This window comes from Trichechus manatus, unplaced genomic scaffold, assembly GCF_000243295.1.
Source record: "Trichechus manatus latirostris isolate Lorelei unplaced genomic scaffold, TriManLat1.0 scaffold00007, whole genome shotgun sequence".
NCBI classification, from domain to species: Eukaryota; Metazoa; Chordata; class Mammalia; order Sirenia; family Trichechidae; genus Trichechus; species Trichechus manatus.
The window spans coordinates 25,089,069-25,231,641 of NW_004443943.1; the positions used below are offsets into that span (position 1 = coordinate 25,089,069).

A 142,573-nucleotide genomic window follows, 5' to 3' on the forward strand; every position below is an offset into this window, starting at 1 on the left:
GATTACTGAAGCCATCATGGACTGCCTCTTTATGTGACTTGATATTGAATGTTGTCTCCAAGCCACCAAAAATTTATTATAATTTTATTTTGTGTTTTCTTAGTGAGACCTAGCTTCTTATTTTGTTTTGTTTTGATATGCCCAAATAGGCTGCTCGTGTGCACTAGTTTGATTTTTGACACCTCTGGATCTCTAACGTCCTGTCACCAGGTAGTTAGTTCTGTAACTAAGTACGTGCACACCGGAGTCCATTAAATTTTCCTGTATGGGATCAGCTCGGGTGTGCAGGCAGTCGGTCACCAAGTGTGTGATGCAGACTCTCACCCCCCAGTCCTAGAGAGATGTGGGTGATTAGTGCAGGCACTGGACTCTGGCTGTGGTAGGGGATCACGCGCTAAGCCAGGCAGGGGGTTGACAGGTGCCCCTGGGAATCTGAAAGAAAAGCATGTCCCTATTCTCTAGGGTGAATAGGCAGGTGAGTTTTGCAGCCAGGCTAAGAGCACCCCACCCTGTTGGCTACAAAGACTTGAGGGCACCGCTTTTTCTCGAACTGCTGTAGCAGGTGGCTAGGCACTTTAGGAGCTACCACCAGTCCTCAAGACCCTGCTGCAGATCAATAAAAGTGCCTACTTGAGGGGCAGGGCTGTTTCGAGGGTCACAAATCTGCCCGTTCACAGCTGAAGCAGTTGAAGTTAAACTTCAGATGTTTGCCCTGTTGTACTGTGGCAGTGAGGACTGACACTGTTGAGATGGGTCCCCACAAGTCTATACAGGGGTGTAAGGCACTCAGAGTCTGCAGACCCCTGATTTCTGTGGCCAGCAAAGGAGCTGTGCCAACCCTGTGTTCCTGGCCTAGGGGAGCCAGCAGCTTGCTTTTTCCCTCTCCAAGGCCAGGAGAATGGGTCAGGGCGCCTTTTGGGATCTACTTCCGGCCCAGTGGACTCCTGGTGCAGAGCAGGGAGGGAGGAAGTAAAAGGAAGAGAGGTTTTTCCCAAATGGGCTTTTTTTTTTTTTTAATCACCGCGAAAGGGTGCATGCATGTACTTATCCTAGCCTCTTGGGAGCTGCTCTTTGCTGGTTCGGAGTGTCCAAGCAAAGTCTCTGCTGCTGGGTCTCTCTCGATGTAGAAACTGCTTCTCAAGTGCGTGCACAGCACAGCCGTTTGCCTGCTTCACCGCGGACCGGCGTGGCGGTGTCTCTGCAGTTTCGCCACTGTGGCTCTAGCACTCCTCACCTCTTCCAAACGGTCTTCCTCTCCCATATGACTCAGATGGATTTCTTAACCTTGCCTTGTTCAGGGCTGCCAGATGTTCACTTAGAATCAAATCACTTGTTTTTCCAGGTCTTTGTTGTAAGAGGGATATAGGAAGCGTCTAACTACTCCACCATGTTGACCACGCCTCCTAGAAATGGGATGGCTCTTTTAAGCCTAGTAGAATAGCAAAATTAACCAATCCCTTTGGTGGGCCACAATTACCGTACTTGCACAGTCTTGCCCAATCGCTTGAGTGGGAGTTACAAGACCGTGGCAAGAAAGGCCACACCAAAACAATCCATATCATCACAATTATGAAGAATTTAAACCTTGGACAAGTCCCACAGACTCAGTGATAAGAAGTAGGGCTGTATTGCAGAGAGTGTAGACAATCGAGAGAAGAGGAGGGGAGCCAGGGGCAAGGTTATTTAAGACATTCATTTGCAAATTAGATCATAAGAAATCTCCATGTGAAACTGATACAAAGTGGTTTAAAATGTTCAAAAAGGAGAAAGTAGCCTGACTATCTGTGGCAGCTTGTAAAAGGCAGGAGCTGCAGTTTGCAGAGGAGACATCTGAAGATTTTCATCAGGTTGAAGGCATGTGGGAGATCACCGCTCAAGCCAGGAGTCCCTGAGTGAAGAGGGACATTTGGTTGTAGATAAGCACATGGCTGGCTCCAGCCTTCATTTTCTCTTTCTCATTTGTCTCCAGAAAAAAGGGGAGTCCAATAACTTAGGACTTTGGAGGAATATTGAACAAGTGGCCAAAATGTTACCCTTCCAAGGTTGGGGAGCAGGTGGAGAAACAGACACTCTCATACATGATTGGTAGGGGTGTAAATTGGAATAAATTTTTTGGAATTCAGTTTGGAAAACCACTCACAGAGCTGTAGTTAGGTCCTCACGGGGGAACACCAGCTCTTACATGTTGTTGTTAGTTGCTGTCTCATGGTGACCCCCGCCCCCATGCACAACAGAACATGGCAACATGCATCATAGTGATACAAGCCTCCACTGACAGATGGGTGGTGGCTGCGCATGAGGTGCATTTGCTGGCAATGGAACCCAGTATGGAAGGCAAGAATACTACCATTGAACCACCAATGCCCCCATAGCTCTTACATATCTCTGAAATTTTGCCGGTGATGACTAATGAAATGAAAGGAGCAAACACTTCTGAATTGCAGGCACCTACTTCACACTTCACACAATGCCTCTTACCAGCAGGGAAACCGCTGGTAGTCTCTGAATCTCAATTTCCCCTGCTGTGAAATAGGGGAAATAATAATACAGACAGTAATAACAACAAAACTTTCTTCCTGGGGTTGCTGGAAGGATTACCTGGGGCAGTGAACAAGTTTTGAAAATTGCAATGCACCTCTCGAATGTTAGTTAATATTGCTATTATGACATATGGCAAAGCAAGGTTTTGGAGTCTGGGAGAGGGAAGAAGAGACTAGGATGGTGGCTTATCAACAGTCCCACTGTGCTCGGACGCCTGGAATTGCTGTAAAGGAATTAAAATCACAACAAAGGAAATAACTGAAAACACACAGGATGAGCTCTGGACAGAACAGATTCAGGAGACTCAGAAGGTGCCCACGCAAAGTCTTAAAAGAGCAAAGAAGAAGAAATGGAAAGTATGCAAGTAAGGCTACAGAAACCTATGATTACAGAAAAAATGAAAGAATGAGTAAAGAGAATTAAAGTTCTGCAAACAAGAAAGGGAGCGAGAGGAAACAACTCTGGCTTTCCCTGTAAGTACATCCTTCGACACACCATAGGATGGAGGAGGGGATGCTATAGAGCTTTGAAAGACCAACTGGGGCAAGTCAAAACCAAATCACTAATGAGATAATGAGAGGTTAAGAAGAGCCATTTTCAGATCAGTCAGAGAACATGGGCATGATTAAGACTGGAACACGATTTAGGGGTCCCCGCTAAGATGCTACTGACAGAAGGGGAAGTGGAGGATTTTAGAAGCAGAAGCTTTGCCCAGGGACACAGAAGCCCTGGAGGGGAAGCACCACCTCCGGAACAGATAAGTTCATTAGAGAATTTTCACCTAGCGATTACTCCATTGTAATACAATGTTGTAATATAGCAAATAGTAATTGTGCCAGACAGGAACTGACTAGCTGACCCCAGCTTGCTGTGGGAGGGGTGAATTCATCCTTACCTCCTGGGGTCAACTTCCCTGCCTACTTCCCTACAGCCTGGGAGTTCAGTTCCCTTGCCCAAGAATTTGTATTTAATACATTGGCATTTGAGCAGCATTACTCTTAGTGGTGCAAGCTAATGGAATAATTTACAGCACAAGCAAAACTAGAGCTTAATCGTTTTAATGGAACCAATGGCTTGTGAAAAATGATGGTTCAAACAGGCCCTGGACCCCTGCCATAGATTGAATTGTGCCCCTCAACAATAATGTGTCAACTTGGCTAGGCCATGATTCCCAGTATTGTGTGGTTGTCCCCTATTTTGTGATACGATGTAATTTTCCTCTGTGTTGTAAATCCTAGTCTCTGCCTGTGGTTAATGAGGCAAGATATGGTTATATTAAAGAAGATCAGGGTGGGATGCAACACCGTTACTCAGGTCACATCCCAGGTCTGATGTAAGGGTAGTTCCCCTGAGGTTTGACCTGCGTCACCTTTTATCTTTCAAAAGATAAAAGGAGAGAGAAGTGAGCAGAGAGAGACGGACCTCATTACCACCAAGCAAGAAGAGCCAGGAGCAGAGTGCATCCTTCTCTTTCTGACTCCTGGATTCAAAGTCCTCCATCTCACCCAGGCCTATTAGGTTGTGCTAATTTACACTTAGGAGTCCCTGAGTGATGCCAGCAGTTAAAGCGCTCAGCTGCTAACCAAAAGGTTGGAGGTTTGAGTCCACCCAGAAGTGCCTTGGAAGAAAGGCCTGGGGATCTACTTGTGAAAAATCAGCCATTGAAAAGCCTATGGAGCCCAACTCTATAACACACATGGGGCCACCAAGAGTCAGAGTATGCTTGAAGTTAACTGGTTTAATTTACACTGAAGTGTGAATGAGGCTTAACCCAGGAGTGTGCTCGCATACCAGGAGGGATGGAAGGGGTGGTGGGCCAGGACAGTGTAAGGGTGTCCCTCACCAGAACTGCAGGTCAGCACAAATCATCTAGAGCAGAGTGATTGCTCCTCATCCAGAGACCTGGCCCCTACCAATCCACAGACTGTTCTTCCCCTGTCTGTCAGGGGAGCAAAGAAAGCACCAGATATGGGGGTCAACCGGGCCCCTAGCCTTTGCGGCTTTCACCTTTTAGCTGTGGCCCAGGACAGAGTCCCCATGGGCTGAGGCACTGGCCTTGGTAGAGCTCCCACCTCCACCCCCGTCCACCCCCGCCACCCCAGGGCACAGACTCATCCGACAAATGTGACCAAAGACGTGGCAGCAGTGAGCTCAGCATTTTGTTCCCCTCTTTTGACATATTGGTATTTGAGCTGTAAGATCCCATTAGCTCTCCTCTAACCCTGGGGCTTTAAATTTTCCATGGAATTCATTTTAACCAACATTTATTGGCTGTGTGCTGTGTACAAAGCTCTGGGCTCAGCACAGAGAAGAAAAAAGTGAACTGGCTCCAGGGAAGCTCATGGAGTAACTAGAGCAAAAATGGAAGCCCGGCCTTTAGGACAGCGTGGGACAAACGGGCGGCAGTGAATATGCAGGGCGCTGGAGGGCAGGGCCGGGAGAATCTGCCTGTCGGGGGACCTGGGCAGCAGGCGTGCTGCAGGTTAGGGAGAACTACAGGAAGGAGGTGAGGTTTGATGGGGCCTTAGGAAAGGGTCCTCAGGCAGACGGAGCCTCGTGAGTAGAGAGTGTGGGCAGAGCCAGAGGAAGGCGGTGGAGAGACACTGTAGAGGTAGTCTGGGCCAGACCACTAAGGGCATTGGTGCCGACTGCTGAGTTAATACTTGAACCTGTAAGCCAGGGAGTCGTTGGGTTGTGCAAAGTGTTAATGCGCTCACCTGTTAACCAAAAGGTTGGAAGTTTGAGTCCACCCAGAGTTCCCTTGGAAGAAAGGCCTGGTGATCTACTTCTGAAAAATCAGCCATTGAAAACCCTATGGAGCACTGCTCTACTGTAACACATGGGATCATTATGAATTATAGCTGGTTTGGTAGGTCAGGAGCTTTGTTGTCTGTGACCTTCCAAATTGTATTCATATATCTGAAGTACATTCATTTTCTAAAGGGATAATCCATGCTTTCATGGGGTCTCATAGAGACCATGGCTGTTGGGAGCCAAGTCGATGACTATTATCTAAGGAAAAAAAAAGTGCTGTTTTCAAGTTTGATGGGAAAAGACTCAGATGAAAGGAGGCGGGCTGAGCACACAGAGGTACGGACTCTCACAGTCACTGAAGCAGGCAGGGCCGAATTCAAGGCATTTCCAAAGCCTCAGTCAGGCTGTGGTCTCCCGGCTGCCTGCTGACTTCCTGAGGCTTAATTTCAGCCCAGGGAGCGGCACGGCACCTCCCTCTGGGGAATCCAGAGGCCTGCCCAGCACCACTGCCCCTTTGACCCTTTCTCCACACACAGCACAGAACAGGGTACAGGCCCACAACAGGAAACGGCTGTCCAGCCCCAAACCCTCCACCTGACTTGGAGCCAGCCTGTCATAGCTGGAATTTCTGACTTCACCTTAACCCACCCTCAGCATGTTCACGAACTCAATGCCCTCTCTGTCCCCAAATGAAAGGGGATGGTTGTCTTGCTTGGTGCCTAGGGTGTCGGCATGTTTGCTCTGCTTTGTGGGGAATCTTTCTGCTCCCGTCCCCTCTCTCACAATACTCCCCTCACAGGTCTAGGACTGATTTTAGACCCTGTTCTATTTCAAAGGAGCCCTGGTGGTGCCATGGTTAAGTGCTTGGCGCCAACTGAAAGGTCAGGGGTTCAAACCCACCAGCCACTCCACAAGAGAAGGACGTAGCAATCTGTTTCCCTAAAGATTTACAGCCTTGAAAACCCTATGGGGCAAGCTCTACTCTGTCCTATAGGGTCGCTATGAGTCAGAATCGACTCGACGGCAGTGGGTTTGGTGGTTGTTTGGTTCTATTTCAGTCTTCTTCCACAGGATAAACAGTTTTACCCTCAGCTTTATGAGTTCCTTCCCTTAGTCTTAGAAGTGACTTTTGATTGACCTGACATCTCATGATCAATTGGTAAAAGCACCATTAAAAGTGTCCTGTGTGCATGTATCTCACTGTTAACTTGCTCTTAAGTCGCTACCTTGCCCTGAATGCTGCCAGTTTGCTGGTTAGGTGGTGAGAGCAAGGAGTGAAGAATGGAGATAAGGGAGTTAGAGGTGAGAGGGATGGTGAGGGGGTAGGCAATAGGGAGGGTGCTGGCAATAGGGAAGAGAGGAAGGAGCGGCAGTAGGAGGTGAAAGAGGAGAGGAGAGAGAAGGTGGGAGAGAAGGTGGGAGATGGATATAACCAAGAGGGAGATGGCAAGGGAGTAGAACTGGAAGGAAGGAAAGAGGAAAGCACCTACTATGTGTTGAGTACAGTCTTAGTTCTCTATAGCTGCTATAACAGAAATACCACAAGTGGCTGGCTTTAACAAACAAATTTATTTTCTCACAGTTTAACAGGCTAGAAGTCTGAATTCAGGGTGCCCCCTCTAGGGGAAGGCTCTCTCTCTCGGTCTGAGAGAGGTTCTGGAGGAAGGTCCTTGTCTCTTCAGCTTCTCTTCCTTGGCTCCTTGGTGATGTTCATGCGGTGTGGCATCTATCTTCCTCCATCTCTGCTTGCTCACTTTCTTGTTTAATCTCTTTTATATCTCAAAAGAGAACGCCTTAAGACATACCCGACACTAATACTATATTATTAACGTAACAAAGAAAACCCATTCCCAGATGGGATTATAACCACAGGTATAAACTCATTGACATGGAGCCAATTCTGACGCATAGCTACCCTAGAGGACAGAATAGAACTGCCCCATAGGGTTTCTAAAGAGCAGCCAGTAGATTCGAACTGCTGACCTTTTGGTTAGCAGCTGAGCTCTTAACCACTGCACCACCAGGGCTCCGCCACAGGTATCAGGGTTAGGATTTGCAACACATATTTTTGGAGGACACAATTCAATCCCAAACAAGTACTCTGCTAGGTCCTTTATATAAGTTGTCTCATGTAATCCTTAAACAGTGGCTGCAATAATGGGCTCAAACATAACAAGGATTTTGAGGATGAACATAACAAGGATTGTGAGCATGAACATAGTGAGGATTGTGAGGCGGGCACAGGACAGGGCAGTATTTTGTTCTGTTTTACATGGGGTTGCTGTGAGTCGGAACTAACTTGATGGCATCTAACAACAGCAATCCTTACAACAAACATATGAAGTTATTATTATTATCCATATTTTTTTCAGTGAGGAAACTAAATTTTCAGAAAGGTTAAATAGTTTGTGGAGATGACTTATGAGGTGGCAGAAACTAGATTCAAACTCAGATTTTTGACTTGAATCCCAGGGCCCTTTTCTTTATTCTATACTGCTTCCCCTAAGAGGGAGATAGAGGAGAAAGAGAACAGAGGAAAGAAGAAGGGAGTTGGTCAACTGTTCTCAGGTTGCAAGTGACAGAACCTGATTCTAACTAGCTTAGACTGAAACAGTTTTATTGGAAGGGCATCAGGTGGCTTTCAGGATCCAATGGAATGAAGGAAACAGGGCAAGAACCAGTGTGTTCTAGGGTACGGGCAGAAGGATCTAATCAAGAGCTTCCTTGCGGGCTTTTCCCCTGGAATAAATATGCTCTGACCATTTCTCCATCACTCTGCCCAAGAGTTAAAATCCCAGGAGAGAGTCTGATTGGTTGTACTGGAGTCACATGTCCACCCCTAAGTCAGGGGAGAGAAGAGCTCCAAGAGCTGCAGGGCATGCAATGGGGAAGAGGTATTTAAGTCTGCAAGTGCTGTTACCAAACGAAGGGGAAATGAATGCTGGGTGCCCAAACAACAAATGACGAAGGTGCCAGCACTTTCTAGGTACTGCCTCCAGGTGTTGGGGGCTAGGGTTCTGGCCACCTTAAACTGCTTTAGGACGGGGGCAGGGCCCAGCAGGCTGAGTTTTACTCATGCCATTGGGACAGCTACCATCATTACCACCATCTCCTTATCGCAGAGCTGGGCTGAGCTCCTACTTCTTCCAAATCGGCCTGCTGGGAGGGAACATTTCTCTTTCTCTCAGGAATTAGTCCTCACCCCAAAATGTATGCAGTAAGCCTGAAGATCAACCAGCGGCTTACCATCCACTGGTTAGAGACACTGTCTTAGAAAGGCACCGTAATGCCGTAGTCTTTAGAGCCAAACGCCTTAAGTTTGAATCCTAGCACCATTTGCCAGCTATGAGATTATGAGAAAATAGCCCTCCACTCCCTGAGCCTCAGTTTCTTCTGCTGTAAAGCGGGAGGGATAATAGCATGTAGTCTGTCTCCGTCTCCATGTTTCTGTATCAAATGAAATAAAAATCGTCATAAGTTTGTAAGCTGTCAAATATAGCTTTGTTGTTAAACCTTCATTATTAGCAGGTGAGGCCAGGCTGCTCAGGATAAGTGGGAGGGAGGCAGGAACAGCAGCTACAAACCACAGCAGCAAGAGCAGAGATTTGAGTCGAGGATGGGAGTCTGGAGAATGCAATCGTCTGGACTTTCAGAATGGTCTCAGGTTCAAACACTGTGAAATAGATAAGTCTCCATGATATTCCTGCACACCCCAAGATCAAATGGCCTGAGGGTAGAGTTATAAATTCGACAAGTAATTTTAAAAACTGATTTAGTCACCTCTAAGCTCTGCCTTGGAGCCCTGCTGGCCCAGTGGTTAAGACCTTGGCTGCTAATCAAAAGGTTGGCAGTTCGAATCCACCCGTTGCTCCTTGGAAACTCTACGGGGCAGTTTTACTCTGTTCTATAGGGTCGTTATGAGTCGGAATCAGCTTGCTGGCAATGGGTTTTAAGCTCTGTCTCTTTACTGAGAACCCAACTGCTAAGCCCTTCCTGGCAATTAAACTTCTTGAGGCTGAGTTCTAACAAAGCTGGGTTGCCTCCAAGCTTCCCTTCTTTTCCTCTCACTGGTTGGCATCGCACGGGACGGAACTGATGAAACAGTCCCCCTATGATTGCCTGCCGGCGTCTCGCTGGCTGTCCTTCCTGCAGCTGGGCTCCAAGACGAGCATTTCAGTCGTCACTCCCTAATAGCTGCATCTCCCCTAATCCAGGAGGATGGGAGTTCCTCTTCTTGCTCACATGCCCCACTTCAAGCCATCTGCACGCACTGAAGGGCACTTGTCACCTAACATCCCGGCGTTCAAATCCATCCAAATCCTGAAGGATCTATTTGTGCTATTTATGCTCCTAGAGCACAAAGCAGAAAGACCAGCTCTCTCATCTCTTTATTCTAAATGTTTAATACAGATGCCTTGGACCTGGTCCAAAATAACATGAGCTTGGTCTTACATTAGACCTTTTACTCATTTCTGATTGTCTTCCTCATACTTGTCCTTTTGTGATTATTCCCGACCTTGTCTTCTTAAAACCCTATTCCCACTCATATCTTGATTGCTTATTTACTTCCCTGGAGGCCTCTTGAGGTTATGGACTTGGTTTTATTCTTTGCTGTATCCTGAGCAGCTAGCACGATGCCTGCTCTAATGTAGGTACTCAATACCAGCACCCCCAGCTGCCATCGAGTTGGTACTGACTCATGTGTGTCAGAGTAGAACTATGATGCTCCGTAGGGTTTGTAATAGCTGATTTTTTAGAAGTATATCACCAGACCTTTCTTCCCAGGTGCCTCTGGGTGGACTCACTTGCAACATTTTGGCTAGCAGCCGAGCACGTTAACCATTTGCACAACCCCGGGACTCCAGGCACTCAATAAACGCTTGTGAAATAAATGAATGCCTGAATGTATACGCCCTCTGATGCTGCTGTAACATGTATTACCCTCAGTCAAAACTAAGCGTTATTAAAGCAACTTTCTGGAAGAGTTCTATTTACCTGCTTTCCCCACTTTGGGAATCAGGATCTTGATTATTACAGTCACTTGGGGGGTGCTTCTAATATGGATTTATGATTATAGTGATTTCCAGTCAAGTTTTTACTCTAGGGCTTTGAAAGGCAATGAAAGAATTGTTTGAGACTGTGTGAACCTCCAGCTATGGAATGAGAATTACACATGGTTTATTACAAAGTAAACTTAAGTATAATTATGTATTGCAAACTGCAATTACACAGTGGGATTTTGATATTAATTTCCAATCACTCCTCACCAAGGATTGGTGACAATCCTTAGTAAGTGTGGTTAGGAAGTGTCTCTGTTATCACCTGGTGTGGATTTATCCTCTTTGTGTTGCTGATCCTCTGAGTCCACCTTCCAGGCTCTTCCTGCCCCACACTGGCCAGCACTGGGATGCTCAGCTCCTTGTACCGGGATTCCTCATGTCAGGATTTAGGTCAGTAATTGCAGAGACTTCTTATGCACTGTTTGCAATCGTACACAATTGGGATTTTAAATTAAAAAGATGAAAATGGAAAGATTTGGATAAAGGTTTGTAGAATATCAGAGTCTGAAGAAACATCATTATTGAGTCCAGGGAAAAGAAACGCTTCTCTGTCTCAGGGGCTGATGCCAAACAATGCTGTGTCCAGGCTTTCCCAGAAAGAGTCTAGTGACCATGCAGTGATGTCAGCTCCAGGCAAGGGATGAGGGCATGTGGTCTATGCCACGTATCTGCTCTCCTTGCAGAAAGACAGGCATGTCGTACGGGTGAAGAGAGGGCAGGATTCAAGTTGAAAACAGCACGGACATTTTCGAAAAATGGAAGCGTGATGGCAGAAATAGCAGTGTTTCTTTTACTCAGTATCAACTGATTTTCAAAATCACTGTGAAACCAGCAAGGCCAGTAGTGAACTTCAAAATAGAAGCAAGAATGCCTGGTCCTGGCACGACTGGTTTGGGGCATAACAGGCCTACACTGGAACATTGCTGAAACAACCAGCTGCAGCTCCAGCTGATGTCGATCCCATGAGTGTCAGCAGGAGCCCCGGAGGCAGGAGACAACAAACCCCCTCCTCCCTGGGACCAGGTGCAGAGAACTTTATGGGCCAGACATGTTACAAGAATCTTGGCTCTAAATGGGATTCTGCAAACCCCATCTCAGCTTCCAGAAGGGAAACTGCTAGTCCATGAGGGCAGAGCACATTGGATCCTGGGACACAAAATGTTAGAAATGTTTTTAAAAATGTAATTTAAAGAAAAACTGCAGTTAAGGTAACACTGTGATAAGACATAAATCCATACATACCCACATCACACATTACACAGAGTGTTACAAGGTGAATTATGCTAATTAATGAAAATAAATCGGGGGATAAAAGAGATGATATAACTTTGTCTTAGTTATCTAGTGCTGCTGTGACAAAAATACCCAAGTGGATGGCTTTAACAAGCAGAAATTTATTCTCTCACAGTTTAGGAGTCTAAAAGTCCGAATTCAGGGCGCTAGCTCCAGGGGAAGGCCTACTTTCTCTGTCGGCTCTGGGGGAAGGTCCTTGTCATCAATCTTCCCCTAGTCTAGGAACTTCTCAGCACAGGGACCCGGGTCCAAAGGACATGCTCCACTCCTGGCTCTTCCTGCTTGGTGTTTATGAGGTCCCTCCCTCTATGCTCAGTTCTCTCTCCTTTTATCTCTTGTAAGATAAAAGGTGATGCAGGCCACACCTCAGGGGAACTCCCCTTACATCGGATCAGGGCTCTGACCTGAGTAAGGGTGTTGCATCCCATCCTAATCTCCTTTAACATAACCTAATCTTGCCACATTAACCCCATGCAGAGATTAAGATTCACAACACATAGGAAAATTACATCAAATCACAAAACGGAGGACAACCACACAATATTCGGAATCATGGCCTGGCCAAGTTGACACACATTTTGGGGGAACACAATTCAATCCATAACAAACTTGTAACATGACTGGCCTAGATTGACCCTGTAAATAAAACACAAAATTCCTAACTCTAAGATGTCCAATCATAGGGACTTTTAAGTGGATAAAGATGTGTATACTTAATGGACTGTTATGCAGCTGTTAAATACAGTCATTCACTGCATAACGTCTGTTTGGGCAACATCCGACCGCAAATACGTCTGTGTCCCACAGCGTTCAGAAATCCCTATTAGATAACTGGACATAGTGGCTTTAGGCACAGCGCACTCGATAATCACAACAATCCTCAAAAAATAAAGAAAACATTCTCCAAGCTGTTAAAGGATTGGCTCAACTGGAAAGCTACAAGGCTGACAAAAATGCGAGAGAGAACTATATCAGATATGGAGAAATTGCTAATGACATGGATCAAGGACCAAGCACAAACTTGAATTTTTCTCAGCACATTGATGATCGCTGCTAAGGCACAAAGCTTGTTCAACATGCTTGAAGACAAAGCAGGACCAGATTATGATACCGAGTTTAGCGCTAGCTCTGGGTGGTCAGAATGATTTCGCTGCATAATGCGAAGTGAGTGGTCAGTCTGAGAGTGCTGACAGAAGGCAGCAGCAGAATTTGTTGAAACCTGAGGTAAACTAATTGTAGAGGGAGGTTATTTGCCCCAGCAAATTTTGAATATGGATGATACCCCTTATTCTGGAAGCAAATGCCTGCAAGGACCTTCATCCATAATATGGTATTCACACAACATCCAAATCACATAACATCCTATTTCACAGAACGTACTGTGGACGTTAAGTGACACACGACTATATTATGATTATTATGAACGGGAGAGTTTGGAACAACATGGCGAAATGCTTGGTATAACATTAAGTGAAACCACAGTATTATAAACACAGGACAAAAAAAGTGTTTCACCAAAAAAGCCATCTTAATTCCTTTCTGGAGTAAGAAAAGGTTACTGTTATTTATTATACCTAGTAATGTCATTATATGTGGGGCAATGGTGGCTCCGTGGTAGAATTCTTGCCTTCCACGCAAGAGACCTGGGTTTGAAAACCAATCCACCTCATGCGCAGCCACCCCATGTCAGTGGAGGCTTGCATGTTGCTATGATGCTGAACACATTTCAGCAGAGTTTCCAGACTAAGATAGAGTAGGAAGAAAGGCCCGGCAATCTACTTTGGAAAAATTAGCCAATGAGAAAACACTAAAGATCACAACGTTCCGATTCACAACCCATTATGGGGATGGCGCAGGACTGGGTAGCATTTTATTCCTTTGTTCATGGGGTCACCATAGGTCAGAGGCTGACTCCACAGCAGCTAACAACAATGTCATTATAGCTCTCTTTCGATGCTTTTATCTATCTACCAGGCATCAAAATATTAACAGTATTTGTGCTCAAGAGCTGTAACCATGGGTAATTTTTTCTTTTAGTGGATGTTATTACACTGATCTTCTTGTTTATTGTAGTAATATTAGAAAATAGATACACAAAAGTAAAAGAAAATAAGAGCATTCATAATTCTACCCTGGATAGACAACATTTTGGTGTTTTTTTTCCAGATATTTTAATATGCAGATAAACATATACGTGCATTTATTGTATAAAACTGCGATCATACTATGTATGTGGCAAATATTTACTCACTGAGGACGTTGCAGTGGTTGCTCCCGCCCTGGTCCTTGGGAAGTTTACCCTCTCCTTACATGCAAGTTCACGGGCATCAGATCACAGGACAGACTGTAACCCAACCAAGTCTCTATGTTGATTCTGTAAGAACACTTGAGACACAGAAACAAGATAATGTATGACCCCCTCCGTTTCTGCAGAGGCAGGCCCCTTTCCTCAGTAATCTGATGAGCTCTTTGCTTTTGTCCTAGAAAAAAACAGCAAAGGGTGGGACGGCTCATCGAATCTCTTGCCCTTACCAAATGGTGTGTGGACAGGAAAATGTTCAGTGGTCCTGCTTGAAGCACTTGACCAGGAACAGGCCCTCATCTTCCCAGCACCCTAAGGGAGAAGGGGAAGGGTACAAACCAGGCCCCCCACTTCCGTCCCCACATAGCCAAAGGCACCCATTTTATGCCACTCCCTCCACACCCAGACTATGTGCCCTCACCGGGGAGGGAGACCCCAAAGCTCTCTGATGCTGCAATTGCAGAGACAGGAAAGACTGCCCCTTCCTCTAGGCCTCTCTTGTTCCCAAGCAGCTGCAAGGAGAGGTGTGAGAGGGAGGAATGTCCAGCCCCTGGTGGCTGCAAGCCACTTAAGAGGCTCTAAAAGAGGGACCAACTGAATTAACTCGCTTTCATTATTTCAGATGTGTCTGGAGGGAGTGACTGCATACCTAAACACCCTACCACTTTGTCTCCCTAACGTACCTCTGTGAAAAAACAAAAAATCCATTGCCATCCAGTTCCTTCTGACTCACAGCAACCCTATAGGACAGAATAGAACCGCCCCATAGGGTTTTCAAGGCTGTAATCTTTATGGAAGCAGACTGCCATGCAGAGCGGCTGGTGGGTTCGAACCTCTGACCTTTCGAATAGCAGCTGAGTAATTAACCATTGCACCACCAGGGCTCCTACATACCTCTGTAACCCTCAGGAAATCTTTTTTTTTGAGTCTCCATGACAACTATGGCTTCGGAAAAGTCATTCAACTTCTCTGGGTCTCGGTTTTCCCATTTATTCAATGAATTAAAGTAGCAGTCCTCAGGGTGCTGGCCTTGACACTCTGGTGGGAAGGAAAGGTCACCTTGATGGGCCGGAACTGACCCAGGAATGCAAATTCTTCCCGTGGTCCCCGCGGGTGAGTCACACACAAATTCCATGAACTTTGTGTGTCCAATGAAAGGCTACTTGCCAGTAAACCCACACAAATTTGGTATTCATAAGCTAAAATAAGTGATCCCCTGGGGGTCTCCTGAGGACTCAAATTTGTTAGTCCTCACTGTACTTTGCCTAGGTGGAATTTCTCCAGTTTTTGGAAGGATGCCTTTTAATGAGTTCATCAACAGTAGTTTTGAGCTGTTGTGATTTTCAAGGGCTGTTATTCATACATTCTATTTATAAGTTACTCTTGGCTTTGTGCCCCATTATCTGTTTGTCTGATGGATGTTTTTGGTTTGTCCTAGAGTGGGCGGTGTAGTGGTTAAGAGCTCGACTGCTAACCAAAAGGTTGACAGTTCAAATCCACCAGCCACTCATTGGAAACCCTATGTGGCCGTCCTACTCTGTCCTATAGGGTCGCTATGAGTCAGAATCGACTCAATGGCACCTAACAACAGTGTAGGTAGTGATGAGTGTTTGCTTCATGAGAATTTTTGGCCTATAAAATTGTCCACTATCTAGACTTTGTATATAAATGAATTGCAGTTCAATAATGAATCACTCATATACCCCTACTGCTAAAGGAGATAGATGCATAATCCTCTTACAGCATGCTTGTACGGTAGGGTGACCAGCTGTCTCTGTTTGCCCAGGACTGAGGGGTTTCCCAGGGTGAGGAACTTTCAGTGTTATAAACCAAGAAAATCCTGGGCAAACTGGCACAGTTTCCATCCCATTGCATGGGGACGCTTCATTTGGTGACTTGCTTCATTGTGTGTGCTATTTTAATGACTTTCATCTCACAATGAAGCTTAGTATAATAAAATGACCTGTTGCCGTCGAGTTGATTTCGATTCATAGCGACCTATAGGACAGAGTAGAACTGCCCCATAGGGTTTCCAAGGAGCAGCTGGTGGATTCAAACGGCCGACCTTTTGGTTAGCAGCTGTAGGTCTTAACCACTGCAGCATATTTCTGGCTCATTGGGCACTGATTTATAGCACGAAACCAAGTATATAATGTTAGGTTCTCTTTTCACATAAATAGGAAGCAAGTCATGTATGTCACCAGCAACAGGTTCAGTGTAGCATATTCATTTTTTGTTGTTGTTGGGTGCCACTGAGTCAATTTTCGACCCTTAGTGACCCCCAGTGACAATGCATATGGCACTGAACTGTCCCATAGGGTTTTCTTGGCTACAATCTTTATGAAAGTAGGTCAACAGGTCTTTCTCCCTCGGAGTTGCTGGGTGGGTTCGAAGCACCAACCTTTCAGTTAGCAGCCAAGTGCTTAACCGTTGTGCCACCAGGGCTATATTCAATTGGTTCTTCTACAATTCTCACTCACTTCCCCCAATGCCCTAAATACCCACCCCGCTTCCCAAACTCAGAAGACAGGTAGAATAGGTGGGGATGTTGGAGTTCTTTGGCCCCACACACGGGAGTATGGTTGAAAAAGATTAGGAATTCCTAAAGGACCCATTAGAATGTTCCTCCCCTGCCCCAGCAGCCTGGGGTTGCAAATTCACCCTGACCTAGGTCAAGATCTTAGAAAATGCAGAGAGTGAGAATCAGAACCTCATGAAGCATCCTGAGGCCTTACTGAGAATTACCTAAAGGGTGGGTAATTCTCCCCACCGTATAAAGATTTGGAGTCCCTGGGTGGTGCAAATTGTTAATGCACTTGGCTACTAACTGTAGAAAGGCCTGGTGATCTACTTCTCAAAAACAGCCATTGAAAACCGTAGGCAGCCCAGCTCTACTCTGACACACATGGGATCACCGTGAGTCGGAGTTAAGTCGACGGCAACTGGTTTTAAAGATTTAGGATCTAGCCTCTTTTGGATGGTGTCTGGTGTGGATTCTCTAATTTGGCTCAATTGTTTTACCATTGACCTTGCAGTGGTTGGTAACACTGCAGTGGGAAAGGAGAGGAAAGAGAGCATATATATTTACATGTTCATCTTTAGCAAGTCAGAACTCAAATTAGAAGCTTTTTGCTTTTGACATGATATGAAGTAGTATTAACCCTACTTCATAGATCAGGAGCCTGAGCTAAGATAGGAGCCCTGCCTGCCTTGAGCTGACATGCCTCAAACCCTGGTCTCCCATGGTGCTCTGCGGCCTCTGAGGTCCCAAAGAATCCAGCACTCTACTCACCTGAACAGAGGTCACTTTAAAAATGGTGAAAGCAGCAGAAACCTCAAAAAAGCCCAGCTAAACAAAAAAAGAGGCTGACAATTTAAAAATAAAACCAACACGTGCTCAGCCTGGAATGGAAGCTCCCAATCAGTCCATCTTTAGAATTCAAGGCTCCCAATTTATCCCAAATCCCGGGCAACCCCTCCCCCACTGCTCAGGCTTTGCTGACTCACCGCCGCCGTCAGAGGGGATGAGCCTTCAATGGGAGGCAGAGCTTCCCCCACATACCATCTCCTTTTCCCAACTTGGACTGTTTTTTCTAACGCTAACATATTTCTGCATAAGGCAGAAATTTCCAGAGACCAGTCCATACAGTGGTGTGACCTGATTCCTGCTCAGCCATAAGCTTTGTCTGTCCCCTGGCAGGACCCAGTCATCAGCATTCCAGTCAGGGTTAGTGGTGGGACTGCTATTTATTTAACTGCTAATCCCACTTATGTGAAATGAATTTACTCTACCATTATAACTCACCTTGCTTCCTGCCCTGACGGACTCCTATAATTTACACCTGACTGCCTCATTGTGCTCCTGCTTCCTGGACTAAGCGGCCGCGGTTGGCAGCTGGGTCTTGGGGTGACTCACATAGGGAGGTAGCTCTGTATAGAGAGAGGCTTTCTCATTATAGATGAGGAAGGTTATTTTAAAACAAGTGTTGTGCTTTGTTTTGTTTTTTTTGTTTACTCCTAATAACCTGTTCCCCTTTAGGCCATTTCTGTCCAAGGAACTTTGTTTATCATTATTAAACTTCTTCCTGTCTCCAGATAATGGACTGTTGTAGTTTACACAGGATGCAGATGAGTCTCTGGATTCTTTAATTGAAACTCAGCCTCTGGGTTCGCGTTCCCCATGATCCTTGGATGAAATGCAAATATGTCCCGTAGGCCCAAAACAGGTGCTCACGGTAGAGGCTTCCGGACTGCTCTTGGAGTAAAAGACTCTAGGTGGCATTACTTACACGGTTTTACAAATATCTCTAACAAAAAGCAGTGGCTGATGACTACAGAGTCCTAAATCCATATCCCAAGGCCAAAGACTCTCATGTTTCTTTCAGCAGAGGTGAACAAGGAACCATTTGCAATGAAGCTGCTGGCAATAAGAACTGTTTACAGAGATGAGAAAGAATCACACTGGCCTCCTGCTGGCACCCCTGCATTGAGTTCCTAGTCAGGGCAGACAAGGGGATGTGATAGTTTGAAGATATGGTTCTAGCCTCCTGGAGACCTCCCATTCCCAGCTCACTTCCATCTCTGAGTAGCTCATTTGGGTGCCTTGAGAGACAGCCAAAGGATGGGGTGAGGGAGCAGCCCACAAGCTTGTCTGGGATGACCCCTGCCAACACTGTGAACGCGGCCACTTAGACAAGTTGAGAGGCTGGACATTCTCCAACATGTGTAAAATCCCCGCTGTCTCACTGTTATGGATTGGATTGTGTCCCCCCAAAATGTGTGTCAACTTGGCTAGGCCGTGATTCCCAGTATTGTGTAGCTGCCCTCTATTTCGTGATCTGATGTAATTATCCTGTGTCATGAATCCTAACCTCTATGATGTTAATGAGGCAGGATTAGAGGCAGTTATGTTAATGAGGCAGGACACAGTCTATAGGGTTAGGTTGTATCTTGAGTCAATCTCTTTTGAGATATAAAAGAGAAGTAAGCAAAAAGCAGGGAGACCTCATTACCACCAAGAAAGAAGAGCCAGGAGTGAAGCATGCCTTTTGGACCCAGGGTTCCTGCACTAAGAAGCTCCTAGACCTAAGGGAAGATTGATGCCAAGACACACGGAGATTTCCAAGGAATGCTGGGCCCACAGGTGTTGAAAGGAGACAAGGACCTTCCCCTAGAGCTGACTGAGACAGAAAGCCTTCCCCTAGACCTGGCACCTTGAATTCAGACTGCTAGCCTCCTAAACTGTGAGAGAATAAATTTGTTTGTTGAAGCCATCCACTTATGGTATTTGTTATAGCAGCATTAGATAGCTAAGCACCGCATGTGGAATGAAACTCATCTTCAGCCAAGCATTACGGTTCTGTTAGTGGACCCTCTTGTCCAGCCTTATTGCCTACTGTTACTTTCCACAAATACTCTTCCTGTCCAACTGTGTGCTTCTGAGCTCTCTGCCTGTAACCCATTTCCCTGCCATTGTCACATGGTACCCTGGAATAACTAGAATTGTCCTCTGCATCTTTCTCACTCATCAAGTCCAACCCATCCTTGAGCTCACTCTAGCTCAAGTCCCATCTGTTATAAGAAACACAGGAAACTTCTCTCTATATCAAATTCCTTTAGTATGTTCTATGCAGATTCATATGGCGCCCACCATAGGCATGGCCATTTGGCCTTCTCCCTTGTTGTTATTGTTGTTAGGTGCCATCGAGTCAGTTCCAACTCACAGCCACCCCATATACAACAGAATGAAACACTGCCTGGTCCTGCGCCATCCTCACAATTGTTGCTATGTTTGAGTCCATTGTTGCAGCCGCCGAGTCAATCTATCTTTTGCTGACCCTCTACCTTACCAACCATGATGTCCTTCAGGGACTGGCTCCTCCTGATAACAGGTCTAAAGTATGTGAGATGAAGTCTTGCCATCCTCGCTTCCGAGGAGCCCTCTGGCTGTACTTCTTCCAAGACAAGCTCGTTTGTTCTTCTGGCAGTCCATGGTATATTTGATATTCTTTGCCAACACCATAATTCAAAGGCATCAATTCTTCTGTCTTCCTTATTCATTGTCCAGCTTTTGCATGTCCAGCTTTCTCCTTTGTGCTAGTTATCTATTGCTGCTTAACAGACTACCACAAACTTAACAGCTGAGAACAACACACATTTATTACTTCAGGCACAGCTTAGCTGGATCCTTTGCTCAGGGTCTCACCAGGTTGCAAACCAGGTGTTGGCCAGGCTGTGTTCTCATCTGAATGCTTGACTGGGCAAGGATCCACTTCCCTGCTCATGTGGTTGTTGGCAGCACTTAGTTCCTTGAGTTGTAGGATTGAGGGCTTCAGTTTTTTGTCGGCTGTCAGCTGGAGGCTGCTGTCAAATCCTAGAAGCTTTTGCAGTTACTTGTGACATGGGATTTCCTAACATGGCCACTTGCTTCCTCACAGGCAACCAAGGAGAGAGAGAATTCATTCTTTCCTCTCTTCCCATCTCCAAATATGGCTGTTCCAGTTTATACAGCTTGCAGATGAGTCTCTAATTCATTAACTGACCTTGAATGTAACTAACAACTAGAGTTGTTAATAATCATTATATGAATGTTCTTTGCCTCCCCCAGTAGACTGTGCTTTGAGACCAGGGACCATTGTTTCACATTCATGTACAGCCTTACACACAATAGGTCAGCAATCAGTGGGACTTGATGATACAACCAGCTGTCGGCTAGCTGGAGCCAGAGTGTAGCTTCTTGCTTAGAAGAGAGTACCTAAAGACCTCAGTTCAAATCTTGACTGTGTCAACTATCAACTCTATGACCTTGGGCAAGCTACTTAATCTCATTGTGTTTGTTTCCTCATCTGTAAAAACAAAGACTCACCATTATTTAATCACGGGTTTGTTGTGGACTTAAGTGAAGGTGTGTTGTTTTTGTGTGCCATCAAGTCGACTCTGACTCACGGTGACCCCATATGACCCTATATGCACCAGAGGGTTTCCTAGACTGTAATCTTTACAGGAGCAGATGACCAGGTCTTTTCTCCCATGGAGCCGCTGGTGGGTTGGAACCACTGACCTCTCGGTTAGCAGCCAAGCACTTAACCATTGCACCATCAGGGCTCGTTTTTAAAGTGAAGTAACACATGTGAAATGCTTGGTTGGTGCAGTGCGCAGCACAGCACTGGGGCTCAATGAACAGCAAACAGTTATTATTATCTGATTCTTTTTGGGGCTGGTGCTACAGCAAGATTCAACAAAAAACAAATTAATGATGACACTGGTTTTAGGGGAAGCACCCAACAAGAATTTTGAAGTGAGTTTTAGAAATTCGACAAGGAGAGAACTCAAAGCTTAACCCAATCCATTTCTCCCAACTTTTCAACAGCCCACAGACAGACTCATTTTTAGCTGATTCTCCAGCTATTGCAGAGCTTTCTCCCAGAGGCAAGTGAAGAGTGGCTGCGCATGACGATGAACACCAGTGCTTGTCACCTGACCTTGAATGTTACAAACAGCCCCTGAGGAAGGTAGCTCCAATTACAGTCATGGAGTTGGAGGAGCTCTTTCAAGGCAGATTGATTTACTGAGCAAGAAATACAGCCCAACAGCCCACACACAGTTTTCTGCCTTTGGCAAACTGCCCTGCCTGCTCCCTTCCCTCCTGTCGGGCATATTGATATGTGTGTGTGTGTGTTGGTATACAGTTTGCTGTAGATGTATGCATGCACTGCTGCCCCAGGACAGAAGCTCCTATCCTGGGGGCCCCTCTCACTGAGGGATGTCCAATGCCTTAAACTGAAGAGAATCTTACTCCATTTCTTCTTGTGGTGGCTTTAATTTCATTCTCCTGCTTCAAGTAGGCCGAGAATGCCCCAGAATGCTCTCACTCCATCTGATTTTTCTGTTTCTGAGGGAAGTAACATGTCCTTTTGTAAGGGAGGAAGAAAAGTAGTCTTTGTTTTGCACCTACATGCCAGGCAAAATATCATAATCCTTTTTAGTCACCTAAGAAATCAAGATCCCGAGAGTCAAGAAGCCTGCCCAAGGTTAAATGGTGGTAGAGCCAGGATCCAAACCCAGGTCTGTGGGACTTGATGGCCTCAGTCATGGCAGACTCCAGGCTTAGAACTGCTGGTAGAAGGATGGCCAGCCACCACGGGAGAGAAGTCCAGATCACCAAGTCATTTCAGATGAAACTCTTTGGGATCTAGGGGCACGATTTCAATTTATACCATCAGACATTTCGAGCACTCACCATAGGCTTGAGTTTTGGCCTTCTCCTTTATCTTAGTTATCTCTCAGTGTGTAACGAATTAGCACAAACACACAGTTACTATCTCACAGTTTCTGTGGGCCAGGAGTCCAGGCACGGCTTAGTTGGATACTCTGCTCACAAGACTGCAATCGAGGTGTTGGCTGGGCTGTGTTCTTATCTGGAGCCTTGGCTAGGGAAGGATCCACTTCCCTGCTCATGTGGTGGCTGGTAGCATTCAGTGTCTTGAGTTGTAGGACTGAGAGCTTCAGTTTTCTTGCTGGCTGTCAGCTGGAGGCCACTTTCAGATCCTAGAGGCTGCTCCAGTTACTGTCACATGGGTTTCCCAACATGGCCACTTGCTCCCTCACAGGCGGCCAGGAAGAAAAGACTCCAGCAAGATGGGCACTATCATTGTATGTGATGTTATCACCTAACCACATAATCAGATACATGCCATCATCTTTGTTGTGTTATATTGGTTAGAAGTAAGTCACATGTTCTGCCCGCACGCAAGGGCATGGATGCCAGGAAGCAGGGATCATGGGGAGAGCGTACCGTAAAGGTCCATCCTCTCTTCCTTTCCCTTCTTTCTTCTCCTTTCTCACCCTCCTCCTTCATTTCTCCTTCCCAGTCTACACTCAGATACAGGGTTCTGCCCGTAAATAAGAGCTCTATAGTAATGACGCTAACAACTAATATTACTACGTGCCAGACAGTGAGCTACTCTTCTTTTTAACTTTCTATCCAAGTATAATACACGTGCAGAAAACAGCAAGATCTTAAGTGGAAAGTGTAGGGCTCGATGAACTTTTTAGAAACTGAATCTACCTGTGTAACCATCACACAGATCAAAGAGCAGAGTATTACCATCGCCCCGAAGCCCCCCTCAGCTTTCCTTTCAGTCTCTACCACCTCAAAAGGTGAACTCCTAACAGCGTAGACTACTTTTGCCTGTTTTTGTGTTTTTAATAAATGGAATCCTATAGCATGTATGATTTTGGGTCTGACTTCTTTCCCTCAACACAGTATTGTTGCGCGTGGTGTTAGGTTGTTCATTCTCACTGCTGACTAGTCTTCCGTTGTGTGAATACACCACAATTTATTTACCCATTCTACTGTTGCTGGGCATTTGAATAGTATCCAGTTTGGAGCTACTACCAATAGTGCTGCCATGAGCAGGCTGGTATATTTCTTTTGGCGAATACACTAGGCGTTTCTGATGGGTATATACCTAGGAGTGGAATTATGGGGTCATAGGTATCATGTTTTGGTGGGCTATGTTTGTATATATAATCCTCACACCCCCTCTGTAAGGAAGGCATCATCATCCTGCTCACACACAACAGCATTTGAACCAGGCCTACACTCGCTTCACTGTTCCAGTAGGCCTTTCCTCCTCTTTGATCTTTCAGGACACTGAGGGAACATCCAATAACCAAGTCACCCAGTTCCCCATCCAAGGAAGTGAAAAATAGAGATAGTGGGAAACCTTCCCGCCTCCATCCACTCCCCACCCTAAAAAAACAAGTCCTCTCATTGTAAAATACACAAAACGATACCAATGCAAGAAGGCGACCGGGCCACGTCAGGAGACCGGGCCCTCATCTTACCTGCAAAAGACAAGTTAATTCCCCTCCTGGGGCTCACCGAGATATTTGACTACATCTACAATTCCTCAGTTTTTCATCATTGACCATCCTTTTTATTACTTTCCCTTGAAACCCATTGTTTTGGAAGATTTCTGCATACTAAACAAATGTCCTTTGCTCAGTATCATTTAATTCGTCTTCCAAGTCTCTTATTAGTCAAAGGCATATCTAACTAGCCACAGAGCTGCTGATCAGCACAAGACAACCCACATCACAGAGCTGACATAATTTCAGAGAAAACCAGAGAAAGTCCCGGTCTGAGTTCACCTCTCTAGCCTCCTCACAAGAGCACAGGATTTCGGTCAGGCTGTGGAAACCCTGAAAATATGCCACCTTTCCCCTTTGTGATGTTGAGGGGACTTTGGGCAATTGAGGAGTTCATCCATCCATTAAGGGTATCTAAGACCTGGACCATGTCTGAAAGCCTCTGATATATGATCAATAAATATCTATTAATGCACAGGTAATTTGGACTAGGCCAGATCATGGTTTTAAACAAAGTTTCAAAGCCCCACTTGTTTACTTTGGCCTTGTCCTTAAGCTAAGACAGGTTATGTGAAAGAGGTAAGGAACATTTTCCAAACTGCAGCCAAGTGGCCAGAAAGACTTCAGGCTACTGCTAACATTCAGGTGTACTTTAATCTTTCCCACATGTCTCTCTGTTTCTGTCCTTCTCCATCTCTCTTTCTGTCTGTATGACTACACACACACACACACACACACACACACACACACAAACACACACACACATAGAGAGAGAGAGATATCTCTATAGTAGATATATATATATCTTTATTTATATATAGGTGTTGTCCCTGGCTGGCACAACGCTTGATTACTAGCTGAAAGGTTGGTGGTTCAAAACTACTCAGAGGCACCTAGGAAGACAGACCTGCCAATCTGCTTCCTTTCGGTCACAGCCCTGACAACCCTACGGAGCAGTTCTACTCTGCACACATGGGGTCGCCATGAGTTGGAACTGACTCGAAGGCAACTAACAACAACAATATCTATCTGTCTGTCTATCTATCTATCTTCAATGGACCGCAACTACCACAGCCTCCACCAGACTGAGTCCAGGAAAACTAGATGGTGCCCGACTACCACCACCGACTGCTCTGACAGCAATCACAATAGAGGGTCCCAGACAGGGCTGGAGAAAAATGTAGAACAAAATTCTAACTCACACACACAAAAAAAGACTGGACTTACTGGTCTGACAGACTGGAGAAACTCCGAGAGTATGGCCCCCAGACACCCTTTTAACTCAGTACTGAAGTCACTCCTGAGGTTCACCCTTCAGCCAAGGATTCGACAGACCCATAAAACAAAATGAGACTAAATGGGCACACCAGCCCAGTGCAAGGATGAGAAGGCAGGAGAGGGCAGGAAACCTGGACAAATGGAAATGGGGAGCCCAAGGTCGAGAAGGGGAAAGTGTTGGACATGTCACAGGGTTGGCAACCAATGTTATATGACAATGTATGTATTAATTGTCTAATGAGAAACTAATTTGCTCTGTAAACCTTCATCTAAAGCACAATTGAAAAAAAAAACAGTATCTATCTATATAAACATATAAACAAAGTTGGGATTACACTGTATCTTACTTTTTTATTACCATTTTCCCATGTGATTTTTTAAAAAGCACTTTAAAATACATGACTGGTAATATTAATTTAAATTGCTGTTTAATATTCCATTGCATGCTGTTACCATAACTAATTTAACTAAGTCTCTATTTTGGGATAGTTTGCCATTGCAAATAACACTGCATGAATATCTTTGTATCTAAATCCTTGGGGACATCTTGGTTATTTTCCTTAGGCCAAGTGACAAGATGTTGAATAATTACACTAAAGCACACAAACGTTGGCTTCTGAGTCCTATTATCAAATAAAAGTTTATGCTACTGCCAGCAGGGCATGAAAGTGTCTTTTCACCCACACTGGGTACTTCCTATCACAAATAATTTTTCCCAATTTTTTAAGTAAAGTGTGATAGCTTGGTTTTAATTGTATTTAATTGATTCCTGTTGTTGTGTGCTGTTGAGTTGATCCAACTCATAACAACCCCATTTGACTTGGTAGAACTGCCTCCATAGGGTTTCCTAGGCTCTAATCTTCACAGGAGCAGATCGCCAGGTCTTTTCTCCCTTAGAGCTGCTGGTGAGTTCCAACCGCCGACCTTTTAATTAGCAGCCGAACTCTTAACCACCGTGACACCAGGGCTCCTTAATCGATTGCCACGGGAGGTTAGATATTTTTTTCAGGCTTGCTGTCCATTTGTGTTTCCCCTGATTTTGCATTTTTTGCCCTCTCTTTTCATTTCGCCTGTTTTCCCACTCCCCCCAAGAATGAGGTCATGGGCTGGGACCATCTTTTTTCCGCCGTATCTCAGTCTTTACCATGGGGGTAATATCATCACAGAAGAGCTTAGGGGTTGTCAAATGCTTTGCAAACAGAAATGTGTCAGAAAAATGGACAATCACAGGGCTTGCAGGTGGCTTGGTCAACCACATCTGCCGTTCCTCCGACTCCGAAGCCCGAATTCCCCGGAGAGCCATAAACCTCACATCTCGCCAAGGCTCTGCACACCATCACACAGGAGTCATTGGAGCAAGCAGGGCTGGCCGTGTTACCTAACCACTTAACCAGAGGGATCCCATGCACCTCAGATTTTTACATGATGGTGCCTCACAGGAAGTGCTCCCAACTGCTTTGGGGAAATGCGCAACTGTAAATCAGGTAACTATATGACTCTGGCTTATTTATCCTCATAACAGTTTTACATACTGGAGTCAGCAGGGGACCCATTTGCTCAATACGTGGCCAATTTGCAAAGTCATCACTTCGGGGAAGCTCAACCCACTTGCTCAGCTGGACGCATGTGCTGGTGGCTTGTAGGGGCTGAGGCACCCCATAGTGCTGGGGCACCATCTTGTATCTGGGTCTGCATCAATATTATCTTTCAGAGATATGAGACATATGACGAGAAATCACCCAACAGTGGGAGATGTTCCTCTCAGTGCTAAAACTGCTCTTTCCCGCTGTCTCTGGCCTCCTCAGAATTCTTCCTCCTCTATAGGTGATGTCTGCCTGGATAGCAGCTGTAACCTTTGCGATCCAAGACATTAAAATAGCAGTTGTTGTGTGCCCTCTGGCCGATTCTGACTCATAGTGACCCTACAGGACAGAGGAGAACTGCCCCATAGGGTTTCTTAGGCTGTTATCTTTACGGAAGCAGACTGCCACATCTTTCTCCTGTGGAGTGGCTGGTGGGTTCAAATCACTGACCTTTTGGTTAGCAGCTGAGTGCTTAACCACTGCACCACCAGGGCTCCTAAAAAGTACCATTAGAGATGATAAAAGTCTAGACTTCAGGCCTCTGGCAAGTATTAATTAGCAATTAAGGCCAAGGCTAAACTCAATGTCCCATAATAAATTATGGTACATCCTCACATGAGAATATTATGCAGCTATAAAAAGTAATGCTTTCAAACAATTTTTATGATACCAAGAAATGATTAATGACATAATGTAAAAAGAAAGATGTAAAACCCATATATAGACTATGGAATAGGATCCCAATTATGTAAAAGACTAGATGGAAATATTGTAAAATGGTAACAGTGATTATCTCTGTAGTTATGTTTGAGTTTTCTTCTTTCTTATTATATTATTAAAATTTTCTACATAAGCATGTTTGACTTTTGTTCACCAAAAATAATAATTCATATTTATAAAGACCAAGCGTGACGTGATCTGCTCCAGGCCTCCGAGCATTCTGCAAATTTCTAATTGCTATTCAATCTGCTCTCCTACAGGTGAGTGTCAGCCATGGGTGTGCTGTTGAGACCAAGGATGCTAGAGTGATATGAGCAGAGCAACTGCCTTCAGAGACTAAGGGAGTATTTAGACATCTCTTACTAAAGAAATTGGAGCCCTAGTGGTGCAGTGGTTAAGAGTTCAGCTGTTAACCAAAAGGTTAGCAGTTTGAATCCACCAGCCGTTTCTTGGAAACGCTATGGGGCAGTTCTAGTCTGTCACTATGAGTCGGAATCGACTCAAGGGCAACGAGTTTACTACAGAAATTGGCCAGCTCTTGCCCCTCCCCACATTGTTTTAGTCTTTATTTATTTTTACAGACTTTTTTTTCCTTTGGGCTTTGGGAAATCTTTTGAGAAAAGTAAATCTCAGAAAAACTGGCAACTTGGACCAAAACTGAATTTTGCATAAGCTCCAACGGTCAGTTGCACCAGTGCTGCATGGGGTGGGGGTGGGGGGGCGCTGATTTGGCAGCTCTTCACATGGAGAAGAAGTCCTTGAGTAATGCTAATGCTTAACATGCTTGCTGCTAACCTATAAGGCTGGAGGTTTGAGTCCACCTAGAGGTGCCTCAGAAGAAAGGCCTGGCAATCTACTGAGAAAACAGCCACTGACAACTCTATGGAGCACAGTTCTCCTCTGACACACATGGGGTTGCCATGAGTCAGAATCGACCCAATGGCAAATGGTTTGGTTCTTTTTGTTTTTCATGTGGAAAAAGCTTGGTTGGCCCAGAGATTGCTCTCCTCTGTCCTAGAAGAACTGCTCCTAGCAGGCTGGCTTTGATTGTGGGTGCCATGTTAAAACAAGATTATTGAAAAAAACTGTCTTCTGCAGAACACAAAAATGACAATAACATCTTTAGCAATGGTATCCGCAGCAACACCACCACCATGAGCTGAATGTTTATTACATGGCTGATACTGGACTAAAACATGATCTTCTTTGATCTTTAAAGCAACACTTATCTCAAAAACTGAGGAGCCGTGGTGGCGCAGCGGTTAAGAGCTCAGGCTGCTAACTAAAAGGTCGGCAGTTCGAACCCACCAGCTGCTCCCTGGAAACCCTATGGGGCAGTTCTACTTGGTCCTGTAGGGTCGCTATGAATTGGAATCGACTCGACAGCAATGGGTATACAAAAAACTGAGCTTGTTAAGACTGAGGTGGATATAGCTTCTTGTTGTGGTTGTTAGATGCCATTGAGTAGGCTCCAACTCATAGCGACCCTGCGTACAACAGAACGAAAGAAACACTGCCCAGTCCTGCACCATGCCCACAATTGTTGTTACGCTTGAGCCCATTGTTGCAGCCACTGTGTCAGTCTGTCTCGTTGAGGGTCTTCCTCTTTTTCGCTGACCCTCTACTTTACTAAGCATGATGTCCTTCTCCAGGGACTGATCCCTCCTGACAACATGTCCAAAGTATGTAAGACGTAGTCTTACCATTCTTGCTTCTAAGGAACATTCTGGTTGTTTTTCTTCCAAGACAGATTTGTTCGTTCTTTTGGCAGTCCATGGTATATTTCAATATTCTTCACCGACACCACAAGTCAATGGCGTCAGTTCTTCTTTGGTCTTCCTTATTCATTGTCTAGCTTTTGCATGCATATAATGCAATTGAAAATACCATGGCTTGGGTCAGACGCACCTTAGTCTTCAAGGCGACATCTTTGCTTTTCAACACTTTAAAGAGGTCTTTTGCAGCAGATTTTCCCAGTGCAATGCGTCTTTTGATTTCTTGACTGCTGTTTCCATGGGTGTTGATTGTGGATCCAAGTAAAAAGAAATTGTCGACAACTTCAATCTTTTCTCCGTTTATCATGATGTTGCTTATTGGTCCAGTTGTGAGGATTTTTGTTTTCTTTATGTTGAGGTGTAATCCATACTGAAGGTTGGGGTCTTTGATTTTCACCAGTAAGTGCTTCAACTCCTCTTCACTTTTAGCAAGCAAGGTAGTGTCATCTGCACAAAGCAGTTTGTTAATGAGTCTTCCTCCAATCCTGATGCCATGTTCTTCCTCATATAGTCCAGCATCTCGGACTACTTGCTCAGCATACAGATTGAATAGGTATGGTGAAAGGATACAACGCTGACACACACCTTTCCTGACTTTAAACCACGCAGTATCCCCTTTTTCTGCTGGTACAACTGCCTCTTGATCTATGTACAAGTTCCTCATGAGCACAATTAAGCGTTCTGGAATTCCCATTTTTTGCAATGCTATCTGTAATTTGTTACGATCCACACAGTCAAATGCCTTTGCATAGTCAATAAAACACATGTAAACATCTTTCTGGTATTCTCTGCTTTCAGCCAGGATCCATCTGACATCAGCAATGATATCCATGGTTCCACATCCTCTTCTGAATTCTGCCTGAATTTCTGGCAGTTCCCTGTCGATATACTGCTGCAGCTGCTTTTGAATGATCTTCAGCAAAATTTTGCTTGCGTGTGATATTAATGATATTGTTCAATAATTTCCACATTCAGTTGGATCACCTTTCTTGGGAATAGGCATAAATACGGATCTCTTCCAGTCGGTCGGCCAGGTAGCTGTCTTCCAAATTTCTTGGCATAGACGAGTGAGCACTTCCAGCGCTGCATCCATTTGTTGAAACATCTCAATTGATATTCCGTCAGTTCCTGGAGCCTTGTTTTTCGCCAATGCCTTCAGTGCAGCTTGGACTTCTTCCGTCAGTACCATCGGTTCCTGATCATATGCTACCTCTTGAAATGGCTGAATGTCGACCGATTCTTTTTGATATAATGACTCTATGTATTCCTTCCATCTTCTTTTGATGTTTCCTGTGTCATGTAATACTTTCCAGGTAGAATCCTTCACTATTGCAACTCAAGGCTTGAATTTTTTCTTCAGTTCTTTCAGCTTGAGAAATGCTGAGCATGTTCTTCCTTTTTGGTTTTCTATCTCCAGTTCTTTGCACATGTCATTATAATACTTTACTTTGTCTTCTTGAGCCAACCTTTGAAATCTTCTGTTCAGTTCTTTTACTTCATCATTTCTTCTTTTTGCTTTAGCGATTCAACGTTCAAGAGCAACTTTCAGAGTCTCTCCTGACATCCACTTTGGTCTTTTTTTTCTTTCCTGTCTTTTTAATGACCTCTTGCTTTCTTCATGTATGGTGTCCTTGATGTCATTCCACAACTTGTCTGGTCTTTGGTCATTAGAGTTCAACACATCAAGTCTACTCTTGAGATGGTCTCTAAATTCAGGTGGGATATACTCAAGGTCGTACTTTGGCTCTCGTGGACTTGTTCTAATTTTCTTCAGTTTCAACTTGAACTTGCATGTGAGCAATTGATGGTCTGTTCTGTAGTCAGCCCCTGACCTTGTTCTGACTGATGATATTGAGCTTTTCCATCGTCTCTTTCCACATACGTAGTCAATTTGATGCCTGTGTATTGCATCTGGTGAGGTCCATGTGTATAGTCGCCATTTATGTTGGTGAAAAAAGGTATTTGCAATGAAGAAGTTGTTGGTCTTGCAAAATTCTATCATGTAGTCTCTGGCATTGTTTCTATCACCAAAGCCATATTTTCAAACTACTGATCCTTCTTCTTTGTTTCCAATTTTTGCATTCCAATCACCAGTAATTATCAATGCATCCTGATTGCATATTAGATCAATTTCAGACTGCAGAAGCTGGTAAAAATCTTCAATTTCTTCATCTTTGGCCTTAGTGGTTGGTGCGTAAATTTGAATGATAGTCGTAGGTGTATGGATATTATCCTATCACTGACAGCACTGTACTTCAGGATAGATCTTGAAATGTTCTTTTAGATGACTAATGCAATGTCAATCCTCTTCAAGTTGTCATTCCTGGCACACTAGACCATATGGTTGTCTGATTCAAAATGGCCAATACCGGTCCATTTCAGCTCACTAATGCCTAGGATATCGATGTTTATGGGTTCCATTTCATTTTTGATGATTTCCAATTTTCGTAGATTCATACTTTGTATTTTCCACATTCCAGTTATTAATAGATGTTTGCAGCTGTTTCTTCTCATTTTGAGTCGTACCACATCAGCAAATGAAGGTCCCCAAAGCTTGGTCATTAAGGTTGACTTTATTCTGAGGAGGCAGCTCTTCCCTAGTTGTCTTTTTAGTGCCTTCCAACCTGAGGGGCTTATCTTCTGGCACTGTATCAGACAATGTTCCGCTGCTATTCATAAGGTTTTCACTGGCACTGCTGGGTCCTTCTTCCTAGTCTGTCTTAGTCTGGAAGCTCAGCTTAAACCTATCCACCATGGGTGACACTGCTGGTATCTGAATACCAGTGGCATAGCTTCCAGCATCACAGGAACACACAAGCCCCCACAGTACGACAAACTGACAGATACGTAGGGGGGGGAATATAGCTTAATCTGTATAAATTTGCCTGAGGAAAGGATGGAGAAGATGCCCCAGAGAAGCTTTCGCCTCTTCTGAAAACAGGGCTACTCTGGATAGTGGCCTTGGCTGCTGGAACTGGATAAGTTGGCTAAGAGAGTTGTCATTACCATGGGGACATCTGAATGACCCAATGACCAAAAGTGACAACCTGACTCACTTCAGAATAACATAGGTCTATGTTGAGAGGTTTTAGTGATACAACTGGTGTAGCTTGTGGGAAGTTGGTGGTTGAATTTTCTAGAATTGGCAATAGTAGACTCCCAGATGGTCCTCAGCTGAATCCACTTTGCAGCCACCTTCGGCCCCCATTGGCTTGACTCTGGAGGCTTTGACGGCTTGACACACAAAGCATTGTTCAGGGCTTGTCCCGTGGGCAGCTGTAAGGGTCACTAGGGGAACTGAGTCCTTTCTTATGACAACCTTTCTTATTGTTTACCAGGAACTGTAGCAGTAGTTGACTGGTCCTCACCAGAGCAGTTCTGCCAATCAGTAGTGAGGGCCCTGGCCAATGAGAAGGGCTGCTTGCATGGGCCTCTTCCATTGGCCAAATGGGCTGCTTCAAGCTGATGTTGTGAGAATACAGAATACCTTAGACAAGTTTATTCAACTAATAATAAAAACAAACAAAAACCAGTTGCCATCGAGTCAGTTCTGCCTCATGGCAACCCCATGTGTGTCGGAGTAGAACAGGGCTCCAGAGGGTTTTCAATGGCTGATCTTTTGGAAGTAGATTGCTAGACCTTTCCTCTGAGGCACTTCTGGATGGACTCGAACCTCCAACCTTTGAGTTAGCAGCCAAGTACATGAACAGTTTGTACCACCCAAGGACTCCAATCCAACCAATAAACCAAAACAAACAAAAAAAACCAAACCCACTGCCGTGGAGTCGCTTCCAACTCATAGTGACCCTGTAGGACAGAGTAGAACTGCCCCAGAGGGCTTCCAAGGCTGTAATCTTTACAGAAGCAGACTGTCATGTCTTTCTCCTGTGGAGCACCTGGTAGGTTCGAACAGCTGACCTCTCGGTTAGCAGCTGAATGCTTCAACCACTGTACCACTAGGACTCCAACCAATAGAGTCCCATTAACACACAGAAAAAAAATACATGCAAACTATCTGTATAAAATGTTGTTTTTAATAAAACAAAAATAGTTCATTAATGAAGGCATGGGGTACATGGTTAACTTTTACTAAATGTAACTTGTGTATTTCTTCTAAAATGGTGACTTGTGCTTTGAAGACTTGGCTCCTTCAAGTAATATCCTTTAGAGCAGAGCTTTCTGGGAAACTGACCCAATGGGGAACTTAAAAGCTCAAGGGTGAATCAGAACACCTTCTTCCTGGGTCAGAGTTGGTTCAGAGTCACATACTCTTGAGGTCCCCAAAGACTACATGGGCTGCATTGTGTCCAGCTGCTCCCATGACGCCTCCTCCTGGAAGGGAATCTGCCATGAACAAAAGCTCTGCTCAAAAACCCAGCGCAAACCAGAGCGGGGCTGGTTAGAGGGTGGTGCTCAGGCCGTGGGCAACAGGATCACGCGGGCGACTGTTAAGACACAGATGATGCCCTCCATGCCCCTGCCTCCCGCCCCGCCGGCTTCCTGCACCAAATCTCTGGTGGGGAGGCCAGGTCCACAGTCCAAACAAGTGCTTCCATTTCAAAGTCTGAGAACCAGTGCTCTAGATGGTGACACTCACAGCACAGGAAATGTGAGAATAAGGGTCTGAGGGGGAAGGGGTGGAAGCACGGACTGTTTCTGAGAGGCTGAGATCCACAGAGCTCTGAGAAGGTGCAGTGTGCAATGTGAGTCTTGGTGAGGCCAGTTAGGCTTGGAATTGGTGCAGGGAAGAATTTTAAAACTGAGAAACTTAACTTTACTGATCTTTACTGATCTAAAGAAGAATATTGTATATATCATGGACTGCCAGAAGAACAAACAAATCTGTCTTGGAAGAAGTATAGCTAGAATGCTCCTTAGAAGCAAGGATGGTGAGACTATGTCTCACGTACTTTGAACACGTTATCTGGAGGGACCATTCTCTGGAGAAAGACATCATGCTTGGTAATGCAGAGGGTTAGTGAAAAAGAGAAAGACCCTCAACGAGATGGACTGACACAGTGGCTGCAACAGTGGGCTCAAACATACCTACTACTGTGAGGATGGCGCAGGACCGGGTAATGTTTTGTTCTGTTACAGATGAGGCCACTATGAGTTGGAGCCAACTTGATGGCACCTAACAACAACAGCCTAACCCTGGTCTAAAATATGGATGGGGAATTTAGGGACATGAGTCTCTCACAACCCAATACTGGCATTTGGAGAGACGCCTCCACTGGGCCATATCCTCAAACCTCATGAGGAGGAGGTGTGAGCTCAACTGAGGGCTGTGGCCAGCCTGGCCCAGACACCACTGTTTGTTTACCAGCGACTGAGCACTCTGAACATGAGGTTGTGGCTTGTCCTGGTGGGACTTCCATGCTCCCCTCTCTCCCCACTTCCCTCCCTCTGTTGTTGTTGACCCTGTTTCCCTGACTGTAAGCCTCTCACCCCCAGCCCGCCCTGTAGCCCACATAGGGTAGTGGGATTTCAGGTCACTCACCGGGATGGGCCCCACTTCCGCAGAGATACAGGCCAGGGAGGGGGCAGCGGTAACTGGAATGCAGAGGCAAGGGGCGGGCGAAGTACAGCTGGTCCAGGGACATGCTGCAGTGAAAGATGTTCTGTGGAAGGCAGGGCCACAGTTGTTACCATAGGAGTTTTACAGCCTGTACTGCCCTGGGTCTACTGAAGAGGCTTTCCCTCTGGGTTTCTTCCCTTCCCCTGTTCTCTGAGAAAGGTTCTTTTCCTTTCAGGATGTTTCCCTGGTTCTTGAGATGCAGAAAGGGAAGGGGCAGAGAGAGGATAGGCACATTTCCTAGGACTACAGGTGGAGTTTTCCGGAGGCATTTTTCAGGAAGAAAGAAAAGCAGGGGTGGAGCATCTTCAGAGTGTGAGGGAACTGAAAGGGGAAGAAAAGGAGGGGTTTTAGAAGGTTTTACTATTGGCAATGAATCCTTCTCACTGTGCTTGAAAAATAGAAGAATTTGGCTTATTTTGGCTGCTGGAACATATTTCTGCTGTAACATGTTTCTTTGGCCAAGACACACATCTGAGATTGGATGCAGGGGTCTAAGTGCCAGCAAGGTCACAGCAAATGGCAGAAAAGGGACCCGGGATCCCGAGCTCGGTTCTCTTTACTGGCCTGTGTCAGACCCGCTGCAGACGGAGAAGGGAGGCAGCCTGGGGGAGATGGAAGCTCACATGTGTGGCAGGTCTGGAGAGGGAGACCAGCCTCTGCTGGACATCACCACAGGGATGACCTTCCAGCTGGCCCCTCAACTCGCCCCCGACTGAGCTCACCTTCTTCCCCAAGCCTGCTCCTCTCCCACCTCCCCTGCCTTGGTGGTGGACGCCACCTTACCCTCCTAGGCATCTGGGCTGGAGACTTCACTATCACCTCCGCCCTGCCTCCACGTGCACGTGGTCACCTAGTCTTCTCAACCCACCTGCCCCATGTCTCCCATCTCTGTCCATGCCCTTCCCTTCCCTCTGCCCCCGCCTGGACCAGGGCTGCCCAATAGAAATACAACATTGGCCACGTACATAATTTTAGATTTTCTAGCAGCCACATTAAAAAGTAAAAAGAAATTGGTACTGTTAATTTCAATATTTAACCCAATATATCCCAAATATCATCATTTTGATATTTAATCAACATAAAAATTATTAAGGAGACATTTTGCATTCTGGGTACTAAGTTTCTGAAGCCTGGCATGCACTTCACACTCGCAGCAAAGCTCAGTTTAGACGGGCCACGTTGTAAGCGCTCAATAGTCACCTGGCCCTTGAGAAGCCTCCCTGCCTCCTGTCTCATAAGTGTATCTCCCTGAAGAAGGTCAGATGGGAGAGGCCGACATGGATGTCCAGGCAGAAGGCCCGCAACCCGGGGGACCTCAGCTGGTGCTGTCTGTCTTGTGTCTGTATCCCACCCCCTATGCCCCAGCCCTGACAGCGTTTCTGTCTCCTCTCAGCTGTGGTCTCTGCCACTGTTTGTCCTCCCATCCCAGTGAAGGCTGGGCAGGGGGACAGGAGAAAGCCAAGAGGGCCCAGCCAGGGAGTACATGTGCAGGGAGAAGCATGCAACAAGGAACCTCCAGGTTTTCACTCACCCCTCCAGGAAGTCCAAAGATTCTCTCCAAATCGGGCGGTGTGAGGATGTCTCTGCCCACCACAGAGCTCTTGAAGCCGGGGGCGTAAGCCTCAATGCAGTCAAACACTGGCGGGCCAAACAGCGTGGAAGTGAGATGATGTCAGGACAAGAAGTCCCCAAGACCCAGCAAAGACCGGCCACAGGCATATTGTTGCACAACTGGGTTCATTTACTAAAAATCATTGACTTGTACACTTAAAATGGATTCATTTTATCATATGTAAATATACTTCAATAAAGTTAAAAAACAAAGGAAAACAATCAATAGACAAATAATTTGTCACAAAGGCCTATGGACCTCAGGCCAGTCCGGCCCTCTACACCTTGCCAACATTTTACCCCACCCCTCAACACAGAGTTACCTGTCTTCCTTTGAATATGCAAAGTTCTTTTCACCTCATTGCTTTGCTCAAGCTGTTCCCTCTGCATGGAATGTCCTTTCCTATCTGGCCAACTCCTATTCATCCCTGAAAACCCTTCCTTTGGAAAACCTTCCTGTCTCTCTGGCTCACGGCTTTCTCCTTTGGTTCACACAGTAATTGTACTGTAATAATTGGTTTCTTCATTAGTCTCACCTACTAGACTGCAGGCAACTTAAGGGCAGTGCCTGACCCCAGCAGACACTCAGTATGTTTGCCAACATTGTTAACCAGAGGTGCCCTCAGATACTTCTCTCCCCATGGGACACCTGAATGGGACAGTCTGGGAGGGAGGAGGAGAGGGGTCCGGTGGGGATATGAGTCCGTCTGTTGCTCTGGAGACAGGACAGTCTAGCCCTCTTTACCTTTGTCTGCATAAGCATTTCTCTCCTGCTCATCCCAGGCCTTGCCTCCAGCCAGTGCGTAGGGAGTGTACTGAGTGAAGAGGGAGACAACATGGCAGCCAGGGGGAGCCAGGGTGGGGTCCAACGAGGAGGGGATGCAGAGCTCAATCATAGGCCTGCGGCGGGAGGAGAAGGGTCAGGTCTGAAGAGCAGCCGCTGCCCTGAGGGAGGGGCCGGGGAGCCACTCTGAGATGGCATGGGACAAAGCCAAGTCCCTCAGAAGACACGGAGGCTGGCCCAATTCTCCCTGTGAAGCCTCGGTATTTGTCGCCTGCAGGGTCTCAGTGACCACTGGGGCAGTGCAGACCACCACTGAGGAGCTCCTCCCTCCCAGCCCCCGCCCAGGCCCGGCCTGCAGGCCCCAGGGTCTCTGGTTAGGCCCAGCCCCTATCCGAATGTGTGGCCTGAGTCTGCCTTCCTCACCGCAGGCTCTAACCAGGAGTTCCAAAGGCAAATGTCTCCAGGGCCCAGAGTGACACCACATATATGCGTGGGGGCCAGACCACAGGCACTCTGATGGCTTGATCTGAACCAGGCTTAACCCCTGCCTGAGTACCTTTTTGGAGCCCTGGTGGTGCAGTGGTTAAGCACTCGGCTGCTAACTGAAACTTCAGAGGTTTGAACCCACCAGTGGCTCTGTGGGAGAAAAGACCTGGCAATCTGCTTCCATAAAGATTACAACCTAGGAAACACTATAGTGCAGTTCTACTCTGTCCTATAGGGTTGCCATGAGCTAGAATAAACTCGATGGCAAAGGGTTTAGTTTGGGGTTTTTTTGAGTACCTTTTCTGAGCAGGCCAAACAAAGCAGAGCTGCGGGGCTACCTCGACAGCCACCAGAACTACCAACTCCTTCCTGCCTTGCACCACCTGCTCTGCCTGGAGCACGTTTCTCCTCTGGTCTCCAGATAGGACCACCCTGCAAGGCCAACGAAATGCCCCTTCTCCCTGCATCCCTCAGTTGCAACGTTCCCTCTGAACTTCATGTCCACGAGGCATCTCACACATAACTTGTCCAAACCCGAATGCCTGTCATCTCCTAAAGCCTGCTCTCCTGTACAGTGGCATCACTAGGGGGTCTCGGGGGATGCGGACTGCACCACGTGACACTGTCAGAGTGGGTGACACCAAAATGACTGTCTATAAAATTTCTGTGCAGTGTTTCAGCAGAAATTTATTATTTGTAAAAATATCCCTGTAGTCAGTTACAACAACAAAAACATTTTCGTAAGCCTAGCTTACACGGGTCAATATACCTACAAGGCTAAAACTCAGTGCTAATTTACTTTTTGAACCATGTAATGTGCTCCAGTCAGAGCTGTCATTATTACCCAGCTACAATGATGCTTCAGATCACGTGGTATTGTCTGCATGCGCTTCAAGCATGCACTGTTGTTTTCCTTGCTGCCAGTGTTTTTACAGTCACTGGTTTTGTCAAACTTTCTCATGTTTTAGCTATGATATTCTGGTAATTAGTATTTGTGAACCTATATCAATAACTTTTTTGAGAGTGAAGTAATATTAAAAGAAGTACAAAAATAAAAAAAAGGCTTCTGCTCAGTTATAATAATGTTGTAACTAATAATGTTATAACTCAATGCAGAAAGATTTTACAAAACAATTTAGTTATTAGTATTCATATAATCTAAGAAATAATACGTTCAAGCAATTTACAACTGTAATTTATCACACATTATTCTATGATTAAAACTGATAATCAACATTACTAAGGATTGTGTATGGTCTGATACAGAAGGAGGTCCATGGAGGGGTGACACCATGAGTTACCGATATGGGTGACACTAACCCTAGTGACACCACTGCCCCATACACAATTGTCCCCTTTTCAATAAAACAGAAACTCCATCTTCCTGTTTTTCACTCACCCCTCATTTCCTGTCCAATAGCAAATTCTGTCTGCTCTACCTTCAAAATATACCCAGTATCCAGTCCCTTTTCATGTGGTCCACTGCTCCCACCCTGGTCCAAGCCACCGTCCTCTCTCTCTTGAATTCTGCAACAGTAGCCAATTGCAATAGATGCCCAAATTTTTTCCCCAGGCAGTGGCTGGAGTGATCCTTCTAAAATACAAGTCAAGCTTTGCACAAACATTCCTTGAATAAAATCCAGGAGCAGTTGACAAGGTCCATCAGGATGTAGCAGCTGCCACTCTTGGATCCTCACTCCCAGCTCCTCTCTCTCCAGCCACTCTGGCCTTGTTGCTACAGGTCCAATACTGCAAGCACACGCTTGCCCCAGGGCCTTTGCACCTGACCTCTCCTCTGTCTGGATGTTCTTCCCCAGATACCCACAAGACTTATCCTCTTGCTTCCCTTCATGTCTCTGCTCAACGCTGTTATCAGAGAGGCCTTTCCTGACCACCTGACATGTTTACTGATTGTCTTGTCTCCCTCCAGATGAAGGTCAGTGGCCTTAGGCCAGAGGGCTTGCTGACTTTGCTTGCTGCTCTATGTCCAGGCCCCTGAACCATGCCTGGCACATAGCAGGGACCCAATAAATATTTACAGATGGATTAATGGACTCTGCCCTTTGCCCTTCTCTCAGGGCACACATATTCTTAACCTTACGTTGTACATATTTGTGTACCTGTCCTATAAGCTTCTTGTATGTTTCATGCCCCTGCCCTGCCCCCACCTCCCCCAACCCACACCAAGGACAGAACCTGACACCGAAGAGGTTTTCAACCAGTGTTTGTAGGACAATTGGCAATCTGGAAAGAGGCCTGCTCCTGCAGTGTCACTGCCTGTCCCCAGAAGGACCGAAATGCAGCTGCAGCAGCAAGGTTTGTGTGACGGTGGCTTAGCGTAAGGCAGGGAGATGATGGAGCAAGAGTCGGGTGAGCGTGTGCCCTCCAGACCCTCCTTTCCTCGCCAGAAAGCATCTCCTCTTCTTTGCCCCTTCCTGGAACCTGTGACACTTCCCTGAGCATGTCCCCCTTTCCCTCTACCTGCCTTGGTCCACAGGCTTGTTGCTTGGGATACATTTCCTGTCCTCAGAATTGAGGTATGGGTTGAGGAGATCCTAAGTCCATATGGATGTGCAACATCAGACAGAAGAGGCCCGTCCCTGCTGTGTCAGGGCAACCCTGGGCTGCTGTGTGACAACGTCCCAGGGGACCAGGGCAGGTGAGCTGGGAAAAAGCCCACTGCCCTACGCACCTGTGGGAAGGGAGGCCATCCACGGCGTCTTGAAAGGCCTGATGGAGGAGGCGGGTGTCTTCACAGTTGAGGTGGATGGAACACTGGTGATGGGGCAGTGGCTGGCCCCCAGGAGCATTGGGCATGGCCAGGAAGTTGGGCAGCCTGTCTATAGCCACTGAGGGATCAGAAAGGAGGGTCATGGCCAAGGGCTTGTATCCTCAGCCCCCCAGGGTCCTCCCTCTACACCCATTACCTGACTCACCCAAGTGGTGGACTGGGAAGTAAAAGCAGGAAAGGTATTTGAAATGGGGTGCGGGGTGTGCGGGAGGCTGAAGGCAGGGGATGGAGCTGGTGTAGCCACTAATATAACATCAGAAGAGACAGATCAGCAATCCAGGTGGCCTCTTACCGTTGATCTTGGTAACAGGTGACTGAGTGTCCAGCTGAGAGATTCTCCCCACAAACTCCTCAGGAAGCCACTCCTGGAAGGGGAAGCTACTGTGAAAGGCCTGGGGATGGCTGGGGCCCCAAGGGGGCTATGTTCTCCCTTTGCTCAGGCTGGTCTCTCACCTCTGACTGCAGAGCTGCTCTTCATCCTTCAAAGCTCAGCCAAAACCACTTCCTCTGTGAAGTCTTCCTGGATCCTCCCACTCAGCACTAAACAGTCCTTACTCTGCGCTCTGCCTGCAATTCTCACTATAAAACAGCCCCCATCTCCTCCTACTTTGGATTATAGCTAGGAGTTTGCAAGCCTCCTTTCTCTTCTTTCCCCTGGGTGGTGCAAATGGTTAAGACACTAGGCTGCTAACAGAAAGGTTGGAAGTTTGACTCCATTCCAAGGCACCTTGGAAGAAGGCCTAGCGATCGACTTCCAAAAAAGTAGCCATTGAAAATCCTATGGAGCACAGTTCTACTCTGACACACGTGGGGTTGCCATGAGTTGGAATCAACTCCATGGCAACTGGTATGGTTTTTGTTTTGCTTTGTTTTTCACTTCTTGCCTCTAAGCACTTGTTAAGTGTTGATTGCTTTAATAAGTCTTAATAAGTCTTGGAAATTAGAATTGCCTTAACAAATTGATTTGCACTGATGTATGTTGAATTTTGTTGTTAGAATCATGCAGAAAAAGTGGTGCCTTGTCCCCAAGAATGGTTGGGAGGTCCATGCTCGATACATATGATCATATCTTGGGAACAAGGAAGGTGTAGGCGATGGCAAACGTTGCCCCAAATTCTCACCTTTCCTGTGTCCACACCCCTTCACTGTGTAACTATGTAGCATCCTCCCTCTCTGACTCAGCTCAGCCATGAGACTTGCTTTGGCCAACGTTAGCAAATGCGATGCACTGAGGCCCGAAAAGCACTTGCATGATTGAGCCTGCTTGCTTTGCTCTCTGCCAGACTCTGAGAGCATGCCTGGACTACCTGGCTGGAGGATGAAAGACATGTGGCGCAGAGCCAGTCATCTCACCAGGAGCCATCCAGGATCAGCCACAGCTAGCCAAACCCAGACATGTGAATGGACCCAGCCAAGATCAGCAGAACCAACTAGGAGCTGAGCTGACCCTCAGGTGCATGAGCAAGCCCAGATCAGCCAAACTCGGCCAAGATCAGCTGGACCCTCCAGATCTGTGTGCTAAATCAATATTCATTGGTATATGCTTGGAAGTTTTGTGGTTGTTTGTTATGCAGCTTTAATATGGTAACAAATTGATACAGATGGTGGAATTAGAGTTGGTGAAGGGGAAAAATCAGGATAGTAGGAAATTTTTAGAAATAACCCTGGATTGAAAGTCAGATCTGGGTTCTAGCTCTGGCTCTGCCAACTGCCAGCCATGTGGCCTAGGTCACCTCACCATTCTGGACCTTTCTTCTCACCCGTGAGGCTCCTTTCCTATTTGCTACCTGCCCAATAGGTGAAAAAAAGAGAGAAGGGCTCGCTTCCCCAAGTGAGGAGGGGTTTGGCCCTGGCCCACTGCCTAGAGGCTGCCCAGTCCACTCCCAACCCAGTGTAGACCTGGCTCACTTGACACCCCTTCCCCCCTTTACTGACCCCTGTCTAAGCAGCCAGCTTCCCTCCCCACCCCCAGGCTTCACCTGTGGTGTCAGCTTCAGGAAGGTGATCTGAGGTGATGCGTTGGACAGCACCACTTTGCTCCTCACTTCCGTGCCGTCCTGCAGCACTACTCCTCGGACACGGCCTCCGCTGTTCACCTGCACCTTGACCACCGTCTAAGCCCGCCAGAAAGAGGCCTCAGATACCCCTCGGGGGGAAATCCTGGTTGGATCCTGGGGGATTGCCCTTGTATGTGCTGCTCTCAGGCCCTCACAGCCTCTCCGCCCCAAATCCAGCCCTGCCAAGATCTACAGCTCCTTGGGACACCTTCAACCCACCCCCTCCAATGTGAAGCATCAACCCAAATGTGGGTTAGTGGTTGGCGGACTGGAAGGGGGTGGTCAGAAGAACGAGGACCTAGTGGACAGTTGCTCAGTCCCTAACAGGCAGCATAACTTTGGGCAAGTCCCCAATTCCAAGCCCCACACTGTTCATCAGGAAAGGAGGGACCTTCCAAATCTGAGACTTTGTTCTGTCCTGGGACCTTTGCCAATCATTGGGGTAGAGCCTTGAGGGCCATTCACCTTTTCAGTAAAGATACTTGCTCCGTGAGCTGTGGCTGAGCTTGCGATGGCATCAGAGAGGGCACCCATGCCGCCCTGGACGTAGCCCCAGGCCCCCAGAGTCCCCTCTAGGCCTCCCATCACGTGATGTAGCAGCACATACCTGAAGAGAGACCATCACAGTCAGGGCCCAGAGGTGGGATTTCATCTCCCCAGAGTTCATGGTGCAAACGTTCCTTTCGTCTTGCACCTTCAGCCTCTCCCTGCCCACATACAGTACCTTCTCATTAGCCTTTCAATGAGCTCAAAGCTCTCCTAAGAACCCTTGGCCTTCCGATTCTGCATTCTCTCTCCATGCAAATGTGTCTATGTGCTTGGCTTTATTGCCAACAATATGCCTGTGATGCCAGAGCTTATAACTCTGGACTTGGCCCTGGCTCAGCCCCTCTTCCTTAAACTGCTGCGGTAACAGCCTCCTGATTGGACCACCGTCTCCCACCCTTTCTCTTCTGCAGGCCGTTCTCCCCTGCAGGGCTTTCTCCGCATAGAAGCTACAGCTCTTTCACAAACCCCAGCTATGCTCCTGTCACTGCGCTTTTAAAAACCTTCACTGGCTTATTGTTGCTTGGGGTAACCGCCAGTCTCCGTAAATGGCCTCCAAGGCTCCCGCCTGCTTGTCAGCCTCATCTGTCATCATTCTCTCCCTTGCGCCCAACACTCCTATGGTCCCTTGAGTGGACCACACAGTCTCTCACCTCCGAGCATTTCCACATGCTCTTCCATCTGCCTGCAACCCCCTTCCTCCCTCGTCTTTCGTTGAGCTAACTCCTCCTTGTCCGTTGGTCTCAGTTAAATAGCTCTTCCTCATGGAGGCCTCCAGTGACGTCCAGACCCAGTAAAGGTTCCCTGCTTTACCTCCTGTACATCCTTATCATAACACTCCAACACTTCATTATCGTTACCTGCTCTGTGTCTCTCTCTCCCCTTAGGATTTCAGCTCTGCCCACTGCTGTATCCCAGCATCTAGCAGAGGTAAGTGCGCCGCCATTTAAAGACTCAGTGGAGAAACAAATGACCTGAAGGCACATTTCACAAACTGGGCAGTAGCTAAGCCTTCCAGAGAGCCAAAGAGAAAAGGACAGGAGGCCTCAGCTGGAAGATCCGGATAGGCTGGTTGATCGCAGAGCTTGGCCAAGAGTGGTGACTACTGCCAACTCCCCCTTCTCCATTACTCTGGGGAATTTGGGGCTGGCTTCACGTCTATTGAAAAACCACTTCCAGGGGGTGCGCTCATCCTTCCGCAGAAAAGCCACGTTGACAGCTTTGAGCTGCATCTTCTGGTGCCTTGGAAATGGTCCAACACTTGGCAGCATCCTCCATCCCAACACACACACAGGCACACACACACATACACATAGGCACACACGCACACACCCATGTACACACCATGCACACACACACATACACACAGACACACGCACATACCCATGTACACACACCATGCACACGCCCCTCCACTCCTGCTCCTGCAAGGCTCATTAAGTCATATCACAACTACAGACTTGACTGTGTCTGACTGCCCCCTCTCGGCCTGGACTGTCAGCACACCCTCACCCACAGAGAGAAAGGCGGCTTCTGGCGCCCACACAAAGGTGTCAGTGTATGAGCTTGTCCTGGGACCTAGGGAAAGGAACGGTGGGGCAGGGAGGAACAACAGGGCTTCACAGGAGAGAAAGAGACGACAGAGAACGAGAGAGCAAGATTGAGAGACAGAGAGAAGAAAGAGAGAGCAGAAGGAAGGTATTAGCATTGAAATATTATAGTGGGAGGTAAGGGAGAGGCCTGTCTTAGTGAAGCAGTCTGGTGCAATGATTAAGTGCTCGGCTGCTAACCGAAAGGTTGTCAGTTCAAACTGATCCAGCGGCTCCTCAGAAGAAAGACCTGGCAATCTGCTTCTGTAAAGATTACAGCCTAGGTAACCCTATGGGGCACTTCTACTCTGTCACGTGGGGTTGCTATAAGTCAGAATTGAGAATGGTAGCTAAGGAGGAAGATCTCTGGGCATCAAACACTCGGGTTGGAAGACGGCTCTGCCACTTACTAGCTGTGTGGCTTGGGGCAAGATGCTTCCCTTCTCTGAAGCACAGCTCCTCAGTACTGCTTGGAGGGTTATATCAATGGTGTATGAAATGCTAGGCTTAGTGCCTAGCTCACTGTCGGGAGCTCAATAAATGATAGTTGCTATTGTCACTACTGCCAGTGTTGCTACGGCTGTTGTTCGGGAATTTGCCTGCCTGACCCTTAAACTCTCCTCTGCATCCCTCCTCTCCTGCTGCCCGCCCGAGCCCCTCACTCACCCACTCCCTGGAGTGTGGGGGCTGGTCATGGCTCCAATCACAGCATCTGTTGCAAGAGTGGCTTTTAGAGGCTCTGACTCAAACCACTGATCTAGCACCTGGGGCGGCAAAACAGCAGGGAGAAGGGCTCAGAAGCCTCAGCGGAACGAGGTCCCCCCTCCCTCCACACTGTCAGCCTGAGGCTAGGGGGGCCACTCACCTTGGTAATGGGCGCCGTGAGGACCTGGTAATACTGGGGAAGCTGGGCTCCCAGGGTGAGGCCTAAATGAGAAGACGCGGAAAACATAAATTGAGACAGGTACTAAGGAGACACTTGAATCTGGTCCCTGTGGATAAAAGAATGGAGGGAGGCTGGGAGAATTTGTGATGGGAGGAGCTTACCACAATGAATGCAGGTTTTACTAGCTGACAGCCTTGGGCTTGTTTTTTAACATCTCTGAACCTGTTTCCTTATCTGTAAAATGGGAGTAATATTGGATACTCTATAGAGCTATTGTGAGGATTAAAGGAGATCTGTAAAGCATTTGCAAGTTAATAGGCACTTACTACATTTTAGCTGTTAGTATTATTTTGGGGAGTCCCCGGGTGGTGCAAATGATTAATTTCTTGGCTCCTAACCAAAAGGTTGAGTCCACCCAGAAGTACCTTGGAAGAAAGGCCTGGCAATCTATTTAAAAAAAAAAATCAGCCATTGAAAACCTTATGTAGCACAGTTCTGCTTTGACACACCTGGGATTACCATGAGTTGGAATTGACATGATGGCAACTGGTTTAATTACTGTTTGGAAAAATTTGAACTTGTACCTTACTCCCTTACTTTGAACTCTGTAAGGCTTACACCCTGGGAAGTAGCCAGCTTTGCTAGCCCATTCCTCTGATACTGATTCAGACCATCTCAGAGAGTCACTGGGTAGTAAGACCTTGAGGGCAGGGACCATGATCTCAGGCCATTGTTGTCCCAGTGCTTAGCTTAGTGTCTGGCACATAGTAGCTGCTCAATAAATGTTTATTGCATGAAGCTCCTTGAACTTTTTCCTGCTAACCTGAGAGGCAATGTCTACTTTTGGCATTTGTGGTAGATTTCATGGGCTCTGACCCTTATCTACCCCTTTGCCACGTAATTCTGCAGTGCCTTCCAGCATAGGTAGGTTGACCTGCTCTGTCCCTTGACCTTGGGCTCATCCATGAGTCTTGACTGGCTTGGCCAATGGAATGTTTGCAGATGAGATGCAAGCAGATGCTTCATATGGGCCTGCGTATGGGCCTTGCCCTCTGTTCTTCTGCCATTGACCTGAGAAGGCCATGCCCACACTGGACGAGCCTGCTTCTTTCAGGATGAGGATGTGAGGCCTGTGGAACAGAGCTGCCCCAGCTAATCTGCCCTACCACAGACATATGCATGAGACCAGAACGGATCAGCTGAGCCCAGCTGGGCTCAGCAGAACCACATAGACCCGTGAGAAATAAATGTTTATTTTTATAAGCTACTGAAATTTTGTGTTGTTTGTTATGCAGCAATTTTGTGACCACATATAACTCATTTTGTATTTTTCTAGAGTATAGAAGTTAAACTGGTCTGTATCCCCTAGAGAAATGGTGGGAAAAAATAGCATGCTTGCAAAAACTTCCCTTCCCAAACTCACGGCAGACATCACTATATCAGAGAACTCTTGCTGAGCCCAGATTTAGCATCCTCTTTGTATGGGACATCTCTTCAAATTCTCTAGTCCCCTATCTCTTATTCTAGTCATGGCTGTGGTGACTAGCTCCACGCAGGCTTTGACCAGCTTCACACAAGTGCAACCCCAACAGCATCTCACTTCAGACCTGTAAGATGCTCCTCTTCATGTCCGCCCTGGGGTTCTCTGGCACCATACCAGGACACCCCCAGGAACCCACTTGGCACTCACAGATATGCAACTCACAAGTGTGAGAATTAATGCTCCATGAGGAAACCTTTGACTAGTGGAGGACAGAATCCCATGGATAAATGTTCCTCCCATTTCTTCTCCTGGAAATGGCCCTGAAATGCATTCCATGAGGCTTCTCAGAGGGTCCAGCCCCTCATTACCCCCGGTGGCAGCCCACACAGTAACACCTTGGTACTGATCTCCCTCTTTCCAGTTCACTATCCCCTTCCTTCATGTTGTGCCCTGGGGTTACCTTTCAAAACAAACTATGTACTTGCACGTATGCCTTTATCTCGAGCTTTACTCTAGGGCTCTCAGACCAAGAGCTTTTCAATAAAGTGCTCCAAGCATCCCCGACTAATGACCACGGTTGGCCGGCTGCCTTGGAAACCCAGCCTTGTATCCAGTCATCAAGAAAACGAGCTCAGCCTGCTCCACGAGGTCACTCATCACACCCTGATGCCTGTACTTTGGACTCACCTGCCTGCAGCAAGGGCTTGAGGGTGGAGAGTGACTTGAGCCTTTGCAGCAGGGAGCCACACTGGAAGGCCGCCATGTCCACTGGGGCTGTGTCCAGCAGTGGGTCAATGGCTGACACCAAGCGATTCATGAACTCCTCATATCTGGGAAAGGCCTGGAACAAAGCCGAGTTAAGGCCTCACTGCCCCATGCTCTACTTTCCACGTCACCCCCACATGGCCTGCCACCCCCAACAGGCGGGCCTGGGGGGTTCCTCAGGCCTCATCCCCAGCTGTGGCTCAGCTCGGTTCTGCTGTTACTCCTGGTTCTAGGTGTGTGTGCATCAGGGGAGGTCAGAGAGATCATGGGTGATGGAACAGCCGCCTGGGGTGAGGACAGGGACACGTTGTTAGCCACAGAAAGCCAGCATGTATCCTGGGGTGTAGTCTCTGTGATAAACCATAAAACCATTTAAAGGTTTCTTCTCTCTGTCCTTCTGTCTTTCCACGTATTACTGGTAAAAACAAAGCCTCTTCTCATGTGTTCCAGCCCACGGGCTGTCCCTTCCCAGGCCCTAATCTTCATGTCTGCAACCTCATGTGTCCTCTTGCCGTGCGCAGTAACAGAAGCCTGCATCCCCTCACCCCCCAGGCTCCCACAACAGGATCCATTTTCAAGACCTATCATTCCCAAGCCTGGTTACCGACCACCCCCTTTCGTCCCTTGATGGACTGTAACGGGCAGGGTGGGTGCCTGTGCCAGTGGAGCCCCTCCCTGGATTCTCAGCCTTGAGGGTTTTAACATTCGGTTCATCTGCTTTGATATGCCCGTGGAATTTTAATAAGTGTTACGTGAAGAAAAGTTCCGTGTTGAAGTATATTTGAGAAGTCTTGGCAAAATGAAGTTAAACAGCTTTCTCTAACGCAGGCCCTCCCAGAGGCTTTAATATGACACTGTGTAAAGACGAAACCAGGAGCCAGGCTTCCATCACTTTCCACCACGGGGTGTGGCTTTGCCTCCTGCTCGTGTGGCCACTAGCACTCAGGGTGCAGCCGGTGTCCTGCAGGCCCAGGGACCCTACCTTGTACTGGATCCCTTTAGTGCACCCGAGACAGGCAGGGTTTAGAGGAGAGGGTTTAGCCCGTGGTTCCCAGCACGTTGCACAGAGGAATCACTTGAGAAGCACCTGGAAAAGGCAAAGCTCTCCAGGTGACTCTGATCCTCCACCAGGTTTGGAAACTGCTGGCTGAAGAGTGATGCGTGTCTGTGGTCCTCTAGGTTGTGCCCAACATTTAGTGAAAACACCAAAAAGCAACGTAGATGAATTGTGTAAACCTTTGCTGTTAGTTGCTGCTGAGCTGGTTTCAGCCCACGGTGACCCCGCGTACAACAGAATGAAATGTTGCCCTGTGCTGTACCATCTTCATGACTGTTGGTACGCTCGAGTCCATTGTTGTGGCCACCGTCTATTTTGAATGCCTTCCGACCTAGGGGATTTATCTTGGAGCACTATATTGGACAATATTCTGTTGTGATCCATAGGGTTTTCTTTGGTTACTTTTTGGAATAGATTGCCAGGCCTTTCTTCCTTGTCTGTCTTAATGTGGAAGCTCTGATGAAACCTGTCTACCATGGGTGACCCTGCTGGTATTTGAAATACCAGTGGCATAGCTTCCAGCATCACAGCAATATGGAAGCCACTGCAGTATGACAAACTGACAGATGGTAACGGTGTATAAACCAAGGTTCTTATAAAAATGTCTCCACCAAGCCACACCTTAATGCTACACCTTCAGCAAGTGTTCAAGCTTGGTGTAAGAAATGGCCATTCAAAGAATCTGTCTGGATCTGCAAAACTGACCACACCAGGCCTGTTACATTATTCAGTGACTCATCTAGACAAAGCTACTGAACAGATTCCTTCAAATGCATTCTCCATCAGATGTGGACGGTAGACTTCCTTTCAGCAGACCTGCACACCATCATGGTCCTTTTGGCCTTAGGTTGCCAAGGGACTGACGCCAAGTGGTGTGAATATTTACTGCCAACTCTCTGGTCCCTGTGTTTCTGATCCAATTCATTCTATTCTCCTTAATTTTCTCTGATCTCCCTTTCATCTTCCTTTTTGGCTTTTGCTTACTTTAAATATCGATAACTACTTGGAACTCTTTCGGAGAGCAGGAGGGATATAAAGCACACGCAGTGTAAGTACACGCCAGTGGGTTCCCTTTTGAAATCCAGCATGCAGAGACCAACTTAACAGAGGCCCCACAGTGAAGACACACAGACTTTATGGCCTCCAGTGTCACTGGTCCTGAGCATCCTCCTCCATCTCCTTCTCTTTGCAGTACCTGAGACCAAAGGCTAGCACAGATTGCGCCCTCGCAGGGAAGGTGGTGTGCCCTGCCAAGCCCCCATGGCCTTTGGACAGAGTGTTCTAGGACAATTCCATCCACACCCATTTCCATTCAAGAGCCACCTCCAGGCTTGGAAGGGGCGAGGGGATCAGTTGCTGGTCACTTCCCCTACCTGGGCATCCTTCAGTGAGAACTGGGCAATCTGCTTCTGGTTTTCTGCCATGTCTGTGCCCAGCAGAAGGGACCTGGGCACCTTGCCCCCTGTGCCCTCTTCCTGCATGGGGGTGAAGGAGTAGGGGTTTCGAAGATGCAGCCTCAGCCCATGTTTCTGCAGAACACAAACAGCACAGGCAGCATTTTAAGGGATCTGTAGTCTCTGCCCTCAACCCTTCTCTCTCTCTCTCTGTGTGTGTGTGTGTGTGTGTCCATTTAGGAACCTGTGTACAGGTTCCCAAGCTATGTGGTCCTGGTTCCTTTCTTTAAAATTATAAGTTTATAAAAAGCCCTCTTGCCCAGGCATCCTATGGTGGACCATATGATACAATGCAATGCAATACAATATAATACTTACCATATGCCAGGCACTGTACTAAGGGTTTACAGCTATTACCTGGTTTTAATCCTCCCAACAACTCTAGAAGATGAGTATTATTATCCTTATTGTACAAATGCAAAACCTGAGGCCCCAAGGTCGCGTTAGGTTGGGGGATCTGAGTTTCCAAACCGCATCTCTATGACTGCTCAGCCCTGGCTCTTAAGCACTAGTTCCTAACTGCCCCCACTTCAGAAATAAACACCTAAAACTTAGAAAGACACAGTAAAGCAACAGTTATGTGAAAATCCATACTTATAAGGTAGATAAATTATTTACATCGCAAAACAAAAAAATTATTTACTTTGTAGACACATTTACCTCAGGGTCACTTTAAATAGAAGTTCTCTTCATGCATTTAAAATACGATTTGATTTATAAATTTTTACTAACACACAGGACTGTCCAAGAGCACATCTACTTTTTCAAAGGAGCACAGATGAAACAAAAGGGGCCTGCTACCTCCACAAATAAGACTTAATGTTCTCTGTCTAGAGAGTTCTTTCTCCATGGAGCCTGCCCCCTTACTTCCTTGGGGTCTCTGCTCAAATGTCACCCTATTCAGTGAGACATTCCCTAAGAACCCCCTAGCACTCCCTGGCCTCGTTACACTGCTTTATTTTTCTCCAAAGCACTGATCACCACCTGTATTATTACATATTTAGTATTTTTATGTCTCCCCCAAGTAGAATGTAAGCTCTATGAGGTCAGGAGCTTTGTCTATTTTGCTTACTGCTGCATCTTAACATCTAAATACAGTGCAATCAATAAGTATTTTGTTGACTGAATAAATAAATGCGATGCTGCAGACAGGTCCCTGGGTAGTACAAACGGTTCCTGCTCAACTATTAACCTAAAGGTTGGTGGTTTGAACCCACCCAGTGGTGCCACAGAAGAAAGGCCTGGTGATCTGCTTCTGTAAAGATCACAGCCAAGAAAACCCTATGGACCAGTTCTACTCTGACACACATAGGGTCACCATGAATCGGAATTGACTTGACGGTAGCGTGTTTGGTTTGGTTTATGTTGCAGACAAGGACAGAAACGAGAACTGTGAGTAGAAGTTTTACGAAAGCATGGGGAAACTAAAAAAAAAAATTTCAATCATTACTGCTGTAGTTTCCCCAAACCCAGGACTTGCCAGATGGGCAGGATCATCACGTCTTGGGCACTCTGTGGAGGCGACTCCAAACATTGGCAGGAGCGTGGGCTGGGAGACCTCCAGGGCCCCTTCTAACACCAAAATGGGGGAATTCTCTGATTCTAAGTTGGAGGAGCTTCCAGTTCCTCCAACTAACAAAGTGAACTCTCTACTCCCCGGGAGTTATCCTTTGTTCCTCTCTCCCTGAGCCTCGCATCACATCCAGCAGCAAGTCCCGTCAGCTCTGTCTCCAGAGGCTGTACACTTCTCCCGACCTCCACTGCACCTCAGGCCAAGCCACCAGGTGGTTGAGACCCAGAAGGTTGGCGAGGGAGGGAAGGGAGGACAAGGGGCTGCCACCCAGAGTGAGGACAGGGCTCGCCCCAAGGGAGGCGAAGAAGATTGTGTGTGGAACAAAAGTCCCTACAAGTACAAAGACTCTTCCCTCCCAGCAGCCTGTATTCCACTACTGAATGTGGAGCCAATAAAAGAAAATTTATTATCTACGTGGATAGAACTGAGAGGTGATTTAATCCAGTGCTAGCATTGACAGCTATGGAAACCAAGAACGAGAGGGGAAGGAGGCCCCAGGGAAGCTTCATGGGTGACTGCGGGGTTGACCTCTGGTTCAAGGGTGGGAGGAGGGACAGTGGCAGCAAAGTCAAGCCCCACCCTTGAATCGAGGGCTTAGTCTAATTGGGCATCTCCCGTAAGTAGTAGTCTGATGAGCAATAGCTAGCCTCAAGCCTCTGGGTAGGCTGCCTTGTCTTTCTGGAACCTCAGTTTTCTCAGCTGCAAAATGGGAGTAGTCATAATGGCTGATGATATGTCAGCACTTACTACGCGCTAGGCACTGTGATTATCAAACACAATCTCATTAACCATCACAACAGCCTTATGAGGCAGATACTATTACCACCCCCATTTTACAGATGAGGAAGATGAGGCACCACAAGGCTAAGAAACTCTCAAAATCATGTAAGTGGTAAACAGTAGAGCAGGAATTCCAAATCCAGCAGTCAGGTTCCAGAGTCTGTGATCTCAGCCACTGGCTCTGCCCAGGCTGGAGCTGTGCTAAGCGCCCCTGAGACTGGTGACCCTTGCAAAGTCAAAGTGCTAGCGTCTGAGGCCAAGCAGATGGCTCTCACGGTGCCTGAGGCAGCCCGTCGTGGTGCTGAAGAATAAGGAGTAGGAATCAGACCTGGGCGAAATCCTCTGCCATTTTCTACCTGTGTGAACTTTTAACCTCCCGAGGCTTAGTTCCCTCCTCGTAAAATGGAGACGGGAACAGTTCTTGTCTCACAGGGCTGGGGCGAGGATCGAGGGAGAGACAGCATTAAAGCTCCTAGCCCAAGGTGTGACACTGGTAAAACAGGTGCTCTTTCTTACTGCTCTGGAAGCAGGATATTCCTGGGAAGAGCTTAGTGGTCCTGATGTAGATGCCTTCCCGGTTGTCAATGTCCTGTTAAAACAAGGGGCCCCTTCTCCAGATGGGGCTACCTGTGTGCATCACGGAGAGGGGCTGTTTCCTCCCTTGATTTTAGCACCATGCTCCTATTAATGCAGCCCAAGGTCAGAGGTCAAACCATATACCAATTCACTTTGGAAAACTTCCAGGAACCCTATGACAAATAGTTAACATATTTAATAAAGAGAACAATCATGTCAAATCTGTTTTGTGATTTGTAGTTTTTATAAGCTGGGCTTGCCAAAGAGAGGGTCTACCTGCACACCCTCCCCCCGCCCCACATCTGCCACTGTGCTTAATTGGTGTGTTTGCAGATTGCCTTCAGCTGTAGTCTGGTATGGACCGAAGACTAGAGACTTCCCTTGACCTTGACTGGATTTCACCCAGTCCTGGTGGCACAGCAATCTGTGTGTGTGTCTCAGTGGCTCAAAGAATAATTTCTTTAGTGAATCTGTGTAGCTACTTAGTTCAGAGAACTTCTCTACATGAACCAGTTAGTGTAGCCAAAGAGCTGTGAACAGTGGCTAAATGCCTTATCAAGTTTAGACCTAGAATTTAAGCAAAGCACATGGCAGCTGCTTGTACAGATGGCACAGAAGATCTTTTTCTACAATGGATGAGGTAGGAGCAGGTAGAAGCTAAGTCAGCTCAGGAATGTGGTGATGGAGTTTATAAAAGAGGCAGGGAGAGGTGGAAGGAATGTGAAAGGGTGTGGGGCAGAGTTGAGCAAGGCCACGGACAGTGGTTAAAGCTGATTTAAGAGAAGTAAATAAGGTGCATGCAGACTGTTCTCAGCATCCCCTCCGAACAGCCCAGGAGCCAGAAGAGGGAAAAGTTCTTGCGGTCTGACTTCCTGCTCAAGCTGCTGAGAGCAGCCATCTAAAGTAACAGGATAGTCCAGAGGCGAGATGAAAAGGCAGAAAGGGACAGGAGCTGGTTGAAGGGGCACCGGAAACACGGGGTGTAAAGGGGGAGTGTGCTGTCACATTACAGAGATTGCAACTAGGGTCACATAACAATACGTGTGTAAATTTTTGTATGAGAAATTAACTTGAGCTGTAAACATTCACCTAAAGCACACACACACACAAAAAAGTAACAGGATCTGAAGGGTAATGAGGGCAGAAATGAGACTCATGTCCTAAGGCAGCTTTGCAAACTCAAATGTCCAAGGGTCCAGACAGGTACCTCAAGGGCCAGATAAGACTCCAGGGGGAGGTGGAGACAGGGCCAAGCAGGAGCCCCTGTGCAATCTAAGGGGAGAGGCCTCTCAGCCCCAGCCAAGTGCTGCCACGTAGGAAGGTGGGCCTGGAGTTGACAAATCTCATTGCTCAAAATAGGCCTGGGTTTTATGTGAAATTTCCCAATTCTGAAGATACTGGGTGGATCGGACCAAATTCCGTCTGTGGGAATGCACCAAGGAAACCATGTGGAATAGACAAACCTTCAGGATAGAAGAAAGACCTTAGGTGTAGAGATTCACCAGCTGGGAAAGATGGAACTGCCCCCCACCTTTGGGCTGTGGAGGTCTTACCTTCAGCTCCAGGTCTGTGTAAATCTGCGGCCTCAGCAGGCTGAGGAGGTAGGACGCTCGGGAGAACTTAAACCCTGAAACCAAATCAGATGAAGAAGGTCACCAGTGGTCAACCAGTGGTCACCACCCTCACCATCCTTCAGGGCTCACCTGGGATGATCTCCTCGGTGACAGCTGCGCCCCCGATCACATGGCGCCTCTCGAAGACCACCGTGTTCACTCCCAATCTCTGCAGGTAGGCCGCCTGGGGGAGGGGACACAGGCCCTCCCTTCATCCCTCTGGAACGCTGGAGATCCCTTGGGGCTGACCCGAAGTCTTAGAGTTCTCAGCACAGGGCCAGTGTGCTGCTCCTTGGCTCATGCTGTCCACCCTCTGGGAACGCTATTCCTTTTGCTTCTCCCTAAATTCCCCTTTATCCCAGATGCCTTCTAAGATTTGTCTCAAATGCTGACTGGTCCTGCCCCTCCACTCCCCAGCTGAAGGTGACCTTCCTCCCTTAAACAGCCTGGTGCATCTCTGAACTCATATTGCATCCTATCCAACTCTGACCCTGGGATGCCATCTCCCCAGCAAGAGGCAGCACAGTGAGGCTGAGCTTGTGAGTGCCGCCGAGCCAGATGGGCCAGGCTCAACTCCTTGTACTTCCTTCTGCTGGTGTAGCCTCTGTACCCAATCCACCTAGCCTCAGTTTCCTCATGTGCAGAAAGGGGGCTGATGATAATAGTACCTACTCTACTTACTTCATAGGGCTGCTATGAGGATTAACCAAGTAGGCACCTAGATAGATAGAGGGAAGGGTGGAGGGATGAAGAAACTGAGGGATGGATGGGGGGGGGTGAGGGGGATTGGTGGGTGGATGAATGGATGGATGGATGGATGGATAGACAGTTGCCATCGAGCCAACTCCAACTGAATAAATGAAACTATGGTTGTAACATAACTTTGTTTTGGGCAACAAATGAGTTTTTATTAATTTCTCTCCAGCACTTAGTGGGTGATCATTAAGTATTTGTTAAACTAACCTATTCATGAATCTACAGACCTAGAATGCTGGTCCTCCCACTACCACCAACGCCAGTGTGACAACGGGGATGGTGTTGTTCACACATCAGATTTCTTTAAAGTTTACTTGGCAGCTACTATGTGCTAGACACTGTGTGGGCATCATCTCAGTTAACCCACTCAGCCATCCAGGAGGTAGCCACAAGATTCTCCCCATTTTAGAGATGAGGAAACCAAGGCTCAGTGAGGTTAATAGCTCCCCTCAGGGTTATTGAGCTGATGAGAAGAGGTGCTGGGAATTGAACCCGGACATTCTGAACCCAGGATCTACACCCTTAAGGTATCCTAATGAGAAAGAAAACACAGCAGCCCTTGACATTCGGAAGCCAGCCTGGCACTCAGAGCTCAGCCATGTTACTCTCCTATCAGACATCAACCATCCCACAGAACACCAGCCTCAGACAAGGTTACTCTCTGACCATGATAAAATGAGACGGAGCAAGCCCACATTGCAATTTCGTCTAAGTACGAACAAAACCAAGGTGTCTGCGCCACCCACAAAATACCAAACACCCACCCACCCCGCCAAAATGAGTAACTGCTACTTCTTTACAAATTACAGCTATATACTAGTCCCCTGCTCTATAGATAAGATTTATCGAGATACCCAATTATAGTGCTCCTGTTTTCTGGCTGCATTCAATCTAGAGTAAACCCCTGCTTTCTTAGACCCCCCTCAAATCACCCAACCAAAGCTCAAACCCTATAATCGGTTCTTTCTAGCACCCTCTTACTGAGACACCCCATGGCTCCCCATGGTGTATGTTCCCCTTGCTGCAAGGAGTAATACAACCAATGTGTTTAAGCAGAAGCATAGTGAGGGGAAGTTAGAGGGGGGCATTTGCTCCCAGGTGCAAGTCCAAGGGGGGGCCAGACAAATCACCACTCCTTACTGCCCCCCCCATGACAGGGTAGGGGCAGCAAGCTTAGAGATTGCCCCTGGGCGCTTGTTACCCTTGCTAAGCTTCTGTTTAACTACAAGTGTGTTCCTGGTGGTCTTTGGCTGAAGGGCATTGACACTAGCCTTCCCCAGCTGGAAACTTCCAATAATGATAAGAGCCACCCTTTGGGCAAAGCTTTATGTGTCTGGTCCTTGACGCAAATTATCTACAACCTTCACAATAACTCTGCAAGGGTGGGTGTTATTATTCTCATTTTGCTGAGGTTCAGAGGGGCTAAGTGATTTGCCTTAACCTTTACAGATAAAAGTGGCAGAGCTGAGAGATGAACTAGTGTTTATATTAATATAGAATCAATGTTTTAAATTACTGATGGGTTGAGTTACATAACTTTCCCTGTCACATCTTCAAGGAAAATTGGTAATCAGGTAAAGTATTAAGATTTAACAGAAGTCCCTCAGCAACCCCACACTGCTTCCCTGACTCCCCCTATATTGATATTCTAGAGCAGGCACTGCTTCAGGAAGATGGTCCATGTTTGTTTTGTGGTCCTGAATACCCTCTAGCACACTCTCTGGCCTCCTAGGGGTACATGGACTCAGGTTTGAGAAACAAAGACTTAGGGTAACTCTGGCCCAGCTCAGCTTCAGATCAGCTGTGTGGGGGCCAGGGCCCCTGCCTCCTCTGCTAGCCTGGGGTTCCTCTCTGTCTCTGGGGTACACTTTGGACTGTATAGCTGCTGTGTACTCCAGGCTGGTACATGGTCTCGACCTAGGTGGGGGATAGTGGACCCTATATACAAGGACTGCCCGTGATGTAAAGTCAGAGAGCACCCCAAACTCATTCCTGGTGCCTAGGCTCCAACATGTCTCCCAGGCTATACCAGTCACACGCTTTCCCACTTCTCATCATCTTGCTTCTGAAAACTCCCTGACTCTCCCAGAGACCATGGGGGACAATCCTCTTGCATTAAGGAAAGGAGAGGAGGGGGAGCCTCCAAGTCCCCCTGAACTGGTGTGGATGTGCTGTTGACCAGCCACTAGTCAGCACCAGGGGGAGTGGACTTGCCTGCCCTTTTCTTGTCCCCTGTTGTGGTCATCGTGCCCTTCCTCACACCCCTCCCCAAGCTGCTGAGAGCCGCGTGCCCAGGGGGAGTGATGCGGGGCCAAGACAGGAAGCAGTACTCACGGCCACCAGCCCATTGTGTCCTGCAACAAGATAGAGGAGAGGGGAGAGAAGCAACACTGGTCAGTGGGCAGACGGACACATTCCTTGAGGAGAACGACCACCCACCCCTGTCCCCACACCCATGAAGATTCTAGTGAGGCAGCGGAAACTTGGTGACTCCCCCACCCCCCACTCTACCTATACTCAGGTATTAGAACAGGATGTAGCTTGACATCATGGGATACCTGGCCTGTAAGGAGTAAGAAAACCCTGCTGGTTCTTGCTCTGGCTTGAAAAAAGTCCCACTACCCTGATGTGTTCAGTGGCTCCACGCAGGAAGAAGAGCCAAGGAGAAATGCACGGTCCTCAGACGAAGCTATCCCACAATGCCTTGCACCGCTGGGGCCCACATCACTCAGGAGTGAGCAGGAAACTGCATCTGGGGGAGTATCATGCCTGCTTGGCAGGGAAGAGAAGGTAAGGGGTAGCTGGTACCCAGTGTGTGGAACTTCGCTAGTCCAGCATGAAAGCCACCCCATACGTTCACTAATTGGCATCCAGACAGGCGTAGGTTGTGGAGATATTTGCTGTCAAGCATGGCTTGCTTCGCCCGTGTGGTTCACAGGACACAGCAGTGCGTAAGAGGCTTCATTCACATCGGTTTGTCTTCTGTCAACCCTCAGTTTACAAAAACAAAGACAAACAGTTCAAAATGAAATAATTAAACACATACAGCTTCACGGTGTGCTAGCATAACGAGGGGTGCCAGCTGACTGGGAAAATTTGTCTATCTTATATGTAAAGTTTTTTTCTAACTATCTCAGGAGGGCTGCCCGTGATCTAAGGGTCCTGGATGTGGCTTGAGGATCCCATGTTCGAAGCCAAGCCCGTTGGGAGAGAGTGGCTCTCCAGCTTTGGCAAACTTCGGAATTGCCCGAGGAATTAGCGTAAATGCGATTCCCAGGCCCCTTCCCCAGAGAGTCTGATCCATGAGGTTGGAGGTAGGGACCTGGAATCTGATTTCTTACAAAGTAGATTCTGACGCAGGTGGTCTCAGACCCACAAGTTGAGAAAACAGGTTCTTGTGGTGAGCCCACTTCCTCCTTTCTTCACATGTTGGACCGAGAACAAGTCCTTGCAGTTTGCAGGTAGCTGGAGCTGTGACTCATCTGTAACCCTTGGCATGTTTTTGTCCTTGGTGACAGGTCACTCTTGGTCTTTAAGATGTCAGCAGATGATCATGTTATCTGGGCACTAACCTAAACCCAGTGTCGACTTGAAGAAAATGCTGGACTGTTAATTTGGCAAACCTCCATAAATAGGAGAACTGCTCAACAACCCACATGATGGATTTCTTCATGACTGAGCCGATTTAGTTTTAAAATTTCCTCCTAGAGACTCCCAGAACTTTAGAGGTCATCAAGCCGACTTCTCATCATTAAAGGAACATCTAAAATGGAGTTTTCCAAATCTCTTTGACCATGACCCGTAGGAAGAAATATATCATGACCTGGCACACACCCCACATATCAATGGATTTCACAGAAATAAAAGTTTCATTAACTAATATTCACTCTCACCATGTGATAAGGAGCCACTGTGGTGCAATGGTTAAGTGCTCGACTGCTAACCGAAAGGTTGGCGGTTTGAACCCACCCAGCTGCTCAGTGGGAGAAAGACTTGGTGATCTGCTTCCGTAAAGATTATTAGCCTAGAAAACCCTGCGGGGCAGTTCTACTCTGTCACGTGACGTCATTATGAGTTGAAAATCAACTCAAAGGTACCTAACAACAGCAAACCATGGGATAAGCACATTGATATTACCTATTTCATTTTTTTTAATGTTGGTTGATATACTATTTTTAGGTATCATTGAAAAATTTCATAATTTTTTTTTTTTTTTAAAGCTGCTTGAATGGATTGCAACCTACAGTTTGAAAAGCACTGCTCTCAAATACCTTTAGCAAATTCAGGGCAGACAGTCCTGGGCTCAAGTCTGGCTTCTGCGATTTACTAGGGTGTGGCCCTCCGAGAGCCATTTTAACCCCCATGAACCTTGAGCTTCTCTATATGTAACTTGGAGAGGATACGGCAGGGAGGATAATCAACAATATATGTAAAGCAGCTACCCTTAGCAGGCCTGCAATATATGGTAGCTATTTGTCTTTTAATTAGTGCTGATTATAAATCCTGGAAAACAAAGGCATCCAGGCATCTGGGCCCGGTTTAATCAACATACCTAATGCACAGACCTCAAATGACAAAGATAAAGGATCCAACAGCCCAGGACCCTCCTCTGGCCATCTCCCTCCAGCCCTGGTTGAGCCCTCTGGTAGCTTCCCTGGCCTCCCCTCCCTCTTGAAGGAGTCTTCAGCTGCAGGTTCAGCTAATCTCAGGCTGACCCAGGGGATCCTGAGGCAGCAGGCACCACGCGCCTCCGAGAGGAACTGCCCTGAAGACAGGCTCTCCGAAGGGTGGGCTGCGGTCGCCTGCGTCAGATTCGCCCGACGACATGCTGAATCCCAGGAGTCACCTCCAACCGGAAGAATCTGAATTGCCAGGGCCAGGGCCCAGGAAACCACATTCTAACAAGCTCCTCAGGTCATTCCTAGACACATTAGTCAAATGACTAAGTCAGGGTCAGCTTCAAGGTTGCTCTTGGTACAGGTGTGACTTTAGGGCTCAGAGACCATCACATTTTAGAAGACCCTCCTCCGTTCCTCACTCAAGCCCAAAATACCTTTAAAACAGGCTTTATGTTACGTTTAACAGTTGAAGACATAATGTCAAGGAAACACTCACACCCTGAGACCCACTCCCACTGGTTGGTGGGAGTGTCTATCCTCCCCAGCCAGGAGATGGCAGTGGTGGGGTGCCACCAAGGGCGGAGAAGGGCAGGGGCTTCCTTGAGGCTGAGAGGCCTGGGGCACTTCCACCTATTGAGGCTCCCTTCAGCTCATGAGAGCAGACTGGGGATTGTTAATTTCCAGGAAGTCTGCCTGCAGGTTGTTAAACACAGCCAATACTAAAAATTAAATTATATAAACTTACAAGTAAGTAATTCATATTAAAACAAAGGTGATAAATACTCAAAACTCAAACAAAACCAAATCAGTTGCCATAGAGTCGATTCCAACTCATGGAAATCCCATGTTTCAGGGTGAAACTGAGCTCCATATGGTTTTCAAGGCTGTGATTTTTTGGAAGTAGATTGCCAAGCCTTTCTTCCGAGGCACCTCTGAGTGGATTCAAATATACAGCCTTTAGGTTAGTAGCCGAGAACTTACTTGTCTACACTACCCAGGGACTCGTACTCAAAACTGACTGTTTCCTAATTATCTTACTACGTTTTGCTATTACTTATGCTCTTGAGGAGCCCTGGTGGCTCAGTGGTTAAGAGCTCGGCTGCTAACCAAAAGGTTGGCAGTTCAAATCCACCAGCCACTCCTTAGAAATCCTATGGGGCAGGTCTACTCTGTCCTGTAGGGTCACTATGAGTTGGAATTGACTCGACAGCAATGGTTTTATTTATTTATTTATTTAATCTCTTGAGGTCATTTACACCCATGTATCTGTATGGGGGACATATCACATAATGATGTGCTCTCCACATTCATTATCAGCTCCACATTCAGTGACATCATGTCGGTAGCTTGAAAAAGGCCTTGGTGGGTAAATGTATACCATGGAAATCAGCAAACGCTACAAATCAGGGATGACTTATTGTTTTGATCGTCAGATGTAAAAAAGTGATGGAGAAAATACTAATAATGCAGATTAGACTTAAAAGTGTGTTGTGTCTCTAGCTGTTCTGTTGTGAACAGCGCAAAAAAATTGAGGGAATACTCATCCAGTCTTTGAACAATATTATTTAACTGAGCAAATGTGACGTCGCTTACAAACGAGTGAAGTTCTGACATAAACTAACAAAAAACAAACCCATTGCCATCAAGCGGATTTTGACTCATAGCAACCCTACAGGACAGAGTAGAACTGCCCCTACGGTTTCCAAGGAGCCGCTGATGGATTCAAACTGCTGATCTTTTGGTTAGCAGCCATAGCACACCGCAGCTCTTAACCACTGTGCCATCTCTGTTATTTCACTGGTTTCACCTTTATCCTACTCTTTAAAGCAAACAAAAATATCAAACATTCCTGTCGGAGCAACCCTGGCTCATCAATGACAACCATAGGTTGGCTACTGGGCTTGGCAAAAATCAAAGAAAGCGTTCAGTGAGAATCAACTGGCTACATGGAATTTAAACAAACAGTACTGTCTATTTTATTTGTAAATTGTAATCAACCTATGAATGTACACACAGGGCTCCTGGGTAGTGCAAGTGGTTTGCTCTGGGCTACTAACCTAAAGGTTGGCAGTTTGAACCCACTCGGTGGTGCCGTGGAAGAAAGGCCGAACAATCTGCTTTCATAAAGATTATAGTAATGAAAACACATTGGAGCAATTCTACTCTGTAAAACACGGGGTCACCCTGAATCAGAAATGACTTGGCGGCTACGGGTTTGGTTTTTTGGGTTTATGTACATATACAAAGGAGCCCTGGTGGCGCAGTGATTAAGCACTCAACTGCTAACTGAACGGTCGGTGTTCAGAATTTACCAGCTGCTCTGCGGGAGAAAGATGTGGCAGTCTGCTTCCATAAAGATTACGGCCTTGGAAACCCTATGGGACAGTTCTACTCTGTCCTACAGGGTCACTATGAGACGGAATCGCCCCCACGGCGATGGGTTTATGTACATATATGAGCACTTTATTCCCCTGCAGAGACGACTACTGAACATTTACCAGCACCTTCCTGCTCTTAGGACATTGCAGCAGTGAAGACTTGCAACTTAAAGCTGTGTGGCCCTTTCTGCTTTCAGCCCTGCCATTGCCCTCCTGTGTAAACCCAGCTGAAATAATGTCAGAAGTTGAAATTTGGGGCCCTTTGTGAGTGTGAACAGAAGGTCCTGAGAGAAGACAACCTAGTCCTGGCCCCACAGCCTCACCCCATCACCCAGAATTTGGCCCTCTGCAGCCTGGGGTCAGCTAAGTGTGTCAGGGGAAATGGAGCAAACCCCAAGCATCCCAGATGGGAAAGGAAATGGGGACTGCCACCCTCTGTGGATACACAGCTCTCTGGAATGCCGTTCTAGTTTCTCCTAACTCCCCTCTGTGAATGGGAAAATTCCTGTTTCCTCTGGGGATGGGTACCTTTAGTGGTGAAGTGGTGGTGACCACAACTCAGGCACTTGGGGCCAGCGGGATTAACATTGTCCCAGGGCTCTTTCTTTCAAATCCTTACGGACCGTTGAGTCGATTCGGACTCATAACAACCCCGTGACTGCAGAGTAGAACTGCATACCACAGGGTTTTTGTAGCTGTGACCTTTTGGAAGCAGATCACCAGGGCTTTTCTCTGAGGCGTCTCTGGGTGGGTTGGAACTGCCTACCTTGCTGTTAGTAGTCAAGCGCTTAACACTTTCTGCCACCCTGGGACTCCTTACGTACCATACTCTTTTCAAAAATGTGGGAATTAGCTAATTTTGCAGGAGATGTGTAGAAACCTCTAAGTTCACTTAGTCCTCCCTGGTTCATTCTGGATGGGGCAGGCAAAGCCCAGAGAGGGAAAGGATTTGTCTAAGACCACACAGCAGGTTGATGGCAGAGCCCGGACGCCTGACTTCCAGACCAGTGGTCTTTCCCCATAACCTCTCTCTCTCACCCAAACTCCTGGCCAGGTTTTGCCCAGAGAGGGAAGCAGCGGTGGGGCTTCACGAAGGGGTCTCTCCTGGTTTCTGCACAGGGCTGTCCCCCCGCCCCTCAGCTCTGGCCCAGCCCCGTGTTACCTGCTCCTATCACCACTGCATCATACTCAGGCTTCAGGCGTCCCCTGGCTCCAGAGTGAGTTTCTCTCCAAGCAGGGCGGGGAGAGGCACGCAGCGCCCTGCCCAGACCTCCACAACTGGTGGCCATTTCTGCCCTGTGCTGAGCAGCAGAAGACTAGGACTTTGCTTGCAATCAGCTTTTTGTGCCGCCCCCAGGCCAGGGGAGGAGCAAGGAGAAAGCAGGAAGACAGGAGGAACTACAGCCTAGCTTCCCGTGCTTGGCTCTGGGCCATGACTAAGAAGCAGAGGTTGCTCTGTGCTCTGCTTTGGCAGGGCAAACCTCCCAAAGGAGGCTGCCTATTAACCAGGCAGAAGTCCGAGTGCCCCCAGCACTGTGGAAAATGATTACTGTACTGATAAATCAGAGGGCCCCATGTGCCAGACACTTTGCTGAACATATTTTGGGCAGCTTCTCGTTTAATCTTAAAACAAAAAACCAAACCAGTTGCCATTGAGGCCATAAACCAAACCAGTTGCCCTCAAGTTCATTCCAACTCACGGTGACCCCACGCGTGTCACAGTAGAACTATGCTCCACAGGGTTTTCAATGGCTGATTTTTTGCAGGTAAAAATGTCTTCCGAGGTATCCCTGGGTGGATTCAAACCACCTACCTTTCAGGTAGGAGCCAAGCGCCTAACTGTGTACCACCCAGAGGCTCCTGGCTGAGCCTCAGAGCTCTCCACTGTACAGGTGAGGGAGCCCAGGCTCGGAGAAGGCCATGAAGTCAGAAAAGGTTTGACTCCAAAGAGCCTTCTCCTTGCTGTGCTGTTCGCCTCACGTGAAGGAACCAAATGTCTGTGATGTGCTAGGTGGGAATTTCAGAACTAGAAGAGAGAGATTCCTGGCGGACTCTACTCCAACCCAAGTCCTCCACCTGGAAGGGCGTGAAGAGCCCATGCCCTCCAGAGGCACAGCCTGCCCACCGGCTGAAAGCCTCCAGGGGCAACCACTCACCATCAGTGTGGCCAGGGCCTCAGCACCACTACGGAAAAGCCACATCTATGTTGGCCCACAGACGGCCACGAGGTCCCTCCTACAGGCTTCACCGCTTCCACTTAACAACAGGCTGCCGAAGACCCTGGCAGGGGCCTGGGGCAAGTTCACTGTTTGCAATTCTTGGGGTTGCCCTCTTCTTTTGAAGGCCTGGACATCTCTCCTGTCTTTTGGCGCCTTTCCCATTTTGCAAGAATCTTCAAGGATTAAAGATCACATCAGTAAATACCTTCCTACTATCCTTTTGGCCTGTCTTGAATTAGGAGCCTCTTGTTCTCTGCCCATTAGTTAGGAGACCATTCTCCTTGCTGTAGGGGAAAGCGCTCCCCAGAAGCTGAGAGTGTGTGAAGTGCTCTGTCATCTACCATTGCTGCGGGGATTAGACAGAACCTCACACTGGGAGAGTAGGTGGGAAAGCTGGTGCTGAGGAAGGGTGCTTTCCAACGGGCCCTTCTACTCTCTCTCGACTCAGGCAACCCACAGGAGTTTACACCTCAGGTGAATCTCTGCTAAAACCCGATTCAGGATGTTCACCCCAGTGTTATTTATGATATTGAAGAATTATTAAAATGAGGGGCACTGGTTAAACGAGCCATGTCACATCCTGCTGCTGTTAAAAAGGCAAAACACTAGGCAACCCACTCGGTGAGCTTACAGACGATTGGATTTTTTTTCCAAATTAAAATTTTTTTTTGTTGCTCAAAATGTACACAAAAAGACACCAATTCAATTTCTACATACACAATCCAGTGACACTGATTACATTCTTCAAGTAGGGCAACCATTCTCACCCTCCTTTTCTGAAATGTTCCTCCCCCACTAACATAAACTCACACCCCCCTAAGCTTCCTAACCTTTCCAGTTGCTGCTGTCAATTTGATCCCATATAAATAGTTCTTTAAAGGAGCACAATGCTCAAGGCATACATTATTTACTAACTAAGCTAAACTGTTATTTGGTTTAAAGAAGACTACAGCGGATATTTTTGGTTTAAGGTTTAAAGATTAATAAATGATTGAATTTTTTTTTTCTGCTCTTCCGTGTTGCCCACGGTTTTCTTTTTAATTTCCATGCATAAAACCACAATATTGAGGAACATTAAAAAAAAAAAAAAACCCAAACCCATCGAGTTGATTCCAACTCATAGTGGGCAGAGTAGAACTGCCCCACAGGGCTTCCAAGGAGCAGCTCGTGGCTTTGAACTGCCGACCTTTTGGTTAGCAGCTGTAGCTCTTAAGCACAGCGCCACAGATCCAGTCAACTCTGGTGACAGTTCCTCACGGCTGTCTACTGAGGGCTTCTGCCCAAGGTGCAGTTCAAGCTCCTTCAGTGCCTCATTCCCCCCAGGACTGTTCCCTTAAAGGGAAAGAGCAAACGCTCACCTGGACACACCTGGTGTCACAGATGCATGCACCCCTTTGTTGTGGGGGATGCTTGGCTTCTCCAGTTCACTCCTCTCCATCCCAGCTGTGGCCTCTGGGCGTGAGAAGGGGCGGACCCCTCTAACGAACCCCCTCCCCACTCCCAGTGCGCTTCCTCCCACGGTCTCTCGTCCTTGCGTCCTTTTTGGGGCAGGGATTACTGGTAAGAAGAGAGGCTCTGTACCCTGGGGAGTGGCTCTCAGTGCAGGGCACATTAGAATCACGTGGAAAGCTTTTACAAATACCAAAGCCTGGGCTCCTCAGCAGATCAAGGGAATCGCACCCTGGGGCCAGGACATCAAGAACCGCAGCCCTAGGGCAGAACCACCAGGACTGGGGGACTTAGCAAGGGCTCGCAGACACTAACAAAGCAGTTCAGAAGCACAGGCAGGTGTGGGTTTGAATAATAACAGTAACAATAACCAGCATTTATTGAGCACCTCCCAGGTGCCGGTAAGCCGGACAACCACCTGTGAGGTAGAAGTTATCACTTTAACTGTGGGGAAACAGGTCTAGCGTTTAAGAAACTTGCCCAGAGCCGCAGACTGGAAGTGGCAGAGTGGGAATTCAATCCCAGCCAATGAAGCACCTTTTATTTGGGAGGGAAACAGCTTCCTGAGGGGGCTCCTTCTCCACTCTGAGAACAGCAGAAAGGAGGGTGTTTTCAGACCCCTTAGGCACTGGGGACGGCCACCTGGTCTCCTGGGGTGAACAGAGAGGTGGTTCTCAGTCAGCTCCAACCTCGCAGCACTGCTGTTCTAAGGAGACACATGGCACTCCCTGGTGTCCCTCTTCCTTCGCAGGGAAGCATGTGGGGGCCTGCTGGTTACCCCGCATGGAGGGCGGTCTAGACAGCTTCTTTTAAGAAACACTGGGGCTGTCCTGGGGACCCTGTTCCATCACCAGGATGGCCACCCCTGACGGACCGCAGGTGGCATTTGCCATGGGGAATGTTTCAACGCGTGGGTGGCTCGGAGAGCCGTATGCAGAGAGCAGCGTGCAGGCCAGTCAGCCCCAGCCTAGAGCAGGGGGATGCGGGAGGCTTCCCACAGGCGCCGGGCCAGCTCGCCCGCCTGCTGCACCACCACGTCTGTGGGGATGACGGACAGATGGAGGGCCAGCAGCTCGTAGCACTTGACGGCCTCGGCTGGGTGGCTCTTGTTGTAATAACGCAGGAGCTTCCTGGGGGAGGACACAGGAATGAGAGGATTCAAAACCCAGGCCACCACCATCCTCCCAAAGCCAGTGACCACTTCTGACACCAGGCGAGCACCCCAACGCCCTGCCCACACTCATGTCATCAGGCCCTGGCACTGCCCAGTGAAGCCTCCCTGTCCCCAAGCACCTAACCTGGTAAGTCTCAGCCCCAGGCCACTGTCCACCCTTGTAGGGTTTTAGCCCTCACACTGGGGTCTGTTGAAGGCAGCGGCGTGCTAGCACAGGGATACCACAGAGCCAGCAGGGACATTCTTCTGGGGCCAAGCATGGACGTTTACAAATGCTGCCAAGATTTGGCAAGCAGGAAGATTGGCCAAAACGCAAAGGAGCTTCCAACTTGCTTCCTCTCTCATGGAATATCTGCCCAGGCTGTGAGGAGCTTGGAATGTGGGCTTCTGGCTTCCTGGGGGGAGGCATCACTGATGGGAAGAGCTACTCTCTAAGGCAGGCTGCCACATATCACTCAGAATGGGATACACCCGTTGTTCCCAAAGGTTCTCCGGATCGGTGTCACCTGTAATAGTCTCCGCCCAGCATGCCAATGGGAACCGAGTCATCGGAAAGGACAGGCACCTCGATTATCTGTAGTTTGTAGCCCTGAGGAAGGAGGAAGAGGCCGTGAGAACAGGGAGGCCATGGGTGTGGTGGAGAGCGTGGGCTGGAGTCAGACACATGGCTCGGCCCTGCTGTGCTTGGAAAAATGAGGGGCCTCTTTTTACCTTGTTTTCTCATCTGTGAAGTGGGAGTAACAATAAGCACCTTAGGAACACTAGAGGTAACGGGTAGAAAGCTTCAGAGACCATGCCTGGCACGTGGGAAGTCCTCAGAAAACGGCAGCTCTCATTATCATGAGTGAACCTGGACCAGCAGCTGTACCACTGTGGAGGCCGCCTTGAGGGTGACTCGGGGAGGTGTCAGGTAGAGCCTCTGGGATAGCAAAGCATTACCAAAAGATCCAAGTCTCCAAACGGGAATTCCCGTGGTGGTAGAAAAGTGGTGGTGGGGGTGGGGTTTAAGATCTGCAGCACATCTGCTGTGTGTTGGGCACAATCATGGCGCTCCTACACACACCCTCACCTAATGCTCACATGGCTGCTACACGCCCACTGCAGATGGGGAGATGGCCTCAGCAGTAGTAAGCAGTTTACCCACGACTGCACAGTGGTGTGGCCAGCATTCATATCTGAGCCTCCCCATCCCCACAACCTAGTTCATCCTATTACCCCAAGGAAAAGGTCAAAGGAACTTTCTAGCATTTCTGTCATACACATAACCCAGGCACTTGGGAGGAGCTGATGCAATGGATAGAGTGGAGGCCTGAAGGTCAGGAAAGCCGAGTTCGAGTTCTGGCTTCATCACCATGAGCTCTGTGGCCCTGGCCAGGATGTCTGACCTCCCTGAGTATCAGTGCCTCCATCTGTAAAATGGGGACAATAATACCTTTGCTAACCGTCACAGGAGGCTGGTGTGAGAATCAAATGAGAGGACAGCCATTAAAGACCCCAATAATGACACAGCACTATGGAATGGGTGGGTGGTCACCCTCAGGGTGAAGTGAAGGAGGGCTTGCTGCCAAGAGTAGAGAGAGCAGGGCACAGGCAGGGGAAGGGCAGGGATACGGGACCAAGCAAATGTGAGGGGTAGAAAGTACGATCCTTAGAGAGCTGAACAGTCAGCTGAGGAGAAAACAGAAAGAAAGAGAAGACATAAGACAGTAAACCCCCATTACCTGTTTACAGCGTAAGAACGGTGAAGTCTAGAGAAAGAAGTACAGACACGAGGCAAGAGACCTGAGCCATACTTTCAGCTTTTCGTTGGGCAGGCTGGGTAACTGCTTTGCACCTCGGTTTATCCACCTATACAACGGGAATGGCAGCGTGCTGTGCCTTATGCATGAACTGATGGTGTTGAGGCACTACTCATGAAGCTTGTGATCTGAGGGGCCTTTCTCCCACTGGGGCATCCGTTTATCTGTTCACACGTCTACCTGGACGCTGCCTTGAACAATGGCGTGATTTTGTCAGGCAGCTGGATAGAGGGATCACAGAGCAAAGCTAAATGGCCCACATGAGAATGGGACCTGTGAGTTCTGGGTCCCAACCAGCTGTGTTTACCTGTCCTTCCTTACACCAGGGACAAGAAGAGGTGAAGAGACAGCCTGACATGATTCAGAAGACGAGAAGCCAAGAGTTACAAGAAAAGAAAGCACTGCAGGCGTGTCCTGCCCTGGGACCTGGGCGCACCCACCATCTCGTTTTCGAACCACAGGAAATAGGAGCAGTAGAAGTCCCCCTCCCGGAACAGCAGGGTGGTGTAGCCCTTCTGGAGGTATCTGCGTGCCAGCCGGATCAGAGACCAGACCTGGGGAAAGGAGGGAGAGAGTGTTCACCCCCACCCTCATGGCCTGCCCTATTACAGGGGCAGCACTGGGCTCCCACCTCCGGACATCGCTGAGACTGACAGGGAAGAAGAAAAACACCTGGGTGAGGAGCTCCCTGAGGCCAGGGGCCTCTCTGGCTCATCTGCTTCCTTAGTGCCTGGGGCACTGCCTTGGCTCAGAGTAGAAGACTGAAATAAATCTCTACTGCATGGATGGATGGACTGCCCTTCACAGAGTCACCGGGAGGACAAATATATGTTGTTGTTACGTGCTGTCGAGTCGGTTCCGACTCACAGCGACCCTACAGGACAGAGCAGAACTGCCCCATAGGGTATCCAAGGAGCGGCTGGTGGAGTGGAACTGCCGATCTTTTGCTTAGCCAAGCTCTTCACCGCTGCGCCACACACACACATAAACATATGTAGAGACACTACATGACTTTAACATGCTACACTTGAGCCATAAATTAATCAGTCATCCAAGCTAGGAAACAGCCAGGGGCATTTTAACACTGTAGGAGATCAAGGTGTGGCCACCTAGAGGCCCCTCCTGTTGTCCAGGGTCACCTCTGGTTCTGTGACAGGAAGGTGATGGTAAACCATGTCCAAACTCAGAGGCACGTTCCCTGCTCTAGGGTGAGGTCCAAGCTAGGGCACAGCAAGGCTGGAGGGGACCCGCAGGAGAAGGTGTCTTAGATCCTCTCCGCGACCTTCTCTTGCGTCATGCAAGGCCCTCCGGATGCTGCCTGTGGACTGCCTGAGGGAAGGCAGCAGGGACTGCTCCGGCTTTCCCCTTTTCCCAGGGGCTGGGAGCAGACAGATGAGCCTCTCACCAAAAAGCTTAGTGGACGGAAGAAGGCATGATTCCTGCTACACCTGATCACAAGGTAATATCTAATTAAATCTGGCAACAGATACATAGGTTTGCTATACTTTTCAGGAAAGCAGTTTGACAACATGCATTAATAACTGTAAAAACATTCCTCCCGTCTGACTTAGCAATTCCATTTCTGGGAATCCATACTGAGGAAATAATCGGAGATGAGGACAAAGACGGATGCACAAAGGTGTGCGCTGCAGAATTATTAATCATAGTGAAAGCTGGAGACAACTACATGCTCGACACTGGGAAATGGGGAAGTGAATTATGTGACGTTCACCTGATGGACTATTACGGAGCTGTTAAAAATCCCATTTATAAACAATTAATGACGTGAGGAAATACACGACACGTGAGGTGAAAATGTGGTAAACGTAACTGCGTATACAAGATGACCTCGACTAGAGAACTGTGCACAAAAAAGCAATGAAAAGAAACGTGCCAGGATGCCAAAGCGACCAGCCGGGAAGGGGAGGTGAAGATGGCGAGGATGACGGCATCGGTAAGCGGTCCATGAACGGCACTGGTATTATGCTCTCCACACCGTGCTCAACATTTTACAGACACCATCGCATGTAATCTTCACCATCGTTCTATGCTGCAAATAGTGTGGCTGCCCCTTTCTCAGATGAGGAAACTGACACTTAGACCAAGCAATGCCCAAGGCCACACGGCTAACGAGTGGCAGAGCTGGGCTTCAGACGCAGGCATCTGTCACTCGTCTTATTTTAACCATAATGACACACTGTATTGGAAAAAATATATAATAATTATACTTACATAACCTAACAACATAATATAATAATTACCTAAGAACAACGTACATTAAAACCTACAAAAGCTGGAACCTGTAAGGTGGAAACCTGTCAGAGAAGGAAAACTCAAATACCTATATATTTTCCCCTAATAGACAGAAAAGTGGTAAGACTGTTACACCCTGTCAAAGCTGGAAACCTTGGAAGACCTGAGAAAACAAGGCAGCCCCATCAAGTTCCAGTATCACAGGTTTCACTGTATGTATGTATGTGTGTTGTGCTAGGTACTACGGATTTCAATGCATAATGACCTCATGTGACAGAGCAGAACTGCTCCATAGGGCTTTCTAGGCTGTGATCTTTACAGGAGCAGACTGCCATGTCTTTCTCCTGTGGAGCCACTGGGTGGGTTTGAATTGACAACCTTTTGATTAACAGTGACACACACGCACGCAGGCACGCAGGCACGCACGCACGCACGCATAAATATAGCCCGTTGCTGTCATTTATGACTCACAGCAACCCTATAGGACAAAGTAGAACTGCCTCGTAGGGTTTCCAAAGCTGTAATCTTTATAGAAGCAGACTGCCACATCTTTCTCCCATGGAGTAGCTGGTGGGTTGAAACCGCTGACCTTACGGTTATCAGCCGAGCACTTAACTACTATGTCACCAGGGCTCCTTATAATGCCCTATGGGGCAGTTCTACTCTGTCCTATAGGGTTGCTATGAGTCAGAAGTGACTTGATGGCATGGGTATTTATATACATATATATATAACGTATGTATACGTATAGTTAGATCTATACAGTTTTTAACGAAGTGACAAAGGGCACCCCCAGCGACCAAAAATACTATTTTCCCATGAAGATGAGTCAATTAAATTAGGAGAATAAAACCCCCTAGAGAAGGCTTCCTTAGTAAAAACCGGTTTTAAATTCTGATACCCACAGCAATTTCTTCTTTCCATTTTAGTAAATTCTAAAAAACTTCCGTAAGCATTTATTTATGCCAGGCACTATGCTAGGTACTAGCCATTTCCTCCTCTGACCCTGCCGCCCAGAACACTCTGCCAATCCTAAGCACATCCTCAACCTCCACTGAGGCCCACTGGGCCCCAGGTACTGTGCCCTGAAGGCCAAGAACACAGTCGCTATTCCTGAGGTGTTTGCAGTCTGACTGGATGCACACAATGAGAGAAGATTGCAGCAAGGGTTAATGGGCGTGTGATCAGAGCCTCATGGGAACCCAGAGGACAAAGGGGCTAGTTCTTCCCCGGCAGGTGCAGGCCTCACCATGTCCCATCTGCTGGGCAGTGAAGAGGGCCCAGCCAGGGGAGAGGTTACCTTGGTTTTGACGAAGGCAGCCAGAGGCCCCTTGCCCAACTCTGAAGTAGTCTTGTCATGGATGCTGAGGGAAGGAGCCACCATCTGCCCAGTCGTGCGGTCCACGTAAATGAAATGCACCAAACCTGGGAAGTCTTCTAGGTATGTGAGGTCTCAGTTAAGGTGTTTACAAAGCCAGGAACCAGGGAGAGCGTGCTCTGTCCTTGTTTTAGGCTGCCAGTCCTACTAGGCAGTGGGGTCAGGAGGGCCAGGTGCGCCACATCTGCCCTTCCCCATAGGGTTCCATTCCACCCAACCTCCCAGCCTCCCTGCTCTCCAGGGTCTCTCGTCACCTCCCAACTTCCCGGCCTTGAGAAGTCCTAAGACTCAAGTACAATAGATCCTTGACATCTGTGCACTTAACATGGGCATTTCTGGACCCTGCAGGAACGTGGGATGAACTTGAATCGTACACACTGTAAGGCTGATGTGACAGCATAGCCACGAAGCTAATGAGTGAGCCTGGGAGGCCACCCAGCCTCCAAACCTCACCACAATTTGTTCATCGCTACCCTTCATCTTGAGAGGTCAGAAGGCTTCCATTTGAGGGGGAGGAGCAGACACCCATGGAAGGGCAGTGGCTGATGGCTTAGAGACCCTCGGGCATCCCTTTCACCTGCCCTACTGAAGACACAACTCACAGGGGACTTAAGGCCTGACCCTTCAGAGATGTGAATACAGGAAAAGCTGCTTTATAGAAAGTTCCATGGAAAATTAGTATTCAATAAAACTAGCGTTCCAGAAAGAAAGGGTCAAATAAGCTTGGGAATGGTTTTATGAACAGGATGAGCGTTATTTACCGCAGGACTTCCCAGAGTCTTGGCAAGCGCACAGCGCTGCTCTAGTAAGGAGATGGCTCTCAAACCCCCAGACCACAGAAAGCCCGCCACCACCACCACCCACGAGCAAAGCCTATTACCTTTCTGCTGGTTGGGAAACACTGACGTAAGGGATCTCTAAGGCTTTTATGAACTACTTTTGGGACAGCAGAACTCTGACATCAGCCTTGGAACACTCCTACAGACAAGGTTCCTGGGACACCACCCTCTGTTAGTTTGCTTCCGAGAAAAGAAGCAGAGGAGACTGAGCATGTATTCTCCCTTCCCCCAGTCCCCGAGGTCCTTCAGAGAGGGCAGGTGGAAGGGGCATCTGATGCTGCAGGTTTGGGGCTCGGGCAGCAGGATATGACACCATGGTGATGTTCCGCCGGCTCTTCACTAACAAAAAGTCCTTCCAGTCTGCCAGCTTTTCTCTGCAGGGGAAGCACAGGCCACTGTGAGCCATGTCCCCAATGCTGCCTCAGGTGGTCAGACGGCCACACCATACTTACTGCATGAGCTTTCGGGCTTGGTCCTGGAGGTGCTGGGGCAGGTGGGGGCCGCCCCGGCTTGGTGCTGTGCTCAAGAGGCTGAGGCGGTAGATGGCGCAGAGCTGCTGCTTCACCTTCCCGCATGCTTGGAGCAGCCTGGCCCCGGGGGTAAGAGCATCACAGGCGGACGAAGCCTGGGAGTGCTCCATCCCCATGATGTAGCCACCCCCTGCTTCTGCACCGTGATACAGAGCTGATCAAACACCACTCGCCTGCGTGGAGCTGGGAAGCAGCTCCCAATTTTTCCCAGCATGATGCTCCACGCAAGTGGAATTAAATCTCTTTACCACCTCATCATTTTACCAATAAACGAGGGGAAGTACCTTGCTTGAGGCCATATCCAAGTCAGCACTAAGGCAGGTCTTTCTCCGCAGTGTTGGGCCTTCACAACTGGCCCCTCAGGCCCCTCAGCTCCCCCCACCCCCTTCATGCAGAAGCTCCTTCTGGAGCATTCTCTCCCTCTTGGCATGGGGAAGGACACACCCTCTGTCCTCAGGGCCACTACTTACTCCCAGGACGAGCCTGGCTCACTTCTGGAGAAGGCCTTGGTCTTCAACTCCAGCCAGGTGCTCTGTAAGGAGAACAGGTGACATGGTGGCTGCCTGACAATGTTCCAGCAGTAAAGCCCCAGGGAGACCCCTTCCCATGCTGGGGCTGAGCAGGCACCCAGTGGCTTCAGCGTCTAGGCTCGGCATGAGTCTGCCTTCATTCTGCCCACGCTGGCCTCTCAGGCAGGCCCATCAGCACCCTGCCCACCGCTGCGAATGGCACACTAGTCACTCTTACTGCTCTTAAAGAGCAGTTCCTGGGTGCCCGGCACTGTGTTAGACACCGTGACTCTCTGTCTAGAAGGTGACAAGATCGGGGTGCAGAGGGAAGTGCCTCCAGGGAGGGCGAGCATGGTGCAGGGGGCTGGGACACAGGATGGGCAGCTGCCGCTGTGGGACTCAGGGATGGCATCAAGGCTTTGAGGGCCTGCGCAGGATCTCCTTAGAGGACGAGAACTTTGCATGTGTGATGCCCCGAGGCCCTGCGGAACACTGAGCTGCTTGGCTTCTCAAAAAAAGAGGACCCGGGGCCTTGGGGTTGACTGCTTGCTCTGCTTCCTCCAATCCTTCTGCTTATTTCAGACCAGTCTGTACTGCAGCCACAAGAACTCGCAGTTCCTCAAACAGACTCGAGCCCTGTCAGGTGCACGATGCTGCCCCCAGCTGCTTAGACCTGGGTGGTCTGCCTCCTGTTCTCTGGACTTGGTTCTAGGCTTCGATCCAGACTGTGCTGTGATGTACTGTTTTCTACTGCTCACGTCTGCTCCGTCTCCTGGTCTCACCTCCCCACTGGCTCGGAGCTCCCGGGGCCAGGGGCTGTCTCTGCTTGTGTGTGTGTGTCCTCCCCATGCCCCGGTGCACCAGTCATACCACAGGTGGACACCCGTTGTCAGGTGTGATGGATGGATCACTGGCCTAAGGCCAGAGTCAGGATTCAGGTTCTGGCCCCACAGTTCATGAGCTGAGTAATCTTAGCCAAGTTATGATTTGTCTAAGCCCATTTCGCCGTCTATAAAATGGAAATTACAACTCGTGTTCTGTCAAACTCATGTGAAAGTGTTCTGCAGTCTAGGTGGCACAAATGGTTTGTGCTCAGCTGCTGACCTAAAGGTTGGCTATTTGAACCCATTCAGCAGTACTGTGGAAGAAAAGGCCTGGCGATCTGTTTCTGTAAAGATTACTAAGAAAACCGTGGGGTCACGAAGAGTCAGAACCAACTGGATGGCAACTAACAACAACGTAAGGTTTTGTTATTCTCCTCTCAGAAAAGGGGACGACAGGCTCAGAGATCAGTGGCGGAGCAGAGACAGTGTCTGGAATCTTTGGCCCCTAATCTGTGGCCCAAGGGACCTGCTGCCCCACTGCTGCCTCTTCTCCTCCAAGGCTGGGCACATCCCAGGACCCAGGTCTCACCTGAATCTCCTGGCCCCCTCGATTCTTGACAAACTTGTCCATCCTCTGGCGCAGGTCTGCCACGAGGGGGTGGGACCGCAGGGTACCTCCGGCCTCATGCCCCTCCTTCAGCTTTTTCTCCAACAGGGAAAACCCATCCAGCAGCTGGTAGAGGACCAGGGCCAGGGGGGCACTGGGGCTCTAGGCAGAAAGCAGTGTCAGGTGGGATAGGGCAGTGGTGGAGATGGTGTTCAGGCCCTGGGGTTGCCAGGGCAGGGTGAGGACCCTGATACCTTGGTCAGGAGCACCATGTTGATGCCCGGCCACAGGGGCAGGCAGTAAAAGGTGTGGGGCACCAAGGGGCAGTAGCTCTCTTTTATGCTGGCGTCCAGGAAGATCCTTCTGGGGCTGGACGCTGTTGGGGAGTGAGGAACTAGCATCTGCAGAGTGTCTTCGGCTACCTACAAGGAAGAAGGAGCTGGCAGGGAGTGGTAGGTAAGGAGGGAAGGGCCACCTGGCCTCTCCCCAGGTCGGACTTACCCACAGTTGCCCATGTGCTGTCCTCCCTCTGAACCATGAAGGAACACAGATTTTTACTCCAGAGAATCCCAGGTCTTCAATCCCTACACTCTTGCTGCAACCGCCCTAGCAGCCCCAGCTCTGCTGCTGTCTCTCAGCTTCTTCTAGGCCTTTCCGCCTCAGAGTCAGGGATGAATGCCAAGTGGGATAGGGAATAGGAGCTGGGAGTGGGTGGTAAAGAAGGGACCAAAACGGCAGGAACAATAGACAGCAGTGGAACAGGAAGAGGAGACGCCCTCATCACGCCTTCAATTAGATGAAGGTATTTAAATAACGTTTATTTAAATTAAAGAACGTTCTGTCATTTCAGTCCCTCTCACAACATCCTAACAACCGTTCAAACTGTCCAGGTGGGGAAACTGAGGCATAAAGTGCCTAACTGAGCAAGACTCCAACCTCAGGGAGGGCTCTGAGTAAGAAAGCCTTTAGTGGGAAAACTTAGAGAATTAAGGAAATCATTAAAGATGGCACAAAGATTTCTATATAAGGATGTCACTGAAGTGTTATATTTAACAGTAAAAACTGAAAACAACGTCCTAGTCAACTCTGGGAGGTTGCTGAAAAAAAAAAAACACACCCACGTGATGGACTATTGCATAATTATTAAAAACCATGCTGTTGAAAAATGCTTAGTAAATGGGAAAACGATTAAAGAAAAAAGTATAATGAATTTCATTAAGATCCAACTTTGGTTAAAAAAGAATTCATAAATGTACATATAATAGGAAAAAAGACTAGAAAGAAACACCCAAAAATATTTATAGTAGTTAACATCCAGGGTTGGGATTGAGAGGAATTTTTATTCTCTTTTCCATACTGTTGTTATTTTCTAATTTTTCTACAATGAATACTTTTATTTTCTCACTTACAAAAACATTAAAAATTAAGCTGCACTTTCTCTCTTAAGAATAGTGAGAAGGGTGGGATTTATCAGGAGTGAGGCCCGGCACCTGGGGGAGGGTATGGGGTAAAGTCACCCTTCACACTTCCCCCACCCCTGCAATGACCGACCCTGTGGGGCAGGAGGAAGGCTGGCCCTGGTGGAGCCCCCTGGATGCAAAGCCCTGAGTCCCCAGTGCTTGCAGCAACCTCTCCAATCAGCCAGTGAAGGCGGAGCTTCCCTTCCCCCAGGAGACACTCACCTGGATCTGGTAGGTATCAGTGGGTGGGGTGCCCTCATCCAGCCAGACAATGCTACCTGCAGGCCACAGGCAATGACAATGTAAACAGTGGGGTGTCAGAATGGGAGGGGTGGAGATAGAAGGGACCCCCATCAGTCAGTCCTGAAGCACAGGCAGGGAGAGAGGCACTTCAGTGCGGGAAGGTGCAGCACACGTGCTGGAGAGCTTTACAGTGCATAGTAGCCACGGGCAAAGCAGCCTGGGTCTGGGGAAGAGAAGCTTCCCCCAGAGCCAGGAGCTGGGAATCGAGCTCCTAAAGATGTAACAGGAAACAAGGGTGGGAGTGGTGGTATCGCCATTTCCCTCAGAACCCCTGCTTCAACCCCTTTAATCTCCTCCGTATTCCCGTCCTCGCTATTCCTTCAGGCCCTTCCCTGGCTATAATAGCAGATGCTGTTGAGTTGATTCTGACTCATGACACCATGTGTGTCAGAGCAGAACTGTGCTCCATGGGGTTTTCAACGACTGGTTTTTTTGAAATATATCACCAGGCCTTTCTTCCAAGGCACCTCTGGGTGGGATCCAACCTCCATCCTTTCAGTTAGCAGCCGAGCATTAAACCACTGTGCCACCAAGGCTCCTTCAGGGACTCCACAGTGAAGGTATAATAGAGGAGGGCCCAGGAGGCAGCACACAGTCTACATTTCCCCCATTAATTTGTTCAATCAGCAAACCTTCACTAAGCACCTACTAGGTGCTAGGAATTGAGCTAGATTTACCACCTACTATAGCTCATGTGGAGCCCTGGTGGTGCACAGTGGTTAAGAGCTCAGCTGCTAATCAAGAGGTCCGCAGTTCAAATCCACCGGCTGCTCCCCCTATGGGGCAGTTCTACTCTGCCCTATAGGGTTGCTATGAGTCAGAATGGACTCAACAGCAATAGATTCGGATTTTTTTTGGATAGCTCACCAAAAACCTACTGAAACCATTACATATTTGAAATATTATATGCTTGTAGTAATGTTGTTCTCTTATATTTCACTGCAAATAATCATCATTTATAACCATGTTTCTCCGGGGAAACTGTTCCTGAGTTTCAAACACCCGATTTACAAATGGATGAGCGCAGCTTCCACCATTTCCAAGTTGTGAGTTTCACCATTATTTACAGCTCGCAGGTAGAGGAAACTAACCACTGAGAGACACAGCGGCAGGAAGACGATGGTGATGAATGAGGGAAGGGAGCAGTAAGAAGCAGCAGAAGGAACTTCAGAGATCACCCAAATGCACCGTGTTTTGGGCTCATGAGTACTTGGAGAATCGGAGGAAAGCTCCGGGCAAGCATGTATGACGTGGTGCCCAATCTCAGCTATCCCAGGCTCCCTGAAGCCTGTCCAAGGACCGCAAGTGAAGAACGTCTAGCCCAGTGGTTTTCCACCTTGGCTGCACATGAGAATCATTTGGGGACCTTTGAAAACCCTTGCTGCCCAGGCCACATCTCGGACCAATTAAGTCAGAATCTCCGGGCACAGGCCCAGCTTCAGTATTTTGAAAGTTCCCCAAGTGAGTCTAACTGCAGCTCCAGCTCAAATCTGTGCAGAGAGGCAGGTCCCACCCTGACTGCTCTGGACTCACCTGGGGGAGTTTTCAGAAGTATTCACACCTGGGCCCCAGGTGCGGCGGCTATAACTGAACTGGTCTGGCTGACTCTCCTGGTGATTCCAATGTGTGGCCAGGGCTGAGAACCACTGGTTTAAGGGGGCCACACAGTCAATTTCCCCAAGGTGTTTCTCCTCCTGAAACCCTGGCCTTCTTCCTCCTATTAGATGATGCAAACCATATAACCCGTTCTTTCTCTCAAGAAAAGAAGAAAGACATTGAAGGCTGCTCACTCATAATGACTACAGTAGTCTGGGTTTTGGCTTATCTATTTGCCAAGCAATGCTGTCTATTTTTCCGTTAATAACATTAAATATATTTTTAATCTCTTTTTATTGTATATCCACAAACTGTGGAAAAATAGATAAGATATAAATAAACTATAACCCAACACTGTTGCGTCGATTCCAATTCATAGTGACCCTACAGGTCGGAACAGAACTGCCCCACAGGGTTTCCAAGGCTGTAAATCTTTCCAGAAGCAGACTGCCACATCTTTCTCCCGCAGAGTGGCTGGTGGGTTTGAACTGATGCCTCTTCAGTTAGCAGCCGAGCACTTAACCACTGCGCCACCAGGGCTCCTAAGCTATAAACTATGGAGACTGGATATTTATATTTTAAAAAATGTACTTCAAATCAAATGATATTGTTTAATTTTGCCTATTAATTACAAAAACAAAGATGAGGCAGAGAACACACACATGACAAATGAATTTTAAAATGGAACCGATTTGTCATAAAAAGCCTTGGGAAACATCTGAGCGGTCTCAACAGTCCTTGAGTTCAAGCTGGAGCTAGCAGAGACAACAGAGGGGAAGCTGGAGTCAGCGTCCTATGCTCTGGGGAGAAAAAAAACCCTTCAGAATTTGGGTGTCTGTGCCCAGGACCTGACAAGGTGTGGGGGTCCACTGAACCCCGAGACAGAATCCCTGGGGCTAACTGGCATCTGGCCCACCTTGCCTACTGACCCCCAGGCCTCACCTGAGCTCTGCTCGCTGGGGGAAGGAGCCGGTGTAAAGTACTCCTCAGGGAAGCAGAAGCTGTCTGTCTCCTGGAGGGAGAAGAGAGCAGCTCAGGCTGAGGGCCTGGAGAGGATCGCCAGGCTGGCTCACCCCCGGACCCTGCTTTCCTGGGAAGGGCCTGGCCACACAGGTGAGCCAGGTCGTTCCTCCCCGCAAGCACAGCACACACCGTCTCTGTAGAACTCCTCCTGGCCTGGCGGACGGAGCCAGGGCCCCAGGGCTGCTGCACGGGAATGTTCTGGCTGCTCCAGGGCCTTTGTGGGGAAGGCTGTGATGAGGCAGGGAAGACACTTGTTAGAGCACTCTACCTGGCCCCTTCCAGCACTTCACAGAAGAGCCCTCACAGCAGAGCCAGCAGGGCCCTTCAGCCCTCCACCCCGCCCCACTGCGGGGCCCTGTGCGTGGTTCTCACTTTCCAGCATGTTTCCATCCTAGGTGGTGTATTTTTTTATCCAGAACCACTGAGATTCCAGAAATTCCAGCACACTGGGATTTCTGATTCCACTACAACTGATGAGGATGACAAGGACGACAACAGTGACGGTGGTGGCTCATGCTGAGTGCTCACTACATCCCAGGCACGTCAGGCTCTGCGTCAGTCATCCCCTTTATTCCTCCCAACAACCCCTAGGGGGAGATGCCATCGTTATCCCCATTGAACAGATAAGGGAACTGAGGCTCAGAGGGGAAAGAACTTGTCCAGATCACACTGCTGGCTAAGTGGGGAGGCTGGGTTTCAAACCAGGACCGTCTGACTCCCCAAATCTGTACTTTTAACGCACTACGCCATATGCATTCCGAATCCCCCTTACATCTGAAAGCACAGGGAAAAAGCTGTGCCCCACCACAGGCCCAGAACTGTGAGGTGGAAACCATGGCCCCCCAGGAGCCTGCCCTCCACTGTCCAGGCTGGCTTCTGAGCTGTCTCTCTCTGGCCTCCACCACCCAGGGACCCGTCCTGAGACCTGAGCGTCATCGGCCCCCACAGTGCTCTCGCTGGGGTAGAGGTCCTGCACCAGGAGGATGAGGGCCAGCAGGTCTGCGGGGCGCAGCGAGCTCGCGCTGTGGCTGCAGACACAGAACAGGCAGTGAGTCAGCAAGTGCCGGCGCCTCCACCCCTGGAGGTGGCACTGGTCGGGGGCAGAGAGAGTAAGGAATCTAAGGCAAGGTCCCCACCCTCAAAGAGTTTACAAATTAAGTCAGCTGACTTAATCCTTTTTGGAGGAAGGCAAGGAATAAATACAATTAATCCATCAATTTTTAAAATAAAATTTGATTGTTAAAAAACATGTATCAATAGGAAACAACCAGGAACCAGTAATAGCATATAAGGAAGTTCTCCTAAATTCAGACTCTAAAACAGTGTTCCAGGAAGAAATGCTTCAGAGAAAGGGAAAGAGCCAGGAGGGGGTGAAGAGGTGAAGAATCTAGGAAGGCTTCATGGAAGAGATGGGTCCTGAGGTCTTCCTGGTGGGGGAGGCAGTGGTTTTGGGGTAAAGGGAATAGGAGGGGCAACAGTGAGAGGCCAGGGGGCCTCAGGCCACCAGGTGCCAGGCCTCGGCTCACCTGGAGTAGAGGGCCAGCAGCTTGGAGTGCACAAGCAGGAAGGCGTGCAGGGCCTCCTCGCCGGCCCGCTCGGGGCTGGAGTTGACAGCCTGGATGACATGCCGCTCCAGCGCTTCTATGCACAGCTCACAGAGCCGGGGGTGGATCAGCCGCTCCACAGCCTGGCCACAGATGGCAGAGATAGGAAGCCATGTCACTGGCCACCCTCTCCCCGCTCCAGACCCTGAAACTATACTGACCTCATACTATGTACCAGAGAGACTAAGAGCACAGGGTCCCCACCTTGCTAGGGATTATGGTCTGGTCGATAGACTCTAGTGGATGGGAAACAGACACAGTAAGTGCCAACTGTAACAAGTGCTAAGTAGGAAAGACACAGTACTGAACTAGAGAAAAATGACAGAAGCCTACTTCAGTCAAGTGGTCAAAGAGGTGTCCCTGAGGAGGTGACCTTTAAAAGTGATACCTAAGGAATGAGAAAGCCCACCAGAGAAAAAGGGAGAGGGAGAATACTGCAAGTTGAAAAAACAGCATGTGCAAAGGCCCTGAGGTGGGGAGAGTTTGGAGCAACGCTGTCCAACTGAAACATAAGGCGAGCCCTATGCATAATTTAAAATTTTTTAAATCACCCTAACAAAGTAAAAAGAAACTGGTGAAATTAGTTTTAATAATGTATTTTATTTTACCTAATATACCCCAAATATTACCATTTCAACATATAACATAAAAACATTATTAATGAGTTACTTCAGATTTTTTTGTACTAAATTATACAAATCTGTCGTGTATTTTACACTTAGAGCACAATTCAGTTTGGACTAGCCACATACAGAGTGTGGCTTGAAATTCAATAGTCACATGTAACTAGTGACTACCATATTGGACAGAACCAAACATAGCACATTCATGAAACAGAGAAGTCCCATGTAGCCAGTGCATAGTGAGCGAGGAAAAGAAAGGCAAGAGATGAAGCTGGAGTATGACAGGTAGGTTTAGGAAGGAGTTTGGATCTTATTTTAACTGTACTAGGTGACCTCCTACAAGAGTTGAGAAAACAGTTAAGAAAGAGTTGACTATTTCATCATCTGCGCCACCATGACTTTTGAATAGAAATCTAGTATGGCACCCAGGACCCTTTATTGTACTTTTCAGTACATATGTGTAATTTCCCCAGTAGGTACTGATTTCCCCAGTAGCTGATAAGCACCTCAAAGGCACGGATTAGTCTTTATTCATCTCTGAATTCAGAGCTTGGCACACCTGACACATAGTAGGCACTATACATTTATTAGAAGAGTGAATGAGTGAGGAGTGTGAGAATGAACCGCTTTAGATCTGTTTTTCAGATGATTAAAGTTTTCAGTTTATTTTCTCTTTAGCTATGTCTCAAGTACTGTTTAACTTATCCCTTTTCATTTTTGATGATTATGTTTTTCATTTTTAAAATATCTATATGTATTCTTTTTCAAACCTGCCCTGGTCATTTTTGAGTTTCCTACTATTCGTTCATTTTTGTGATTCTACCTTATGTCTTTGAAAACTTCATACAGTTATTTTATATTCTGCATCTAGTAAGTCTGATATACCAAGTTCCTTGGGATCTAAATCTGTTGATGATTGATCATGCTGACTCTCACTCATGGTGGCTTATTTTCTTGTGCATCTGACCTTCTTTAATTGTGAGTTTATATTTTTTTGATATTAATCTGTCCTCTAGAGCAGTGATTCTGAAAGTGTGCGCTCTGGACCAGCATAATTAGCATTACCTAGGAACTTGTTAGAAGTGCAAATTCTAGAGCTCCCACTCCAGACCTACTAAATGAGAAGCTCTGAGGGTGAGGCCCAGCAACTTTAACAAGCATTCCAGGGGATGCTTACTCACACTGGAGTGTGAGAACCACTACTCTAGAGAGAATTTGTGTTTGCCTGTACAGGGAGCCACGAGTCCTGGCGATGCAGTGGTTAAAGCGATCGCCTGCTGACCGCAAGGTCAGTGGTTCGAAACCACCAGCGGCTCCGTGGCAGAAAACTGTGGCAGTCTGCTTCTGTACAGATTTACAGTCTTGGAAATCCCATGGGGTTGCTATGAGTCAAACTGCAGTGAGTTTGGGTTTTTTTTTTTCTTTTGGTATACAGGGAGCCAGGGAGTGCCTCTGACTCAGAGCCCCTTGAACTGCTGGGGTCTGGGCTTAATGCAGGGGTCCCCAGTTCCGCCGCCCCCTCCCCTTCCTGCCGGCCTAAGGCTTGGTTTTCTGTTGGCAGTATCAGTATCAGCACGTGCACTCGGCACCCGTGCCTTCAGTGCTGCTGCTTCCTCACTGCTCTCCACTCTGGTTTCAGCTCAATGTAATTTTTTTTTTTTCCTGGAGGGGGAAGCAGGGCTGAGGGTGCTGTTTTCAGAGATTTCTGTTACTTACTGTGAACCCAAAAAAATGCATGGAAAAGTCTCTTTTATCCAGGATCTAGGTGTTTGATTGGGGGAGGGCCCATCAGAGTACCCAAAGCACCACGTGAGCAGAAAGAGCCACTCTCTTTAAAAGCAGGCATTTCAGGGTTGGCCTGTGTCCTCACTCATTAGGGCCCAAATATGGTCTTAAAGCCGTACGCCCCCTCTGACCTGACACTTCCATGGCCTAAGGGCTCCCGCACCGCACCGGTAGTCACCTCCACAGCGAAGCACTGTTCCTGCTCCCGCAGGCGGCTGTAGGTCGACAGCAGACTCTGGAAGTGCTCCCACACCTGGCTGCGCCGCTCTAGGTCTGGGGGCCGCAGCCTGGGGATAGAGCCCAAGATGAGTAGGAGAGATCACGAGAAAGCTGGTCACTCCCAATCCCAACCCAAGTGACTGCAGTCCCATAGCACCTATAGAGCTGGGGGAGCCCATGGGACACGCCCAAGTAACTGGGGGAGCCCACAAGCCACCAGAGGCCCTGATTCTAGCTGGGTCGTGGCCATGGAGTGAAGGGAGATGAGCACAGAACCAGGAGTCTGAGCCTGGGCAAACCACTAACTTTCAGTCTCTCTCATTCACAGACACATGACACAAGGTCAGCTACAGAGGGCCAGGAAGGCAACTGAGCTTTCCATACCTCTCACTTCCCCCAGTGCCACGCCCAGGGCAGCAGCCACCTCCAACGCCGCACTGCTTGCAGTGTTTGCACTGAAACTATCACCTACCTGGGCTAAAAAGGCGCAAGAAATGTTTGCCAATTTGATCTGGGTGCTTGCTCATGTCTCTACAGCTCAAAAGACCCCGAGTTTCCAACTCTGCAACTTTCCAGTTCATGTTGAGACTCAAGGTTGATCCCACCATGAATCTCTCTCTTCTGAGTCCACATTTCAACGGCGCTCCTTTTCACCTGAGTGTACACTCTGAACACCATTCTTTCATTTTGGTCTTTACTGTGAGCCCAGAGATGGGTGTTAGGGGTCTGACCCCTCAGAAAATGTTCGCGGATTATGTGCATGGACAAGCATTTTCTGTGCATGGACAAGCGTTTTCCTGGAGAGGTAGTCAAAAGCATCTCTGAGAAACGGGAGGACCAGCTCAGCAAGGTTTGTGTCGACAGACAACTGATGCTGGAGCAGGAGGAGTAGGGACGAGGAGTCCTGAGCTCTGATCTCTAGGCTGGGGCCAGCCACCAACCAGCTGGATGGCCCTGGGCAAGCTATTTAACTTCTCTGCCCTCAGTTTTCCCAACTGTAAAATGACAAGGTTAGGCCAAATGATCACCGAGGTTCCTTTGAGCTCTGCTTCTCTGACCGAGGGACCCAGCCCGGGGCACAGTGTGGAACAGCATCTTCACCTAGGCTGGGCATGTGCTGCCCGGGTGCTCAGCAAAGGGCACAGAGGGGATCAGCCGCGAGGACTCACTCCTTTCGGATGAGCTGGCCGTCCACAGTAATCAGGCCAAAGTGCACCTCCACCAGGTACTTGAGCACGTACAGCTTCCGCCGCAGATCCCCCTCGCTCTCTGTGTGGTCTCCGTTGATGGCGATGAACAGACATTCTCCAAACTGTAGGCACAGCCGGGCCAGTATCAGCCAACCCTGGAGACCTCCCTTCATCTGCCCTGCCCCCTGGGGATAGTGAGGAGAGGCTGGGATCCCAGGCGATTCTGATAATGCAGTTTCTGCCTTCCAAAGGAGTCTAAAGTCCAAGACACAGGAGACGCATGTGGACTCCCCATGGGGCTAAAGAAAGTGGGAGACAGGCCCCAGGCGACACACTCACCAGGTGAAGGACATACAGGTAGTTGCCATTTTCCGTTGAGAAGCAGGTGTATGCGTCTGAGAGCTTCTCCAACATTGTCATGGAGGAGATGATGACGGGGGCAAGGAGGGTGCTGAGCCTGTCCTCCAGGGCAGGGAGCTGCAAAGGGGCAAGAAAAGAACACTGCTTAGAGTGTGCCGGACACTGGGGACAAAGGAACAGACACGACCCCGGCCTTGTCATCAAGAGGCCCCATAGTTTTAGACCAGCCTGGGTGGGTAGCACTGTGCTGACAGGGAAGGTGGCAAAGAGAGACTGCCCTCAGCACCGTGGGTGGTGGGCAGGAAGGCTGGGAAGGGTGAGCCAGCTAACTGTGCTGCCGCAGGCTCCGAAATTAGAAGAAAACATTAAGAAACTCAGTCATGTTCCACAGCAGAATGTTGGAGGGCATTTAATTGAGAACTGGCCAACTTTAAGTAAGTTTGCCGTGTGTACCAAGTATCTAAAATATCCATGCTTTTTGGGGCAGTAAATCTACATAGAAAAAGTTATTCATGCACAAAGTTGTTCACTACAGTGCAATTTATAAAGCAAACAGCTGGAAAAAAATGTAAATATCCTGTACCAGGGAAATGTTTAAACAAATAAAAGTATATCTAAATGATAGATGAGTCTACAGCCACTTAAAATATTACAGTATCTTCAATGACATGGAAAATTCCTCTGATACAACGTTATGTTTAAAAAAATGGCTGTCAATGCTCTGTATTTAAAGATGTGTAGAAAAAAACAAAGTACAGAAAAAATACTAAGAAAGTCAATGCTGTTAAAGTCATTGCTTCTGGAGAGAGGGATTATGGGTGATAGCCCTCCCCCCAGGATTTTATACTTTTCTAACTTTTCCTATTTTTCATAATGAGCATGTGTTTACTTTCATAACAGCTTCCCTTTTCCATTCTCTATGACGTCCTAAAGAAGGGACAAACAAACAAAAACCAAAAAAGAACTGGACAAATCTGTTAAAAATCTGTGAATAAAAATGGGATAAAGCCAGTGCAACTTTATTACTCAAATTCTCAATACTGGAATAAGAAAGAAAGGAGAGAGCTGACCTTCCCCAAACTGATTTCAGGAGCCTTGAATGAAACATGGAGAAAGCAGAGCTCTCACTTGGAGCTCTTAAAATCTACAAGGAGCTGAGTAAGACTTTGTCTAGAAAAGAAAAATAGGGAACTGGCCAGGGGCAATTTGCAGCAGAGCACCATGGAGCATATTTTCTTGCCAATGTTCGCACATTCAGGAACCGTGGTCTGAGTCCTGCTGCCATGGTCTGTACTTCCTTCTGGTTGTTCAGGTCCAAGGGCAGATGCCTCCTTTCACGACCACCCTTGGGCCTCCCACCCCAGTCCCTCCCCATGTCATAGCCTCCTTCATTTCTTCAGACCATTCATCACTCCCGGAACTCATGGTATTTACTTGCCATCTGGTTTCCCGTATGTCTCCCCTCTTGCTATGTTCACTGTTTTATTCCTACAGGCGGGCACACAGTAGGTCCTCAATTAATATTTGTTGAATGAATATCCCTCCATAAAGACAAGAACAAATGTTTGCTGAATTGTCCACACACCACAAGTTCTCTGAAATGTCATGAACAAATTATATTAATAGAAAAGTCACTTGAAAATCTAGATTGTGTACGGCAACTCATTTTAAAAGTAGCTGCTTTTTCTGGAGGTGTAGCAAGGATTTTTTTGGGGGGGAGATGAAACTATCTGATGTAGGTAGAGTGTAAAGGACATCGTCATCTATTATTTGGTGGATTTACAAAGTGGTACAATATGTCTGAACGGCTTATGACTCAATATTCTATTTTGATCCACACAGCAATAGTTATAGCAAACTGGAAGCAATATAAACCAAACAAAACTAAACCCCTTGCTGTCAAGTCGATTCTGACTCATAGCGACCCTACAGGATAGAGTAGAACCGCCTCATAGGGTTTCCGAGGCTGTACTTTTTACGGAAGCAGACTGTCACATCTTTCTCCCGTGGAACAGCTGGTGGGTTCGAACTGTCGACCTTTTGGTTAGCAGCCAAGCGCTTAACCGCTGTGCCACCAGGGCAACGTACACGTTTGGTATTAGGGAAATGGTTAAAAAAAATGATGGTACATACATTCATACACTGGAATATCATGCTTCCGTTAAGAACTATGCTTCTGAGAATACTGAACAAAATGGAAGCTTTTGATAGAATGGTAAATGAAAAAACTAAGGAATAAAACTGTAAATGTGGAATGATCCCAACTATGTATAAAAAATAAACACCTGATGAAAGTGTATTAAAAAACTGACAGTTTTGGGAATGGAATTATTGCTCATTCAAAAACTATTCCTCTGTATTTTCTACAATTAAGTCCTATTACTTATAATCAGGAAAAAAAAATAAGTGTTGTATACATAAAAAAGACAACTTTTAACAAAGACTGTTTTCCTTTAGACTGGTCATTTGGGAACTGAAAAATCAGGAGTTTATCCCTTCACCAAACAGGAAAGTTACCAAATAGTTTGCTTCTTAAATTGATCTAGTTGAAACAATAGTTTTAAAACTGAAATAGTTTAAAATTCTTAATTTAAAAATTAGGTATACTGACTGTTGAAAAATAACAGAACCTAACAGACACACCTGTCTTTCAGCTTAACTAAACCACCTGAATGTCTATGATCTCTGATATCTCATTTTTCTCCTAAAGACTGTGACAAAAACATCAGTGACGCTGATGAATTAACGTGTGGAAGTAGAGCTGGTTTGGCCGATGATCAGGCTCATCAGAGCAGGAAGGGCGTTCAGAAGCAACCAGCCCACTGCTGCAGAAAGGCAAGAGCTCTCTACTGTATCCCCGATTAAAACATTTTTTTAAAATTCAAGATTAATCTACAATGGGGCACAACAGTCCAGGGACAAGGACTAGAAGGCAGGAGGGGACAAGAAAGCTGGTAATAGGGAACCCAAAGTTGAGAAGGGACAGTGTTGACATGTCGTGGGGTTGTCAACCATTTTCATAAAACAATGTGTACTAACTGTTTAATGAGAAACTACTTGTTCTGTAAACCTGCATCTAAAGTACAATAAAAAAAAACTTTTCTGAAAAAAAAAAAGATTAATCTAGAAAAAAATTCAAAATAAATTATCCCTTTAAAATATAGAGCAGAAATTATATGTGAAAATGACAACTATTTCTGATTTGTAATATTAAAGTGCTAAACCAGGTGTCCAGATGCCAAAAAAAAAAAGAACTTTGGTCCATACCTCATGCCATATACAAAAATTAAATAAAAATGGATCATTAGCCTTAATATAAAAACTAAAACGATAAAACTTCCAGAAGAAACCTAGAGAAAAATCTTTGTGATCCTGGGTTTGACAAAGATTTGTTCGCTAAGACACCAACAGCATGATCCATAAAAACAAAAATGGATAAATTAGACTTTGTCACAATTAAAACATCTGTTCTTTGAAAGAGACTGTGAAAAGAATGCAAAAACAAGCCACAGACTGGGAGAAAATATTTGCAAAGCATGTATCAGACAAAGAACTTGTATCCAGAATATGTAAGAAACTCTTAAAACTCCATACAGTAAAATAAGAGTAATAATTAAAAAAAAAAAACCAATCCAATAACAAGTGGATAAAAGATCTGAATAGACACCTCACCAATTAAGATATATGGATGCCAAATACGCGTATGAATATATGCTCAAATCACTAGTCATTGAGGAAATGAAAATTAAAACACAATGAGACTCTACTAGACACCTACTGTTGTGTGCCATTGAGTCAATTCTGCACCGTAGGGTTTCCTAGGCTGTAATCTTTAAGCGAGCAGATCCCCAGGTCTTTTCTCCTGCAGAAGGACTGGTGGGTTCAAACTGCTGACCTTTTGTTAGCAGCCGAGAACTTAACCACAGTGCCACCAGGGCTTCTCAGACACCTTTGCTCTACACCTCATACTATATACAAAAATTAAATAATGAACCAAAATTCATTTTTTAGAACGGCTAGAATTAAAGACTGGAGGGACTGGAACGCTCACACACCGCTGGTGGAATGTAAAACAATACAATCACTCTGGAAAAGTTTGGCAGTTTCTTAAAAAGTTAAACATACACCGACATGAACCATCCACTCTATCCCTAGGAACTGACTCCAGAAAGCGCACATCCATACAAAGATTTGTGTATGAATGTTCATCGTGACTTTATGTGTAACAGTCAAAGCTGGAAACAATCCAGATGTCCATCAACAGGTAAAAGGATCAACAAACTGTATCTGGTGATACAACAGACTACTACTCAGCAATGAAAAGGAATGAACTACTGATCCCTGCTGCATGGACAGATCTCAGAATAATTATGCTGAGTGAAAGATGCCAGACAAACAAAAGGAACATACTACCTGATTTCACCTACATAAAAGTCTAAAAATTTCTGGAGCCATGGAGGCTGGATGAACCCCTGAAACTATTACCCTGAGATAATCTTTAAACCTTAACCCAAAAACATCCCCTAAGTCTTCTTAAAACCAAATAATAGTTCAGCTTAAGTAAAAAATGTCTGCCTTGAGCACCATGCTCTTTTAAGGTCTATCTACATGGGATCAGGCTGACAGCAGCAACTCGGAAGATTAGACAGGAAACTTAGAGGCAGTGAGTTTGCTAATGGGGGAGGAACAATTTGGAAAAGGAGGGAGAGAGTGGTTCTACAATTTGAAGAATGTAATCAATGCCACTGAATTGTACATGCAGAAATCGTTGAATTAGTGTATGTTCTGCTGTGTGTATTCTCAACAACCATATTCTACAATGCAAACTTTTCTCAAATTGAGATTAGCCTTCCTCCCAATAAAATTAATGCAGGTTAAAAATAAATAAATAAATAAGAGCCTAAAAAATGTAAACTAATCTACAGTGACAGAAAGCAGATAAGAGGTTGCTTGGGGGTGGGAGGGAGGGGCAGGAGGAGGGATTACAAACTTTTGGGACGGTGGATACGTGCATTTTAATAATTGCCGCAGTGAATTCACAGGTGTGTATACACAAGCGCACACACATCAAAGCATCACACTGTCCACTCTAAACATGCACGGTTCATAGTATGTCATTATACCTTAACAAAGCTGTTAAAAAAGATTAATGTGTTAAGCTTATGCTAAACTTCAAGGTAGAAAAACTGATGACATCAAGTTCCTCTGTGTGTGATTAAAATCTGGCTTCCTCCCACCCTCATTTAGCCACGTGAGGCTGGTGGTGTGGGGTACAGGGCCGCTGCACTCAGAGGGTCAAGAGGCAGGCTCTGAGGCTGTGCGGCTGGTGGTGTGAGGCCCTGGTAATCCCTAAGGCTGGGCCAGCAGGGACTGAACACAGGTCCCCTACCTCCTTGCCTCTGGTAGTTTGGGCTGCCCCCTCCTTCCCCTTCTCCTGGCATCATCGCCAGCCTGCTCTCACCTCTTCTTCCTCATTCTCTGGCTGCCCAAACTTCAGCCGGAGACTCTCTTCAAACTCCTCATCTGTCCAGTAGAAGAGGACCTCTGCACCCTCAGTGGCCACCAAGACGCACTTCATCTGCCAGGGAGAAGCAAGGTCATGGTCACCTCCCAGACCCACAGCCACAAGCTTGGCCTCAGTGATCAAGAAGTTTATATCCCAGCAAATACTCATGGAGCTGTGCTGCCCACCGGCTCTGGGCTGGGGGCCTTCCTGGCATTGTTTCATTGAACCCTCCCAACAACTCAGCGAGGCAGGAAGGTGACTTCACTGCTTGACGTCCAATGAGGACAGCCTAACCTTCAGTCACCCATTTCACAGTACACAGACGCAGCCTGAAGCGGCAGAGCTGGGCTGTGAGATGCCCAGCCTGGGGCTCTTCCCTCTGGGTTATCTCGCCCCTCTCACAATAGCATCAAACCCACTACAGGGCCAACTGGATCTCAATGCAAGGGAAGAAGCCCACCGGGACTCCACATAAGGGAAGGAGCCCGCGCTGGGTGTCAATGCAAGGGAAGGAGCCCACACTGGGTCTCAATATAAGGGAAGAAGTCTGTGCTGAGTCTGGACAAGGGATCAACTGCACGAGGGAGCTGTGTTCTTGGCAGACAGAAGCTAGTCTGGAATGGAAGGCAGCTTCTGCTCCTCTGTCCCTGGGCAGCCCAGAGGTGTGCCTCCCCTCAAATAAAAACACCTCCAGAAGAGGAGCCTCAAAGCCCACCAGGAGTGTACTTCAGCATTACAGAAGTTTTATTCAACAATTCCTCCTGCTCTTCTTGGTGGAAACAGAAGCTGCCTAAGGACCTTGTCCACAGCCTTCTCATACCTGCTTAAAAAAAAAAAAACCCAAACCAGCTGTCATCAAGTCGATTCCAACTCATGGTGACCCCAGGTGCTTCAGAGTAGAACTCCTTACGGTTTTCAAGGTTGTGGCCTTTCAGAAGCAGAATGCCAGGCGTTTCTCCCAAGGCACCTCTACATGTGTTTGAACCTCCAGCCTTTTGGTTAGTAGCTGAGTGCTCAACCATTTGTACCACCCAAGGACTCCTTCATACCTGCTGCTTTTCCAGCCACATCCACCTGTCTTTAGCCCTTCCAAACCCCTTTCCCGATCACCTACAGCACGTACTCTCTGTGCCACACACTTTAATGCTGGATTATATATTCACTGTGACTCCTGATTATCCACCAACTGGTATATTCTTAATTCACAGCCTCCCATACTGTGCCTCGGCCCCCTGGGGTGCAGCAGGATAGCAACAGGTGTCTAAGCCCGGCGAGGCCAGAGCTCCCGGGCTGGCTGCTTGCACTGAGAGCAGCCTCAGGCAGGGCCTTCCAATCCTCTCGTGTACCTCAGTGTGCCACAGACACGCCATCAGGTGGTATGTGTGCTAACACGAGATAATGGTCAGGAAGCTCTGCTCTGATTGTTCCAACGAGTGGATGTCCAGTTTCCCCAATGGAATCACAAGCATGTTGAGAGCCTGGACTCATTCATACTCTTCAGGGGATTGGTAGTTACTGAATTCCTCCCAATTCTCCAGCTGTTTTATCAACTCTAACTCAGAACACCTGGCCTCAAGGTGTTTCCAGACTACTGTGGGGAGACATGACTGAGCACAGTGAAGTGAACAAGAATGCAGCCTGCCATAAATCAAAACGAGACTAATGGGGCACAACAGCCCAGGGACAAGGACTAGAAGGCAGGAGGGAACAGGAAAGCTGGTAATAGGGAACCCAAGGTCGAGAAAGGAGTGTTGACATGTTGTCGGTTGTTAACCAATGTCATAAAACAATATGTGTACTGTTTCATGAGAAACTATTTGTTCTATAAACATTCATCTAAAGTACAATAAAAAAAATTTAAAAAAAAGAATGTAGTCTGTTTCCAGTGAGGAGTAAAACCAGGGCTTTGAACCAGTTCTTCCTGGTTCAGTCATGGCCGAGGAAGCTACATCAGAACAGACGTGAATTTTTAGCATCTGGGTGAACCAGAACGGTAACCTGAAGGGGAAAAACTACAGATGGAAGCCCTGCTAGAAACTTAATCTCCTTTTTAGAAACCAAGGGCAGCATACATGTTGTATATCAACCAAATCTCTTGCCCACTGGATTTTGCACAGAATGGCAAACAGTGGCAACCCACTTAAAGACTGAGGCCGACCACACTGCTTTGAATTTGCGGTGTTCTCTACAGTCCCGGGAATAATCCAATCTCACGCATCAGGCTCCTGAAAGAGCTCACTATGCCTCTTCCGAGTCTCCCATTCCAGGGCTTCGACCAGTAATTTTTCTGTTCCAGATCACCCAAATTGTAAAACTTCAGGTCTGTTCCAGTGTCGCTTTGTCGGCCATGACTGAATCGGTCTGAGGCCCTGGAGTAAACACTAAAGCAGAGCAGAGATTGTGAGAGCAGCAGGGGTATGAAAGTGAGGTAGATGATGAGGGCGCTGGACCTAGAAGAGGCAGCTCTGAGCCAATTTAGATTTAGACAGCACTCCCAGGTGAGTGAAATCCCTGGGTGGTACACATGGTTAATGTACTCGCCTGCTAATTGAAAGGCTGGAGGTTCAAGTCCACCCAAGTGTGCCACAGAAGTAAGGCCTGGCAAGCTGCTTCTAAAAAATCAGCCACAATTGTACTCTGGCACACATGGGGTCAGTCGCCATGAGCTGCAAATGACTCAATGGCAGCTGGATTTTTCCTCAGGTGAGTACTACAAAGTTAGGGGCTTCACCTGACAGGAGGGGAAGGTATGGGCTGGGGAATTATGGGCTACGGAATTGAGGCTGTGACTGATGCAGGGAGCACCTATAGACTAGGGAACAGAGAAGTGATGAGACAGCTGGAGATGGACGAGGTTAGAGTTATGGAGGCTGGTCATCCTGCTGTGGAAATGAGGGCACACTCCTCAGTGGAGGCCAGGAGTATGGAGAGGAAGGGGCCGATTCAAGAGGTGTAGCTTAGAGACTCAGCAGGCCTTAAGGACCACCTGGATCCAGAGGATGAAAGCGATATTAGGATGCTGAGCTGTGCCAGGGGAGTGGGGATGAGAGGGCTTATAGAACCTAGAGTGCTCAGTCCACCACTCGCCTCATTCTGTCTACTGCCACAGCCCCACTGTGGGTGCTGCCGCCTCTCTGTCTGCCCCAGGTTGGCAGGATGACCTACCTTGGCAAGGAGCTCAGTGGAGCTCCTGGATAGCCAGAGATTCAGAAATGGCTGCAGCTGACAGATGTGATGACCAACTCATGGGGGGGTGCATAGCATCCTTGGTCCTGTGAAGGCTTAAAACGAGAGGACTGAAGGGCAAGTAGAGGTTCTTGTTCTGATACCTGCCCGTTCCTGAGCAATGTACAAGCTGGAGAAAGGCTGAGTGGTTGTAAGGTCTCTCCCAGGCCCTTAGGCAGTCAGCTAAGAATATACTCCCACGGCCAGGGGGTGGCAGAGGGCACTGTACCTCCCTCACCGATGGACAGCTCACGCTCTGACTCCTACCCAGAACTTGAATGCGGACATATAGCAGGAGACCACAAACATCCTCCCCCCTGCCGCCACTCCGCTCCCTTCCTGGTACTCTCATTTCATTGTGGGCCACCTGGAGCCCAGGTGTGGTCTAGCTCAGCAAGCTCCCCCTGAGCTGCCCCAGGGAGCTCTCTATGGGACAGTCCAGCACGTCCCAGGCCACTGAAGCAGCAGCAGTCCCAGTGTGAATGGGTCCCCTGGGACAGTGCAGTGGAATAACAGTAAATGCCAACAGAAAAGGCACTGGAGACCTAGTCTAGTTTCTGCTTTGCCAGTCACCTGAACCCCTCTGAGCCTCACACTCCTGCTGTGAAATGGGGAACAATCCCCTGCAGGGTTACTGTGGCAGGGATCACAGTAACTGGGCAGAACTACCCTTAGCAAACTCCTCCTCGCACAGGTGTGAGGGGTCATTATTATCTCCCAGCTCCCCTCCTTCAAATAACAAGACAAGCTAAACTGGTTCCACCATTATTCACATTTTGATGATAAACGGCAGGAGTAATACAAAGTTTTAGCTTAATTATTTAAGACCAAAAAAGTATATGCAATTAAGAAGCAAGTGACTAGCAGACAAGAGAGAAAGAGATGCCATCTCTCCTAGAGGTTCAGCATCTTTCTGACCTCACCAAGACTTGCTACACCACTGGCATGACTGGCCTTAACGCCACATTCCCAGGAAAAATAGGACTGCTTTTTAGTGGACATTTAAGCTCTACTTATTTTTCAAAGGGCTGTTGGAAGAACCTGACCCACGTCACTTGGTGTTTTCCCTGGTCTCCTGCGTGTCCTGCCCTAAAAATGGGACTCAGGACTCACTGGCAAAGGGGACTCCGGATGCTCCGGGGCCAGCCTTGGGGACACGCCCAGTGCCGAAGTTTACCGTCTGGATCCCAGGCCCTCACGCCCCTCCGCTGCTCGTGCCTCCAGGAAGCTCGGTCTTGGGGCCCACTCCCGCAGCCTCGGCCTCGGCCCTCCTGGGCTGGAGGCACGGAGCGACTCCAGGTGAGGAGCGAGTTTGTACTTCCCTACCGCAGCCCCCCGTCCCGCCCCCCGTTTGCCCGGCACTCTACAGATTTTGTAGCAGTTTCACCCCCACAACTCCCCCGCCCCCCAAACCTCACGGCGACCCTGGTAGGAAGGCCCGGCTCGTGGCACCCGCTCCACTTGGTAAATGGAGAAACTTTGGCTTCGAGGAGTGAAGCGACTGGCCCACGGCCACAAGCAGCCGGCCGGCTCGAGCCGCTATCCCAGGGCCTGAGTTGGCCAGGCTGGTAGAACGACTCCCGGAGACTTCCATACGGCCCCTCCTTCATTTTTGGGCGGGCCGCGCCGGGTCCCGGAGGAAGCCCCGGCACCCACAGAAGGGGCAGCTGAGGGCGGAGCTCGGGCTGGTCATAGGGCCCACGTACCGGATCGTGGCCGAACACCACCCAGCCAGCCCGCTGCAGCGGTTCCGGGTCAGGCCACGTGACCGCGCCACGTGACCGCCCGGCTGGGGTGGAGCTGCAGGCTGCCGTCAGGGTCCGCAGGTTCGAGCCCCGCCCCTGCCTGGCATCGCCCCTCCCCGTGGTGCCGCCTCTTCCTACTCAGCGCCTTGGCCCCGGGAGCTCTGAATCCTGCGGCCTTGTGGCCACAGTCCTCCTGTTGTTAAGAGGGCACGGGGGCCCATACGGTTGGAGGACTCGCTCACAGACACCTGCTATGTGTCTGGCACTGTGCCCAGCCCTTCTACTAGCCTTATCTTAAAGGATTCCCCACCGAGGCCCTAGAGAACATCGTTTTACACTTTCAGCCCCATTAAATAAAAGAAACTGAGGCCCAGAGAGAAGCAATAACTTGCTATCGGGTCCAGAGTGAGTAAGGAGCTGAACTCGGATCAGAAGCCAGGTCTTCTGGCTCCTAGGGCGGCTCTTTCCACCCTCAGGCCCTGCAGCTATTTGCTGAGCTGCAGTTCTGGGGGACAGCTGCCCTCCTGTGACTGTTCTCCTTGGCCTCCTGGGGAGGAGACAGCCTGCAGAAGGAGGGCTTGAGCCCAGTTGCCCCAAATTGCCAACCCTGGGATTTCTTTATAAGTGTCCCCAGTTCATTTTAGGGGTGAAGGTGACACATTAGGGACTTTGTTTTGAATCTGTATTTGGAAGATTTATTTAAATTGTATGTGTGTTTTAGGTGACTAAAGGGGGAAAGATTAATGAAGATTAGGGAGGATGTTAAATCCCCACCCTCGCCACCTGAGAGCTTTGAGCACAGCCCAGCAGGGTATGGGGTCCTAGGACTGCCTGGGGTACAGCAGATGGAGCACCCCCTGGGGAAAGGCAGGGGCCAAGAATCAGTGCCTCACCGTCTCCAGATCTGGTACTGTCAAAGCAGCATCACTCCCCTGCCACTGACTGTCCACACTTCGCAGACCACTTTAGGGCTGAACCCTTCAGACTCCTCATCTGAGGTGCACAGCTAGCTCCATTGCAGCTTTCTCCCCAGCCTGTAGCTGAGATCTTTCTGTCTGTGCACTCTTTATTCTGCTACAATGGATATGCTGCTATTTACTTACTCACTTCCCTACTAGTAGTTTTCATTTTCCACCAGCAATGTATGAGGATTCCTGTTTCACCACATCCTTGCCAACACTTGCTATTGTCTTTTTTTAAAATTCTTTTATAATAGCAATCCTAGTGGGTGTGACTATGCAAAGGTATTTGACTGTGTGGATCAGAACAAATTATGGATAACATTTCGAAGAATGGGAATCCCAGAACACTTAATTGTGCTCATGAGGAACCTGTACATAGATGAAGAGGCAGTCATTCCTAAAGAAAAAAGGGCTACTGCGCGGTTTAAAGTCAGGAAAGGTGTGTGTCAGGGTTGTAGCCTTTCACCATACTTATTCAATCTATGTGCTGAGCAAATAATCTGAGAAACTGGACTATATGAAGAAGAACATGGCATCAGGATTGGAAGAAGACTCATTAACAACCTGTGCTATGCAGATGACACAACATTGCTTGCTGAAAGTGAAGGGGACTTGAGCACTTACTGGTGAAGATCAAAGACTACAACCTTCAGTATGGATTGCACCTTATCATAAAACAGAAGTCCTCACAACTGGACCAATAAGTAACATCATGATAAACTGAGAAAAGATTGACGTTATTGAGGATTTCATTTTACTTGGATCCATAATCAACACCCATGGCAGCAGCAGTCAAGAAATCAAAAGATGCATTGCATTGGGCAAATCTGCTGCAGAAGACCTCTTTAAAGTGTTAAAAAGCAAAGATATCACCCTGAAGACTAAGGTGTGCTCGACCCAAGCCATGGTGTTTTCAATCTGTTGGTGTTGGCGAAGAATATTGAATATGCCGTGGACTGCCAAAAGAACAAACAAATCTTTCCTGGAAGAAGTACAGCCAGAATTCTCCTTAGAAGCAAGGATGGCAAGACTTCATCTCACATACTTTGGACATGTTATCAGGAAGGATCAGTCCCTGGAGAAGGACATCATGCTTGGTAAAGTAGGGGGTCAGCGAAAAAGAGGAAGACCCTCAACTAGATGAATTGACACAGTGGCTGCAACCATGGTCTCAAGCATACCTACTGCTGTGAGGATGGTGCAGGACCCGGTAGTGTTTTATTCTGGTGTACATAGGGTCGCTACGAGTTGTAACCAACCTGATAGCACCTGACAACAACAGTGGGTGTGAAGTGGTATCTTATTATGATTTTGATTTGCATTTCCCTGATGGCTAAACGATGCTGAGCATCTCTTCATGTGCTTTTTGGACATCGTATACCTACTTTTGAGAAATGTCTACTTAAAATCCTTTTCCCATTTTTAAATTAGGCTATTTGTCTGCTTATTGAATGGTAGGAGTTCTTTATGTATTCTGGATACAAGTCCCATATCAGATGTAAGATTTCCAGAAATATTTTTCCTTTTCTGTGGGTTGTCTTTTCACTTTGTCAATGGGTTTATTTGTAGCACAAAAGTTTTTAATTTTGATTCAGTCTAGTTTATATATATTTTTAGTTGCTTACAGGTTTTTGTGCAAACATGTTTTTATTTCACTTGGGTAAATACCCAGAAATGGGATTGCTTAGTCATATGGTAAGGGTATATTTAAATTTATATTAAACTGCTCAATTGTTTTCCAAGGTGGCTGTACTATTTTACATTCCCTCTAGCAATATTGAGAGTTCCAGTCGCTCAGTTCTAGTTAAGACTTGGTATTGTCCTTTTTTTTTTTTTTTTTAACTTTAGCCATTCTAGTAGGTATGTAACAGTATCTCACTGTGGTTTTAATTTCCATTTTCCTAATGATTAATGATGTTGATGATCTTTGGATGTGCTTATATGTTGCCTGTATCTTTTCTTCGGTAACATGTTCAAATCTTTTGTCTATTTTTAAATTAGACTGTTTTTCTTCTAATTATTTATATGCATTTTGAAGTTGCTATGGTTATCTTCAGTGCATTATCAGCTTCAAATTCCTCTTGCCTTACCTTGTGCTTGGAGTAGGGGCTGGATTTCTAGAGAGTTTTCCTCAATGTTCCTGCTCCACCTTCATTTATAATTGTTATTGGCAAGAGAGCCAGTCTGATGTAACTTCAATATAACTAGAAGTTGGAAGTTGTTTCCACACATTTTGACATGTAGTATTTTCTATTCAGCTTAAAGTATTTTCTAATTTTTATTGTGATTTAATTTTTTTTTGATCAATGGGTTATGTAGAAGTGTGTTTCTTAATTTTCAAAAATGCAGAGATTTTCTGCTTATCTTTTTGTTTCCCTAGATCAATTCCTTATAGTTGGAGGGTCCCAGGGACCAACTTGTTTCCATCGAGTCGATTCCGACTCATAGCAACCCTATAGGACAGAGTAGAACTGCCCCATAGGGTTTCCAAGGAGTGGCTGGGGGATTTGAACTGCCGACCTTTTGGTTAGCAGCCTAGCTCTTAACCACTGCGCCACCAGGACAGGAAGCAAAAATTTTTCTAGTGGATCACTAGTGGTAATAGTGAGTGGTGCCACTCCCATTTCTACCCCTTGATTCCTGGACCCATGAATCCCATCTATGGGAGAAAAAGTACTACGTATCAGAGGCTGGTTTAGAGCATACACAGCCTCCTGGAGAATATTGCCCCAACCCTGCAAGGTATTGCCACCAGGCTGGCACTGTAATTGTGTCTTTAGAAGTCCATTCCATTGTTCTATCAAGCCACCTGCTTCAGGATGATGGGGGAACATGGTAAGACCAGTGTATTCCATGAGCATGGACCCATTGCTGCTGTGAAGTGAGGCCCTTGATCCGAGGCAATGCTGTGTGGGATACCATGACAGTAGATAAGGCATTCTGTAAGTTCATAGATGGTAGTTTCGGCAGAAGCATTGCATGCAGGGAAGGCAAATCCGTATCCAGAATGTCTATCCCAGTAAGAACAAAATGTTGCCTTTTCCATGATAGAAGTGGTCCAATGTAATCAGCCTGCCTCCAGGTTGCTGGCTGATCACCCCTAAGAATGATGCCATATTGGGGTCTCAGTGTTGGTCTCTGCTGCTGGCAGATTGTGCACTCAGCTGTGGCTATAGCTAAGTTGGCCTTGTGAGTGGAAGCCCATGTTGCTGAGCCCGTGCATAACCTTCATCTCTGCCACCATGGCCACTTGGTTCATAAGCCCATTGAGCAATGACCGGAGTGGCTAGGGAAGGAGGCTGACTGGTGTCTGCAGAACGCTTTATCCTATCCACTTGATTGTTAAAATCCTCTTCTGTTGTGGTCACCGTTTGGTGAACATTCACATGAGACACAAATAGCTTCCCTTCTTTGGCCCGTTCAGAGAGGTCTATCCACATGCCTCTTACCCATACCTCCTTGTCTCCAATTTTCCAATCATGTTCCTTCTAAGTCCCCAACAACACAGACGAACCATCGGCCACAGCCCATGAACGAGTATACAATTGCACATATGGCCTTTTCTCCTTCCAAGCAAGCTGAACAACCAGGTGCACTGCTCAAAGTTCTGCCCACAGGGAGGATTTCCCTTCACCAGTGTCCTTCAGGGAGGTCACAGAAAAGGGCTGCAATGTTGCCATTGTCCACTTCTAAGAAGTGCCTGCATATCGAGTAGAACTATTTGTAAACCAGGCACGAGTTTTCTCTTGCTCAATCAACTGATGGAAAGGAACTCCCCATGAAGCCGTACGTGCAGACTGGGAGAGGGCAGGTAATGTGACAGAAGTGGGGAGCATGGGCATTTGGGCTACTTCTTAATGTAACTTACGTGTGCCTTCATGTCCTGCTCAAGTCCTACCTTGTATATACCACTTCCATTTAATAATGGAGTATGCTGTTCACATCTGATATTATGACTCTGGAGGTCAGACAACACCCAGTTCATGATGGGCAGCTCAGACTGTGTGGTGACTTGGTGGTCCATGGTTGAGCATTCAGTCTCTAGTAACAAGCCAAAAGCTGTTTCTCAAAAGGAGAGTAGTTTGTTACTGAGAAGTATGGTGCTATTCTAACAAATACCTAAAATGTGGAAGTGGTTTTGGAATTGGGTAATGGGGAGAGGCTGGAAGAGTTTTAAGGTGCCTAATAGTAAAAGCCTAGAGTGCCTTGAAGAGACTGTTGGTAGAATTATAGATGTCAAATGCAATTCTGGTGAGGGGTCGGAAGGAAGTGAGGAGAGCTATAGAGAAAGCCTCTATCATCTTAGAGAATACATATAGCACCAGCAATAGAATGTTGCTAGAAATGTGGATGTTAAATGTGCTTCTGGTAAAGCTTTAAAAGAAAATGATGAACATGATATTGGACAATGGAGTGCAGTGGCAGAGAACTTGTCTGAATTATGTTCAATGTTTGGTGGAAGGTAGAACCTGTAAGTGATAAACTTAGATATCTGGCTAAGGAGATTTCTAAGCAAGATGTTAAAGGGGCTGTATGGTTTCTGCTTGTTGCTTATAGTAAAATGTGAAAGAAAAGAGATGGACTTAAAAACAAACTATGCAAAACAAAAACAAAATTTAAAGATTTGGAAAATTCCGTTGTACAAATTAAGGATACATGTCCTAGAATGTTCACCAAGGACGTGGCTATACAATATTTTGTTAAGGAGATTAAACCTGTGACTGATGGATCTAATCAACTATCACAGCAGAAAACTCATCAGCTCAGACTGAAGGGGACAGAGAAAGAACAAAAGGAAAGAATGCTGAGTGCCTCTTGGAATTCTATGGACAGGAAATAGGCCAAAGGAGCTATATCTGTTGTCCTTCAAGAAAAGAAAAGGACCATCCCTGGAGCAGCTGGGAGATCAGCATAATTGTTGGAAGGCGCACGGGAAGCAGGGCCTTCTTAGTTTCAAAGGGTGGGGTCATGGTCTCCTGGATCTCAAAGGGTGGGGCCGCAGCCTCCCAGGTTTCAAAGAGTCAGATTTTCGCCAACTCGGTTCTGGAGTGTGGGGCTGCCATTAAGGTGTGACAGGGGGATGGGGCTGTTGCTCAGAGCTGAGGGGATGGGGCTTCCATGCCCAAGGGCAGAAGAACAGGGCCTGCCAGGGCTGAGGGCGTGGAGAGTAGGAGAGTGGGGCCGTCCAAAGCTGAGGGAGAAAAGTTGCAGTCCCAGTGGGCCCGGAAGGCAGAGCTGAAGCCCAAGGCTGAGGGGCCTCTATCCAGAATCCAGAGGGTGTGGCCAACACCCAGAGTCTGGAGGGCAGGGCCATTGCCCAGATGGTCTCAGAGAACAAAGGATTATTTTCAAGCCTTGAGAGCTAATGTAATTTATTCTGTTTGATTTTGGACCTGCTTGGTGCCCATTATCCCTTCTTTCCCTCCCATTTCTCCCATTTGTAATGGAAATATCTACCTCATGCCTGTTGTACCATTGTACTTTGGAAACAGAAAACTTATATTCTAGATTTCATGGGTTCACAGATGAAGAGGAATTTTGCCTCAGGATGGAATACACCTAAAGTCTCACCCTTTTCAATTTAGATACTTCAGAAGATGAGATTTTGGATTTGGAGTTGATTTAAGACTTTTGCAATGATGCGATGGGTGAATGTGTTTTGCATGTGGCAAGGACATGAATTTGGGGGGGCCAAAGGGTGGAATGTTATGGATTGAATTATGTCCCCCAAAAATACATTGTGTAAAATCCCAGCTTCTATGCCTATTGTTATAATCCCATTTGGGAATGCGTTGTCTTTGTTATGTTAATGAGGCAGGATTAGTGTAGGGTGTATCTTGAGTCAATCTCTTTTGCAATATAAAAGAGATTAAACAAGCAAGCAGAGCAGAGGTGGAGGAGGAGAGATGCTAAGCCATATGAAGTTTGCCAAGGAGCAGAAGCTCAGAAGAGACAAGGACTTTCCTCCAGAGCCAACAGAGAAAGCCTTCCCCTAGAGATGGCACCCTAAATTTGGACTTCTAGCCTCCTAAACTATGAGAAAATAAATTTCTGTTTGTTAAAGCCACCTCCTTTTGGTATTTCTGTTATAGCAGCACTAGATAACTAAGACATTAGAAAGAAATTTGAGTTTAAATCTGCCATCTTACAATTTTACTTTCTATTTGTCCTACCTGTTGTTTGTTGTATTTTTCTTCTTTCTTCCTTTCTTTTAGATCAATTATTTTTGTTATGATTCCATGACCACCCCCTCAATTCCCTTAGAAGGAATATACTCTTCCAATATTCCTTTAGTGGTTACCCTCTAGATTAAAACAGGCATCCTTGACTGATCACAGTTTAATATAAATTAGTACTTTTACCTCTTCCTGGAAAATGGAAGGATGTTAGAATACTTCCCATATGCTTGATTTTAATATGTTCGCTATTGTAATGCATTTTAATGCTCTCTATATTTTAAATTCCATGAAACATTATTGTTGTCTTAGGCTGGGTTCTCTAGAGAAGCAAAACTAGTGAAGCATATATATAGATAGATAGAGATTTATCTCAAGGAAATGGCTTATGCAGTTGTAGAGGCTGGCAAATCCCAAGTCTGTGGGTCAGACATCAGGCTGGAAGCTTCTCCTGACTCATAGCTGCAGGAACTGACAAATCCAAGATTAGCAAGTCAGACAGCAGGCCACTGGTTAATGGGCTGCGGAGGCTGATGAATCCATGATCAGTAGGTAAGATGGCAGGCTGGTGGCTCACAGGCTGTGGAGGCTGACGAATTCCAAGATCGGCAGTTAAGAAGGCAGGCTGCTGGCTCACAGGGTGCAGAGGCTGATGAATCCAAGATTGGCAGGTAAGATGGCACGCTGCTGGCTCATAGGCTGTGGAGGCTGATGAATTCCAAGATCGGCAGGCAATACGCCAGGCCAATGGTTCAAGTCCCAAGAACTGGAGTTCAGATGATGATGAGCTGGATACAGGATCCAGAGCAAATAAGTGAGCTTTTCCAGAAAGTCTATATATATATTGCGTGCAGGCCACACCCCTGAGGAAACTCCCCTTACAACTGATTGCCTGATCATGTCAGATCACATCATGGAGGTGATTACATAATGTTACTTACAGGAGATGACAAAATGGAAGATAATTACATCAGATCACAAAATGGAGAATAGTTATCAGATCACTAAATGGAGGATAATTACATAATACTGAGAAGCATGGCCTACCCATGTTGACACATAACATTAACCATCACAATTATTATTTTATATGTATTTATATATTTTTCTCACATATTTATACTTTTTGTTGCTCTTCATTTTCCTCTGCAACTTCCTTAGTGTCATTTTGATTTTTCATTCTCTCTCCCTCTTCCTCTGTCTTTTCTGTCCCTCCCTCTCCATTTTCCTCACCTTTCACCCACTCCGCACCCCAACAAAGACATAGTAGAATTCCAGAACGTGAGGTGCATGCATGATGTAATTCTGCTATGTTACATTTCATATGCTGTTGCAGTAATCCCATACATTTGTTTTAAAGTTCAATTTAACTAATTTCTAAAAAATGAGGTCAGTCTTTTTCTTTTAAAAATCTATTAACAATGTGAGTGTAACTGGGCACCTGCTTAATCTATATTAAATTTATACTAGATCACTGCTTGGAAGAAATTTTGATGAAGGGAGTCAAGTAGTAACCTGTCTCAAAGGAAAATCATGACATTATCCCTGGAAAAAAGAAACCATCTTCAAAATGTGTTGTCTGTGTTGAAATTCACTTGCATGAATCTGAAAGGCACATTGAATTTACTTAGAAATAGTGAAAAAAATTTAAAGCTAACTTTGAAACCTCTCAAGAGGTGTATCTACTATGTAAGTTGGCATGAAGAGGAAATAGAAAAACAGCAGTAGCCAAAATAGGAATCTGACATGGAATCTGACAATCTGGAGTTTCAGGTGACCTTAAAAAACCAGTTGCCATCGAGTTGTCTCCAACTCATGGCAACCCCATGTGTGTCAGAGTAGAACTGTGCTCCATAGGGTTTCCTTTCCTTTTTAAAAAAATTTCATTTATTTATTTTTGTTGTTATTGTTGAGAATATACCAGCAAAACATACAAACACCAATTCAACAATTTCTACATGTAGAATTCAGGGATATTGATTATATTCTTCAAGTTGTGCAACCATTCTCACCCTCCTTTTCTGAGTTGTTCCTCTCCCATTAATATAAACTCACTGCCCCTTAAAGTTTCCTGTCTTTTAGGTCCTGTTGTCAATTAGATCCCATATAACCTGTGGCCGTGGAGTCAATTCTGACTTATAGGACAGAGTAGAACTGCCCCATAGGGTTTCCAGGGAGTGGCTGGTGGATTCAAACTGCCGACCTTTTGGTTAGCAGCCTACCTCTTAACCACTGCACCACCAAGACTCCTGATCCCATGTACATAGTTCTTAAGAGATCATAATACTCAAGGCAGATGTTTTTTTACTAGTTAAGCTGAACTATTGTTTGGTTTTAAGAAGACTTCAGGGGATATGTTTGGTTTAAGGTTTAAAGATGATCTCAGGGCAATAGTTTCAGGGGCTGTAGGGTGTTTGATGGCTGATTTTCAGAAGTAGATTGCCTAGACTTTCTTCAGTACCTCTGGGTGGACTTAAACCTCCAACCTCTCAGTTAGCAGCTGAGCATGTTAACTATTTGCACCACCCAGGAACTCCTCAGGTGACCTTAGAGTTTACTTAATCCAAACTCCTCATTTTATAGATGAGGACACTGAGGTCCAGAGAGGCTGAGTGACTTGTCTAAAGTCATACAGTCATTGGTAGGAGAACTAGGACTAGAATTGAGGTCTCTAGACAGAGCCACCCCCTTCAATAGACTGAAGGCATAGTTTCCTGTTCTCATGTGGATTGAGTCTGTGGGATAGCATTGTTGGGACCTCCAGGTGTTCATTTGGTCTATAGCCATGACCTCTCTAATTTTCCAGTGATCCTTTAACCTAACTTGCTCTTTGAGGTTTCAGATTTTATATATATGTATGTGTATATATATATATATATATATATATATATATATTTATGTGTCCAAGAGAGAGCATGGCATCCAGTACTACATGCATCCTGAGCCGATAGCAGTGGAACAACCTACTGTTTTCTGATAAAAATCAGCCAAGAATCAGCCAAGAGAGGCAGGGCTTGAGGAATGGGGGCGATGGAGAAAAAAGCTCCTTAATTCATTAAGGAGTATGCTGTTGGCAACACTCACTTGATGGCAAATCAACTGGAGGGACCTAACCTCACTGAATCATTCTCTGGTACCCTAGCTGTTCACCAAAGTTTTGTGTTCCTTTTTTCATGAAATATAGTTGTTATTAAGGAGCCTTGGTGGCACAATGGTTAAGCGCTTTGTTGCTAACCAAAAAGTTGGTGGTTCGAACCTACCTACCTGTTCCATGGGAGAAAGACCTGGTGATCTGCTCCCATAAAGATTAAAGCCTAGAAAACCTACTGGGCAGTTCTACTTTGTCACATGGGGTTGCTTTGAGTTGAAAATCGACTCCACAGCACCTAACAACAACAACATTGTTGTTAGTGGGAAGTGGCTGCCCCTGCCCCCCCGCCCAGGAACTTCATTTTCTAGATCCCAGTATCTAGGTGGGATCAAGTGACTGACTTCTGGCCAGTGAATTCACGCCAGTTTTAAGTTAGGCCTATAAAATACTCCCGTGGGATGCTGCGTGTCCCTCTCCCTGTCTGCCAACTGCACGTTGATGCCCACAGCAACCTTGGAGGCCAAGTGCTGAAGATGACAGTGTGCCTCCATCAGTCTGGATCCCTGAATGACTACATGGGACAGAAACACCCCACCGCTATCCTCCATTACCACCAATTGAACTTTACATGGGCTGTGAGCAAGAAATAAACTTCGCTTGTGTTAAGCCATTGAGATTCTGGGGTTGATCTGTTGCTGGAACTAATAGTTACTTTAACTAATACAATCAATGACATCTAACTTGAATTTTAAGATTTAATTTTCACTTCGAGTGATCGAAGCAAAGCTTGTGGGGGAGAGGAGAGATGGTAGCGCACCATGAAATCAAAGACCTACATGGGTTAGGTCATCAAGCAGTCAGTCTTAAGGTCAAGGTGTAGTGTGGACACCAGTGCCTCCCTCTGACCACAGAACATGCTGAGAACAGAAAGTTAGGATATTTAAACTATCTACATGGGATCACATTGACAACAGCAACCTGAAAGGTTAGAGAGGAACCTTAGGGGGCAGTGAATTTATGTTAATGCTGGAGGAACAACTCAGAGAAGGAGGGTGAGAATGGTTACATAACTCGAACAATGTAATCAAGGTCACTAAATGGTACATGCAGAAACTGTTGAATTGGTGTATGTTTTGCTGTGTATATTCTCAACAACAACAACCAAATAAATAAAATTTTATATATATACATATATATATATATATATATATATAAAGAAAGTTAGGATATTCACATTTTATTATTTACAAAACATAGCCTCAAAATATAAACTATGTCATGGACCCAAATTCTCTACAAATCACCAGGCTCACATAAGCCTTCATACAACCTGTGAAAATCCCCTGCACAAAGAAACTGTTCCTGGGAAGTGTTCCTGTGCTCATTTGGTCAACTTCCAGATTAATAAAACTAAGGTTTCTTTTTGCTTCTTCCCAAAATATAATTTATTACATAACATTTACAACTTGAAAAAGAATCCTAGGATATTTTCCTGATTAATTAGAGGAGTAATGTTTGTAATGTGGGCACCTACGTGGGCTATAAGGAATGGCCCCCTTTTCTCTGCTGGGCACACATGACGGTGGGGCTTATTCATGAGCCAGGCACATGGATCTTGGTCAGCTTCTCCCACATGCTCCCAGGGCTTCCACGGTGCCAATACAGTTGGTTTGCTATATTTTGACTGTCTTTGTTTTAGAGTTGTACTTGCAAGCAGTACCTGTAGGGCAATGGTTAATGGCTTTGTTAGTGTGAGAAGGTGAAGAAAGGTGGTGGGGGGAGGGAGGCAGTGCCTTTGGTGACAATGCATGTGTGTGCATGAACACACATACGTGGGAGTATATGCGTGCTGACTGGCTCTGCTACTTACTACCTGGACTTAGAAATACCAAGAATCATCACCTTTGGTGGGTAGTGGTGGTGGGAGGGGTCCTTACATTTTTCTACAGAAAAACTTAGAGGGATAGCAGCAGCGCAGTAGGGCCACTGATGGGCCAAGTGAGCCTGGACTCAAAGTTCTACAGCCAAGGCAGGTCACAGCCTACTTACTACTCACTACGGCTGCTGGTCTGCTTCCCTAAACCAGAAAGCCTGCAGTGATCTACTGTCCTGGGGGAAGGGGTCTCTGTAGGACACACACAGGATGTTAGGAAAGCTAGCTGTGGGCAGCACCAAGATGAGGAAAACTTGGTTGTGGTCATTCAGATGAGGTAGCACAGTGTAATGAGAGCAGGCTTCAGCATCCAACAGACCTGGGTTCAAATCTCAATTCTGAACTCTGGTCTCTGGATGGCCTTGGACTAGTTACCTCTCTGATCCTCTCCATCTATACCTGGGGTCCACAATACTCATCACCCAGGACTGCTTTGAGGAGTAACTGAAATTACGTATCTGGCACAAAGAAAGCATTCAATAAAGGGCAGCTGTGGAAGTCCCTGTGTCACTGTTAGTGGCACTCAGAGGCCATGATTCTATGTCCAATTCGTTTGGGCCTTACAATAACAATAAAATTCCTCATTTTAGCACTGTTTCTCTTTGGAGTGCCCCTTCCTATCTTACTTTCAATTCGGGAACACTCTAAGAAAAGATTAAAAACAATTCTAAAATCAAAACTTAATTCCATCTCAGGACCTCAGATTCCCTGGGCTCTGGGTGGGGCACAGAGTGGCTGGCAGAGGTGAGGCTGTAGAGCCGGAGAATAAGTTAGTGGCAATGAGCAACAGGCAGTGTCCAGACTGGGGCAGTTTTCCTGAGTCTGGAGAAAGGAGGACGTGGAGGAAGCCATGTTGCATAAATGTTTGTGCCCCTTCTTCCATCACCTTCTCAAAGTCGTATCTCTGTTTTTTGGTAGCTCTATTGATATTTCAAAATTTTCGTCCTTCCCTGCCCCCGATTCCTCCCCAGATCCACAGCATGTGTTTTTATTGGTGTTCTTATTGTCAGAGCAATCTAAGCAGAGTGAACACTGTTGCTTCTGCTGAAATTAACCATTGCTCTTTTGTTTTCAGAAATAAAACCACGCTCAATGGATTTCCAGGGTGAATTCTACAGCTGCATCCATCCCAAACACGGGGACCTTGAGTGCGAGTGAGCGAGCACATCCGCAGATACAGGGCTGAACCAGAGCACGCGGGGGAGCCCAGCAGTTCACAGCCCTGCTAAGTCCTGCGTCCTCACTGCTGCCCCATTCCCAGGAGGCCCAGAGGCTCCGGGTGCAGTCAGCGGGTGGTGATCTCTCAGGTGGAATCTGCCAACAGCCTCTGCTCTGCTGATGGAGCTTCAGGCCCACCTGTCCAGGGACTGCCCTACTGCTGGGAGATGGCTGGGGCTGCAGAAGCTGCATGGACTTCTGGGAATTGGGCAGTGGGAGCCTTGGGCCTTAGGCTCATTGTAGTCCAGTTCTGGTATTTGCAAGCTTTTTCCTGCCAGAGATAATGTTAATATCCCAATGCGACAGCATTTTCAGGGCACTAGAAGAATTGGGACTTTCTCTCCAAATAACAATGAGAATTTGTTCTGAGCCTTCTTGATAAGGAATGAGAAAAAATCATCCCTAGAGGCATGGGTAGAAAACCATCTCAACAAAAGCCATCGATTTCTCATTATGCATTATTACTCTTTAAAACAAGCATTTCCTCGAGCCCATTGTTTAAAATGAAGCAGCTCTTAAGTCTTAGATGATCTCAGCTACATCTTGGTTTAGAAAGAAGAATCTGCTCTAGGGAAGCTGGTGGGTGAGCAATTCTGAACCTGGTCTCAGCTTGGCAAGCTGATCCCTTGATCTGATGATGATGCTGAGTTTGGCCACAGGCTGCCTTTTGGGGTGAGTGTGATCAGGAAGCCCCTTATAAAGAGCAGTCCCCATTGGTTTAGCAACTACCTGCCCTGAAGTGGGTCCCTGGGTGACACAAACAGTTTGTGGTTGGTTGCAAACCTAAAGGTTGGTGGTTCAAACACACCCAGCAAACGGCTGCCGTGTAACGGGTTGGGTTTTTTTGGCCCTGAAGTGAAAAAGTTACCATGCCCTATACTAAAATCTCTACGGAATGTGATTCTACGGTGAGTTTCTCGGTATTCTTTGAACAATGCAAATACTCCTTCCATAAGACCATTGCAAAGTTAGAATTCCAGGACTCCAGACATAAGTTTCAGTGATTTCTTCCTCCCTTTTTGTTAACTAGAAAATAAACAAAACTTAAACCTCTTTGGAGCAGCATTTAATATACAGAGAAAAACAAAAGAAGCAGGAACCACCTGTATTCTCCTCAGTGAAGAATCAACACCTGCTTTCAGAAAGTGTTTGAATGGAGCTCTGCAAATCCTGGCTGTACTGCAATAGCAGAGCCAGTGAAGAGGTGATGGAATGCCATGAGTCAGCATCTACTCCGCGGCAACTTTTTCTTTTTTTTAAATGAAGAGGTGAAGGGGTGAGTCTGTGTTTGGGCCGCCCTAGGCTTGGGGTTAAGCGGGCAGGCCCTGGGTTACTGGGAGCTCAGCAATCCATTCCCCTGGGTGGTCCTGGGCAGCTGCAGACCCTCTCAGGCATAGGGAAAGGGGCCCCGGATGATAACAATCATAACTCCTGCCATGGGGCTACTGTGTATATAAAGCCAGCTAGCCCAGGGCCAGGTTACCTTGTTATTCTCGGGGGGCCTGAGCTGTACCTGCACTAGTGTGTAAGAAGAGATGTTAATATCTGTACCAATTTACAAAGTGTGGGAAACAGCTTTGTGTTTTGTTTCTCTTTTCCTCTCTCTCTGACACTCTGGCCTGCCCATCTACCCCAGTCTTGGCATCTTCTTCCGCCTCTCTCAGAGCTGAAGATCAAGTGGGACGTGTCTGGTTCCAGAAAGGAAGAGGCCCCTTGGGGTCTGCTTTTCTTTCTCCCACTGCTTCCGTGCTGAGCACTGCAGCGACCAGGCCCAGCCCCTCAGTCTCCCATTTTGCACTTCTACAGCGCTCCTCCTGTTGCTGTTCCTCTTGTACCTAATAATTAACAAGTCAAAAACCAAGTCCACTATCTCCCTCACGTATAAATTAGCCTGTCGGCTTCCCTCTCCCACATTCTCAGTCCTCCAAGTTGAGAACACTCACCTCCCTCTGCCTCTTCACTTGTCTAACCTTCCCCAGGCCTCCTGCCTTGCTGTTCACTTTGCAGACTTGGTCCTGATCCTTGACTCCTGGGCATTGTACGCATCTCCCTGACCCCTGGCCTCAGCAAGGCCCCCCTCAGCCCCATTTCTATCCTTTCACGACAGTCTCTTAATTGGAACCCTACAGCAGTGTCAAATCCTCCACTCCCCCTTTTTCATAAAGTGCCATTCATGTCATTTATTCTGAGAAAGTCATGTCCACGGAAGAGAGAGTCATTTCAGTTGCAGCTTGTTTGTAAAGACCTACATATCCTTTGACTAATCTGGAAAATCCTCATCATGAACTTTAAATCACTCCACTTCCCACTTGCCTTATTCCCTCCTCCTTTCCCTTCTGGGGCTCCAGGAAGACCAAAAAAACCCCAAAACCAAAAACAAATCCACTGCCTTCTGACTCATAGCAACCCTCCAGGACAGAGTAGAACCGCCCATGAGGTTTCCAATGCTGTAAATCTTTACAGAAGCAGACTGCCACATCTTTCTCCCAAGGAGCAGCTAGTGGGTTCGAACTGCCAACCTTTTGGTTAGCAGTCAAGCGCTTTAACCACTGCACCACCAGGGCTCCTCTCCAGGAAGACAAATCTGCCTAAATCAGAGCAGGCTGGTTGCCCAACTCAGAAACTTTCTACTTATCAGTAATTCCCGTTTTGCCATCAGACCTCAGTCTCCAGATTCCTCCTTCTTCCCCAAAGTAGCTAACTGAAAGCTCTGTTCTATGTGCAAACCTGGTCTGAGAAGATGGACCTGGTCATCTTTAATGATCACATTTGATTTCTCCCTAGTTAGTGCCATTGAGAGGCGCACAGCTACTTGGGAAGAGGCAGCAGAGTGGGATTCAGTCGTGCCTTAGAGTGATGACCTCTGATCCACACCTCTATTAAGGGCTGACCCTAACAAGCCTTTAATAGTCTCCTGATTTCAGAGCATGTCTGATTTGCCTTGTTCAGTTGGGGTGTGTGCACGTGTGGGTATGTGCGTGTGTGTGTGCGTGTGTGTGGTGGTTCAGTGTGTTTTCTCTTTGTACTGGAACTCCCTTCCTCAGAGCAACATGAAGGATGATGATTGCTCTGGGTGGTGCCTACTACATTGCTCTGCACTCTATGAACATTGTTACCTGACTTCCATTCCAACCCTGGGGGAATCTGGATTCACGGAGGAATAGAACATTCTCACAAAATCTGGAGAATGACTGTAATTTTCCTTTTGAAGCACCCGCTTCCCAGAGGACTCACTGGTGATTGATGTCACTGTCAGAAACCCAGATGCACACACTCATACATCAGCCGTGAAATTACATAAACAGCTCACCCAGCAGGCCCAGGCTGACTCACCCATTTGCACCCCTATGGAAAGAGAGAGGTGATAGGAAACCCAGGGCAGCAGCAGAAAACAGACAAAGGAGATGTGGAAGAAGATTGGGCTCTCACAGGTCCACCCAGGTTTTTCTTCCTCACCTGCTGAGGCTACAGTTCGGGGTTTGTAGCTGTATTGCTGCATGGCCAGGATCATAGGGGAGTTGTTTGGAAAGATTTGTCCTGGGAATGCGCTGTCAGCTTGTTCTCATGGAGCATGTACATGGATACAAACAGCTCTACACACATACCTTCATCCTTATACAGGTACAGATGATGTCTACATTTTCCTTTGGGGTAGATGTGACCTACCTAGGCTAAGCTCATACTCTGACATTTAGTCTCTTTGGAGAGCAAGTCTATGTTGATTCCAGCAGGATAGGCATCAAAGACGGGTTTGTCGCTAAGAAGATGTCTGAAAAGTAAGGACACTATTAGGGCAGAAAAGTGGAAAGCAGTCCAGCTGGCCACTGGTGGCTTGTGGGTGTGAGGGTGGTTTATCGGTAGCGGCAGGCCAAAGCATTGACATTCTTGACCACATAAAAGCCCATGGTGACTGGAGGGATGACCAGTGTCCGGCCAGCCCGCAGGGGGCGGGGCTTCAGTTCTGGAAGGGTCCCGTCGTCCACCATCACTAAGGGCTGGCCATTCAGCTGCACTGACCTACAGTGAGAAAAGACAGGTTGGGATTCATTACTGCATTATAATGGAGCCATTACAACGAAGCCTGGGTGGCCCCAGATTGCTGCTAGTCTGTCTGATCTGTGTACAGCTGACACTTGTTGACACTTACTATTCCCCAAGGCTCTGATCTAGGTGCTTTACACTTAATAACTCATTCAATCACCCTGACAACCCTTGAAGTAAGGAACTAGTATTATTCCTATTTTTCATAGAGTAGTTAAGTGACTTGCCCAAGGTAAATACAGCTTGGAGGTATGGAGCCAGGATTGGACTACAGGTAGTCTCGTTTCACAGACACATCGCTGAGACAAGTGAAAAGTCTCTGTGAAAGCAGTTTCATGCCCCCGCCCCTTTTTAAAACATACAGGCAGTCCAGCTTGACTCTTCTGTCTAGAGTTTTTACTTGTCTAATATTGCATACCAGTACTGGTTGCCATTGAGTAGATGTCAACTCATGGTGATCCCATGTATATTAGAGTAGAACTGTAATGCCAAGGATTTCCAATGGCTGATTTTTAGGAAGTAGATCACCAGACCTTTCTTCTGAGGCATCTCTGGGTGGACTTGAACCTCCAAGCTTTTGGTTAGCAGCTGAGTGTGTTAACTGTTTACACCACCCAGGGGTTCCAAATGATGCATAGGCTTGATGATTTCAGAAATCTTCTATTTAATTCAATACTTAATAATGTATTCAACAGATTAGAGAACTGACATTATGGTACCTCTCTAGGGTTGTTCTAAGGGGGACAGAGACATATCTAACGACTCTACTTTTTCTAATCTAAGAATGAATTTTCATATTTAATACTTAACAGATGTTTCCATCTTAGCAACACAACAAAAATAGGTGATAAAGTAGGCATTTGTGATCACGAGTCAGCTACTTTGCTTTCTTTTATTCTTCCCATGTAGTTAGCCATTTTCAACCCTGTGAAGGAAGGAGGACCACATACATAGCAAACTTAGAGGGAAGGAAAACAGCTCATCTTAGGCTGGATTCAAGGGAAAATGCCACCCACCTGTGGCCTGTGGTACAGAATCCAGATAACTTCTGGCTTTTTCTGCCTGGGGTGTGACTTGTATAGCCATGTACCCAGGTTGAAGCTCAGTTTTATGGATCGGTAGAAAAGGCCAGGAGCCCTGGTGGTGCAGTGGTTAAAGCACTTGGCTGCTAACCAACAGGTCGGCAGTTTGAACCCGCCAGCTGCTCCATGGGAGAAAGATGTGGCAGTCTGCTTCCGTAAAGATTTACAGCCTTGGAAACCCTATGGGGCAGTTCTACTCTGTCCTACAGGGTCACTTTGAGTCAGAATCAACTCGATAGCAGTGGGTTTGGTTTTTTGGTTTAGAAAAGGCCAGAGCCAGGCTACCAGCTGGAAACAAGGTTGTGAGTCACCCTCAGAAAATCAGCACGGCATAGTGATGGCTGTTTCTGGGGCTAGCCCAGCCTCCATTGCAGTAACATTGCGGTGACCTCATCAAAGTTGTAAAGGGGATCAAATGTTATGAATAGATACAGAGGTCTTTGTTTAGTGTTCCTTCTGTGCGATGAATGACAGATAGGTTTAGGGAGAGATAATCAGACCCATGTCCAGTAGAGAAGTGAAGTCCCAGAGATAAGTGTGTCATAAATTGCTCCCAATGGAAAGCGAGGCAGAGAAGCAGCTCCAGGCCTGGCCCACACGGGTAGGTTTGGGCCGAGTCCAGATCCGACAGGCCACGGGCAGCAGCCCCCTCCTGTTGTTGGTATTGCTGGTCTTGTCAGAAACGAGTAGGGGCTCCAGTATGAAGCCAGCCTGCCTCTGGGGTTGCAGAGATGGAAGAATCAAGATCTAAAGATCAGTGTTGACCTCAGCAAATATGCAGAGAGTTTTTGCTTCTGAATGCAAATGGCCCTCTGTGGTGAAGACAGCCTACTCATTGGAGTGGGAGGCAGGGTGAAGAGAGGGTGTTCGGTTGCCATAGGAGACCAGATAAGTCTTCTTAGTGTATTTTCATTATTTTGTTTAGGTGGTGTGTACAGCCACTCATCTGACATATGCACAGCCAAATACAAGTTCAATAACACTGATTAATCTTTCCAGTACACACCCAAATTTATACCACTTCTCTGCCTGAAAACCTTCAATGGTCCCTCTTCTCTACAGAATTAGGAGCAAACTCTCCCCTGGGGAATTAAGTAATGACCTTTAAGACTCAGATGACCCCAGAGTATTGACGTTTTTGGGTTCTGGGAAGTGCAAAACAGAGTGTGATAAGCAAGGCTTTTAAAATCTATACTGCTAACAAATAGTCATTCTGGCGCAGGCTCCATTCTGATTTCCTTTTGGGTGGTTAACAAGCTAACTCGGGTGTGGGTGGAACCCAGGGAGGATGGGCAAGACTCTGGACTGAAATCTCTTAATTTCAGGAGCCGAATCACTAACTTGCTAGATGCCTTTCACAAGTTGCTTAATCTCACTGCCCTGAAGTTTCTGCATCTATAAGATGCCATATAGGTTGTAGTGAGAATGAAATGAAGGCACTTGGAAAGCATAGAGAGCCACATAAGTAAGAGATGGTATTGTTATTGTTATTTCCATTACTGTGATGGGTGGATAAACCTTTCAGCTCTTATTATACCTGGGTGCTCTGTGGCACTGCCACCTTTATGGCACCCTTCTGAAAACTCTCTCTTCCCGTGGCTCCCCTGATATCTCTCTCTCTAGATTTTCCTTCTTTTATGGAGGTTGCTTCCTTTTGAGGGGGAACTATACCCCTCTACCTGTCTCTCAAATGCTGAAGTTCCTGATGCTTTGTCCTTGGACCTCTTCTCTTCTCATGCTAAGTGCTCCTCCCTGTGTGCTATCTATCACCCACACCCATGACTTGGGTTATATCCACGTGTTGATGCTTCCCAAACCGCTATCTCTAGCCTAGATCCTTCTAAACTTAAGCATCTCCACTTGGATATCCTACGAGAACTTCAAAGTCACTATGTCCAAATTAAAAAATCTTCCCCTCAAAATCTGCTCTTGTCTCTGACTTTATTATCTTTGTGATAGTACCACCATTTATCCAATTACTCAAGCCAGAAACCTGGGAGTCATCCAAGACTTCTTCCCCAATTCCCATATCTAAGACAAATCAATTCTACCTTTTCATGTTTTTCAAATTTGCTCCTTTCCCTCCACTGGCTGCTGCTATTTTAGCTCAGGACTTTATGGTCTCTTACCTGGTCTACAGCAAAGGCCTCTTAATCTATCTCCTTACCCCTGGCCTGGCCTTCCTCCTCGTTTCCACATTGTTGACAGAGTCATCTGTTGCTGTCACTGCACTGCTTCAAACCCTCCAACAGCTCCTACCCCTTACACTTTAACATAAACAATGAAGCCTAGCTCAGCTACCTCTCCAGTCTCAGGTCCTGCCAGCCCCGTTCTATATGTATACATGGATCCGTTTAGCTCTACACACATACCTTTATCCGTATATAGGTACAGATACCTAGCTGTGAGTATGGGCTCAGACTGCAGTTATTGGAGGGATTTATTCACTATATGCATGAGCACAGAATGTTTTAGAATGAAAAAATAGACTTTTTTCCATTTACTTCACATAGATGAGATAAACATTTTTTCAAATGAAAATGTAAGTAGATACTGTTGGGATTAAAATATACACTTTTCATTTAAAAGTATAGTATCTATTTTTCAGATGTAAATGTAAGTAGACATTGTTGGGGTTAATAAGGCATAAGGCATAAGTTCATTAAAAACTATTATAAAATCCCTAGTAGGTTTTGGGAGGAGGCATCATACACTTGTTTTAAGAAATAGCTTTTAAAAGGACAATTACTAGAATGCCATAGGGCCATGGTATTTGTTGACATTAAAAAGGAAACTTCATACTTGAAGAGGCTGGGCCCCTTGTCCCAGCATGACCGAATTAAATGACTTGCAGTTCCACTTCTGAGTCTTTGTGTACGCTGCTACTTTCACTGGGACACAGCCGGTCTTCCTTCTCTGTCTGACAAACTGCGGTGGATCCTTACAGAGTCAGCCCAGGTGTCGGCTCCTCTGGGGAGCCTTCTCTGACCCTTGGGCTGGGTTAGGAGTCCTGCCTCTGGGTGCCCTTAGCACTCAACACTTACCTGTACCATGGCCCTTATCACAATCAAGTGCCTTTATCCCTCTCTGGAGAAGTTCTGGGTGGAGCAAATGATTAAGCGTTCGACTACTAACCAAAAGGTTGGCAGTTCAAACCCACCCAGAGGTGCTTCAGAAGAAAGGCCTGGCAATCTGCTTTCGAAAGTTTACAGCCTTGAAAACGGAGCGCAGTTCTATTCTGCAACACATAGGGTTGCCATGAGTTGAAAATGACTCCATGGCAACTGGTTTGGTATTTTGGTTTATCCTTCACGTGAGCTCGTTGAGGAAAGGGATCATATCTTTTGCCCCTGAATTCTCAGTACTTAACAAGGTGCTTGGCACATCCAAAAAACCAAACCTGTTGCCAGAGAATCGATTCCAACTCATAGCGACCCCATAGGATGAAGCAGAACTGCCCCATAGGGTTTCTAAGGCTGTAATCTGTATGGGAGCAGACTGCTACATCTTTTTACTGAGGAGTCACTGGTGGGTTCCAGCAGCCAACCTTTTGGTTAGCAGGTGAGCATTTAACCACTGTGCCAACAGGGCTCTTTGCTTGGCACATAGTAGGGACTAATTTAACGTTTTCTGAACAAGTGAATAGAATTTTGAGGTTCCTTTGCATTATTCCTGTTCTCTCTGGGTTGAGCTTCTCCAGTTCTGAAGAAGTTCCCTGGAGGTTTACTGAGAGTCTTAACAGATTTCATTAACGTGCCAATTACTCTTCCTCTCAGTGGCTCATGGAGATGTTAGACAAAACTTGAATTATCAGTGATTCTCATGGCCTCTCACCAGATAGCTTATCCAAGCTTGACGCGAGGCCATTGATCACTCCTAGTGTTTTTCATCCTTAAAAAAGATCTATGTGACCATCTCTTAGCTAAGCCCACATGAGTTAATTTTGTGAGTAAGGTTTTGTTAGACCTTGAGTCCTCATAGGTCCTTAGTAAAGATGGACTGTGTGCTTTAACACCTCTGTTCTATTTTTCCTGCTTATATGTTTCTTTTAGTATTTATCCTATTACCCAGGGAGGTCATATCACATGAAATATTACAATAATCTTTCATTTTTGTAGCATTGGACAGTTTGTAAGTTAGCAAAGATCACATTAATGATAAAAATCACCAGTTATTGAGCACCATGCTATGTTTTATTTTTATTATCTCATTTAATCTTTTACAACAATCAACTGAGGCAGCTGTTAGCATCCCTGTATTTCAGATGAGGAAACTGAAGGTTAAATGCTTCTAAACCTCCCCTAAATTTCACAGCCAGTAAGTAGCAGAGCTGAGATTTGCACTGATACCCTTAACCATAGTCCTACCTGGCTCCCTCCCCTCATGTGATTGCTAAAAAGCCCTGTGAGGTACAAAGGACAAGTATTATTATTATTGTAACTTCACTATTGAGACGGGTCAGAGAGGTTAAGTGGCCTGGGCAAGGTCACATAGCTAATAAGTGGCTAAGACAGGTCTCAAATTCAGGCCTCTTGACACCTCTTTCCACTAATCCTCTTGTCTCTCCAATTCCAGATAGTACTCCCCAGGATCACGTTTCTTTCTTTGAAAACCTTTCTTATCATACTTCCATCACATCTGGGACCTCCTCACTGGCCCATGGCTTTTCAAATCAAATGCTAAATGATCCAGCCTATGTTGAACTATTTCTCTTAATTCCCTAGCTTGCCTGAGCTGCTGAGAGTATTTAAATTATCCAAATATGAGGACAACTGTGTTTTATCACCATTTGTTTTTACAAAGTCTGAGATACTTTCCAATTCTTAAACTTGTTTTCTTTATTTTGCACACTATTTGAAAGGGATTCAATGTCTCAATTTGAAGTCAAGCCCTCTGCTCCCCAGGTCTCCATGGGAGCCCCTTGGCCCGGTCACCCTCGCTTCCCCCCACCCCCCACCTGTCCACAATGTCTAGTCTTCTGTCTTATCATGGCTCTTGACACCCAGGAATATGTATGCAAGGTTTCAACTGTTCTGAGGTCTCAGGGAAGCAAGCGTAAGTGTGCATGCCCTTTTGCAATCTCGGAGACAATGTGCTAGACTCCAGTTTGGCCCGGGTGGACTTTTGTGGGAGCGAAGGCAGAGGAAGCCTGTACATTCTCGGGAGCAGCCTTGGGAGCTGGTGTCTGGGTCCAGCCGGCATATTTTGGGGCCTTGAGTGAGAGGTGACAGGACTTAGGGATTAATCAGTTCAGCTTTAACCACTTTGAGAAAGTTATTTGCCTTCTCTCAGACTCAGTTTCTCCACCTGTAAGATGAGGGGTAATAGAGCAGATGAACCCTGAAGTCCCTTCTGGCTTGAATATTTTTCAGGCAGCTAGTCTATAGCCTCACAGCTACCCTGAGGCTGTTTAATGCCAAAATCAGAGCCATCTTGCTCAGACAGAAATCTGATCATTACATTACCTGTCTAAATGTTCAGTGGCTCCCTGCTGATCTTAGGACATAGTACACTGTCCTTACAAGAGCCCCATAAGCAGGCCCTCACCTACTTCTCCAGCCTCCTACAGGCTGGCTCTAGCTCCTGTCCATTCCAGCTCCCCGCCACCCACCACCTCCTTTTATTCTATGCTGCAATTCTCCAGCTTCTCTCTAATCTCCAGACTTTTCTACAAGTTGTTCCCTCTGCCCAGAGCCCTCTCCACACTCCTCCCCCTCCTTCCAGCTCCCTTCTTCTGCCTAACTCCTACTGGTCCTTCCTGTCAGGGTAGGCGCTTCCAATGTGCTACCATTTCACCCAGGGCTTCTCGTCACAGGGTATTGTAACTGCTGACGGCTTGTCTCTCTCCACTAGAGAGGGAGACCAGGTGTCTGTCACATCCATCCTTCACTCTTCTGTCCACCAGCTCACAAGGCAGACCCTCAATAAAAGCAGTAGTACTGGAGAAGTATTGGATATAAATAGCTGGATAGATGAACTATAACTCAGAAAGAAAAGACTGGACTGAAAGGTCAGAGACTTGAGCATTAAATGTGCAGATCTGGACAGGTCAGTGGGCAGGTCTGGTCTCATTTCTGGATTTGTTAAATGATAAAAGAGAGGAAGGAAGAAGGAGGGAAGGAGAGAGAGAGAATGAGTAAGAATCTGAATGTGTGCATCCGGGCGGTTACTCAACCCTCCTAGTTCCAATACGGGTCCAGTGTGCTTTCCCCTGCGCCACTAGAGGTCACTCTTGTTCTACACAACGGGGCCGGGAAAGCCTGACAGCTTGGTGGCTCCCAGGAAGCCGGAGGCGGCTGCCCCACAGCCCGCACTCCCAGTCCGGGAATGCCGGGAGATGTGCCCTGCCCTTGGCCTCCCGGAGGAACAAACCACAGTATCAGTCAAATTCCAACAAAAACTTCGTTGCGGTCCACTTGGCAGGGGGCGCACCTGGAATGTTGCCTAATATTAAGAAAACGTGCGAAGCCAGGCTGCAATTCCTTCCCAGCCAGGGCGCAGAGAGGAGGGGTTCCGGGCGCAGGTGCGGGGCTGGCGGCGCCCGCGCGACCCTGTGCCCGGTTCTCCCGGGTCCCGGGTCCCTGGCCGCCCCCGGCCACCCTGCTGGCCGCGCAACTGCGTGCGCTTTACAGGCCCGAGGCCGTGGAGGACCCCTGGCTGAGCTAGGAAGCTGGCATGTGTCAGGTCAGAGCCAGGTTAGAGCCGAGAGGGAGCCCAGCTGGGTTTGAGGCCAGAGGGGCTTTGCTGCCCTCCCTGCCTGAGGAGACTGAGCATCTGGGGCAGCTGAGGGAGGAAGTCAATGCCCGGCAGTGAGCACTACTGCGCTGAGGAGGGCTGGTCAAGAGCGACCGCTGCAGGCTACTGTCTCCTGGTCCCACATGCCCGGCTAGGGCAAATGCTCACGTCCCTCTAGGGATACTCTGGGGCAGTCCCACTCCTCAGGGGTGGTGGGGAGGACTACTTCCCCTCAAGTGTGGCCTGAAGCTTTTCCTTCTACCTGGAGTCTGGTATGAAAAAAAAAAAACCCATTGCCATGGAGTCGATTCTGACTCATAGCGACCCTATAGGACAGGGTTTCTAACGAGCGGCTGGTGGATTTGAACTGCCGACCTTCTGGTTAACAGCCAAGCTCTTAACCTCTGCACAACTAGACTCTGTCAAAAACTCTATTCTTCCCCCGAGGGGGCTCAGATGTACCTCCTCTACAAGGCGTTGTCTGATAGCCCCAGCTGGAAGAGAGGCACGTTGCTTGCCCCTCCCTTGTAGGTCCCGCCCACTCTACCTTATTTTATCTGCTTGCTTCAGTCATTTCCCTGCTAGACTGAATTATTTTCATTTCTTAATTCTCAGTAGAACGTGGTGCAGTGTCTTCCTGCCTATGACAGTTCAACTACTGTTTGTTGAGTTCTACTCATCAACCAACGTCTCCGAGTTCTTACTGGCCCTCGGGTCACTCGGAGCCCTTCCTCTCTTACGCGGAGACAGGAAGGGAAGAGAGGAAAAGAAGAAGAAAGCCTCCTGTTCCCCTTACCACTGTGAAGTTCCTGGCCGCTGAGAAAACTTGAGGCTGATAAGATCCTTTCCCCTTCTTCCTACCCTCTGAGAGGCTTATTGAAACAATGAGGAGTTTTGATCTAATTTCTGTATTAATGACTAGAGAAAACACTATTTCTCCCTTATACAAGCAGAGCCGGGGGATTTTAGAGGCAGGTTGTTAAAGCTGTAAGTATTTCTTGTATGTAGTTAGGTTTGGGGGGCATGTTTTGGTCTGTGTTTTATCCAAGTCTGTGTAAGAATTGTTCAAGCCATAACAGAATTCTACCATGTGCTTCTAATGGCTTAAGATGACTCAGCACACTTGGCAGTCAAGATGAGAACTCAGCTAAGGAACCTGGATTTATATTCTGATACTGTTAATTCTCAACAGACAAGAGAATCATCTGGGGGAAGTCTGGGAAGAAAATTGGATTCTGTGATCATCTCAAAGCTCCATGTCATAGGCATATAGCACTGAAACTGGAGGACACAATAGGGACCAGCTATAAAAACCATGGAGACTTTAGTATGTGCTTAACTGTGTTCCCATCCCCTTGCCATGGTCACCGACATTCACAAGTGGCATTTAAGGGCATTACTCACATCCCTATGGTTCTTTGTTGTACAAATTCAATTATAACAGACTTATTCCTTGCCCTCGAAGACAGAAAACGCTGAAACATGCAAATGTGTTCAGATACATCGTCATAAACACATTACACAAAAAGAAGGAAGAGAAAGAAAATCACACTTCTCGGCCTGGATTTCAAGGCCTTCTGCAGTTTGGGCCCAGTAGATCGTTGTGGCTTTCTCCTCACGCCACAAAGCATCTTATACTCCAGTCACGTGAAATGATTTGCCACTCCCTCATCATACAAAATGTACCTTGAATTTTTGTACCTCCAAACCTTTAGTAAGCTCATCCTATTGCTTGGAATCACCTTTCCTGCAGCATTCCTTGGAAGCGTGGCACATCCTTCAGGCTCCTGCTCAATGCCCCTTAGCTCCAAGGTCTTCTCAGATTCCCTGTGTCAGAATTTGTCTCTCCCTTCCTTACATTCCCACCCTCATATATCTGCCGCTCTTGTGGTCTGTCTTCTGTCAGTGTGAGTGTATCCTCTTGGGGGAGGGACCAGGTTTGCCCAGCCATAATTGTGTGGTGCTGGAAGAGGCAAGGTGGGGTATGAAGCATCCCCTTTACAGGAGTCTGCAGGCAGGACGAAGGGAGTCAGATAGGAGGGCAGATGCATGTGTGCATGGGTGAGAGCATTTCCATATGTAAGTTTTCCATATGTAAGAAGAGTATAAGATAGAATCCATAATCCACACCTAAAGTTAGTTCTATTACTATATGGTCATGGCTCCTTGGATACCTATTTAAACATATTAAACCAATAGGGTAAAGATCTCAGTTTTATTGGATTTTGACAGTTTTCCCTATAATATCAGGTGGGTTAGTGTACCCCCAAAAGGGGGGAAAAATGTTCCAGATAGCACAAGCTCTGTTCCAGGGTCTATAGATGTCAAAGTGCAAAGTGTATGATGACTCTGAATCATAATTGAAAAAGATAAGCAGGGAAGAGGTAGTCTGCAAAGTGACTGCGGGTGTGGCAGCTGGTCCACAGTTTGGTGTTACAGGCTCCTTGTCTGGAATGAGCCTCATTCTGCCACAGGCTTCCTGATACTTGGCAGCCAAAGAAATACTGATTCAGGGCCCCAGCCTGACTATAGGGATGAGGTGAAGAATTAGGACTTTCCAGTTCCTGGGGCATACATGTGTCCACCACCCAAACCACAGTCTCCGGAGGGTGTGGAGAAGGGGAGGACAAGGGCAATTTCTTCTCGTCCAACCAGAACTGCCCACATACTCTGTTCCCCTGCCCCTTTGTTCAGAATCAAATGTTAGCTTTACCCTACAGTGTTCCTTTACCAGTGTTTGTCTTGGTCATCTGGGACAAAATGGAAAGCCCTGCCTGCAAGAAGGGTCCCCAGGCAGGCGGGGGTAGCGCAGTCTTGATGAAGAGCTATGCAGACAGCCATCTAGCTGCTCTGGGTGAGCTGGAAGAAAATGCATTCTGGAGCTGAGAACAAATGAAAAGCTCTTGGAAAGTAACAGTGAAGACCCTAGATTCCTAACCATCTTGGTTTAGAATGTCAAGTCAGTGTAAAATATAAAAGCATTTTATACTCTTCTAATCTGCACGGTGATCTGTACATTACTAATCTGGGAGTTAAAACAAAACAAACAATAGAACCATTGGGAGCCAGCCCTCCTCCTTCTACTCAGTCAGAGAACTCCCAGGGACTCGGGGCATGTTCACACCTTTGGCAAAATGGCTTGGTGCCTGAATGAAGCACATAATCTGGGGGAAATCAAGGATGCAAATCAGATGGCGTCTTATTCCGGTGTTTTACAGAGGGACAGTGAGGCTCAACCATGGCCACATATTTGAATCACCTGGGGAGCTTTAAAAATACTAGTGCCTGGGTCCCAGCCCAGAGATTCTGGTTTAATTGGTCCGGGGTGCAGCTTGGGCATTGGGGTTTTTAAAACTCCCCAGGTGATTCCAAAGTGCAGCCAAGGTTGAGAACCATGGGTTAGAGAAGGGGTGGGAATATGTTTGCAGCTGGGGGCGGAGAGGAATCAAATACCTTTTTAACCATTACATTCTGAACTTACTTTGAATCAAAAGAGCTTTTCTTACTCTTTCTGAGTACCCTGTCAGAAGCCCACAGTTTTTAATTTAAAGGGAAGATGTGAACTTTTCAAGGGCAAGTTGTTTGTTGAGTAGAATAAAGTGACTATTTTTGCTATTTTAATAGAACTGCTTTATTATTATTATTCTTTGTCTTGTTTTGTTTTCCCCTCTAGCTTGTACACTAGCGGTGACTAAGCTCCTCAGGGAAGTATGCGTGTAACGCTTTAGAGGATGAATTAAGAACAAATCAGATGACACATTCACACCGATAATGAACGTTCTGTGTTTAACACTGAAAAGAAACTTTTTTCTTTTCTTGAAGGGCGAGTTCTATCAAGTCATTTAGATATCTCTCAGGTCTTAGGCTGTCACAGATAGCTCCCTACAAAGAGTGGGCCAAGCTTTCTTCAGGAAAGAAGAACTAAGGGGATTAAGAATATATTATTCAGTAGCCTCTCCCATTTTTTTCAGGTTTGTATATAACTATTTACTCAAATACCACTAAATATGTTGGTTATAGCTACTCTGTCTTTATGAGCCACAAAACACTTCAAATTACCACAAGGGTTAAAAGAATCCAAACTCCTCTAGTTTCATTAACTGAAGATTTGTTAAGGCTCATTTCTCTACATAATTACTTCTTTTCTACAGACTTCCTCAGAGCCTTAAGTAAAAGTTGCTTTCATACATATAATATGCTTATATATATTTATATTCCTACTTTTTACAGCATCTATTTCAGACTTTTCCTGACTGAAACGCTAACTTGAACATTGCTGTTTAGATTAAGGACCATTTTCCTGCTCACTCTGAGTTAGGTCGTAAATCTCCCCAACCCCAGTACCTTTCTTGCCACTTAGTGCTCCAAGCCTCTGTGACTTGTCTGTCCTGCTGAGGGTCTCTGAGTGGCCTTTCAAAGGGCTGAAGATGATGTGGCTGTATCTGCATCAGCAGGGCCTTTTCCTCCAGGTAAAAAAGGACTTCATACTAAGCCTCGCTTTTTTTTTAAAAAAAGATCTTCTTAGATATAAATATATAAATAGATTGAAGTATATAAAAAGGGAACATTTCCATATGTCAAGATAATACCCTAAAAGTGAAATCCTTGGAAAAAATAGCAAATAAAATACTGGAGAAAATATTTTCAAAGCATATGATAGGTAGCAAAGGGGAAATTTCCTTAAAGTGGAGAAAATTTACAAATCATTAAGAAAACACACTAATACCTCAATAAAAAAATGAGCATAGAAAATTCATAAAAAATGGATAATAGGAAAAATCTCCAACCTCACTGACACTCCAAGTTACAAAATAAGAATATTATTTTTCACTATGAGGTTGGCAAAGATTTAAAAATATTATTTCTCTGTGTTGGTGAGGTAAATTGTAATAACAAAACGTTCACATTTCCTACTACTTCTCATACCTCTTTAAGCTTGTCTGAGGTAGGAAAATTGAACAAGCAGTCATATGAGATAAAGTCCTATAACTCAATGTACTCCAAAGTGAACAGGATGGTGAACAATCTAGAAATCTGGTTGTGGAATGGGTGAAGGAGCTACAAGTGTTTAACTTAGAGACCAGAACTCTATGGGGGAGACACTGAAAAACTGTTATGGAGAAGAAGGTATACATTTATTCTGCTTCATTTTTCTAAAGCAAGGGTAGAAATGGCAAGAAAACAGCCTTTGGCCTTAGATAAGGAGGATCTTTCCTACAGTCAGAGCTGTCCATTCCTAGAGTAGGCCAACTCATGAGATGAGCAGTCCCATCAGACAGAAGCCGAATGGTTTTCTGCCAGGGACACTGTAGAAGAAACTTCTTGACCTTTAAGAGTCCCTCCAAATTTTTCCTGTATAAAGTCATCTTTTAGCAACAGCAGTGGAATGGTTTATTTAAGAAGAAATTAAATGATCCCTGAAAAGTGAAGATAATAGAAACCTTTAGGGAGTACATCTGGTTGACCAGAGTTAAAAAAAATCCAGGTACCAACTAATATCACCAGTACAGAACTTAAACACTTAGATGTCTTCAGTCTGCTGGAATAAATGGAATAATAGCCCTTTGGTCCCAGAGAACAGGTCTTCAGATTTTTTGTTTGAACATTTGAATGAGAAGTCTTGGTACAGAATTCTTAAGGTTACAGTTTTTCCCAAAGCTCCTTTTACAAGGTCTATCTGTGTCCAGACGCTAGATGTGGTGCTTCCAGTTATCATTAGACAGAGATTGTGGTGGGTCAGGTGGTGACCAGTTTAGACCTCAGGACTTTTTACACTTGCCAAGTGAGATCTGGAGATGAAGTATCATAATGCAGTCTGTTCCAACAGGGACATGAAGATATTTTTAAAGTTTCAGCACCTGGGAGTTGCTTGAGTATTTTCAGAACCATTCTGTTTGGCTAACATCAAATGACACCTCTCAAAGGCATGCAGTTAAATGCCAGTGTTTTTCTTTGATATAAGATTTAATGAGGGTGAAATCAAAGCAAAAGTTATATCCCGGAGAGATGGAAAAAATGAAGAGTATGCGGAAAAAGAAAAAAAAAGTTCATTTCTTTACAGAATAGGCAGTAAGATTCTTGGTTGATAGGAGCGTTGAGATTCTTTTAGCGAAAGTCATGGCTGCTAAAGGAGATATGAAGTTAAATATTTATTCTGGAACCTCTTAGCCCCAACGGAGAAATACTCTGCCCCTCTTTTATGGCACTACCCACAGGCTGCTTCCTGTTGGTTTTTCGTTTCTAATAAAAGAAATGAGTTTTTGAAGGCAGGGATCTCAGAACTCCAACCCCACCTCCAAACAGCCCACATTAAATAGCTCTTGAAGGCCAGATGATGACATGGCCTGACATTAGGAAGTAAAGATCAAGGGGCACTCTGATCTGAAGCATTCATATTGAATTTTACCTTTAGACTTTTTCATAATTTGTCTATTATGGAATTCCTTAGTTCTTATAAGAACACAATTCACTTAAAGTTTTAGCTATTATGAATTGCCACTGCAAGTCAGATTGCTGAAGAGGAACAAGTTGTGTCTGGTACAAAGTAGGATCTCGAAAAAGTTGCTGAATGGATGAAGAAATATATTTGCTAGTTTTCTTGGGAAGCCTCCTCTGTCAGAATCTTTCCCGTAGGAATATACCCTTGCAGGAAGGCTCCATTAGGTGTAGGGGAGCTGGTTGTGCCTGTGTATATGGAGTTAGGGTATAATATATTGAGATTGATTTTCCAGACCTAAAATTAAACCAATTTACAGTTATTCCTGGTATTTATTAATCCTTGTTTGAGAATAGCATAGAAGAAGGTTATTCTCCAATGTTGTTGAAAATAAAATTTCCATTCACTAAATTCTGTGACTGAAAGACAGAGAGTCTTAGAAGTAACTCAGAGGAGAACTTCTAAGATGGGGCCATAATTAGGGCTTGTGAAGAAAAGTTAATGGAACTAGGATGAGTTAGCCTAAAGGAGAGAACATGCCGGGTATAATACTCTTCCAATGTATTCCTTATATAAAAAGTCTAAGATGAAATGAGCCCAAACTGTATCTTACAGTCATCTATACTGTATACTTGTCAATGTGTAATTATAATTTTATAATAATGGACAGTTGGGGTAGCATAGTGTTGAAGAAAGTGCACTAGATTAGGAGTCAGAAGAACTGAATGCTAGATACTTTCTAGCTCTTGAATAAGTTGTGTGACTCTTGAATAAGTCAGTTAAAGCTGTGAGACTCAGTTTCTTTAATTCTAAAATGGGAGTGAAGCAGGAACTTGTTCTTACTTGCTTCATAATATTATTTAGAAGGTTAAATGAGATGATGGCTATTAAAGCTCTTTATTATGTATAAAGTCTCAGCCACAGGTACAGTGGGCCCCAGTGTTCTTATAAAATTAAGTGTTTAGAAAGCATCGAAATTGTGGCCACTCCTTCCTGAGAGGTCTTTAAACATGTGGCACGCTTGGGTCCAGATGGCTTAGCCACAGCCTCTCTGTGGGCAGGAGAATGAATCGGATCACCTGGAAGTGTCATTCTACCTCAGGATTCTTAGCATTGGCTGATTTCCTCAGGTCAGTGAGTCAGAATAGAACAGCCGATGTGATGAAAGATGTTTCCTTTTTTTTTCTCATTTTTGGATTGTTTTCCCTCCAAATGGAATTGAACAAGACACATGGGGAGGAACACTGGGATTTGACCAAGCACCTGTTCTTGGTTTGACTTTTCCCTGAAAACGTGAGTCTTCTTGCTTTTTGATGTAAGTTAACTTGTTTGGCCCAACTTCATGTAGATTCTCTGTTTGTTGACAGACATAGGAGATATTTATGTCTCAGGTAGAATTGTTTCCATGGAGGACAGTGTTTATTGATTTGTGATCACATGAGGCATTGGGCAGATTTCCTCCTTTGGAGATGATGGAGCTGCCCAAAGGCGCTCTTCAACTTTGACTTACCCAGAATGGGAACTGTTGTCTTGGACATGAATGGGACAATCTTCCTCCCAGAAAGAGGAGAAACCAGGAAACATGACAGGAGAGGGACCAACAGCTGGATATATTCTGGGAAAAAACTAGCCAGATGTTACTACCATTCCTTCTAGCACAGCCTCTTTGTATGGCCTTTCAGTGGCTTGAAAACCTGCTTTTCTGGTAACCATAGAGACCACAAGCTCCAAGAGAGAAGTGGGAGTGGGGGAAAGGGCAATAGAAGAGAATAATAGGATTTTAGACTTTGATGGGAAACAGTGATCTTTTACCTCAACCTACTACTGAGAATTCTGTACCACCTCTGAGATGGCCACTTGCCTTCTGATTAATAGGTTACCTTCGGAGAAAGCCTGTCTTGTCCTCGGTCAGAGCAAGCAATCTTTGGAAAATGAGCTTCTTTTAAAGTGAATCTATTTTAAATTCTATTCCTTGTTTTTCTGTCATTTTGGAGTATTGTAGACAAAATCTGTTTTCTTTTAGCTGGCAGTCCTTTGAATATCTGAAGAAAGTCCTTATGACCTTCCTTACTTCTCTCCCCTAAACTGAACTTCCTCATTTCTTTCACCATTAATTAAAGAATATGTATTCTAGACCCAGAATACCCTTCTCTTGGACACATTGTAGTTTTCTAAAAGTTTGTCATTTACTATCCTATAAGGTATAGGGCATTCACCTTTCGTCTCGTTCCTAGAATAATCTCTTATATAAGGAATTTTTGAGTAGTAGGTCTCATGTTTGGATCATTCACTAAAGTGGGAAATGGGAACCTTCATTATGAACCTGGATGCTTTTTCAGCCCTGCGTTCACATGGAATCTCTGAGGTATGGAGATACTCTTTCAGAGATTTTAAATCTTCCCAGCTCTGATGGCAATTCTAAGAGAATGAGAAATTTCCCATGTTCTCAATCAATCACAAAAGTTTGCCAATGTCTCCCTACTCCTGAGACCCCAGGCCAAAATGTCTAACTGGTGGCTTGGAGGGGCACTGACTTGCTCTACAACTTCTTCCTGGATCCTCCAGACAGGGACAATTATAGGTTCCCCTGCTCCCAGAGCTTTCCAGCCCTTTTCTGAGCTAATGCTGCCTCAGGCTGCAGCAAGGAATTAGCAGGCACAGAACACAGAAGTCTGGTCCCAGAGGCTTGTAAGAGAGACAAAGAGACACCAAAGGCTGAAATCACTTCCTAGCATTTCCTTTCATCTCTTTTTGCACAGTCTGCTGCACCCCAACCACACCCTTTCTGTGAGACCCCATCCCAGAACCACTGAGGGCTCTTGCTTTTATTTAGTAGTTACTGAGCAGAGCGCTGGATGCTGCACTGAGCATGTTCTTGACAGAGTACAAGATGGTGCAGCACAGGGTCAGAGCCACTGAAGTCTAGAACAGGAGAGGAGTTAGATTAGCAGTAGTTTACAGGAAAGGAATAGACTCAGAGAAGTGAGTGAAGGGCCCACAGGCGCACAATGAATTGGTGGCAGGATTAGGCTGGAATCTAGTTCTATGGATTTCCAGTCCAAAACTCTCTCTAATACAACATATGTAAAATCATATGTGTGTGTCTGAATTTATATTTATATACATATGTGTATGCATATGTGTGTGAAATTTTCTTTTGTAGAAGGCTTTATTTCACCCATATGTTCCAATTTGATTCTCATAATACCCCTGTTTGGCAGGTAAGGAAACTGAGGTTTCCTTAGATCATATGGATAAATGGTAGCATCTAGATTCAGATTCAGGCCTCGGAGTCCAGCTCTGTTGTACTTCCAATTTCATGACAGCATCCCTTATTTAATCTCAGTGGGTGTTAGCAAATCTTCTTCAGAACCCCTATGGACTAAAATCTTCTTTGTCCCTGTCCCTCTCCTATATTCCTAACAAAGCCATAACATAACTTCTTACCAATATGATGACAAGGTGAGCTATAGCACAACATAATTGATCTATCTATCTATCTATCTAGCATATCTGTAGCCAGTGAGAGTCGCTTCAGTCACTCTTAAGGACAGGTATAGGCAGGACAGGGGCCAAGGCATAGCCAGCCTCAAATACCAGGGAAGAAATCTTGGAGGAAGGGATGTAGGGATGAGATTAGTAGGATTGAAGGCCTCCACCTTTGGTTGGTGGGGACACAATCTCATAAAAACATGCCACCTTTTGACTACCATCTTCTCATGTTTCATGGTTTTGCTTTTATGTCATTCTTGTCATGACTTTTTATCACATTTTAACCAGTATCAGCATATTATCTTAAAAATCTGAGAAGACTCCACTTCTGAAGAACATGGTTAGGGAGAGAAATTGTTTTCTTCTTTTCCCTCAACCAGCTAGAGTTCTGAGTTGCGGAAAAGGAAGGCAGTAGGCATTTACCATAGTCAGGAACTTTACACAGATTGTCTCATCTATTCCTCTCCAAATGAGAGGCTTTACAGATGAGGAAATCGAGGCTCACAGAATTACATAACTTGCTCGAGGACACACAACCAGCAAGTGGCAGAGCAGGGATTGACACTGAGGCAATGTTTCACTAAAGCATTTGGGCAGTTCTCTCCTCACGGTACATGCAGTCTTCCTGGCACTGGGCAGGTCAGGTGGCTCTGCTCTTAAACTCTTCCTTTCCAGAGAACCCTAACCTGTCACAATCACTACTGAGAAGTCAGCCCTTTTGCCAAAAATGGCTTTGCAGCTTATCACTGACTGGCAGTGGGAGTAGGATTAGGAGACTTAAACCCTCTCATGGTCCTCAGGAAATTAAATCTAGGATGACAATTTTGGAGCTGGGAGGGACTTTACTGATCATACAATGGACCTTGAATTCTGCAGGTGAGGAAACTGCGACCAAGAGAAATTAAGGATTTGCCCAGGCCATACAATTAGTTAGTGGTGAAGCTGGGACCAGAACCACGTCTTCTGCCTAGAATGAGGGCTAGGAATTCAGCACACCAGTCAAGACCACTGGGACATGGAGAGAGAGGGTATAAAATACTTAAGTGATTCCTGCTGATATAGGTAGGACTGGGAAGAAAGAAAAGTAGAAGCAATGTACATACAGCCAGAAAAAAGAGCCAGTATTTGAACTAAGACTGAAAACACAGATCTACTGCGGGCTAAGGAGGTTCAGTAAGTGACTTCCCAGATTGTGTTTTGTTCCCATTGCACATACAGTTGGAAGCCAAATGAAGCCACCAAGGTTGCAGCGAAACAGCTAACAATTACAGCTCAAATATTTGTGGGCAGCTGTGGGAGTGCAAGCCACCTGCTCCAAGTTTACAGCTTTGTTAAACTTGGTAAACATTAAAAATGGAATGGGAACGCCCCCAGTCTGTACAGCATCCCATACCCTTCCTGGGAGGCCTTGGTCGGGGAGCTGGGATGGTCTTGCCCTTGACCAGGCCTCTCTCACCGTGGCCTAGAGCTGCTTTCTGCTGATAGGGGTCAGTGCTGTCAGTAGTCTGTAATAGACAGAGGGATGTAGGGATTGTTACAGAATCCCCTATTTACAGAGTTTGAAGGGACCACAGAGCCCCAAGAATATAACTTCTAATGTTCAGATGAGGAAACTGAGATCCAGAAAAGTGATGTGCCCAAAGTTATACAGTTATGGGCAGAATTGATTCTTGATCTCTGAACTGTTGACCCTTAGTCGTGTTTCCTCCTCTAAGCCTCATTAGGTTTGTAAATGATAACAAACAGGGAGTCAAAGCATTACAGAACGTTATAGTTGGAAAGTTCTCAACTAGGAGTGTCTATGGTTGTCACAGAGACTAGGGGGCACTACTGGCATTTAGTGGGCAAGAGGCAAGGCTGCCAAATAGCTTGAAATGTGCCAGATATTCCTGCATAATGAAGAACAGTCTTGCCCAAATACCAAGAGTGCCCTGTGTCCACTATTTAACTTTACAGTTGAGGAATCTAAGCCTAGAGATAGGGAGGGATTTGACCAAGGTCCCAAAGAGAGTTAGCAGTTCCCTGATTCCAGACCATCGTTTGCCCTACTCTGTCCCACTGAGTCCCTGAGTGTCTTCTGCAGAGGGGTGACTCCAGCTTCCTGTCCCTCAGCTCCTAATGCACTTGCTCCTGAAGCTATTTCAGGGTTGGCACTTACTTAGACTTCAGGCCCTCCTGTCCATAGGGCTGGAGCAGATACTGGTGCACAAGCTTGTCCCTGAGAGTTCCGGCTAGTTTGATTTTCTTTCTTGATCGGTGCAGATTGATGATAAAAAGTGTAATGGATCCACGAACATAATTGTGGCTGAGATCCAGAGAGAGAGAGAGAAAGGAGAGAAAAGATGGAAACAAAGTGGTCAATTAGATGCTCTTAAATAATTTATAGACTGACTGCACGAAACAGGATTACACCAGAAGAGAGCACTTATTTTCTGATTCATGGTCACTGTAGACCTTCAAAGACAGTAAGAATTTGTTATTGTGGTTTCTTGCAAAGAAGATACCCAATTCCCACCACATGTTTTGTTTTTGTTTAAATTTATTGAAATGATCTTAAAAAACAAAACTATATATTTTTTTCTGAGTACGAAAGTAAAACATGCTGATGGAAAAAAAAAAGGAAAAATATAGGGAAACACAAAGAAGAAAAGGAAAATTCTCCATAATTCTAGTATCTTGAGATAACTCCTGATAACATTCTGGTAAACATCCTTCCAGTATTTTTAAATTTATCAATTTAACAAATGTTTATGGAGCACTTTGACACATACTTGTATATTACTCAGTTTTTACATAAATGAGATCACACTCTTCACATAGCTTTTTTCTTAATGAACGCCTTGAACGTGTTCCCACATTGTTATATATTCTTCTCCTTGCAGAAGAATGCTAAGTTCTTCAATTATAGAAATGTAACATAATTTATTTAACTAATCCTCTACTTTTAGAGACTTACATTGTTTTCAATGTTTTACCATTATAAATCACGTGATGAAGGGCTTAATTGTATGTAAACATTTTGCACGTCATGATTATATCTGATAGATAAAGTCTTAGAAGTTGGAATCATTAGGTCAAAGGAAATGCAGATTATGATCCCTCACCAAATTTTCTGGTTCATTCCCAGTGGTGCCCACTCCTGTGGGAAGATTTTTATATCCCTCATCTGTTGAACCCAAAGGTGATCACATAACTTGCTTTGGCCAATGAAACATGGATGGACATGTTAAAGCCTCTAAGAAGAAGCTTTAAGAGCCAACCCATGTTTTGCCATGCCTCTTCTCCTTCTGACAGAAGACTGACAATGTTGTTGATAGAGGCTGCTTTACTGATCTGGGTCCTGGAATAAAAATACTGAAGAGCTACAAGTAGTATGAACGAGAAATAAATTTTCTTAATTGAGGAAGGCATGGAGATTTTGGGGTCCTTTCTTTTTTTTTTTTTTTTGACTTTAACAAACAGAAATTTATTCTCTCACAGTCTAGGAGGCTAGAAGTCCTAATTCAGGGCACCAGCTCCAGGGGAAGGCTTTCTCTCTCTGTTGACTTTGGGGGAAGATCCTTGTAAATAATCTTCCCTTGGGTCTAGGAGTTTCTCAGTGCAGAGACCCTAGGTCCAAAGGATGTGCTCTGCTCCTGGCTCTTCTTTCTTGGTGGTAATGAGGTCCCTCTCCTCTCTGCTCACTTCTCTCTTTATATCTCAAAAGAGATTGACTCAAGATACAACCTAATCCTGTAGACTGAGTCCTGCCTCATTAACATAACAGCCTGTATTGGGTCCTTTCTTAACCTCATCTATCCTGTTACGCGCCTTTTGATAAATTGATATTAACTCTCCAGAAAGCTTGTACCAATTTGCCCCATCACCTGTGCATGAGAGCACCCACTTCCTTATTTCCTTAGGAACTCTAGATATTAAACTTTTAAAATGCCTTTGTCAACTTGAGAGGTGAAAATGGGATTTCAGTGTTGTGTTAATTTGTACTTTTTAATTCATACTGAGGTTCAGCATTTTTTCATTTGCCTGTCGTTTTTATTTCTACTTTCATGAACTGCCTGTTCATTACTTTGCCCATTTTTCTATTGACCTGTGAAAACTATTTATTCGTTAAGCATAGCAATCCCGTGTCTGTGTATATGTTGCAAAATTTCACCCAGTTTTCTTTGATCATTTCAGTTTGTTTGCATTGTATCCTCATGTATAGAAGTTAAACATTTTTTATGTAGTCATATTTATTGATCTTCTTTTTGATTTCTGCTTTTGATATTTTCCCCACCTTAAGATTATAAAACTATTCACCGTTTTTGGAATCCTTTTAACCAGCACAGGATGTTCAGAAGCCTGGGAGAACTATATGCCTACATGTAAGAGCCTTTCAGCATGTATCAACAAACCTATAATGATTTCTTTCTCTATCTTCCTTCTCTCTGGTAGGAAAAAAGACTTTGTTTCTAAGGTGTCCCTTAGGGGCCCTATCTGGATGGGTTAATGAGAGGAAACAGACAAAATGACTGGCTCCGCCTTCAAAGGAGGAGTCCAGAGAAACACGAAGGCAACCTTGCCCAGATGGAAACACCATTCCTCCGAAGAAAAAGCACCCCTCAGCCTCCGGTCACTCATCTCTGCTTCTGAATGTGCTAATTAAAACTTGAATGACCAAGGGCAGGTCAGTATAATAACTTGGGATTTTTTTTTTTTTTTATATATAGTTTCCAAGACTCATCCCTGGAGATTTAGATTCAATAGATTTGGGATATGGCCTGGAAATCTGTATTTTAAAACATTTTTTTGGCTATTTGGTAGCTAAGTTGGATTTGGGAAACAATTTGCCTAGAGCCATGAGAAGCCCAAACCCATTGCTGTGGAGTTGATTCCGACTCATAGCAACCCTATAGGACACAGTCCCAAAGTATATCCTGCTGGCTGTGCATCAGACTATTTTTATTGCCTCTGTTGGAGGGCACGTTATTGTGTTGAAGGCTTTTTGGATGCCTGTATTTATGTTCTGATACATTATGAAATGACTTTCCTATCTAGTCCCTCCTTCCCCAGTCCCTCTCCTCAATCCCTTGCAGCATGTGAACTAGCTTTACCAACCAAACGAGTTAGGTCAGAAGAGAATGACAATTTATTTGAGCGGACTTTTCTCATCAGAGCTCTGAAGAAAGGTGCTGGTAGCCTGTGTCAGCATTTATGTCACTAAAGAAGAACAGCAACTATATTCCATTCAGCTTTCAGCTTAGCTTAGCTGTGTGCAAAATTGAGGAAGACCCTATTAATGACAGATACTCCAGGCTTCATAGTGTGAGCAAAAGGAAGCATGGGTGAATATCCAGTTTGCCAGACTGCCGTAAGTCTTTTGCTAACTACCAGCAACAACCATCTCAAAGATCAGCAGTGGAGGAGAAGAGAGCCATGTGCTTGCATTTACAAGTTTCTTCTCTGCAGAGCTGGGGCGGAATGAGCCCTTGGAGACTGCAGAAGAGAAGGGTGGGATGTGGGGAAGTGGTGGGTGGGAGGGAGACCTGAAGTCACAGCACTGCTTCAGGGAAAGCTGTCTTTTCAAGCTGCTCAGCAAAGGTCTGATTCCCGTTTAAATAGTACCCCTGAGGGAGATAACTCAGTACCAAAAGCCAGGCCAGGGACCAGTGTGCAGAGGCTCTCACAGAACTCACGGAGCCTCCCCAGGTAGGAACTGGCATCGAAGGCTACCCAGCCAAAGTTCTCCCTCCCTTGGCTGGTGGACAACGACATTAAGCAAAGGCTTCTCGGTTAGGGAGTGCAGCACCAACCTGAAAGTACTGTGTTGAGAATCCAGATTCCTGAAGAATGTATATTCTCTACCCACAGAAAAATACTCTTGGAGGAATACTTGTTCCCTAAGAACTTGAGGTGTGAAGGTTTGGCCTGCGGACAAATGCTAACCTTCTGGCAAGTCCAATTGGCCTTTGGTTTATCTTAGTGAAGGCACCTTTCTGGGGGAGAAGCTGTCTGGGTAGAACTGCTATCTTTCTCCACATCTCACTTGTGGTGAGACTTTTTCACTAGCAGATAATCTGTGTATCTGGAGTTCATCTTTGCTGGTTGTTCTTTTCCTGCCTGATATCTTCTCTGTGTTGCCGTGGGAGGAGGAGGAGGAAGTGAGTCAGGGAAGGGAGCCTGGCATTGGAATATCCTAGATGTAAGAAGTAGGGGGTGTCATATGGGGAGTTGTATCTTGACTTCCAGATTTTCTAGAAATGTCTCTGGTGAAGCTGGAAGACTGGGAAGGGGAAGGAAGAACGATGTGTTCGAGCCCATGGTCATTCCCAGTGAAAGTCAATGTATGTGAAAACTGCCTTGGTCCATTGTCTCCAAATCTAATTCAAAGTTTTTGGGTTCGGTGAGAGTCAGGCCGTGTTTTGCCAAACATTTTTTTCCCCTTAATTTCAAAGCCCCTGTGTATTTTAAAGGAAATTTAATCCACATGTTTCTGATTCATTTACACTTAACTCATCAAAATATTGTTTTGTAAGAGCCATTTGATGTCCAAGAAACCTCAGGAACCATTTTTATGAGCCTTTAAGAAAACTTCTTCTGAAAAACAGGAAGTCATGTTTTGCCAATAACAAACTTGAACCCCAAAAGGCTCAATTTTGCTTCAACATCCACCAGGTTCCAATCGGTTCTGAACTTGGCTAAGAGTCTAGGCTCCTCCCCAGAAACATATATTGTCTCAGAAGAATGGTTTATAAAAAGATTTCCTAGCCAAAACTTGTTTGCTCTCTGAACAAGAAGATCTAGGGTGAGAATTGCCATTCTCCTAATTTGCTAACTCTAGAACAGGAAGCAGAAAGGCACCTGCTAGTATGGGTATGAATATATAACTTTTTCTCCAAAATCAATCATGAGACAACTCTCTACTAGTTCAGAAATGACCCACAATGCAAGTGGCAGCTATGAGAGGCAGTGAGGTACTCAAGTAGAGACTGCATGATGATCTGACAGAAGATTGTACAAGGGGTTCCTATGTTGAATAGGACTCCAGGCCAAATGATCTCTAAGGTTCTTTCCAAATGTAAAATTTTTTTTCATCATTAATGATGTTATTTGCATATAGGTATGACACTATAGAACCTTTGGAATTCAATAAGTTAATACAAATGTAAATATCTGGCACAATGATTGCCAAATAACAAGTATTCAATATATACTGGAGACAGGAGTTGTTGTTTTAATACACTTTCTTTGGGTTATTTCACTAGTAAATTTACACTTTCTCACTTGGTCCCTGTTTTGACCAAGGACATATATTTTCTGAGTATTGGTGAGAGCTGAATCGTGTGAAGCCAAGATAACCACTCTGCACAAGTCTTTGACCTTCGCCTCACTGGCCACACATAAACTAAATGAATCAATAGTATTTCTTTATGACAGTTGTGGAGGATGTGGGGGCATAGACAGGACATGTGGCTTCCTAGAGAAAGAAGAGATTCTTCTATCTTGGTACCTGCCTGGTAGCACCTGCCACCTCTGTCATCTCATTATGGACTCTTGTTTTTGAATTTAGTAGGAATAAAGACCTTCTTCCCTATATTATCATTAGGATCATGTGTGCAATGGATTAACAAAGTCTCTTCTTTCTTTTTTTTAATGGGAGAAAGAGAGTGGCACTGACAGAAGCGCAGTGACACCATTTTCCCAGAGAGGCTCTGGAGTGACTTCCCATAGAAAGCAGAGGGGAGCTGGTAGTGTAGAGAGAAGAATCTTGAATCCAGATCATTTTAGTAACTTGTTTGAGGTCTCAAGCTAGTAAATGGCAGAATTCATTTTAAATTTTTTCCCATACAAAAATTTATACATACTCTGTTATATGACTCTGATTGCTCTTCCCATACTATGACAGCACACTCCTCCTTTCCACCCGATTCCTCGCGTCCATTCAACCAGCACGTAACCCTCTCTACCTTCTCATCTCACCTCTGGACAGAAGCTGCCCGTTTAGTCTCTTGTATCTACTTGAGCTAAGAGGCACACTCCTCACGAGTATCACTTTATGTCCCACAGTCCAGTCCAATCCCTGCATGAAGAGTTGGCCTCGGAAATTGTTTTAGTTCTGGGCTGATAGAGAATCCAGGGGCCATGCTTTCAGGGGTTCCTCCAGTCTCATTCAGACCATTAAGTCTGGTCTTCTTACTAGAATTTGAGTTCTGCATCCCACCTTTCTCCTGCTCCATCCGGGACTGTCTGTTGTGTTCCCTGTCAGGGCGGTCATTGGTGGTAGCTGGGCACCATCTAGTTCTTCTGGTCTCAGGCTGATGAAGTCTCTGGTTTATGTGGCCCATTTGTCTCTTGGGCTAATACTTTCCTTGTGTCTTTGGTGTTCTTCGTTTTTCTTTACTCCAGGCAGTTGGGACCAATTGATGCATCTTAGATGGCCGCTTGCAAGCTTTTAAGACCCCAGACAAAATGGCAGAATTCTTAACCACTTCACTACACCGCCTCCTTCTGGCTGATGTTGTGAAATCAAAGGGGATAAGAGCTACAACTATAAATCAGCAGTAACATCTTGATGTCCTATTTCTGCATTCATTCATCAAACATTTACTGAGAACTTTTTCATGCCAGTCACTATATTAGACACTAATAATACAAAAATGAAGAAACACTGCCCCTGAGTTCATGATATATTCAGAATATTACTGACAACTTTCCATGAGAATGTTAAAGAGCGTTAGGGTGAAAACTGGAATAAGAGTATGTAAGGAGTCCTCAGGGAGGCCACCCAAGTCCTGTTAAGCCCATGGCTACTGACATTTTTCCCCTGGGCTCTCCGACCACTAGTATAAAGGCCACAGACTGATGTGCTTTCCAACAGGGACAGAAGGTGCCAAGAGTAATTTTTCTCTCTTGAGACTGGGGTCCACTTTTTGGGTGGTTACCTTGAGGCTGGGCAGAGACAAGGAATACAATGTTTCCTTGTGTGGTGATCAGATAACTCCACGCCAAGGCCACAAAGCAGTCACTCTCTGTCAGGTATTGGACTGAACTTCCTGCTGAGCAAAAGGGATGTTGAAAACCTTTTGGCCTCTGCCCAAACCAGTGACCCTTTATCCACAATAGGCACTTGTATCTACAGACAAGACAACTGGCCCCTGGCCCCCCTCTGCTCAGAGTGATTCTTTGAAAAATCTTATCATGGTAAATTAATTGGCTTGGCTCCTCTCTCATCAAGAAAGGAGAAGCAGTGTCTGCTGTAACCTGACCACTCAGGGCTCTTCGTGCCATCCACTCCCCTTGATTAGCCCCTGATAGGCCAGGGGGGGAATGAAGGCTGAGCTGGAGGCACTTGCTGGCCCTTTCCTCCCCCTGAGGTTTTCTCTGCATTAAGAGAAAGAGTTCTCGCTTTTCCAGTCTGCCTACTTTGCCCCCTCAACAGGAAGTGATGTAAGAAAGCCATGTTTGGTCTAATGGGTTTTGCTTTAGACCCAGTTTTAAATTTTTACCTTATGGTCCTCATGTTTTAAAATATTTTATTTGCCAACATTTATTTGTTTACTGAAATAAATTTTCCTGTTTGTTTTAAAGACAAGTGTAGTGACAACCAGTGCTTCAGACAAAAAAAGAGACATTACCACACTGAGTTGTAAATACAGCCCAAATAAAGGAAACCCAGATTTTGTTCAGCATCTTAACTCTTAAAAGAGCTGAAAAGATTTTTGAAATCCCAAAAATGGTTCTAAAGCTGGCCTGCCTACCTGTGAGCCCTCCTTTAGTTTTGGGGAGCCCAGCTTGAGATGCACTGGTCTAGGGCTAGGTTCCTATGGCATAGCTCTCCCTCACATGTTAGGTCTTAGACTCAGAAGTGTAGACTTACTTCCTCAAGCTCTGCTGGTGGCTCATATGAGTAGATTTTATAGCTCTTGCCTTGGTTCAGGCTTAGGCACACAAAAAAGCCTTGTGGGCATTATATCAACTGGAAAAGAGAAATGCTAAATAAAAATTTGTTGGATGAATAAGTAAGCAAAGATTTTATGAATAAATCCTGTAAGTATGAGAAGGGGAGTTTTCTTGGAGAAAAGGCTATTTATCAGAGATTGTTTGAAACCTTGCAAAGAGCAGGTATAGTGATTCCAGAGGCAGTTTTCAACTAAGGAAGACTGGTGACCAGAGAGAGCTAAGTCTTGAAGGGTTCCCAGACAGCACAGATTCTAAAAGAGCCTCGAAGCCCCAAGCTCCTGGGAAGTGGTCATTCTGCGCTATCTATCAAGACTTACTTGTGATGGTTTGTGCAGTGAGCATAAATCCTTAGTTTGTCCCGGATCACTCGGCCTGGCCGTGGCTTCCGCTGGAGCCCAGCCACATGCACGGCCAAGACTTTGGGGCCAATCAGGCGCTTGTAAAGGAGAGAGAGCCAGTAGTCCTGAGGAGAACAGAGAGGCAGAGAGTCAGGGAGAGAACACACCGTCGCGTGTTCTGAATAAACACAATAGACACAAGCCAGAAACCACTTCTTACCAGGAGTAGTGAATCACAACCCATGAGACCCTATTAACCATGTAAGCATGGTCACCCCAGTGAGCCCCTTATCATGTAAGCATGGTCACCCCCGTGAGCCCCTAACCATGTAAGCATGGTCACCCCAGT

General features: G+C 46.4%; 3 protein-coding genes across 10 annotated transcripts in view; all 3 read right to left on the reverse strand.

The window, feature by feature from the left end:
• Positions 1–33,440: 33,440 nt before the first annotated feature.
• On the reverse strand, positions 33,441–63,862 carry PYROXD2 (pyridine nucleotide-disulphide oxidoreductase domain 2). The gene is made up of 16 exons (XM_004370013.1): positions 63,724–63,862; positions 57,899–57,918; positions 54,899–54,992; positions 54,749–54,822; positions 50,186–50,341; positions 47,678–47,831; positions 45,487–45,548; positions 45,288–45,385; positions 42,952–43,093; positions 42,409–42,543; positions 40,722–40,794; positions 40,331–40,487; positions 37,114–37,268; positions 36,289–36,395; positions 34,680–34,800; positions 33,441–33,511 (listed from the first exon to the last, which is right to left on the reverse strand). Exons 1-16 carry the CDS (start codon positions 63,848–63,850, stop codon positions 33,441–33,443), a joined length of 1,746 nt encoding a protein of 581 aa, XP_004370070.1. The 5' UTR covers positions 63,851–63,862.
• A 2,715-nt stretch (positions 63,863–66,577) lies between these two features.
• On the reverse strand, positions 66,578–96,779 carry HPS1 (HPS1 biogenesis of lysosomal organelles complex 3 subunit 1). Of its 6 annotated transcripts, XM_023740665.1 has the most exons (20): positions 96,743–96,779; positions 94,977–95,092; positions 91,767–91,883; positions 86,285–86,422; positions 85,925–86,067; positions 84,715–84,823; positions 82,051–82,211; positions 81,450–81,552; positions 80,654–80,752; positions 80,444–80,513; positions 77,825–77,880; positions 76,397–76,564; positions 76,125–76,304; positions 74,673–74,734; positions 74,125–74,259; positions 73,981–74,046; positions 72,756–72,900; positions 69,643–69,756; positions 67,910–67,992; positions 66,578–67,359 (listed from the first exon to the last, which is right to left on the reverse strand). In XM_023740665.1, exons 3-20 carry the CDS (start codon positions 91,881–91,883, stop codon positions 67,197–67,199), a joined length of 2,112 nt encoding a protein of 703 aa, XP_023596433.1. In that variant the 5' UTR covers positions 94,977–95,092; positions 96,743–96,779; the 3' UTR covers positions 66,578–67,196. The 6 variants fall into 6 exon arrangements, with proteins under 6 accessions (XP_023596433.1, XP_004370071.1, XP_023596439.1 ...); XM_004370014.2 differs by lacking the exon at positions 94,977–95,092 and having other exon boundaries at positions 96,743–96,769; XM_023740671.1 differs by lacking the exons at positions 85,925–86,067; positions 94,977–95,092; positions 96,743–96,779.
• Positions 96,780–113,569: 16,790 nt separating this feature from the next.
• Positions 113,570–142,573, reverse strand: part of HPSE2 (heparanase 2 (inactive)) — a 782,979-nt gene continuing 753,975 nt past the window's right edge. Inside the window, exons 9-11 of one of the 3 annotated variants that reach the window (XM_004370016.1) lie at positions 142,204–142,349; positions 134,106–134,252; positions 113,570–114,178 (exon numbers count right to left, since the gene is read on the reverse strand). In XM_004370016.1, the coding sequence (XP_004370073.1) occupies positions 114,013–114,178; positions 134,106–134,252; positions 142,204–142,349 (459 nt within the window). In that variant the 3' untranslated portion in view covers positions 113,570–114,012. The remainder of the gene's footprint in view (positions 114,179–134,105; positions 134,253–142,203; positions 142,350–142,573) is intronic. The other 2 variants (XM_004370015.1, XM_004370017.1) reach the window with 2 other exon arrangements.

Excerpts from the sequence above, each read along its gene's own strand:
- PYROXD2 (XM_004370013.1), bottom strand. The coding sequence starts at position 63,850 with ATGGCCACCAGTTGTGGAGGTCTGGGCAGGGCGCTGCGTGCCTCTCCC. Across the intron at positions 45,386-45,486 it reads TCACGGCGCCCATTACCAAG|GTGCTAGATCAGTGGTTTGA; the intron begins GTGAGTGGCCCC and ends TTGCCGCCCCAG. Across the intron at positions 37,269-40,330 it reads GATGGCCTCCCTTCCCACAG|GCCTATGATTGAGCTCTGCA; the intron begins GTGCGTAGGGCA and ends CTCCCGCCGCAG.
- HPS1 (XM_023740665.1), bottom strand. The coding sequence starts at position 91,883 with ATGAAGTGCGTCTTGGTGGCCACTGAGGGTGCAGAGGTCCTCTTCTAC. Across the intron at positions 76,305-76,396 it reads ACATGGTGCTCCTGACCAAG|AGCCCCAGTGCCCCCCTGGC; the intron begins GTATCAGGGTCC and ends CTTTCTGCCTAG. Across the intron at positions 74,735-76,124 it reads GAGGGGGCCAGGAGATTCAG|AGCACCTGGCTGGAGTTGAA; the intron begins GTGAGACCTGGG and ends TTCTCCTTACAG.